The 144,179-nt window shown below is 40.5% G+C and overlaps 1 protein-coding gene, 2 non-coding genes and 2 pseudogenes across 5 annotated transcripts; 4 read left to right on the top strand and 1 right to left on the bottom strand.

Annotated features, from left to right (window-relative positions):
- The first annotated feature begins 42,098 nt into the window (after positions 1-42,098).
- On the top strand, positions 42,099-43,363 carry LOC102135505 (aldo-keto reductase family 1 member B10 pseudogene; annotated as a pseudogene).
- A 12,507-nt stretch (positions 43,364-55,870) lies between these two features.
- TRNAS-UGA (transfer RNA serine (anticodon UGA)) lies at positions 55,871-55,952 on the top strand. Its single transcript has one exon. It is a non-coding gene; the product is annotated as a tRNA-Ser (tRNA).
- Positions 55,953-88,399: 32,447 nt separating this feature from the next.
- DNAJC12 (DnaJ heat shock protein family (Hsp40) member C12) lies at positions 88,400-133,240 on the bottom strand. Of its 3 annotated transcripts, none has more exons than XM_005565731.5 (5): positions 133,029-133,240; positions 119,036-119,114; positions 106,970-107,109; positions 98,036-98,240; positions 88,400-88,942 (listed from the first exon to the last, which is right to left on the bottom strand). In XM_005565731.5, the coding sequence occupies exons 1-5, from the start codon at positions 133,104-133,106 to the stop codon at positions 88,848-88,850; spliced, it is 597 nt and encodes a 198-aa protein (XP_005565788.1). In that variant the 5' UTR covers positions 133,107-133,240; the 3' UTR covers positions 88,400-88,847. The 3 variants fall into 3 exon arrangements, with proteins under 3 accessions (XP_005565788.1, XP_073858109.1, XP_073858108.1); XM_074002008.1 differs by lacking the exon at positions 133,029-133,240 and adding an exon at positions 130,507-130,800; XM_074002007.1 differs by lacking the exon at positions 119,036-119,114.
- LOC123566970 (U6 spliceosomal RNA) lies at positions 100,965-101,071 on the top strand. Its single transcript, XR_006689684.1, has one exon. It is a non-coding gene; the product is annotated as a U6 spliceosomal RNA (small nuclear RNA).
- A 2,419-nt stretch (positions 133,241-135,659) lies between the features above and the next one.
- LOC102134772 (protein DEK pseudogene) lies at positions 135,660-138,441 on the top strand (annotated as a pseudogene).
- The last annotated feature ends 5,738 nt before the right edge of the window (positions 138,442-144,179 follow it).

The raw sequence follows: 144,179 nt of genomic DNA, 5'->3' as shown, positions 1-144,179 counted from the left end.
TTTGAATTTGCTCTTACTTCTCTAGGTCTTTTAATTGGGCTGTTAGGGTGTCAATTTTAGGTCTTTCCCACTTTCTCTTGTGGGCCTTTAGTGCTACAAATTTCCCTCTAAACACTGCGTTAGCTGTGTTCCAGAGATTCTGGTACGTTGTGTCTTTGTTCTCATTGGTTTCAAAGAACTTATTTATGTCTGCCTTTATTTTGTTATTTACCCAGTAGTCATTCAGGAGCAAGTTGTTCAGTTTCCATGTAGTTGCGCAGTTTTGAGTGAGTTTCTTAATCCTGAGTTCTAATTTGATTGCAATATGGTCTGAGAGACTGTTATGATTTCCATTCTTTTGCATTTGCTGAGGAGTACTTTACTTCCATTTACTGAGGAGAAGGATTTTATTTCTCCTTCGCTTATGAAGCTTAGGTTGGCTAGATATGAAATTCTGAGTTGAAAATTCTTTTCTTCAAGGATGTTATCCAGGCACGGTGGCTCACGCCTGTAATCCCAGCACTTTGAGACGCTGAGGCAGGCAGATCACCTGAGGTCGGGAGTTCGAAACCAGCCTGACCAACATGGTAAAACTCTACTAAAAATACAAAAATTAGCCGTGCGTGGTGGCCAGCACCTGTAGTCCCAGCTACACGGGAGGCTGAGGCAGGAGAATTGCTTGAACCTAGGAGGTGGAAGTTGCAGTGAGCCGAGATCATGCCACTGCACTCCAGCCTGGGTGACAGAGCGAGATTCCGTCTAAAATAAAATAAAATAAAACTAAATTAAATTAATTAAATTAAATTAAATTTTAAAAAGAATGTTGAATATTGGCCCCCACTCTTCTGGCTTGAAGGGTTTCTGCAGAGAGATCTGCTGTTAGTCTAATGGGCTTCCCTTTGTGGGTAATCCGACCTTTCTCTCTGGCCACCTGTAATATTTTTTCTTTCATTTCAACCTTGGTAAATCTGATGACTGTGTATTATGTGTCTTAGGGCTGCTCTTCTCAAGGAGTATCTTTGTGCTGTTCTCTGTATTTCTTGAATTTGAATGTTGGCCTGTCTTGCTAGGCTGGGGAAGTTCTTCTGGATAATTTCCTGAAGAGTGCTTTCCAACTTGGTTCCATTATCTCCATCACTTTCAGGTACACCAATCAAACTTAGGTTTGCTCTTTTCCCATCGTCCCATATTTCTGGAGGCTTTGTTCATTCCCTTTCATTCTTTTTTCTCTAATCTTGTCTTCATGCTTTATTTCATTAAGTTGATCTTCAATCTCTGATATTCTTTCTTCCACTTGATCAATTTGGCTATTGATACTTGTGTATGCTTCACAATGTTCTTGTGCTGCGTTTTTCAGCTCCGTCAGGTCATTTATGTTCTTCTATAAACTGGTTATTCTAGTTAGCAATTCCTCTGACCTTTTTCCAAGGTTTTTAGCTTCCTTGCATTGGGTTAGAACATGCTCCTTTAGCTCAGAGGAGTTTGTTATTACCCACCTTCTGAAGCCTACTTCTGTCAATTTATCAAAGTCATTCTCCATTAAGTTTTGTTCCTTTGCTGGTAAGGAGTTGTGATTCTTTGGAGGAGAAGAGGTCTTCTGGTTTTTGGAATTTTCAGCCTTTTTGTGCTGGTTTTTCCTCATTTTTGTGGATTTATCTACCTCTGGCCTTTGATGCTGGTGGCCTTCGGATGGTGTTTTTGTGTGGATGTCCTTTTTGTTATTGATGCTATTCCTTTCTGTTTATTAGTTTTCCTTCTAACAGTCAGGTCTCTCTGCTGCAGGTCTGCTGGAGTTTGCTGGAGGTCCACTCCAGACCATGTTTGCCTGGGTATCACCAGCGGAGGTACAGTTGGAAATGCAGAAATCACCCACCTTCTATGGTGGTCTCGCTGGGAGCTGCAGACCAGAGCAGTTCCTATTCAGCCATCTTGCCAGCCATGGTAAGTTAAAACTTTTAACAATCTCAATGGCTCCCCTTGTTCATACACAAAATCAGTATTTTTATCTCAGATACTAGTGCAAACACTAAGAACCAAATTTTTAGAATTCAGTATTGGGGTTTACATCTAGCAGAATTTCACAGGATCTCAGACTATTAGTTTGGGAATAGTTCAGAGAAAGACTGATAGGGAAGATGAGTGATAGATCAAAGGGGTTAAGAGAGGATTGTTCCAGTAGTACTAGGCCAGCTCTAGTTTTTGTTCCCCTTTTTCTATAGAAGGTGAGACAAAGCATGAATCATATGTCATGAAGTTTTTGCTATCCTCCTTGCTCTCCTTGAATTTCAACAGATACCTAAAGTCATTCAAATATACAAACAATTCACAGCTACCAATCTCAAAGAGAGAAAATAATATAAAGATGATATCCCAAAAGAAACTGTCAAGGCTAAAGAGGTTTAATGAGAGAGTAGCTTGGGACTATATTGATATTTTCTCTCTTCCTTTACAAAGTGGAAAGAAATCACAGCAAAGACATACAATTATGTATCAGAAGCACTAATGCCTCCAGAAATGTTATCTGAAAGAAATTTAAAAGCAGTAATTAATGCCTACACCTCACAAAAAGTGTTTTATATCAACTCTTATCCCTTATAGAACACCTACAAAAGACCTTTTAAATGACTGCATGGTTTCATAAATTAAGCTTATATTTTTAAATTTCCAGTATTAAATATTCATTAAATAAGTGAACATATTTGCTCAAATATTTTAAATGTTGATGAAACAGATTAAAATCCCTTCTATGGATTTCTTATGACAAAGAAACACTCTATAACATAGAGTTTTACATGAGGAAGAGGATGGAAAAGGGAGAACAACAATTATATCTTTCAGTTTTTTTTTTTTTTTTTTTTTTTTTTTTTGAGACAGAGTCTCACTCTGTCACCCAGGTTGGAGTCCAGTGGCATGATCTTGGCTCACCACAATTTCTGCCTCCCGGGTTCAAGCAATTTTCCTGCTTTGGCCTCCCAAGTAGCTGGGACTACAGATACGCGCCACCACGCCCAGCTAATTTTTGTATTTTTAGTTGAGATGTGGTTTCGCCACGTTGGTCAGGCTGATCGCGAACTCCTGACCTCAGGTGATCTGCCCCACTTGGCCTCCCAAAGTGCTGGGATTATAGGCATGAGCCACGGCACCTGGCCTTTTTTTTCTTTTTTTCTTTTTTTTTTTTTTTTTTTTTTTGAGACAGGGTCTCATTCTGTTGCCCAGGTTGGAGTGCAGTGATGCAATCACGGCTCACTGCAGGCTGGACCTCCTGGGTCCAAGTGATCCTCCCATCTCCGCCTCCTAAGTAGTGGAACTACAGGTGCAAGCCACCACACCTAGCTAGTTTTTGTATTTTTAGTAGAGACTTTGGGGTTTCACCATGTGTCTAGGCGGGTTTCAAACTCCTGAGCTCAAGCAATCTTCCTGCCTCAGCCTCCCAAAGCACTGGGATTACACGCATGAGCCACCATGCCCAGCCTCTTTCAGTTCTTTGATAAACACTTTAATCCCACAAGGCCCATGATCCTAAATAGTAGCTTCATTATGAATAAATGTTTTTTGGTCCACTTTCAAAACATAAAACATAAATTATCCTCTGTATCAGATGCTTCTGATGCCCTGCCCACACCTGCTTAGCCTCACTTCTGATTCCAGTCACGACTATGAAGGATAGTTACTAGCAGACCACAGTTCTCTCATGTGGTCAGTGTCACACCCCACATCTTTCTCTGTATGCCATGGGGCTTCTCCAAAGCCAGAAATGACACAGGGAACCCACTAAGTATATGCATATCCATGGATGTTCAGAGCAGTTAGTGCCCTAGATTAACCCACAACCAGTGGGGGCAAGGAGCTGGTAAACAATTGCTCCTTCGAGTAGACCTTTAGGTAGAGAACTCCAAGGGACATTCAACACAATTCTCAGAAAGTTCTGAGTAGCATCATGCCCCAGCTGGGCTCAGCAGTGACCCTGATAATGTAAGCTTATCCTACATTATTCTTTCCACCTTTTCTTCTGCCCAGTCCCTCACCCCTGCTCCCTGGTGTTACCACCCAGACAAACTACCTAGCGTTGTTGTCTCTGGCTCTTGCTTTTAAGGAGAATCCAAGCTAAGACTGTTTATACCAGGAATGGGTCTAGAAAACAGACCCTTAGGATGATACTGTTGAACTGGATCACTCACAAGCTAGATGGAAATGAGGGTCCATTGTTGGTGATAATCCCTGGTATATGGTATCTCTCTAGTGTGGATTAGATGAGGTACAGGTAGAAGAGCTTATTGTGAACATCAATTCCCAATTTCACATTCAGTTACATCATGCAGATAATTTGAAAATAGCCAGGTGACAGTATTTACACCACAGAAATGGCAAGCACTGCAATTTCGGGTTTCCCCACCCCTGGTGTTCCAGAGAATACCGGCTTCTCCAAAGCCACAGATGATACAGGGAGCCAACATGTGCATATCCACGGAAGTTTAGAGGAGTTAGTGCCCAAGATCAACCCACAATCAATGGGGGCAAGGATCTGATAAACAATTGTCAGCTCTTATACAGAATTTCAGCCAACATTCCAGTTTTCAGCTTCCCTCTTCACATAATCCTGTTTTTTAGAAGTACCTGGTACATTTTCCAAGTTTTATGGCACAAATCACCAAATCCAAAGCTATCCTGGTGCTGTGGCATAAATTTGCTGCCTTTACTGTATGATCAGTCCTTATCTAAGTGCAGGAAGCCTATTTGTAATAATTAGAGGTTTAGGAAAGTTTCTAAATACATATTTATACAACAATTTGCCAGTGCTCAGGTAAGAATTTCATATGCCAAAACTTTAAACCTTAATTCCTATTACACAAATTCTTATTATATTTTATTACACAAAAATATTCTTGTTAAAAATTTTATAATTTATAAAATTATATCTATTTATTCTCCCACTATAATTTATTATCCAAGTTTTTACTTTCTCAGGGTATACACTATTTGATAAGACAATGGATTTGTAGTTCTGCATGAGTCACTTAACTATACATCCATTCACCTATACATAGTATTGATTTATTAATTTTTTTTTTTTGAGACGGGAGTCTCACTCTGTCACCCAGACTGGCATGCAGTGGCACGATCTCGGCTCACTGCAAGCTCCACCTCCCGGGTTCATGACATTCTCCTGCCTCAGCCTCCCAAGTAGCTGGGACTACAGGCACCCGCCACGATGCCCAGCTAATTTTTTTGTATTTTTTAGTAGAGACGGGGTTTCACCGTGTTAGCCAGGATGGTCTCGATCCCCTGACCTGGTGATTTGCCCACCTCAGCCTCCCAAAGTGCTGGGATTACAGGCGTGAGCCACCACACCCAGTCTTATTTTACTTTTATATAGTAAGATCTGCCTGTCTAATATGCTCTAAGAACAAGACACTTTTATTTCTCCCAGTGTTATCATTCGTCACACATCAGAGTCCCCTACCTAAATCCAGAACAAAAACAGTCATAATTATTATCTTAACAAAGCCAAGACAACCAACGGAAGGACAAAATAAAGAGATAGGAATAGAGAGAAAAAGAGATGAGAGTCAGGGGGAGGGTGTAAGGAGAAGAGCTTATGCCAAAACCTATACTCTAAATGCTAGAGGTTATTTCTTTTTTTTTTTTTTTTTTTTTTTTTTTTGAGACGGAGTCTCGCTCTTGCCGCCCAGGCTGGAGTGCAGTGGCCGGATCTCAGCTCACTGCAAGCTCCACCTCCCGGGTTCGGGCCATTCTCCTGTCTCAGCCTCCTGAGTAGCTGGGACTACAGGCGCCCGCCACCTCGCCCGCCTAGTTTTTTGTATTTTTTTAGTAGAGACGGGGTTTCACCGTGTTAGCCAGGATGGTCTCGATCTCCTGACCTAGTGATCCGCCCGTCTCGGCCTCCCAAAGTGCTGGGATTACAGGCTTGAGCCACCGCGCCCGGCCGCTAGAGGTTATTTCTAGAAAATGCAAAAGGCTTCAGAAGATTCAACCCTGATCCATGGCACCCCTTAGTCTCCAAAATCTTGACCTTTTCTAAGTCTTATTGTAAATATAATATATATTATACTATAATATATATAATATACTATATTATATACTATATTATAATATATATAATATACTATATTATATACTATATTATAATATATATAATATACTATATTATATACTATATTATAATATATAATATACTATATATTATATACTATATTATATATACACTCTTTTTTTTTTAGATGGAGTCTCGCTCTGTCACCCCGCTGGAGTGCAATGGCGAGATCTCGGCTCACTGCAACCTCCACCTCCAGGTTCAAGCAATTCTCCTGCCTCAGCCTCCCAAGTAGCTGGGATTACAGGTATCTGCCATCATGCCTGGCTAATTTTTGTATTTTTGTAGAGATGGGGTTTCTCCATGTTGGCCAGGCTGGTCTTGAACTCCTGACCTCAGGTGATTCGCCCACCTTGGCCTCCCAAAGTGCTGGGATTACAGGTGTGAGCCACTGGGCCCAGCCTATATTCTCAGAAACTCTAAAGTAAATAGAATTACTTTTATAAACCCTCTAAAACAACTCCCAATTCCTTTTTGACCTCAGGAAGAGAGGCATGCTTAACTATACCCTCTCCCCACCTACCCAATCAGTCATTAAATCCTAATGACTCTAAATTCTCTCTCCATTCTCCTTGTCTCAAATCAGAATCTTATCAATAGTCATCTGAACTACTGCAAAAGCTAAGTGATTTCCCAACTGTTAGCATTCTCAGTGTTACTGCCTCCATCACACAACTCCACCAATCCATTCTTCACATTTCTATCATAGAGGTCTTTCTAAAATACAATCTGATCATTTCATTACCCTGCATACAAAGTCTCTAGGGGACCTCCAGGATAAAATATAAACTCTTTAGCTTGGCATTCCAGGCCCTTTTTCAAATACTAGAGCTCCATAAGAGCTCCTTTTATACTCCCATCCCATTTGAATATCTCTTACAGTTGGTCACTCATTTATTATTCTTCTTTTTCACAATTTTATCAGGTACTCACACATTTATTTTTCACATGAATCAGCTTGTTTGGCTCCCCAAAAATCCTATGAGGCCAAGTGCAGTGGCTCAAGACTGTAATCCCAGCACTTTCGGAGGCCAAAAGACAGGAAGATCGCTTGAGCCCAGGAACTCGAGACCAGCCACAAAGTGAGACACCATCTCTAAAAAAAAGAAAGAAAGAAAGAAAAGGAAAAAATCCTATTAATACTTCAAGATTGCACCAAATATATGGAACAGTTTAGGAAAATTAAGAACTCTATAAGAAAAGAACAAAGACTGTCTTTCCATTTACTCAAGTCATTTTTTATTCGCCTCAGTAGAGCTTTAGAGTTTTCTTCCTATTTGTGCTCTACATTTCTCATTAAATGTGTTTCAATTTATTATAAACTTGATCTTGATCTTTCTTTCTTTTACTCTCAGGTGAGAAAAAGTTGAATAAATCATACTTGTCAGTTTATGGCAATTATCACTATTGACTATTGATCTATAGAAGGCTCCTCTTGTTACTTTATTTATTCCTTTATACCATGAACCCTCTCTATTTCCCAACTCCCTCAGAAGCAACCATTCTAATATGCCCAAAATTTATCTTTATATTTGTGTTTGTTCCAGCAAAATATGTATTGTTTATGTGCATATATTTTATTTACATAAATGGTATTTGTGTTATGTATCTCACTCTGTTTCACTTTTTCAGTCAGCACCACGATTTTAACATCCATTCATGTATAGGCAGTTTTTCACCTCTAATTACTGTATTAACCTCCATGTTGGATATGCATAATGTTTAACTTATCCATTAGTGACAGACAACCAGATTGTCTTCCACCCACCTACCATAAAAAAACACTGCAATAAACACCCCGGTAGTAATAATTTGGATAATGTTATTTACCACAATAAACAAACCTGAAATTTCAGTGCTTAACAAAATAGGCTTATTTCTTGCTTATATAACAGTCCAGTGCTGGTAGGTGGATATCTTTCCTCTATGTGGTGTACAGAGAGATTATGTAATGTGCCCAGGGTCACATAGAGACTAAATAGTGTAGCTAAAAATCAAATCTAAGTTGTTCCATTCCAGAATCAGTACTCTTTTTCTTTTCTCTCGAGAGTCTCACTCTGTCGCCCAGGCTGGAGTGCAGCAGTGCAGCTCATTGCAACCACCACCTCCCGGGTTCAAGCGATTCTCCTGCCTCTATATCCCGAGTAGTGGGATTACAGGTGCATGCCACCACACCCAGCTAATTTTGTATTGTCAGTAGAGATGGGGTTTCACCATGTTAGCCAGGTTGGTCTCAAACTCCCAACGTCAGGTGATCACCTGCCTCAGCCTCCCAAAGTGCTGGGATTAAGGTGTGAGCCACTACACCCAGCCCAGAGTCTGTACTCTTAATCACACTGCTTATGCATATACCCTTATGGACATGAGTGGGAATTTCTAGTGTTTTTTATTATATATTAAGAGTTCATATTGTGCTAGATATTAAACTATTGTCTCTCAGCTCCCAATGTACTTCTGTTTTGCTTTGTGATGCTGGAGCTGGAACTCCCTTTTGCCAGATATTTATTTTCTTGCAAGAACACTAGAAGTCAGGAGAGTAGATGCAATTTCTCCTTCCTTTTTCCTTGCTATTCATTTCAGCTCATACCAACAATGGCTCTTCATCCCATCAGCAGCAGTTGTTACAGTGTCCAGCTCCTTTACACTCCAGAAATGATCTCTCTGTATGCCCTCATCCCGACAGGACTCTCTCCTCAGACATCTGAGTTCCCAGCTCCAAAGGGACCCCCATCCATGCTCAAGAGTTCTAAGAACCCCAACCTGCTTCTTTTATTCTCCCAAGAATGATGGCTATTTCCTGTGTTCCTTCTAGTTTTTGGTTTTTCAGCCTTCCAACGCCTATCTAGCCAATTCCCAATATGGAACTGTTTTTATTGAACCTCCCCGTATGGTTTCTGGTTTCTTAAGTAGACTCTGACTGATTACATATACACTCAATTCTCATTTAGTTACACTATAGTCACCACACACACTGAATTAGCAAATACTGTACCATTGCTCTTAGAGTAAATACAATGCCTGTGAATCTCTGATCACATTTCCATCAATCAATTCACATCATTGCTTTATGTGTGTCTCTGTTTAAAGACATCTTTTAAAATATATATTGTTAATTCATTAACATTGAACTCACAGCCAAAAACATAACAATTTACATCTGAACTAAGCTTATCTAACACAAATATTTTGTCCTTAAAGCACATCATAGGCTCCTTGTGCCTAAGAACACTAGAGAATACTTCAGCACTACATTTGGGGGCAATTTTAAACAGTGAAATTATCAAAAAGCACAAAAATGCAAAAAGTCACTAAATAGACCTTAGAAAGGACACATTTACAGTATGAAACAAGAAGACAGAGCACGGCCTTGTTCAACTGGGAACATGCGCATGAGCAACTCAAATTTTCTGCCGCTCTGTGCATGTCAGTAAATGACTTCAAAACTGCTGCAAGTATTGATTTCGGGCTTATAAACAAATTTTAGCAAGTAGGCAAATTTACAAATGCAGAATCTATGAAGAATGAGGATCAAAGGTATACATGCATGGTTTGTCTCTGAAACCTCTAAGCTATTTCATTGGCCTATGTGTAATGTTAAGGTTTTTTAATGTCTTAAAATCTAGCATGATAAGTCCTTCCCCCTTTGCTCTTCTTTTTAAAGACTGACTTAGGAACTTATAAGGAACTTTTTAGAGACTAGTTAAATAGTTGTAACCAATATGCTCATAGTGATATGGACAATGACATCCAGACTGAGGAAGTCTCAGATAGAAATGAGGAACTCATTGGAAACTGAAGTAAAGGCCATGCACGTTATGCCCTAGCAAAGAATTTGGCTACATTCTGTTCATGCCATCGTTTATGCTCTAATACCTTTCTTATTCCATACACATTTTATTTTTTCTTTTGTTTTCATTGAGATAATCAATTCATCGACATGCAATTCACCATTTTAACAATTTTTAAGTTTACAATTCAGTGGTTTTTATATATTCACAATGTGGGCAACCGTCACCACAGTCTAATTCCAGAACATTTCCATCTCCTCCAAATAAAGCCCTTTTAATCTGAATTCCTGCTTACTCCCATCCTTTGTCAACCACTAGTCTACTTTCTGCCTCTATGGATTTACCTATTCTGGACATCTCGCATTAACAGAATCATATCATATGTCAATGCCTAACCTATTAAGCATGGTGCCTTTTAGGTAAATCATTTGACCTCTCTGCAACAACTTAGGTGCAGACAATTTTTATTCACATTGTGGGTATCTCTGTAGGTTTATTGTGTGGCTTAAGCAAGAACCTATGTCAAATGCATTCTATGAGCAAGTGTGAGGATTTTATTGTTATGGCTTTTGTCTTGGATGTGTGTATGAATTACAGGCCACTCTGAGAGAAGATCTTGCTGTCTTCTTAACTATTTAAAGGAAACATATTGACTTATTTCACAAGGACACTGTGGAAAAAAAACAATGATTTTTCAAAATAAAACTTTTATTTTTATTATTTTTGTCGATACATAATAGATGAACACATGATATAGTTGCAATGTTTGTCACTACTAAATCATCTCATATTGAAATGTAATACCCAGTGTTGGAGGTGGGCCTGGTGGCAGGTGATTGGATCATGGGGGCAGATTTATCATGAATGGTTTAGCACCATGCCCTTTGGTAATGTCGTCATGATAGTAAGTTATCATGATAGTGAGTGAGTTCTCATGAGATCTGGTTGTTTAAAAGTGTGTAGCACCTCCTTCCTTGCTCTCCCTTGCTCCTGCTTTTGCCATGTAACATCCAAGCTCCTGCTTTATCTTCTGCCATGATTGTAGGCTTCCAGGGGCCTCCCCAGAAGCAGATGCCAGTGTATGCTTCTTGTAACACTTGTAGAACTGGGAGCCAATTAAACCTCTTTTCTTTATAAGTTAGCCAGTCTCAGGCATTTCTTTATAGCAACGCAATAACAAGTTAATATAGAAAATTATTACCAAGGAGTATGCAATTGCTACAAAGATCCCTGAAAATGTGGGAGCAGCTTTGGAATTGGGTAACAGGCAAAGGTTGGAAGAGTGTGGAGGGTTCAGGAGAACTACTCTTCCAGAAGTTGGAAGAGTGTGGAGGGCTCAGAAGAAAGATGAGGGAAAGTTTGGAACTTTTTAGAGATGAGTTAAATGGTTATGACCAAAATGCTTATAGTGATATGGACAATGAGGCTGAGGAGGTCTCAGAAGGAAATGAAGAATTTATTGGAACTGGAATAAAGGTCACAAATTTTATGCCTTAGCAAAGAATGTGGCTGTATTCTGTTCATGCCCTAGGGATCTGTGGAAGTTTGAACTTGAGAGTGATGACCTAGGGTATCTGGCAGAAGCAATTTCTAAGCAGCAAAGTGTTCAAGAAGTGGTATGGCTGCTTCTAACAACCTATACAATGATGCAGGAACAAAGAAATAAGTTGGAACTGATATTTAAAAGGGAACCAGAGCATAAAAATTTTGAAAATTTGCAGCCTGGCCACATGGTAGAAAAGAAAAGCTCATTTTTAGGAGAAATCAAGTGGGCTGCTGAGCAACGACTTGCTAAAGAAATTTGCAAAACTAAAAAGAAGGCAAGTGCTGATAGCCAAGCCAATAGGAAAAAGGCCTCAAAGTCATTTCAAAGATCTAAGAGGCAGCCACTCTCATCACAGGCCCTGAGGCCCAAGAGGACAGAATACTATTGTGGGTCAGACCCAGGGCCTCACCATCCTGAACAGCTTCAGGACACTGCTCCTGCATCCTGGCTGCTCCAGCTCCAGCTGTCACTCAAAGGGACCCAGGTACAGCTCAGGTGTCTGCTTCAGAGGGTACAAGCCTTAAGACTTGTTGGCTTCCATGTGGTGTTAAGCCCGCAGGTGCACAGAGTGCAAGAGTTGAGGCTTGGGAGCCTCTGCCTAGATTTCAGATGTATGAAAAAGCCTGGGTGTCCAGGCAGAAGCCTGATGCAGGGGTGAAGCCCTCATGGAGAACCTCTACTAGGACTGTGCAGAAGGAAAATGCGGGATTACAGCCCCCACACAAAGTCTCCACTGGGGCACTGTCTAGTGGAGCTATGAGAAGAGGTTCACCATCCATCAGACTCCAGAATGGCAGCTCCACCAACAGTTTGTACCTTGCACCTGGAAAAGCCACAGGACTCAACAACCTGTGAGAGCAGCCTCTGGGACTGAATCTTGCAAAGCCACAGAGGCAGAGCTGCCCAAGGCCTTGGAAGCCCACCTCTTGCATCAGTGTGCCCTATATGTGGAACATGGAATCAAAGAAAATTACTTTGGAGTTTTGAGATTTAATGACTGCCCTGCAGGATTTTGGACTTGTATGGGGCCTATAACCCCATTCTTTTGACTGATTTCTCCCTTTTGGAAAAAGAATGTTTACTCAATGCTCATACTCCCATTGTATCTTGGAAGTAACTAACTTTTTATTTTACAGGCTCACAGGTGGAAGGGACTAGCTTTGTTTCAGATGAGATTTTAAGCTCTGGACTTTTGAGTTAATGTTAGAATGAGTTAAGACTTTGGAGATTATTGGGAAGGCATGATTGTATTTTAAAATGTGAGAAGGACATGAGATTTGGGAGGCGCTGGGGCAGAATAATACAGTTTGGGTATCTGTCCATGCCCAAATATCATATTGAAATGTAATCCCCAATGTTGGAGGTGAGGCCTGGTGGGAGGCAATTGGATCATGGGGGCAGACTTCTCATGAATAATTTAGGACCATCCCCCTTGGTACTGTCCTCATGACAGTGAGTGAGTTCTAGTGAGATCTGGTCATTTAAAAGTGTATATCATAGTTCTCCTTGACATCTCTTTCTCCTGCTTTCCCATGTGACATGTAAGCTCCTGCTTTGCCTTCCATCATGACTGTAAGCTTCCAGAGACCTCCCCAGAGCAGATGCCAATGTTATACTTCCTGTACAGTCTGCAAAACCATGAGCCAATTAAACCTATTTTCTTTATAAATTAGCCAGTCTCAGGTATTTTTTTACAGCAATGCAAGAACAAACTGATACAAAATATTTTTGGGGTACAGGTGATATTTTGATACATTAATATAATCCACATTCATTTTAGAATAAGCTTATTAAATTTCTAAAAAAACTGCACTATAATTAGAATTGCAATTAATTTATACATTAACTAAGAGAAAACTGACATATTTTTATTAGGCTATCTCATCCAATATGGGATATCCTTCCATTTATTCAGTCAATCTTGTTCCAGAGTTTCAAAGAGAGATTTCTTACCATAGAGATTTTGTAAGTACCCAGACACTTTAGGGTTATTGTTAAGTTGTGAATGAAATTGTTATTATATTTTCTAGTGCAGAGAAATGCTATTAATTTTTATAAGCTGATTTTGTATTGAGCAATCCTGTACAAGTCTCCTTAGCTTTACATTTCTCAGTTGATTCTGATATCATCTACAAATGACAGTGCTCCTTTTAAACCCTCCCTCTCTGTTCCCTCAGACTTACCAGCCTGGATCATCCTGCTGAAATTGTTTCCTTTCTTCAAGGCCCAACTCACACATTACCTTCTTTGACAAGTCTTACCTGGCCTCATATACAACCACCACTCCTCCTTGTTCTCCAGTTAAACTAAATGCCAAGTAAAATGTGTCATCCACATGCTTCTATAGCACTTTATACATACCTCTATTATACTACTCAGCACACTACATCAAAATTACTTGTTTAGGTATTTCTCCACAAAAGAATGAACTATATCATTGTTAAACAAACTACGGCCTGAAAAGGACTCCGTACCTCTATATCTGCATTCTTGTGGACGAACCATAAGCTAGGTTGACAAGACTGAAAATTTAACTTAGGAGTATGCATCTGTAGCAACAGCTGAGTGTTGGGCAATCCCAGCAGCCATACTTCAAGCACTTATAAACTGCTGAGCGTTCAAACTGTGTTCAAATAAGGCAAATGCCCAGCTGTAACCAATCCTGCTGTTTCTGTACCTCATTTCTGATTCTTGTATATCACTTGATTTTTTTTTTTTTTTGGGTCTATAAATTTGTTCTGACCACGAGACACCCCTGGAGTCTCTCTAAATCTGCTGTGATTCTGGAGGTTGCCTGATTGTTTCTTCTTTTTTTTGCTCAATTAAACTCCTTCAAATTTAACTCGTCTGAAGTTTTCTTTTAACACCACATCATACTCATGCTTATACACCTAGCACCAAGCATGGTACCTAATACATAATACTCAGATGATACATAGTTGTTAAATAAATGAATAAATTAGTTGAGTTGGCCAAAATGTTGCACAACATTCAGCACATAGATGGAACAAATCAGTATTAATATAATCACTTATATGCATAACTCTTGTTAAGTAGTTTCTTGAATTTAATAAATATGTGCACAAACTCTCAAAAATTCATACAAAACAAGGGCCAGGCACAGTGGCTGAAGCCGATAATCCCAGCAATTTGGCAGACCAAGGTGGGCAGATCACTTGAGGTCAGGAGTTTGAGACCAGCCTGGGCAATGTGGTGAAACCCCGTCTCCACCCAAAAAAATACAAAAATTCGCCGGGCATGGTGGTGCGCACCCGTAATCCCAGCTACTCAGGAGGATGAGTGGGGAGAATTGCTTAAACCTGGGAGGAAGAGGTTGCAGTGAGCCAAGATAACACCACTGCACTCCAGCCTGGGCAATAGAGTGAGACTCCATCTCAATAACAACAACAACAAAAAAAAAAAAGGTATATATAGTAAGAATAAACAGTCATGCTTCCTTTTTTATTGGTATTTTAAGCTATGATGCTGAAGAATTAAGTAAGTTGACACATTATTTAAAAAAATATATGAAATGAATAGTACACTTGTATTAGTCTGTTTGCATGCTGCTGATAAAGACATACCCAAGAGTGAGAAGAAAAAGAGGTTTAATGGACTTACAGTTCCACATGACTGGGGAGGCTTCACAATCATGGTGGAAGGCATGGAGGAGCAAGTCACATCTTATGTGGATGGCAGCAGGCAGAGAAGGAGCTTGTGCAGGGGAATGCCTCTTTTTAAAACCATTAGATCTCATAGACTTATTCACTATCATGAGAACAGCATGGGAAAGACTTGCCCCTATGATTCAATTACTTCCCACCAGGTCCCTCCCACAACACAAGGGAATTCAAGATGAGATTTGGGTGGGGACACAGCCAAAGCATATCAGCACTAATACATACTTTTCTCTATAAATTTCTAGGAATCTGTAATACTTATCATAAAGACAGTGAAAATAAAACAGCTCTAACAAAGGTAACTTCCTCTGTGAGATGGAATATAAGTTTTAAATGAGAAAAATAAAATACGGTTCTGAAATTATGCCTGCTTAAAACATTTTTTCCCTAAAAATTTAAAAGTTTTAATTTTAAAGATTATACATAACTATAAAAGAAAGTAGAGCCAGTTTTCCATTAACATGAAATATAAATAATTTAAGCACTATTAGTCACAAAAATGAAGGGCTAAAACTAGAATCTCAGCAACTATACAAAGTTGGCTCTGGAGTTAAACAAACATTAATAGTACCTCTAATTGTAATAGCTAATAGTTACTGAGGATTTATTATGTGTCAGATACTATACTAACACCTTAGATTTAATATAATGCTCACATCTATAAATTATAATTTAAATATAATATAATGTTCAAATCTATAAATACTATTTTCCCCGTATTTTATAGAGGAGAAAACCTAACATCAAAGGCACTAACTTATTTGCCAAAGACACAAAGCTAATAAGTGAAGAGGTATTTTATCAGATTCCAAAGACTCTCTATTAACCACGAAAATCAAGTAAACAAGTGCCTCTGCACTGAGATTAAAGGCGAGGAAAAGCTAATCAGTCCCAAAATGTCTTCTTCAACTGTTTATCATAGTCTCCAAATTCCTGCCATTACAGCCTTCAAGATAGGACCCGAAGACTGAGAAAATATGCGATGAAAGAAGTGAATCAAAAAGAACTAGACCAAAGAATGAAACACTGAGCAATCAAGGTCCAAATATTGAGGAGATAGGAAGTACTTAGAGGAGGTGTCAAAAAGAAAAGGCATAAATGAAAAACACAAATAACAAATTATTAATGGATTATATTTATATATTGAATATTTAAAGTATTACATTATATAAGTTAACTTATCTAATAAATTAACATTTTAAGTATCCACTATTGCCTGCTTTACAGTTTTACCAACTTGGTCAACCTCTTTAGCAATGTGAGAAGATATTAGTAAGTTTATATAAAGATAGTAAAGTAGGCAAGGAACTTCATCCCTCCTACTAAAAAGATAACCTTCCATAGTACAAACGTGGAAATTATGAGGATGAAATTATGAACTATTAAGTTGCCTTTAAATATTGTGTTTACAAACTATTTTTAATAATATGGACAATGCTTATTCCATAATGTTAAGCCCAAAAAAGGTCAAAATTTAAAGTTGTATAGATCATATTTTCTAAAATTTGTAAAAATGTGCAAGGAAGACAGACTGCAAAGAAATATTGAGGGAAGATAATTTTAAAACACAGAAAATTATTTCATTTTTATCTTTACATCAAGACTTCTTGGCCAGGCCTAACAATTTTCCAAATACAATTTCAGCAAAAACACAGGAAGGCACCCTATCAGGGTCTAATATAGTGATTCTCAAACTGGAGCATGGTTCTTGCATCAGAATCATCTGGAGGGCTTGTTAAAACGAATTGCTGGACCCCATCCCTAGGGTTTCTAATTCAGTGGGATCTGCATTTCTAGTAAGTTTACAGGTGATGCCAATGCTGCTGGTCTGGGAACCACACTGTAAGAACCACTGGTCTAAATAATTACACTTAATTATTATATATATGCACGTATTTGTATACCTACATTTCATTAACATATGTAATTAATTTTTCATTGTTTTATCTTCTAATTAATATATTAGCTGTAATTATTAATAATCACAGCTGTGTGCTAACTTATAAAGCTCCATAGTTAGCTAGATTGTTAGGTCTGACTGATCACTATGTGGTATTTACTTACACACTGAAACAAAAATGAAAAATAGCCCATCTGTACTTAAAAATTAAATGTTAAGAAGAGTTGTGAAGGGAAAAATACTTTAAAATGTTTAAAAGCAAACTCTGGCCCTTTTCCTATTCCCTTTTCTTACTGTCCCCTGAAAGGTACCAGAATTATTCTCCATGTAATTCCACCCACTTTAAGCCTGTTCATAGGAGACTCTCCAACATAGAATGACAATGATAATCATCCAATGCCATGTGACAAATGGCAGCATAATGAGCTGCTGAAAGAAAGAAACATTTACAGATCTATTAACTTGTTTGTTAAATGAACCATTTCTCGATGAGATTTTTCCTACTCTCTAGCCTGCATTTTCAAAGTTCTGTAGCACTGCATTTTTAAACATCCCAAAACAAAAACAATAAAGACAATGTTAATCTAATTTTTTATACAAAAATTGTCCTAATTTAATTTCTATATTACTAAATTCAAAGAACACAATAGGCAGGAAGGACTTTAATACACTTTTGTGATTTTCTGATAAGAAAACTATAAACTATCTACAAGGTAGTTCATTTTTAAGGAATTGCATGGTCAGAATATAATAAATAGGTTATTTCCAGAGTTACTAATATATAAAGACCAAATTTTGAGGCAAAGATAAAAGTTTATGTTCTATGAAAAGAATCAGTATCAAGTTTCCACAATTTACAGTGATTAAAATGTTTTAGAACTAGATAGAGGAGGCCGGGCGCGGTGGCTCAAGCCTGTAATCCCAGCACTTTGGGAGGCCGAGATGGGCGGATCACGAGGTCAGGAGATCGAGACCATCCTGGCTAACACGGTGAAACCCCGTCTCTACTAAGAAATACAAAAAATAGCCGGGCGAGGTGGCAGCGCCTGTAGTCCCAGCTACTCGGGAGGCTGAGGCCGGAGAATGGCGTGAACCCGGGAGGCGGAGCTTGCAGTGAGCTGAGATCCGGCCACTGCACTCCAGCCTGGGCTACAGAGCGAGACTCCGTCTCAAAAAAAAAAAAAAAAAAAAAAAAAAAAAAAAAAAAAAGAACTAGATAGAGGAAGCAGTTGTACAAAGTTATAAATGTACTAAATGCCACTGAAATGTCCACTTTAAAATGATTAATTTTATGATTAATCATTATGTCCATTTCACCTCAATTTTTTAAAATATGTAAAAATAAAAACAAAAAATAATGGCAAGACAACTTTCACAACTTTCAAGTCGTTTTAAGATTCTTGCTCCTAACATTGTACAAAAGAAAAAAAATGTAAGAGGAAAATGTTACAGTTCTTACGTATAAAGAAAAAAATAAATAATCCTGAACACTAATCCTAGAAAAGTATTTCATTTGGTGTTCCTTACCCACCAGGATCTTCATTTACGCCCCTTCTCTTGTGGGGGGAACAGTTCTAACTTCAGTCTAACTTCATACACGTCCTTTTAGAATCTAAGGAAAATCTTAGAAATTTCTAAGTAAAATTTTACACATACTTGAGCTAAAAAGCAGAGAGGTAAACAGGTTACTTTTAACTAGATCAGATTCAGACGGCTTGCATCTTTCCAAATAAACACAAAATTTAGCCCTCATTGGACCTTTCCTTGGGCATTTTTTTTTTAAGAATGTTAAGATTTGTGGTGAAATTTTCATTAACCCTACCATTTTTTTAGCCAGTCACACTATCAAACACATCCAAGAATAAAGACATTTTCAGATATGCAAACTTTAAAAATAATTTTTCCCTCTCCTGTGCCCTTTCTGAGGAAGCTGCTGGTGTACACGCTTCTCTAAACTAAGAGAGTAAACCATGAAAGAGGAAGACATGATCCAAGAAAGAATAGAAGACATTACAGAAGAGAACTGAAGGGAGATCCCAGGATGACAGGTGAGCAGTAGGCTTAAGATTGGAGCAGAAGGATAGAGACTCTAAGATGGGATATCCAAATGCATAAAAGAAAGGAAGAGAGAGAGGGAGAAAGAAAAAGATAAAGGAGGGAGAGAGGAAGAAAAACCTAACAGAAAATCTGATGTTTAAATATAATGAGAGATTCATAATTCTTTCAGACAATTTGGTGATGAATTAGTGATAATCAAATAGAAAACTAAGCAGACAAAAGGGAACAGCATAATCATTAATGCCTGGGAAAAACAGAAGTTCTAGTAGAAAGGAAATTTAATTACAGCACAATATGTGGCTTGGCTGTGAATAATTCATACATAGTCATAATATTAATAATACAAACATTGAATATTGATTTAACCAAATATTATCACATACTTTAAAAGATATGGGAAAGGAGCAATGTATAAAAAAGCTGACAGATTATATTTCATAGTAGAAAGTCAAGAGATAAAATCTGAAACTAAAAACTCAAGAAATGATTGTATAAAAATATTATTTAGAAAAATAGAGGTAAATACCAGAATAAGCAATTAAGAGTTAAAGGTGGCTATTATATCCAGAATGAGACATGAAGTTGGAAAGCATGGTATAGGAAATGCTGTTTTTTTCATTGTCTTATGATAGCCAGGTGCAGTGGCTCACACCTATAATCCCAGCACTTTGGGAGGCTGAGGTAGAAGGATCACCTGAGGTCAGGAGTTCGAGACCAGCCTGGCAAATAGGGTGAAACCCTGTCTCTACAAAAAATACAGAAATTAGCCAGGGGCTGAGGCAGGAGAATCACTTGAACCTGGGAAGCAGAGGTTGCAGTGAGCCGAGATTGCACCACTGCACTCCAGCCTGGGTGACAGAGCAAGACTCTGTCTCAAAAAAAAAAAAGTCTTAAGATATTTTGCTTTTAAACAATTGCTCACATCATTAGATTTTGTTTTTTGTTTTGTTTTGTTTGTTTTTTCAGTAGCTGGGATTACAGGGGTCCACCACCAAGTCCAGCTAACGTTTCTTCTTCTTTTTTTTTTTTTTTTTTTTTTTGTATTTTTAATAGAGATGAGGTTTCACTATGTTGGCCAGGCTGGTCTCAAACACCTGACCTTATGATCCAACCACCTTGGCCTCCCAAAGTGCTGGGATTACAGGTGTGAGCCATCGTGCCTAGCCCATCTTTTTTTTTTCAAGTTTAATTGAAAAATAACAATATTTGTTATCAATTGTTGAACTTGGGTATTTTATTTGTATAAATTTAAGGGGCACAAGTGCAGTTTTGTTACGTGTATATATTGCATAATGGTGAGGTCAGGGCTTTTAGTGTGTGAACCTGTATTTTTCTTTTTTTTTTTTTTTTTTTTTTTTGAGACGGAGTCTCGCTCTATCGCCCAGGCTGGAGTGCAGTGGCGCGATCTCGGCTCACTGCAAGCTCTGCCTCCCGGGTTCACGCCATTCTCCTGCCTCAGCCTCCCGAGTAGCTGGGACTACAGGCGCCGCCACCTCGCCCAGCTAATTTTTTTTTTGTATTTTTAGTAGAGACGGGGTTTCATTGTGTTAGCCAGGATGGTCTTGATCTCCTGACCTCGTGATCCGCCCGTCTCGGCCTCCCAAAGTGCTGGGATTACAGGCTTGAGCCACCGTGCCCGGCCGAACCTGTATTTTTCAAATCAAGCAAGAGTACTATGGTATATAAAACAATTTAAATAGTGCTTAAATTAAAACATGTATATGCATATATAGATATGCATTCAGTTAAAATTGTATTTGGGCATCTGAACGGGACATAGTCTTATGAAAAAAGTATCATAAAAATCTCAGAAATCATAATGTCTAAAACCATTGCTGACTTTATCTTCTTGATGAGTAAAAACCTGTTACTAATTTCACCCAAGTTGAGAAGCCACTCATGGTTTAAGCAGTTCTGATTCTTGACATAACTTTCTAATTAAAAATGCATTCTGTTTTAGGACAAAAACATAAGCCTTCATTTCAGAGCTCATCAGTAACAGAATGGCCTTAGATCTAACTACATATCCACTTGAATAATGAGCCAGCAACACAAAAATGAGCAGCAGTTTTAAAATCAAGATATTCTTCTAATAGGGTATGAAATCAGATAAAATGTCTTCAAACTTACTATTTCTCTCACAACATTAGTTTCTCATTATTTTTTCATTTGTCCATGTAAACCTATAAAAAAACTGAGTATCAACACTGTATTATAACCTAAGAAAATATTTAAAATTATGTTAAAGATGGCAAATTGAATGCAGCCTTCTCCCTCTTTCTCTCTCTCTCTCTCACACACACACACTTTCTCTCTCAAGACTCCATTAAAAGTGTAGAATTGAGCAAAGAAGTCAAGCTCCAAAATACAGAGCAAGCACACTAAGGTATGTTACAGTGTTTATGGGGAAAATCCACACGGATGTGAATAGTAGCAGCTGTACATTCCAACGCCCCACTACATAACTAAAAATGTAAATGTTTATCTATATCGAATAAGTACACGATCAAAATCAAATTATGTGGAAGGATTATAATGAGTTAACCAAGTACCTTTATTACACACCTAAGCATTTAAATTTTAAATTAAAAATTAATATTTAAAGCTAAGTTTTAGAAAAGCTGAGATTAAAAAATGAAATGACCCACATAAATTTTCTTTGAAAAGTTGCTACTATACTTTCAGTTCATAAGGTTTGGTTCTGCCCAAAATGGTTCCAAAGTCAAATCATGACAAATCTATTTGAATGTGTCAGAGGTATTTCAGACATAATACATCTAAAGTGGAATTCTGGGTTCCTCAACCTACTCTACATCTGTAGATCATACCCATCTCCCACCAAGGGACCTTTATTCAAGATTTAGGAAGGAGGCTGGTCTCTGCTTGGAGAACAACCACAAAAAGGACTGCTGGTGGTATGCAGACTCTCCTATTGCTTAAAGCAAATCACTTCTGGCCCTAAATTGTACTCACCACTTAAATGGATTCACCATCCTTAGAAAACAGTTTAGCAACATCTTTCATTACTGGAGCATGTTCCCTTGGAAATGTCACTTACCTTTCCGACAAATACTCCTTCCACTACAAGTGTCACTCCTTCCTACCATATTTACCTCTCTTCCTGCCAGGTATTCTAGAAAACACAACTTAATCCACCCTATTACATTGCCATTCATACTTTAATAACTCTTGTAAGGGTACATTCTGGGCAGCCACCTGGCAGTCAGAACCTAAATTTGGCTGCGGCTTTAAGAGATTAAAAAATAGCAAAAGAAGCCACAGTCCCTATCCTTTAGAAATTTATAGTTTCCCTTTCCATGAAAAGGTTCCACCTGAGCCCTTTAGAGGGAGACAAATTTTCACAAAATACTTAAATTTTCCACCAGGGAATTTATTTTAAAGTCTCATAACCACCACACTGGATTTTTAAAATTATATCTAGCCTAAATTTTTATAGGTAGAGCTTAAGTTCCTTCTATCTCCTATGTAATACCCACTTATAGACATAAGACCTTATTAAATAATCTTCCTCTTTTCTCTTTTCCGGGCCAACCAACAAAATTACCGTAACTTCTGTTCAAATATTAACCCTACATTTTAATTAATTCAAATTAACTTTTTAAATATAAAGCCAAGAACTCTGTGAAGATAAAGCTCCTGACTGGTCAGAATCAGTGTGAAGATAAGACTAAAAATCAACAATTATATGTTCTGAATCTGGAGTATAGAGTTGAAGAATCTACTATTTTTGATAATTCAAGTCAAATATATAAAAATGTATTCAGTGACTAGCCAGGCAAGGCTCCAGTAAGGGTGAATAAAAATAAATATAAGACTCAAAGATATATATGATCCTGGGGAAAGGAATAATCTAGCAGAAGAGAATAATATGAAAGATTGTACCTATTATATAGAAATAATTAACATGAGTTAAATCATTAGTCAAAACAAGAAGATACTACCTTTTGCTTATTGACCAAGATTTGAAAGAATAATAAAAGTATAGACATAAGGAAGTCAAAGCTCTAGAGAAGCAGATACTAGGATAATTCCTGGTATGAATATGAACTGGGAAAACATTTCTAGAGGGCAATTTGGCACTAAAATCCTTTTGAAAGTACATACTTTGACCAAAAATAATATATCTAAGGGCTTGTCCCAGGGAAATAACCAGACAAGTCTTTAAAGGATTTACAGAAAGCAAGCAATATGACTTATAACCATGGAGAATTATAAATAATCTGAATGTCCTATAACATGGGTTTTTTTTTTTTAAATAAAACCTATGATACACACGTGGACATTAAAATGATGATATAGCTGATTATACATACATATGTCAACATGGAAATGTCTTTAAGATAAAGCAAATTTTACAAAACAGTTTTTTAAAAGGTATGCAGTGTTTCTTCAAGTAACATGTATCACTGTTTCTAAAGGTACACAATGTCCTCAACACTGTGACACAACAGGTCTAGAGCAAGGTTGGAAATGTAAACTTTTAACATGTCCACCCTTCCAGCAAGCGAGCACACAAACACACACACAGGCTCACTTAGGTGATCTTAATGTAAGTGCTCTATAGAGCATCCTTTGAGAAATGGCACATTAACATATCTCAAGTCTGGGAAGGAGTATATGTGCAAAATAGGAAGATGAAATAAGAATCTGGAGTTTGGAGTGGGTATTGAAGTAGGAAGAGTAAGAGAAAAAAGAATCCGAAAATAAAATATAATACATCAACTCAATGGACAATTACATAATCATTAATAACCATGATGACAGAATGGATATAATGTAAGTTATATTAATCAACAACAAAAAACAAACAACTCAGATCAAAAATGGGTAAAGGACTTGAATGATCATTTGTCCCAAGGAAATATACTAATGGCCAATAAGCACATAAAAAGAGCTCAACATCATTAGTCATTAGGGAAATGCAACCAAAACCACAATGAGATACCACATCACATCTTCTAAGATGGTTATAAGTTTTTAAAAAAATAAAGAAAGTGTTGACTAGGATATGTAGAAATTGAAACCCTCATGTATCGCTTGAGCAATTGTAAAATGGTACAGTGCTGTTGCTACGGAAAACAGTTTGGTAGTTCCTCAAAAAGTTAAACAGAATCGCCCGTCTCGGCCTCCCAAAGTGCTGGGATTACAGGCTTGAGCCACCGCGCCCGGCCTACAAGGTCAGGAGATCGAGACCATCCTGGCTAACATGGTGAAACCCCATCTCTACTAAAAATACAAAAAACTAGCCGGGCGAGGTGGCGGGCGCCTGTAGTCCCAGCTACTCGGGAGGCTGAGGCAGGAGAATGGCGTAAACCCGGGAGGCAGAGCTTGCAGTGAGCTGAGATCCGGCCACTGCACTCCAGCCTGGGCGACAGAGCGAGACTCTGTCTCAAAAAAAAAAAAAAAAAAAAAAAAAAAAAAAGTTAAACAGAATTACCATACAACCCAGCAATTCTACTTCTAGGTATATACCCAAGAGAATACTTGAAAATAGATGTTCAAATATTTGTACATAAATGTTTGCAGCAACAGTATTCATAATAGTCCAAAGGTAGAAATAATCCAACGATGAATGGATAAACAAAATGTGTATACTCATGCATTAAAGTATTATTCATCCATAAAAAGAAATTAGGTGATAGTTGCACACCAATGTTCACAGTAGCATTATTTACAACAGCGAAAAGCTAGAAGCAACCCAAGTGTCCACTATCAAATGAATGGATAAACAAAATGTGGTATATACGTACAATGAAATATTATTCAGCCAAAAAAAAGAATTAAATTCTGATATATGCTATAACGTGGACAACCCTTGAGAACATTATGCTAAGTGAAATAAGCCAGACACAAAAGGATAAGTATTGTGCAATTCCACTTATATGAGCGACCTACAGAGACAGAAAGCAGAAGTTACCAGAAACCAGGGGCAGAAAGGAAGGTGGGGTTACCATTTATTGGCTACAGAGTTTCTGTTCTGGATGATTAAAAAGTTCTGGAAACAGGTAGTGGTGATGGTTACAAAACATTGTAAATGTATTTAACGTTCCTGAATAGTTCAATAACAAGTAGTTAAAATGGTTAATTTTACGTTATGCATATTTTACCACAATTTTTTATTTATTTATTTATTTATTTTGAGATGGAATCTTTCTCTGTCGCCCAGGCTGGAGTGCAGTGGTGCAATCTTGGCTCACTGTAAGTTCCGCCTCCTGGGTTCACACCATTCTCCTGCCTCAGCCTCCCAAGTAGCTGAGACTATAGGTGCCCGCCACCACACCTGGCTAATTTTTGTATTTTTTAGTAGAGACGGGTTTCACTGTGTTAGCCAGGATGGTCTCGATCTCCTGACCTCGTGATCCACCCACCTCGGCCTGCCAAAGTGCTGGGATTACAGGCGTGAGCCACCATGTCTGGCCCACAATTTTTAAAAGAACAAAGAAACATCAGATTTAAACTACATACTAGACCTAAGAGTCCTGACATTTACAGAATATTTCACCAACTGCTAGAGAATACACATTCTTTTCACCAGCACACAGGACATCCTACAGAAAAGACCATATATCAGGCCACAAGACAAGTCTGAACAAATCCAAAAAAGAAGAAATCATATCAAGTACCTTTTTATTTTAATTTCTTTTTTTTTTTTTTTTTGAGACAGAGTCTCACACTGTTGCCTGGCCTGGAGTGCAATGACGTGATCTCAGTTCACTGCAACCTCCACCTCCCGGGTTCACGTGATTCTCCTGCCTCAGCCTCCTGAGTAGCTGGGATTACAGTCACACACCACCACACCCAGATAATTTCAAGTACCTTTTTAAAGCACAATGGAATAAAACTAGAAATAAAACCAAAATAACAAGAGAAGTCTTGGAAACTTCACAAGTGCATGGAAATTAAATTACATACTCCTGAAAGATCAATGGATCAATGAATAAATTAAGACAGAAATTTTAAAATGTCTTGAAATAAATGAAAATGAAAATACAACATACCAAAATCTACGTAATAGAGGAAAAGCAGTACTAAGGGAGAAGTTTATAGCCATAAACACCTATATCAAAAAAATAGAAGGACTTCAAATAAACAACATAACAATGCACCCCAAGGAACTAGAAAAGCAGGAAAAAACAAACCCAAAATTAGTAGAAGGAAAGAAACAATAAAGATCAGACCAGAAATAAAAGAAATTGAGACAAAAAAGTGCAAAGGATCAACCAAAGTAAAAGTTAGTTTTTTGGAAAGATAAACAAAATCAACAAACCTTTAACTAGACTAAGGAAAAAAAGAGAGAAGATCCCCTCTCAGACAAGCAAATGCTGAAGGAATTCATAACCACCAGACCTGCCTTACAAGAGCTCCTGAAGGAAGTATTAAATATGGAAAGAAAAGACCATTACCAGCCACTACATCAAGACACTGAAGTATACAGACCAGTGATACTATAAAGCAACCACATAAACAAGTTTAAAAAATAACCAGCTAACATCATGATGGCAGGATCAAATCTGCACATATCAATACTAACCTTGAATTTAAATTGGCTAAATGTCCCAATTAAAAGACACAGAATAGCAAGCTGAATAAAGAAACAAGACCCATTGATATGCTGTCTTCAAGAGGCCCATCTCACATTTAATGACACATACAGGCTCAAAAGAAAGAGATGGAGATCAGGGGGCAGGGCATAGCTGAACAAAAGGCAGCAGAAACTTCTGCAGACTTAAATGTCCCTGTCTAACAGCTCTGAAGACAGCAGTGGTTCTCCCAGCACGGTGTTTGAGCTCAGAGAATGGACAGACTGCCTCCTCAAGTGGGTCCCTTACCCCTGTGTAGCCTAAATGGGAGACACCTCCCAGAAGGGTACGACTAACACCTCATACAGGTGGGTGCCCCTCTGAGACAAAGCTTCCAAAGGAAGGATCAGGCAGCAATATTTGCTGTTCTGCAATATTTGCTGTTCTGCAGCCTCTGCTGGTGATACCCAGGCAAACAGGGTCTGGAGTGGACCTCCACCAGACTCTGACAGACCTGCAGCTGAGGGACCTGTTAGAAGGAAAACTAACAAACAGAAAGGAATAGCATCATCATCAACAAAAAGGACATCTACACCAAAACCCCATCTGTAGGTTACCAATATCAAACCAAAGATAGATAAAACCACAAAGATGCAGAGAAACCAGAGCAGAAAAGCAGACAATTCTAAAAACCAGAGAGCCTCTTCTCCTCCAAAGGATCACAGCTCCTCAGTAGCAACAAAAGAGAGCTGGATGGAGAATGACTTTGACAAGCTGACAGAAGTAGGCTTCAGAAGGTCAGTAATAACAAACTTCTCCGAGCTAAAGGAGGATGTTCGAACCCATCACAAGGAAGCTAAAAACCTTAAAAAAAAAATTAGACAAATGGCTAACTAGAATAAACAGTGTAGAGAAGATCTTAAATGACCTGATGGAGCTGAAAACCATGGCACGAGAACTACGTAACACATACACAAGCTTCAACAGCCAATTTGATCAAGTGGAAGAAAAGATATCAGTGATTGAATATCAAATTAATGAAATAAAGTGAGAAGAGAAGTTTAGAGGAAAAAAGAGTAAAAAGAAATGAACAAAGCCTCCAAGAAACATGGGACTATGTAAAAAGACCAAATCTACGTTTGATTGGTGTACCTGAAAGTGACGTGGAGAATGTAACCAAATTGGAAAACACTCTTCAGGATATTATCCAGGAGAACTTCCCCAACCTAGCAAGGCAGGCCAACATTCAAATTCAGGAAATACAGAGAACACCACAAAGACACTCCTCAAGAAGATCAACTCCAAGACACATAATTGTCAGATTCACCAAAGTTGAAATGAAGGAAAAAATGTTAAGGGCAGCCAGAGAGAAGGGTCGAGTTACACACAAAGGGAAGCCCACCAGACTAACAGTGGATCTCTTGGCAGAAACTCTAGAAGCCAGAAGAGAGTGGGGGCCAATATTCAACATTCTTAAAGAAAAGAATTTTCAACCCAGAATTTCATATTCAGCCAAACTAAGCTTCATAAGTGAAGGAGAAATAAAATCCTTTACAGACAAGCAAACACTGAGAGATTCTGTCACCACCAGGGCTGCCTTACAAGAGCTCCTGATGGAAGCACTAAACATGGAAAGGAAAACCAGTACCAGCCACTGCAAAAACATGCCAAATTGTAAAGACCACCAATGCTAGGAAAAAACTGCATCAATTAACGGGCAAAATAACCAGCTAACATCATAACGGCAGGATCAAATTCACACATAACAATATTAACCTTACATGTAAATGGGCTAAATGCCCCAGTTAAAAGACACAGATTGGCAAATTGGAAAAACAGTCAAGACCCATCAGTGTGCTATATTCAGGAGACCCATCTCACATGCAGAGACACACATATGCTCAAAATAAAGGGATGGAAGAAGATCCACCAAGCAAATGGAAAGCAAAAAAAAAAAAAGCAGGGGTTACAATCCTAGTCTCTAATAAAACAGACTTTAAACCATCAAAGATCAAAAGAGACAAAGAAGGCCATTGCCTAATGGTAAAGGGATCAATTCAACAAAAAGGGCTTTCTAAATATATATGTACCCAATACAGGAGCACCCAGATTCATAAAGTAAGTGCTTAGAGACCTACAAAGAGACTTAGAACACCACACAATAATAATGGGAGACTTTAACACCCCACTGTCAATATTAGATCAACGAGACAGAAGGTTAATAAGTATATCCAGGACTTGAACTCAGATCTGGACCGAGCAGACCTAATAGACATCTACAGAACTCTCCACCCCAAATCAACAGCATATACATTCTTCTCAGCACCACATCGCACTTATTACAAAATTGACCATATAGTTGCAAGTAAAACACTCCTCAGCAAATGTGAAAGAACAGAAATCACAACAAACTCTCTCAGACCACAGTGCAATCAAATTAGAAGTCAGGATTAAGAAACTCACTCAAAACTGCACAACTACATGGAAACTGAACAACCTGCTCCTGAATAACTACTGGGTACATAATGAAATGAAGGCAGAAATAAAGATGTTCTTTGAAACCAATGAGAACAAAGACAAAACATACCAGAATCTCTAGGATATATTTAAAGCAGTGTGTAGAGGAAAATGTAGAGCAGTAACAGCCCACAAGAGAAAGCAGGAAATAATCTAAAATCGACACCCTTACATCACAATTAAAAGAACTAGAGAAGCAAGAGCAAACAAATTCAAAAGCTAGCAGAAGGCAAGAAATAACTAAGATCAGAGAAGAACTGAAGGAAATAGAGACACAAAAACCCTTCAAAAACTCAATGAATCCAGGAGCTGGTTTTTTGAAAAGATCAACAAAATTGATAGACCACTAGCAAGACTAATAAAGAAGAAAAGAGAGAAGAATCAAATAGATGTAATAAAAAATGATAAAGGGGATATCACCACTGATCCCACAGAAATACAAACTACCATCAGAGAATACTATAAACGCCTCTATGCAAAAAAAACTAGAAAATCTAGAAGAAATGGATAAATTCCTGGACACATACACCCTCCCAAGACTAAACCAGGAAGAAGTTGAATCCCTGAGTAGATCAGTAACAGGCTCTGAAATTGAGGCAATAATTAATAGCCTACCAACTAAAAAAAGTCCAGGACCAGACAGATTCACAGTCAAATTCTACCAGAGGTACAAAGAGGAGCTGGTATCATTCCTTCTGAAACTATTCCAATCAACAGAAAAAGAAGGAATCCTCCCTAACTCATTTTATGAGACCAGCATCATCCAGATACCAAAGCCTGGCAGAGACACAACAAAAAAAAGAGAATTTTAGACCAATATCCCTGATGAACATTGATGCAAAAATCCTCAATAAAATTCTGGCAAATTGAATCCAGCAGCACATCAACTGGATGCACCATGACTGATTCACAACGATCAAGTCAGCTTCATCCCTGGGATGCAAGCCTGGTTCAACATATGCAAATCAATAAATATAATCCATCACATAAACAGAACCAAAGACGAAAACCACATGATTATCTCAATAGATGCAGAAAAGGCCTTTGACAAAATGCAACAGCCCTTCATGCTAAAAACTCTCAATAAACTAAGTATTGATCGACCGTATCCCAAAATAATAAGAGCTATTTATGACAAATCCACAGCCAGTATCATACTGAATGGGTAAAAACTGGAAGCATTCCCTTTGAAAACTGACACAAGACAGGGATGCCCTCTCTCACCACTCCTATTCAACATAAGTATTGGAAGTTCTGGCCAGGGCAATCAGGCAAGAGAAAGAAATAAAGGGTATTCACTTAGAAAAAGAGGAAGTCAAATTGTCCCTGTTTGCAGATGACATGATTGTATATTTAGAAAACCCCATCGTCTCAGCCCACAATCTTCTTAAGCTGATAAGCAACTTCAGCAAAGTCTCAGGATACAAAATCAATGTGCAAAAATCACAAGCATTCCTACACACCAGTAACAGACACACAGAGAGCCAAATTATGAGTGAACTCCCATTCATAATTGCTACAAATAGAATAAAATACCTAGGAATACAACTTGCAAGGGATGTGAAGGACCTCTTCAAGGAAAACTACAAACCACTGCTCAAGGAAATCAGAGAAAGGACACAAACAAATAGAAAAACATTTCATGCTTATGGAGAGGAAGAATCAATATCATGAAAATGGCCATACTGCCCAAGGTAATGTATAGATTCAATGCCATCCCCATCAAGCTACCAATGACTTTCTTCACAGAATTGGAAAAAACTACTTTAAAGTTCATATGGAACCAAAAAAGAGCCCGCATAGCCAAGGCAATCCTAAGCAAAAAGAACAAAGCTGAAGGCATCATGCTACCTGACTTCAAACTATACTACAAGGCTACAGTAACCAAAGCAGCATGGTACTGGTACCAAAATAGAGATATAGACCAATGGAACAGAACAGAGGCCTCAGAAATAACACCACACACCTACAACCATCTGATCTTTGACAAACCTGACAAAAACAAGAAATGAGGAAAGGATTCCCTATTTAACAAATGGTGCTGGGAAAACTGGCTAACCATATGTAGAAAGCTCACACTGGATCCCTTCCTTACATCTTATACAAAGATTAATTCAAGATGGATTAAAGACTTAAATGTTAGACCTAAAACCATAAAAACCTAGAAGAAAACCTAGGCAATACCAATCAGGACATAGGCATGGGCAAGGACTTCATGACTAAAACACCAAAAGCAATGGCAACAAAAGCTGAAATAGACAAATGGGACCTAATTAAACTAAAGAGCTTCTGCACAGCAAAAGAAACTACCATCAGAGTGAACAGCAACCTACAGAATGGGAGAAAATGTTTGCAATCTATGCATCTGACAAAGGACTAATATCCAGAATCTACAAAGAACTTAAACAAATTTCCAAGAAAAAGACAAACAACCCCATCAAAAAGTGGAGAAAGGATATGAACAGAGACTTCTCAAAAGAAGACATTTATGCAGCCAACAGACACATGAAGAAATGCTCATCATCACTGGTCATCAGAGAAATGCAAATCAAAACCACAAAGAGATACCATTTCACACCAGTTAGAATGGTGATCATTAAAAAGTCAGGAAACAACAGATGCTGGGGAGGATGTGGAGAAATAGGAACAGTTTTACACTGTTAGTGGGAGTGTAAACTAGTTCAACCATTTGGAAGACAGTGTGGTGATTCCTCAGGGATCTAGAAGCAGAAATACCATTTGACTCAGTGATCCCATTGCTGGGTATATACCCAGAAGATTATAAATCATGCTACTATAAAGACACATGCACACGTATGTTTATTGCGGCACTATTCACAATAGCAAAAACTTGCAACCAACCCAAATGTCTGTCAATGATAGACTGGATTAAGAAAATGTGGCACATATACACCATGGAATACTATGCAGCCATAAAAAAGGATGAGTTCATGTCCTTTGCAGGGACATGGATGCAGTTGGAAACCATCATTCTGAGCAAACTATCGCAAGGACAGGAAACCAAACACCACATGTTCTCACTCATAGGTGGGAATTGAACAATGAGAACACTTGGACACAGGTAGGTGAACATCATACCCCGGGGCCTGTAATGGGGTGGGGGGCAGCAGGAGGGACAGTATTAAGAGAAATGCCTAATGTAAACAACGAGTTGATGGGTGCATTAAACCAACATGGCACATGTATACCTATGTTACAAACTTGCACGTGGTGCACATGTACCCTAGAACTAAAGTATAATAAAATAAAATAAAAATAAAATCTAATAAAATAAATAAATAAATAAATAAATAAATAGAGGAAGAAAATTCTACCAAGCAAATGGAAAACAGAAAAAAGTAGGGGTTGCAATCCTAGTTTCTGACAAAACAGACTGTAAGTCAACAAACATCACAAAAGACAAAGAAGGGCATTACATAATGGTAAAGGGTTCAACTCAACAAGATATAACCATCCTGAATTATATCGCCCAACACAGGAGGACTCAGATTAATAAAGCAGGTTCCCAGAGACCATCAAACTTATACTTCCAGACAATGATAGTAGGAGACTTTAGTATGCCACTGACAATATTAGATCTTTGGGACAGAAAAGTAACAATGATATTCAGGACCTGAACTCAGCACTGGATCAAATAGACCTGATAGATATCTACAGAAGTCTCCATCCAAAAGCAACAGAATATACATTCTCCTCATTGCCACATGGAACGTACTCTAAAATCAATCACATAATCAGAAGTAAAATGCTCCTCAGCAAATGCAAAAGCACTAAAATCGTAACAATCTCTCGTACCACAGTGCAATCAAATTAGAAATCAAGACTAAGAAATTCATTCAAACCCACGCAATTACATGTAAATTGAATAACCTGCTCCTGAATGACTTTCAGGTAAATAATGAAAATAAGGCAGAAATCAAGAAGTTCCTTGACATGAATGAGAACGAAGATATAACATACCAGAATTTCTGGGATACAGCCAAGGCAGAGTTAGAGGGGAAATTTATAGCACTAAATGCCCACATCAAAAAGTTAGAAAGATCTCAAGTTAACAACCTAACATCACAACTGAGAGAACTAGAGAACTAAGAGCAAACAAATCCCAAAGCTACCAGAAGACAACAAATAACCAAAATTGGAGCTGAACTGAAGGAGACTAAGAAGGGAAAAATCATTCAAAAGATCAATGAATCCAGGGGGTGGTTTTCAAAAAAAAATAAAATAGACTGCTAGCTAGATTAATGAAGAAGAGAGAAGATTCAAAAAAACACAATCAGAAACAACAAGGAGGATCTTAGCACTGACCCCACAGAAATACAAACAATCATCAGAGAATATTAAGAACATCTCTATGCACATAAACTAGAAGATTTAGAAGAAATGGATAAATTCCTGGACACATACACCCTCCCAAGACTGAACCAGAAAAAAAAATATAATCCCTGAACAGACCAATAACAAGCTCTGAAATTGAATCAGTAATAAACAGCCTACCAACCAAAAAAATAAAAGCCCAGGACCAGACAGATTCTCAGTTGAATTCTACCAGATGTACATAGAAGAGCTGGTACCATTCCTGCTAAAATTATTCCAAAAAACTGAGGAGAAGGGACTCCTCCCTAACTCATTTTATGAGGCCAGCATCATCCTGACACTAAAATCTGGCAGAGATACAACAAAAAAAAGGAAACTTCAGGCCAATATCCTTGATGAACACTGATGCAGAAATACTCAACAAAATACTAGCAAACTGAATCGAGCAGCACATCAAAAAACTTATCCACCATGAACAAGTAGGCTTTATCCCTGGGATGCAAGGTTGGTTCAACATACACAAATCAATAAATATGATTCATCACATAAATAGAACTAAAGACAAAAACCACATGATTATCTCACTAGATGCAGAAAAGCCTTTTGACAAAATTCAACACTTCTTCATGTTAAAAACTCAATAAACTAGGTATTGAAGGAACATATCTCAAAATAATAAGAGCCATCTATGACAGACCCACAGCCAATATCATACTGAATGGGCAAAAGCTGGAAGCATTCCCCTTGAAAACCAGCACAAGACAAGGAAGTCCTCTCTCACCACTCCTATTTCAACATAGTATGGCAAGTCCTGGACAGGACAATCAGGCAAGAGAAAGAAGCATCCAAATAAGAAGAGAGGAAGTCAAACTATCTGTTTGCAGATGACATGATCTTCTATCTAAGAAACCCATAGTCTCAGCCCAAAAGCTTTTTAAGCTGGTAAATAACTTCAGCAAAGTCTCAGGACACAAAATCAATGTGCAAAAATGACTAACATTCCTATACACCAATAACAGTCAAGCTGAGAGCCAAATGGGGAATGCAATTCCATTAAAAATTGCCACATACAAAAAATAAAATACATAGGAATACAACTAAACAAGAAAGTGAAAGATCTCTACAAGGAGAACTACAAAACGCTGCTCAGAGAAATCAGAGATGACACAAACAAACAGAAAAACATTTCATGCTCATGGATAGGAAGAAACAATGTTATTCAAATAGCTATACTGCCCAAAGCAATTCATAGATTCAATGCTATTCCTATTAAACTACCATTTTTCTAGTTCTTCACACAACTAGAAAAAACTATTTTAAAAGTCATGGAGCCTCAAAAAGAGCCTGAATAGCCAAGATAATCCTGAGCAAAAACAACAAAGCTGGAGGCACTACCTGACTTCAAACTATGCTACAGGCTTACAGTAACCAAAACAGCATGGTACTGGAACAAAAACAGATACACAGACCAATGGAAACAGAATAGAGAATGCAGAAATAAAGCCACACACCTATAACCACCTGATATTTAATGAAGAACCTGACAAAAGCAAGCAATGGGTAAAGGATTCCCTATTCAATAAATGGTGCTGGGGTAACTCGCTAGCCATAGGCAGAAGATTGAAACTGGACCACTTCCTTAGACCATTTACAAAGATTAACCCAAGATGAATTAAAGACTTAAATGTAAAACCCAAAACTATAAAAACCCTGGAAGACAACCTAGGCAATACCACTCTGGACATACGAGTGGGCAAAGATTTCGTGACGAAGACACCAAAAGCAATTGCAACAAAAGCAAAACTTGAAAAATGGGATCCAATTAAACTAAGAGCTTCTGCACAGCAAATCAAACTATCAACAGAGTGAACAGACAACCTACAGAATGGGAGAAAATTTTTCCAAACTATGCAACTGAGAAAGGTCTAATAGATAGCACCTATAAGGAACTTAAATTTACAAGAAAAAAAAAACCATTAAAATGTGAGCAAAGGACATGAACACTTCAAAAGAAGACATACTTGTGGCCCACAATCATATGAAAAAGGCTCAGCATCACTGATCATTAGAGAGATTCAAATCAAAACCACAATGAGATACCATCCACAATACCATCCAGATACCAGTCAGAATGGCTATTATTAAAAAGTCAAAAAATAATGGGTGCTGGCAAGGTTGCGGAGAAAAAGGAACACTTATACACTCTTGCTGGGAGTGTAAATCAGTTCAACCATTGTGGAAAACAGTGTGGCAATTCCTCAAAGACTGAAAAACAGAAATACCATTTGACCCAGCAATCCCATTACTGAATATATACCCAAAGGAATATAAATCATTCTATTACAAAGACACATGCATGCATATGTTCATCGCAGCACTATTCACAAGAACAAAGACATGGAATCAGACTAAATGCCCAACAGTGGTAGAATACATAAAGAAAATGTGAAGGCCAGGCGTGGTGATTCACACCTGTAATCCCAGCACTTTGGGAGGGTGAGGTGGGTGGATCACAAGGTCAGGAATTCGAGACCAGCCTGGCCAACGTGTCAAAAATCCCATCTCTACTGAAAATACAAAAAAAAAAAAAAAAATTAGCCAGGCATGGTGGTGGGCACCTGTAATCCCAGCTACTCATGAGGCTGAGGCAAGAGAATCCCTTTAACCCGGGAGTTGGAAGTTGCAGTGAGTCAAGATCATAACACTGCACTCCAGTCTGGGTGACAGAGTGGGACTCCATCTCAAAAAAAAAAAAAAAAAAGAAAGAAAAGAAAAAAGAAAATGTGATATATATACACCATGGAATACTATGCCACCAGAAAAAATGAATGAGATTATGTCCTTTGCAGGAACTTGGATGGAGCTAACACGGGAACAGAAAACCGAATACTGCATGTTCGCACTTATAAGTGCGAGTTAAATGATGAGAACACACGGACACATAGAGGAAAACAACATACACTAGGGCCTACCAGGAAGTGGAGTTTGGGAGGAGGGAGAGGATCAGGAAAAATAGCGGGTATTAGGCTTAATACCTGGGTGATGAAATAATCTGTACAACAAACTCCCATGATACAAGTTTACCTATATAACAAATGTGCACATGTACCTCTGAACTTAAAATAAAAGTTAAATTTTTTTAAAGTGAGGAGATCCAAATAAAATCAGAAATGAAAAAAGAGACATAACACCTGAGACCACAGAAATACAAAGAATAATTACAGACAATTATGAACAACTATATGCCAACAAATTGGAAAGCCTACAAGAAATGAATAAATTCCTGGGCAGACACAACCTACAAAGATTCAATCATGAAGAAATAGAAAAACCACAGTAAAGCAATGAGTGATGACATCAAAGCTGTAGTAAGAAGCTTCCCATCAAAGAAAAGCCCAGGACCTGACAGCCTCACTGCTGTATTCTACCAACCATTTAAAGAACAATTACCAATTATACTCAAACTTTAAAAAAAAAAAAAAAAAGCTGGAAAGGAGGGCATACTTCCAAACTAATTCCATGAGGCCAGCATTACCCTGATACCAGAACCAGACAAGGACACACACAGAAAAGAAAACTACAGATCAATATCACTGATAAACCTAGATGTAAAAATCCTCAACAAAATATTAACAAATTTAACAACACATTAAAAAGATAATTCACCATGATCAAGTGGGATTTATCCCAGGGATGCAAGTATGGTTCAACAAATGCAATCAACATGATATACCACATTAACAGAATGAAGAGCAAAAACCATATGATAATCTCAATAGACATAGAAAAAAAAGCATTCAATAAAACTCAACATCTCTTTATAATAAAAACCCCCTCATGCAACTGGATCTAGAAGGAGCATATCTCAAAATAATGAAGGCCATGCTTGACAAACCCACAGTAATACTCTACTGAACAGGAAAAAAGTCTTGATCCTCTAAAGATGTGGAACAAGACAAGGATGCCCACTTTCACCACTCAACATAGTCCTGAAAGTCCTGGCTAGAGCAATTAGGCAAGACAAAGAAATAAAGGGCATCCAAACTGGGAAGGAAGAAGCCAATTATCCTTAAATACAGATGACATAATTTTATACTTTAAAAAAAACTAAAGACTCCATGAAAAAAACTGTTAAAACTGATAAATTCAGTAAAGCTACAGAGTACTGAATCAACATACAAAAACCAGTAACTTTATATATGTCAAAAGCAAAAATCTGAAAAAGAAATTAAGAAACCAATCCAATTTATAATATCTACAAAATTATATAAAATACCTAGAAATCAACTGAACCAAGGAAGTGAAAGAAAACCATAAGACACTGATGAAAGAAATTGAAGAGGACACACACACAAAAAAAGATATTCCATGTTCATGGATTGGAAGAAATGATATCATTAAAATGGCAATACTGCACCAAGCAATTTACAGATTCAATGCAACTCCTATCAAAATACCAATGACACTCTTCACAGAAATAGAAAAAAACAATTCTAAAATTTACGTGGAAACACAAAAGCCCCCAAATAGCCAAAGACGTCCTCAGGAAAAAGAACAAAGCTGGAAGCATCCCACTTCCTGACTTCAAAATTTACTACAAAGCTATAGTAAGAAAATCAGCATGGTCCTAGCAAAAACAGGGACACAGATCAATGGAACAGAATAGAGAACCCACATATTAATGTATGCATTTACAGCCAGCTCATCTTCAACAAAGGTACTAAGAAGATACGGTGGGAAAAGGACAGTCTCTTCAATAAATGATGCTGGAAAAACGGGATAACTATATGCATAAGAATGAAACTGAGGGAGTGGGGTGGAGTTGAGATGGCTAACTAGAAAGAGCTGCAGTGGGAGGCTCCCACCAAGAAGAACCAAAACAGCATGCAAATCCTACATCATTAACCAAGGTATACAGGTTCTATCATCAGGACTGATTAGGTGGTTGGTGTGACCCATGGAGAGCAAAGAAAAGTAGAGTGGTGCCTCAGCCCACCTGGGAGCCACATGGGACAAAGGGAGCCCCCACCCCCAGCCAAGGGAGGCAGTGAGCAATCCTGCTACCCAGCCTGGGAAACCACGCTTCTTCATGGATCTGTGCAACCTGCAGATCAGGAGACCCCACTCGTGAGCCCAGGCCACCACCAGGGCCTTGGGTCCCAACCACAGAGCTGTGCAGATTCTCAACAGCCAATCAGCTGGAGTCTGCCTAAAACAACAGAGCTCCACAGGGAAGGGACGGCAGCCATCATGCAGCTGCCTAAAATGACTAAACTCCAGGGGGGGAGTGGTGGGGGCGGGGGCCGGAGGGAGAAGGGCTGCAGCTATCACTGCAGCTGCAGACCGCCATTTTTCCCCAGCTGGTGCTGGGGAAACTGGATGGCTTGGACCCAAGAGGTATTCCCCACAGCGCAGCACACCGACTGTGGCAGATCATGGCCAGATTGCCTCTTTAGGCCAGACCCTGACACATCTCTCCTCACTGGGCAGTACCTCCCTGCAGGAACTTCAGCAACTCTACCCAGGGCCTTAGGGACAGAATGGTGATCTCCCTGGGCCTGAGCCCCTAGGGGATGGGGTGGCCATGGTCTCCATGGACCAGCTGACTTCATCTTTCCTCCTGCTAGCTCTGAGGAATCTGAGCAGACCAGACGAGGGGGTTTCCCCCCAGCACAGCACACCCCCTCCACCAAGGGGCAGCCAGCGTGCTTTATTAAGTGGGTCCTGGATCCCATGCCCCCCAACAGGAGTTGCCAGACAACTTATACGGAGCACTACTCTTGGCATCAGGTCAGTGCCCCTTGAGGACAGAGATCCCAGAGGAAGGAACAGGCTCCCATCTTTGCTGTTCTCCAGCCTCCTTAGTTAACATCTCCAGGTGCGAGAGGGACCCAGGTGAATAGGGCCTGAAATGAAACTCCAGCAAACCACAGCAGCCCTACAGAAAAGGGGCCTGTTAAAAGAAAAACAAACAGAAAGCAACAACAGCGTCAACAAAAAAGTCTTCACAAAAACCTATCTAAAATTCAGCAGCCTCAAAGATCGAAACTAGACAACTCATGAAGATGAGAAAGAATCAACAAGAAAATGCTGAAAACTTAAAAAGCCAGAGTGCCTCTTCTCCTCCAAATGATCACAACACCCTCCAGCAAGGGCACACAAATGGGCAGAGGCTAAGATGGGTGAATTGACAGAAGTAGGCTTCAGAAGGTGGGTAATAACAAACTTCATTGAACCAAAGGAGCATGTTCTAACCTAATGCAAAGAAACCAAGAACCATGATAAAAGGTTACAGGAGCTGTTAACTAGAATAACCAGTTTAGATAGGAACAATATGACCTGATGGAGCTGAAAAACATAGCACGAGAACTTTGTGATAGAAGTATCAATAGCTGAATCAATGAAGCAGAAGAAAGAATATCAGAGCTTGAAGACTATCTTGCTGAAATAGAGCAGGAAGACAAGATTAGGGAAAAAAGAATGAAAAGGAACAAACAAAACCTCTGAGAACTATGGGACTACATAAAAAGATCAAACCTATGATTGATTGGAGTACCTGAAAGAGTCAGAAAGAATGGAACCAAGTTGGAAAACACACTTCAGGATATCATCCAGGAGAACTTCTCCAACCTAGCAAAACAGGCCAACATTCAAATTCAGGAAATACAGATAACCCCAGGAAGATACTCCATGAGAAGTTCACCCCAAGAAACATAACCATCAGATTCTCCAAGGTCAAAATGAAGAAAAAAAATGTTAAGGGCACCCAGAAGAAAAGGCCAGGTCACCTACAAAAGGAATCCCAACAGACTAACAGCAGACCTCTCAGCAGAAACCCTACAAGCCAGTAGACAGTGTGGGCCAATATTCAACATTCTTAAAGAAAAGAATTTCCAACCCAGAATTTCATATCCAGCCAAGCTAAGTTTCTAAGCAAAGGAGAAATAAAGTATTTTTCAAACAAGCAAATGCTAAGGGAATTTGTCACTGCCAGGCCTACCTTGCAAGAGCTCCTGAAAAAAAGTACTAAATATGGAAAGGAAAAACCAGTACCAACCACTGCAAAAACACACTGAAGTGCAAAAACCAATGACACTTTGAAGAAATTGCATTAAGTAGTCTGCAAAATAAGCAGCTAGCATCATGATGACAGGATCAAATTCACACATAACAAATTTAACCTTAAATGTAAATAGACTAAATGCCCCAATTAAAACACACAGACTGGCAAATTGAATAGAGTCAAGACGAATTGGTGTGCTGTCTTCAAGAGACCCATCTCACATGCAAAGACACACATAGGCTCAAAATAAAGGGATGGAGGAATATTTAACAAGCAAATGGAAAGTGAAACAAAAGCAGGGTTTGCAATCCTACTTTCCGACAAAACAGACTTTAAACCAACAAAGATCAAAAAAGACAAGGGCAGTACATAATGGTAAAGGGATTAATTCAACAAGAAGAACTAACAATTCTAAATATATATGCACCCAATAAAGAAACACCCAGATTCATAAAACAAGTTCCTAGAGACCTAAAAAGAGACTAAGACTATCACACAATAATAGTGGGAGACGTTAACACCCCACTGTCAATATTACACAGATCATTGAGACAGAATATTAACAAGGATATTCAAAACTTGAACTCAGCTCTGGATCAGGTGGACCTGATGGATATCTACAGAACTCACCACCCAAAAAAAACAGAATATACATTCTTCTCAGTGCCACATGGCACATACTCTAAAATTGATTGCATAATTGGAAGTAAAACACTCCTCAGTGAATGCAAAAGAACTGAAATCATAACAGTCTCTCAGACCACAATGCAATCAACTTAGAATTCAAGATTAAGAAAGTGACTCAAAACCACACAACTACATGGAAATTGAACAACCTGCTCCTGAATAACTCCTAGGTAAATAATGAAATTAAGAGAGAAATCAAGGAGTTCTTTGAAACCAATGAGAAAAAAGAGACAAAGTACCAGAATTTCTGGGATGCAGCTAAAGCAGTGCTAAAAGGGAAATTTATAGCACTAAATGCCCACATCAGAAAGCAAGAAAGATCTCAATTTGACACCCTAACATCACTACTAAAAGATATAGAGAGGCAGGAGCAAACAAATCCAAAAGCTAGCAAAAGACAAGAAATAACTAAGATCAGAGTGGAAATGAAGGAGATAGAGACATGAAAAAACCCTTCAAAAAAAATCAATGAATCCAGGAGCTGGTTTTTTGAAAAAAATTAATAAAATACATATAGACCGTGAGCAACCCGCTTGGGTCCCCTTCCACGCTGTGGAAGCTTTGTTCTTTGACTCTTCACAATAAATCTTGCTGCTGCTCTCTTTCAGCCCCCTGCCCCCCCCCCCCAACTGTAACACTCACCACAAAGGTCCGTGGCTTCATTCTTGAAATCAGCGAGACCATGAACCCACCTGAAGGAAGAAACTCCGGACACATCTGAAGGAACAAACTCTGAACACACCATGTTTAAGAGCTGTAACACTCACCGCCAAGGTCCACGGCTTCATTCTTGAAGTCAGCGAGACCAAGAACCTACCAGAAGCAACCAATTCTGGACACAGCAAGACATGAGACCTCTACCTACTCACTCAGAATCATTTCTGCACCAACCATGGCCACCTTCGTAGAGCTCAGTACCAAAGCCAAGATGCCCATTGTGGGCCTGGGCACTTAGAAGTCTCCTCTCAGCAAAATGAAAGAAGTGGTGAAGGTGGCCATTGCTGCAGGATATCGCCACATTGACTGTGCCTATGTCTAACAGAATGAACATGAGGTGGGGGAAGTCATCCAAGAGAAGGCTGTGAAGCGGGAAGACCTCTTCATCATCAACAAGTTGTGGTCCACTTTCTTTGAGAGACCCCTTGTGAGGAAGGCCTATGAGAAGACCCTCAAGGACCTGAAGCTTAGCTATCTGGATGTCTATCTTATTCACTAGCCACAGGGATTCAAGTCTGGGGATGACTTTTTCCCAAAAGATGACAAAGGTAATACGATCAGTGGAAAAGCAATGTTCTTGGATGCCTGGGAGGCTGTGGAAGAGCTGATGGATGAGGGGCTGGCAAAAGCCTTTGGGGTCTCCAATTTCAACCACTTCCAGATAGAAAGGCTCTTGAACAAACCTGGACTGAAATATAAACCAGTGACTAATAGGCTGAGTGTCACCCATACCTCATGGAGGAGAAACTGATCCAGTACTGCCACTCCAAGGGCATCACCATTATGGCCTACAGCCCCTTAGGCTCTCCAGACAGATCTTGGGCCAAGCCAGAGGACCCTTCCCTGCTGGAGAACCCCAAGATTAAGGAGATTGCTGCAAAGCACAAAAAAACTGCAGCCTGGGTTCTGATCTGTTTCCATATCCAGAGGAATGTGATTATGATCCCCAAGTCTGTGACACCAGCACGCATTGTTGAGAACATTCAGGTCTTTGACTTTAAATTGAATGATGAGGAGATGGCAACCATACTCAGCTTCAACAGAAACTGGAAGGCCTGTAACATGTTGCAATCCTCTCATTTGGAGGACTATCCCTTTGATGCAGAATACTGAGGTTGAATCTCCTGGTGAGATTACACAGGGGATTCTCTTTCTTCGCTGAAGTGTGACTATCTCCACTCAAGTCCTATTGTAGCCAAGCTTATCTGAGATCACAGGGAACTTCGTTCTATTGTAGGCCAGAATCAAGGTGCTGTTTTAGACATTTATTTCTGCATGTTCAACTAGGATCAGAATATCACAGAAAAGCATGACTTGAATAAGCAAATGACAATTTTTTCCACATATCTGATCTGAACAAATGTTTGTTAAGCACCAGAAACTCTGCCAACACTGAGGATGTAAAGATAAATAATAAAAAATAATGATGGTAAAAAAAAATAGACCATTAGCTAGACTAATAAAGAGGAAAAGAGAGAAGAATCAAATAGACACAATAAAAAATGATAAAGGAGATATTACCAACCATCAGAAAATACTATAAACACCTCTATGCAAATAAAGTAGAAAATGTAGAAGAAATTGATAAATTCCTGGACACATACACCATCTCAAGACTAAACTAAGAAGAATTTGAATCCCTGAATAGACCAATAACAAGTTCTGAAACTGAGACAGTAATAAATAGCTACCAACCAAAAAAAAAAAAAAAAAAAGCCCAGGACCAGACGGATTTATAGCCAAATTCTACCACAGGTACAAAGAGGAATGGGTACCATTCCTTCTGAAATTAATTCAAACAACTGAAAAGGAGGGACTTTTCTTTCACTCATTTTATGAGGCCAGCATCATCCTGATACCAAAACCTGGCACAGATATAACAGAAAAAGAAAACTTCAGGCCAATATCCCTGATGAACATTGACGCAAAAGTCCTCAGTAAAATACTGACAAACCAAATCCAGCAGCATCAAAAAGGTTATCCACCATGATCAAGTCAGCTTTATCCCTGGGATGCAAGCATGGTTCAACATACACAAATCAATAAATGTAATTCATCACATAAACAGAACTAAAGACAAAAGTCACGCAATTATCTCAACAGATGCAGAAAAGGCCTTTGATAAAATTTAACATCACTTCATGTTAACAACTCTCAATAAACTAGGTATTGATGGAACACATCTCAAAATATTAAGAGCCATTTCTGACCAACCCACAGCCAATATCATACTAAATGGGCAAAAGCTGGAAGCATTCCCCTTGGAATCTGGCACAAGACAAGGAAGCCCTCTCTCCTTCTCACCACTCCTATTCAACATAAAATGGAAGTTCTGGCCAGGGCAATCAGGCAAGAGAAGGAAATAAAGGGTATTCAGATAGGAAGAGAGGAAGTCAAACTGTCTCTGCAGAAAACATGATCCTATATTTAGAAAATCCCATTGTCTCAGTCCAAAAGCTCCTTAAGCTGATAAGCAACTTCAGCAAACTCTCAGGATACAAAATCAATGTGCAAAAATCACAAGCATTCCTATACACCAACAATAGACAGACAGCCAAATCATGAATGAACTCCCTTTCACAACTGCTGCAAATAAAATATTTAGGAATACTGATAAAAAGGGATGTAAAGGACCTCTTCAAGGAGAACTACAAACCACTGCTCAAGGAAATAAGGACACAAACAAATGGAAAAACATTCCATGGTCATGGATAGGGAGAATCACTATCATGAAAATGGCCATATTGCCCAAAGTAATTTATAGATTAAATGCTATTTCCATTAAACTACCATTGCCGTTTTTCACAAAATTAGAAAAAACTACTTTAAAATTCTTATGGAACCAAAAAAGACCCCTTATAGCCAAGACAATCCTAAGCAAAGAGAACAAAGCTGGAGGCATCATGTTACCCAACTTCAAACTATACTACAAGGCAATAGTAACCAAAACAGCATGGAATTGGTACCAAAACAGATACACAGACCAATGGAACAGAACAGAGATCTCAGAAATAAGGCCACACATCTACAATCATCTGACATTTAACAAACCTGATAAAAACAAGCAATGGGGAAAGGATTCCCTATTTAATAAATGGTGCTGGGAAAACTGGCTAGCCACATGCAGAAAATTAAAACTGGACCCCTTCTTTACAATTCATACAAAAATTAACTAAAGATGGATTAAAGACTTAAATGTAAAACCAAAAACTACAAAAACTCTAGAAAAAAATCTAGGCAATACCATTCAGGACATAAACAAAGATTTCATGACGAAACATCAAAAGCAACTGCAACAAAAGCAAACTTTGACAAATAGGACCTAATTAAACGAAAGAGCTTCTGCACAGCAAAAGGAACTATCATCACAGTGAACAGACAACCTATGGAATGGGAGAAAATGTTCACAATCTATCCCTCTGACAAAGGTCTAATATCCAGAATCTATAAGGAACTTAAACAAATTTACAAGAAAACAATGAACAACTCCATCAAAAAATGGGCAAAAGATATGAACAGACATTTCTCAAAAGAAGATATTTATGTGGCCAAGAAACATATGAAAAAAAGCTCAACATTACTGATCATTAGAGAAATGCAAATCAAAACCACAATGAGATACCATCTCATGAGTCAGAATGGCAATTATTAAAAAGTCAAGAAACAACAGATGCTGGCAAGGCTGTGGAGGAATAGGACTGCTTTTACACTGTTGGTGAGAATGTAAATTAGTTCAACAATTGCAGAAGACAGTGTGGCGATTCCTCAGGGATCTAGAACAAGAAATACAATTTCACCCAGCAATCCCATTACTAGGTATATACCCAAAGGAATATAAATCATTCTATTATAAATATACATGCACACATATGTTTATTGCGGCACTATTCACAATAGCAAAGACATGGAATCAACCCAACTGTCCATCAGTGATGGACTGGATAAAGAAAATGTGGTACATATACACCACGGAATGCTATGCAGCCATAAAAAGGAACAAGATCATGACCTTTGCAGGGACATGGATGGAGCTAGAAGCCATTATTGTCAGCAAACTAACACAGGAACAGAAAACCAAACACCGCATGTTCTCACTTACAAGTGGGAGCTGAATAATGAGAACACATGGACACAGGGAGGGAAACAACACACACTGGAGCCTGTTACGGGGGCGTAGGGAGGGAGAGCATCAGGATAAACAGCTAATGCATTTGGGGCTTAATACCTAGGTGATGGGTTGTTAGGTACAGCAAACCACTATGGCACATGTTTACCTATGTAACAAATCTGCACATCATGCAAATGTATCTCAGAACTTAAAATAAAATTTTAAAAAAGAAGCAATGATACTAGACCCCTATCTCTCACCATACACAAAAATCAAGTCAAAATGGATAAAAGACTTAAGTCTAAGACCTGAAACTATGAAACTAGTATTAATAGAAGAAAACATTGGGGAAATGCTCCAGGACATTGGTCTGGGCAAGATTTTCTGTGTAAGACCTCAAAAGCACAGGCAAATAGACAACTGGGATTTTATCAAGATAAGTCTTCTGTACAGCAGAGGAAACAATCAACAAAGTGCAAAAACAACCCACAGAATGGGGGAAAAGATCCTCAAACTACCCATCTGACAAAGGATTAATAACCAGAGTATATAAGGAGCTCAAACAACTCAATGGAGAAGAAAATAATAATAATCTGATCAGAAAGTGGGCAAAAGAGCTGAACAGACATTTCTCAAAAGAATACATACATGGCTGGACACGGTGTCTCAAGCCTGTAATCTCAGCACTTAGGGAGGCTGACGTGGGAGGAGCAACTGAGGACAGAAATTTGAGACCAGCCTGGACAATATAGCAAGACTCTATGTCTAAAAAAAAAAAAAATTAAATTACCCATGCCTGTAGTAGTCCTAGCTACTTAGGAGACTGAGGCAAGAGGATCACTTGAGCCCAAGTGTTCAAGGCTGCAGTGACCTGTGATCACTCCACTGCACTCCAGCCTGGGTGACAGGGTGAGACCTTATCTTTTAAAAAAAAAAAAAAAAAAAGATGATGATAACATACAAATAGCAATGAGTATACGAAAAAATGCTCAATGTCACTAACCATCAGAGAAATGCATATCAAAACTACAATGAGATAACATCTCACCCCAGTTTAAATGGCTCTTATAAAAAAGACAAGCAATAACTGATGCTGGCAACGATGTAAAGAAAGGGAAACCATTATACGCAGTTGGCAAGAATGTAAATTAGTACAGCCACTACAGAAAACAGCATGGAGGTTCCTCAAAAGACTAAAAATAGAACTACCATATGATCCAGCAATTCCACTACTGGGTATACATCCAAAAGAAAGAAAATTGCCAGGGCATGGCAGCTCATGCCTGTAATCCCAGCACTTTGGGAGGCTGAGGCAGATGTGTCAGGAGTTTGAGACCAGCCTGGCCAACATGGTGAAACCCCGTCTCTACTAAAAATACAAAAATTAGCCAGGTATGGTGGCACACACCTGTGATCCCAGTTACTCATGAGGCTGAGTCAGGAGAATCACTGGAACCCGGGAGGCAGAGGTTGCAGTGAGCCATGATCACGCCATTGCACTCCAGCCTGGGCAACAAGAGAGACTCTCTGTCTCAAAAAAAAAAAAAAAAGAAAGAAAGAAAGGGAGGGAGGGAGGGAGGAAGGAAATCAGTATGTCAAAAAGATATATGAACTCCCATGTTTATTTAAGCACTATTCATGATAGTCAAAATATGGAATTAATCTAAATGCTCATCAGTGGAAGAATGGATAAAGAAAAAGTGGTATAAATATTATTCAGCCATAAAAAAGAATGAAATCCTGTCACTTGCAGCAACATGTATGGAACTGAAGTTCATTACCTTAGTTGAAATAAGCCAAGCACAGAAAGACAAATATTGCATGTTCTCACTCATATGTGAGAGGTAAAACAGTGGATCTTATGAAAATAGAGAGAAGACTGGTGGTTACAAGATGACAGGTAGGGTGGGGGGAACAGAAAGATGAAACGAAATTGATTAACCAGATACATATTTATACCTATTCAATAGTTTAATAGAAGAAATAAATCCTAGTTTTTAGATAGATCAGTAGGGTGTTTATAGTCTACAGCAGTCTATTGCACATTTCAAAAAAGCTAAAAGAGAATAATTCAAATGTTTCTAGCATAAAAAAGACAAATATTTAAGGTGATAGATATCCTAACTACAACAATTTAGTATTTACAAATCATGTATTAAAGTATCATATGTACCTCAAAACAATGTACATTATGCATCAATAAAAATAAATTAATTTTTAAAAGGCAAGTAACAATATTTTCAAAACACTAAAAAATAAAGAAATGAAGTAGCAATACATGCTGTAACATGGAAAAACCCAGCAAACATGCTAAGAGAAAAAAATGGACATAAAAAGCCACATATTGTATGATTCTATTTACGTAAAATGTAATAGGCAAACAGAATATAGAGACAGAAAGCAGATTAGTGATTGCAGGGGCTGAGGAAAGTGGGGAGTGAAGAGTGGTTGCTTACTGAGTACAGGTTTTCCTCTTGGGCTGATGAAAATGTCCTGGAATATACAGTATTGACAGTAAAACAGTATTATGAATGTAATGGAAACCACTGATTCATACACTTGAATGGTTTAAATGGTGAATTTTACCTCAATATAACAAAAGTAGAAAAATTACCATGTACACAGTTACAACTATGTAAAAATATACATAAGTATAGGGGAAAAGACTAAAATAATCGTTTTTAAAAGACTTAGGTGGGTTGAGTTTTTTTCTGTTTTTCAAACTTTTTATTAATATTATATTGTTTTCACAACAAAAAAAGATAATTATCATATATTGAGTACCTACTATACCTACTATATATTAAACACTGTACTAGGCATTTTAATGAATCAAGAGTGTCTTCCAGCCTGCTGGGTAAACAGAAAACATCTGACAGAAACATGGAAGGGAGCAAAGGTATCTAGTTCTAGGAGGAAAAACTAAATGCCTTAGTTATCTATTGCTGTATGACAAACTATCCCTAAACATGGCAGCTTTAAACAATAAATATTTAGCAAATATCTCTTGTGTATTTAAAGGCATGGGCATAGATGAGCTCTCTAAGGTCAATGTGATGGTTAATTTTAGGTATCAACTTGACTGGGCTAACGGATGCTGTGATGGTTAATACTGTCAACTTGATTGGATTGAAGGATGCAAAGTATTGTTCCTGGGTGTATGTGTCAGGGTGATGTCAAAGGAGATAAACATTTGAGTCAGTGGACTGGGAGAGGCAGATCCAGCCTCAATCTGGGTGGGCACCATCTAATCAGCTGCCAATGTGGCTAGAATAAAGCAGGCAGAAGTTGGAAAGAGCAGACTTGCCGAGTGTTCCGGCCTTCATCTTTCTCCTGTGTTGGATGCTTCCTGCCCTCGAACATCAGACTCAAAGTTCTTCAGCTTTTGGACTCACACCAGTGGCTTGCCAGGGGCTCTCGGGCCTTTGGTCACAGACTGAAGGCTGTTGCACTGTCAGCTTCCCTACTTTTGAGGTTTTGGGACTCAGAGTGATCCACCACTTGCTTCCTTTCTCCTCAACCTGCAGACAGCCTATCGTGGGACTTTACCTTCTGATCATGTGAGTCAATTCTCCTTAATAAACTCCCTTTCATATACATGTCTATCCTATTAGTTCTGTCCCTCTAGAGAACCCTGATTAATACAGATGTCCAAATATCTGGTAAAATGTTATCTATGGGTATGTTTGTGAAGGTATCTCCAGAAGAGATAAACATGTGCATCAGTAGAGTGAGTAAAGAAGACCACCCTCACCAATGCAGGCAGGCAGTATCCAATCCACTGAGGGCCTAAATAGGACAAAAAGGCAGAGGAAAGGCAAATTTTTTCTCTCTCTTACTGAGCTGAGACATCCATCTTTTTCTGCCCCCAGACATCAGCATTTTTGGTTTTTGAGCTTTCAGACCTGAACTGAACTATATCACCAGTTTTCCTGGTTCTTCAGCTTGCAGATGGCAGATCATGAGACTTCTCAGCCTCCCTAACCACATAAAGCAATTCCTATAATAAATCTCCTCATGTGTATATGTATATATATACATACGTACACATACACACACACACACACATATACACACACATATATCTTAGGGACCCTGTTTCGCTAGAGAACCCTGACTAATACAGTCAAGGAAAAAGACTTGGTTTCCTATATAATGTAATAGCCCCCCCAAAAAATAAGAATTAGTAAAAGGGATGACAGTATCTTGTAAGGAAATAAAACGGTGCTATAATTCCTTAAAGTTATAAGATTGGTGGTCTGTGGATCTAGTTGTGCCCCAATTATAATCCCAATACATTGATCATAGCTGTATTTTAATGTAATCCTTAAAATTGTTCATTTCAGTTGCCTTTATAAAAATCCCACTACATCAACCCCATATATAGAGCTTGTCCATAGAGTTTTATAGGGAATCAATTCATTTCTATAAATAACTGGGTATAAGATTTCATTCTTAACAAGCTTATTCTGCCCTTCGATATCTGATATGGTTTAAAAAAATAGATTAAGATGTCTTTGGTAAGTCCAGATCTCTGCTATCACAAAGTCAAAGAAAACTACTTTTTTGAGAATTTGAGGTTGAATATTACACTGGCATCACACCGTTTAAGAAAAGAAGACCCCATCCTTCTTGATTCTTCTTACTTCTTAATTGGCCATGGCATTAAGAGACTGCTTAGGTACGAAAATCCTGTAAGTAAGCTTACCTAGTGCTAACTAGGACATATCTTCAACCTTCTTCAAACATTTACGTATAAGTACCACAGTGACTAAAATCCAACCCACAATTAATTACTTAAGCTTTAAAAGTACGGTCATTTGCAATGCAGCAATTCCTTGGTAATTATTTCCATCACTTTTCATGATACATTTAATTTACTGACTAAAGCTTAATGAAGGTTTTATTGCCAATAACTTCATAATATTCTTTGTCCAATTTGTACTAAGTCCTCTCACATATGGTATCCAAAACATATACCTAGAGTTATTCTCCAATTCATATAAAATTACAGAAAAGAAATCCTAAATAGTGGCAAAGCCTCTAAAACTCTGCAGTTGTAGTCAAACCTATTCCTTTCAAGTGAAATGCAAAAGCACACAAGGCAGCTAAGTTAAAATTACCACACTTTGATCACCTCTTGTTGGTTACTATGTGTTTTGTGTGAAATTTTCATAATACAACTGTGTAAAAGAAAGAACAAGGATTTGGGGTCTGATTGGCCTAGCTTGAATTGTGTGGTAGGCAAAAATCTAAGATGTCCCCAAGATTCCCACCCCTGCTATTACACTCCCTAAATAATCCCCTTCACTTCTGCAGGACTTATGAATATAATAGAATAATCACTTTCATAATTTCATTCTATTATATAAAACTCCATTGTAGCAGACTACAGAGGAATTATCATGCTGATCTTGAAGAAGCAAAGTACCATGCTGTGGAAACAGCCACATGGCAAGGAACAAAGTGGGCAGCCTATAGGAACTGAAAATGCCCCCCTACTGACAAGCAGCAAGTCTTACAACCACAGGAGCTGAATTCTGCCAACAACTAGTTAACTTAGAAAAGGACCCCAAACCTCAGATGAGATTGCAGCCCCAGTCACCACCTTGAGACCAGATGAGACCCTGAGCAAAGAACCCAGTGAACACATAATCACACTCCTCACCTACAGAAACTGTGAGGTAATAAATGTGTGTTGTTTTAAGCCATTAAGTTCATGGTTCTTTCTTATGCAGCAATAGGAAACAAATACAAGTCACATGCCCACTCCTTGGCCAGAGGAGGGTGGGATACCTTGACTCACAGACAAAGTAACATTTCATCCAATGGCGGAGGGGTGGTGCCCCTTAAGTACAATTGAGGTGTCAGTATCAGTTGGGAGGATAGATTCTGGAATAAAAAACAAAAATGACCCATCACAACACATTCATTATCTGACATCTCATATGCCTTCAACATTCAACTCATGACTCTTCCCTACTGGAGGCTTTGTCTACTGCCATCTATACATCTCAATTTATATGCCATTGTGCCAGAGACTAACAAATAATACATGAGGGCAACAAAATGAGTGCGAACACTAAGCTACTATTACAAGTTATACCTCTGTCTGCCAATACACTCGTGTCGCTTAATGATAAGGATATGTTCTGAAAAATCCATCCTTAGATGATTTCCTCATTGTGCAAACATTATAGAGTGTACTTACACTAACCTAGATGGTATGGACTACCACACACTTAGTCTATATAATATAGCCCCTAGGGTCCCCAACTGGTACCCTAGGAGGTGAGCAGGTGAGAGAGAAAAGCTTCATCTGTATTTACAACCATTCCCCATTGCTCACATTACGACCTGAGCTCTACCTCCTATCAGATCAGCATTAGATTCTCATAGGAGCATGAACCCTACTGTAAAGTGCACAACCTACTGTGATGTAGGTTGTGTGTTCCTTATGAGAATCTAATGCCTGATGATCTGTCACTGCCTCCCATCACCCCCAGATGGGACTGTCTAGTTGCAGGAAAACAATCTCAGGGCTCCCACTGATTCTACTTTATGGTGAGTTGTGTATTTCATTATATATTACAATGTAATAATAATAGAAATAAAGTACACAATAAATGTAATGCACTTAAATCATCCCAAAACCATCCTCCCTCCCCCAGTCTGTGGAAAACTGTCTTCAACAAAACTGGTCTTTGGTGCCAAAAAGGTTGGGGACCACTGGTGTAGCCTATGCTCCTAGACTACAAACCTGTACAGCATATTCCGTAGGCAACCGTAACACAATAGTGTTTGTGTGTATAAACATAAAAAAGATACAGTGAAAACACAGTATTAAAGTTTTATGGGACTACTGCTGTATATGTGGTCCACCATTGACCCAAATGTCATTATGAGGCACATGACTGTAATTAGCTATGTGAACTTGGGCAAGCTATTCATGGCCACAGTTTCCTCCTGTAGATGAAGAGATTGGACCAGCTTTAATGGTTCTTCCAGCATTAAAATTCTATGATTTTACAAAATGCTCCCAAAACCATCAAAATAATTTAAAATAAATTTCTGATTTGCTATAAAAGAAAAAAGAAATGCCATACTGCTCCCAATCACATCCCCTGTTCCTCCCAGTATTCTGTCTGCCTCTGAATATGGCACCAAGAAGGGTTTTCTGAGAAAGTCACAACATATTTGCCTTCCACACCCAAATTAGCTTAATAGAAACTGCCACATTAAAAAAACAGAAACAGGGAGTGGCAGGGAGGAGACCATCAGGATCACCAGTGGACCTTTACCAACTGAAATTTGTATATGGTTGCAAAAGAATGTTTTATGATATGATTGTCATGAATTAGGAACATATGTATTTTACTTCTGTATTCCTAACTTGCTGCTCACTGCATTAAATGACAATGCTAAAGACTTAAGGTTGGAGCCAAAAGAACTCATTTGGATTTGGAAATTCACACTTTTGCAGGGGGGGGTGGTGGGAGGAATCAACAATTTTGATCTCTTGGCTCATTCTAGCATTATAATAAATCAGCAAAGAAAAAAATTATTTCACTGTTTTAAAAGCCTACATTAACTCAAACAAGCTAAAAGTTAAATATTAAATATAGGTATTTCACTTGAAATGTTGCAAAGACATTTTAATCACAATTGTTCTCACAAAATATACAATAATTTTATAATCGATTATTTTCCCCATAGTCTTGCTTTCCCCTCCCAAAATAAAGAAAGCCCTCTGAAAGTAAAAATTTTGATTGAGCAATTTTAACCATAATCAATTTCCATTACTGTCAAGCTTTGAAGCAATTGAAGGGATTCTTTAAAGGGAAAGGAAAGGTTATGGAAGAAAAGGAGCTTTCAGTAAACATTATCATCATTCAACTGCACAGAAGGAAAGATAAAAATGGCTTCAAGATCAAAATACAATGAGTAAAATTAGGTAAAGTTAAATTCTAGGTTATCTCAGGGCATAGGTAAGGGAGGAGGTTACCCCTCATATTGTCTTATGCCCAATTTCTGCCTCCAAAGAAAGAAGAAGTAAAAACTAAAAGGCAGAAATGAAATCCACTGGCAGACAGCCCAGCGCCACACCCTGGGCCTGGTAGTTAAAGATCAACCCCGATCGGTTATGTTATCTATAGATTACAGACATTGTATAGAAAAGCACTGTGAAAATCCCTGTCCTGTTCTATTCTGTTCTAATTACTGGCACATGCAGCCCCCAGTCATGTACCCCCTGCTTGCTCAATCCATCATGACCCTCTCACGCAGACCCCCTTAGAGTTGTAAGCCGTTAAGATGGACAGGAATTGCTCACTCAGGGAGCTTGGTTTTTGAGAAGTGAGTCTTGCCAATGCTCCCAGCTGAATAAAGCCCTTCCTTCTTTAACTCCGGGTCTGAGGAATTTTGTCTGCAGCTTGTCCTGCTACATAGGTACAATCTAAGGACAAGATTTAAAAAACAAAAATGTTCTTGCACAATACCTATTGGAAAAAGTGCAAGTGAATTTTGTGTTTATGATAAAATCCATGCCTGGCCATATTGGGAATTATTTTGTTCCCATGCAGTATTCATAGAGAAAATGGGATCCCTCCTGTAGCTCTGCCAAAATAAAAGAATAAAATTCCTGAAAGAACAATCTCAAATCAGACAAAATTTATCCTCACAATTCTCAAATATTCTGCTCCTCTTCCACAATTAAATGGGTGTAGACATTTAACACTACACTTTGGTTTCGAGAAATGGTATGGAAGGTCTCAAGAAAAGTTACACACCTTAACTAGCAGAACCACAACACAGAGGCTTCCAAAGGTGGAGCTGCCTTCCTGCCTTATTATGAAACGTACCATTATGAGAAGGGCAGTGAGTTTCCATGAACACTCCTAGAAACTTAAACTAGTGAAAGGCCTTCTGTTATTTTTCTCAAATTGTCCATCAACAGAACTTGGCGCTTCTGTGGCGCCACGTGACGCAGGTAGTGGCTTCGGAGGCGCTCTGGAATCAGCCGCGCCAACCTGCGGCACAACCCCGGGCCTCAGGCCTGAGGTGGGCAACAGGACCAGACCTCGGTTCTCAAGGCTTTAACGAAATAACGCTGGTAAAGCATCTAGGGCAGAAGCCACACAGAACACAAGAAGGCATTAATGGCATTTGAAGGTATTGAATGCAGACTAATGCGCAGAACTTGGTTCTCAGACCACGTCCCCAGCCACCCATCTCCTGGGAGAGAGGAGAGCACACTTGCGGCCTGACGTCTCCCAGCTGAGCTCGGCAATGAAGGGATCACTGAAGAATTAAAAAATGGGAGACGACTGCTTGAGCAGAAGCCCGCGGGGGACTAGCCCACGGGCAAGTACCCCGACTCCTCACACTTCCTGCCTCAATGCGCAGAAGAAAGTGTTCTGAAGGCGACGCCCCGCCAAGGCGGGAAACGCCGCGGAAAACGCTTCTCTCGCAGAAATGCCAAATTTTCGGGAGCGCGGGCCCGCAGCACGTAAGAGAACAGATCTTTTTGTTTCACGGCCCTCTGGTAGACTTAATGAAGCGGGAGGGCGAAAACCAGGTCAACGACCAGAAGCCAGGCAAGGTTGCGATTTTCGAAGCACAGCGAAGGGAAGAGTTTCTAAGTTCTGAACGTACCTCTACTCAGGGTGGTTTCTATTATTTCTTCGCGTCTACCCTGTAGTTCCCGCACCCGGAGCCCTCAGCCCCGCCGCTTCTCGGCGAGCTGAGCTCAGAGGGTGCGTGCCCCGCCCGCTCGCGGGCCTGGCGTGAGCGCAGTGGTTGTTACACTAAAGTGTCTCCGCCTCTCTGATCTCCTCGTGGCAGCGATGGCCGAGTGGTTAAGGCGTTGGACTTGAAATCCAATGGGGTCTCCCCGCGCAGGTTCGAACCCTGCTCGCTGCGGAAGCGGGTGCTTCTGTCTTTTCGATTATTTTTAATAAACACCTTCAAATGAAAACTTTTACTCTTCTCTCTGTATTTTCAATGCCTGCCAGCTAAATGGCGCGCCAACGGAGTGGTTTTATACGCCGTAGAAAAGTAAATAAATGTCAGTGCAAACACGCACTGTTTACACCAAGAGGAAAATCCTTCCACTGCCCTAAAAGGCAAGGTAACTAACTCCTCGTGCTCCATGAGAAGAGCAAGCTGGCAAAATAGAAGTAAAATGAATATAAATACTGATGCAAGTTTTCGGGCTATCACAGCCTGAGCAAACTATCAGCTCACTAAAACTAAGAACAACGCTATGCCACCTTCCCTTCCATCCCAGAATCACTTCCAACGGTTTGCAGACCACATCCAAAAGTGATATGAAATGGGAGATAATAAAAGCAATTTTAAAGTTCTACTTATAAAGCATCTTAGACACATCCACATAATGTAATACTATGCATGTAAGCATTAAAATGATGTTAATGATGTGGGAGGGCCTTCCCAATGCATTGCCCAATGCAAAAACTAGGACAGATCGAAAAACAGCATTATGATAACATTTTTGTTAAGCAATTCATGTATATACCCATCCATGTGGGAAAAATGGAAGAGAAAGAGAGAGAGATGGAGAATGAATGGAGGCTGGAAAGAAATACACCAAAATGTTAGCAGGGATTATTATCCCTGGGTGGTGTGATTTGGGAAGATTTTTGTTTTCTTAAATAATTTTTTCCTTAACTGGGTTTTCTAAAATTTCTACATGGACCCAGTATTATGTTTTAAATAAGAAAATTGTGAGGTTAGTCTTTGGGACCCTACACATCCCCTGTCTGCTTCCTGTAACCCACTTTCACCATATCTCTCCCACCCCATGCTTCCCAGGCGCTCTTACGGACTTACCTGATACCTCAAGGCTAGGGATAGTTTTCTGTGGTACCTAAGTGGATTCCACCCACACAGCCCCATCCTATTTGAGACTTGGCTGAACACACACACTCACCATATTTACATTTTCAATCCGTCCTCTCTGCCCAATCCCCACCCTTTCTGCCCCCATTTAAGTCACTTACGAGCAGCTGCATTAGTTTCCTAACTGGTCACCTTTCCTGTATCAGTCAGGATTACATTCAGCTGCAAATAACAGAAAATCCAATTCTAGTGACTTAAACTCATAGGGATTTGTCTCTAAAAACCTGGGAGATTAATACCATTCCTGTATCCAAGAGAATGAAATAGTCTATAACTTATTTGTTTGCATCTAAAATTTTTAAAAATACGTGACACTATATTAAAATGGCAATCCTGGCCAGGCGCAGTGGCTCATGCCTGAAATTCCAGCACTTTGGGAGGCCGAGGCGGGTGGATCACCTGAGGTCAGGAGTTCGAGACCAGCCTGGCCCCATGGTGACCCCATCTCTACTAAAAATATGAAAATTAGCTGGGCCTGGGGGCAAGGACCTGTAATCCCAGTTACTCAGGAGGCTGAGGCAGAGGAATCTCTTGAACCAGAGGCGGAGGTTGCCGTGAGCTGATATCACGCGACTGCACTCCAGCCTGGGCAACAAGAGTGAAACTCCATCTCAAAAAAAAAAAAAAAGTGAATCCAAGAAGGAGAGATATCTAAAATTATAAATTAAAACATTCCATCAAAAAGGCAAATTAATGATCAATTTTATTTCTAAATGGTTCTCTCCAAGCTGTAAAGTTAGCTTCATTTGACAACTCTTTTTTCTTGTGAAATATCTTATGGTTTCAAGAAATGTTTTCAAATAGTCACTTGTCACCATTTTTTAAAAAAAGAAAGAAAGAACAAAGAAATCTGGGAATAGGAAATTCTCAGATGGAACAGGAAACAGGCCTCTTTCCATCTTTCTGCTCTGCCATTTTTAATATGCATATACAGCTTTTCATCTCATAGTCCCAATATGGTTGCTATACCTTCAGACCTTACATATGCATTCAACCAAGAAGAGGAGAGACAAGACCCTCTTTTATATCTCATTTACCCAAACTATGTATCATGGCTATCATTAGCTAGAAGGAATCTTGGTGAAGTTTAGCTGGGTATATTGCTCCCCAAATTGAAATTCGGAAGGAAGAAAATCAGATGGTACTAAGTGAAAATCAGTTACGTCTGCCACAGTCCTATAACAGGAAAGTCAAAGCTTGTAGACATTGGGCCTTCAAGACAAGTCCCCTGCCTTCCCTTCTGACCTTCCCACCCTTCTCCTCCTTCTCCTTTGGAGTTACTGGAAGACCTCCCAGCGCTGCATGCTGGCTCATGCCTTTGGGCCTTTTTAACATGTTCACATGTGACTACCTGGAATATCTTCACCCTTGTCCCCTCACTAGAGGAAAAGGGCTACCTAGCATTTGAAATCCCTTCTTATTTAGGGGACTTGCTTTCCTTTTGAATCTAGGTGTGAGGCTATAATCCACTCCCAACCCCACTCCCAGCATAGAAGCTGAAAAAGTCACATGCTGTCTCAGACTCCCTTGCAGCTGAGGAGGCAGCATGTGACCTAGGCTCAGCCAATCAGATGTACCCATGCCAAACTTTCAATCAAGAGCTGTTATTAATAATACAAAAAGCAGGTAGGATGGAAATCCATCCTTGCAGTGGGCAGAGGCAACAATGGCACCCACAGGGATTGCCAGAGCCAGAGCTGCAACTGGAGTTTACAGCTGTTCAGCAGCAGAACAATAAGGTCTACACAAGACTAATTTTGTAGCATCATTCTGCTGTGATCTTGAACTCCGCCTACCCTAACTTACTCCTGTTCTACTTTCCAAAAGTGATTTTGCAGCCTTCTTGGCAAATCTACAAACTACTCAATATCTTTCCAGTAAGTTCCTATGAGTTTCTGCTTAAATCAGCCCCATTTGAAAAAAAAAATTTTTTTTGGCTTCCAAAAGTTTTAGATATAACTCCCCCTCCGCCCATCATTGTCTGCTAAGAAAACTCATATTCTTTCAAGTCCCACTTCTCAGGGAAAGCTTTCCTGCAAAATCTCCCAGGCTGATTCAAAAGCCACCCTTTAGGCAGGACGCAGTGGCTCACACCTGTAATCCAAGCACTTTGGGAGGCCAAGGTGGGCGGAACAACTGAGGTCAGGAGTTCAAGACAAGCCTGACAAACATGGCAAAACCCTGTCTCTACTAAAAATACAAAAATGAGCTGGACATAGTGGTGCACACCTGTAGTCCCAGCTACTTGGGAGGCTGAGGCAGGAATATCGCTTGAACCCAGGATGTGGAGGTTTCAGTGAGCCCAGATTGTGCCATTGCACTCCAGCCTGGGGGACAGAGCAAGACTCCATCGCCAAATAAATAAATAAATAAATAAAGCCACCCTTTTTTTTTTTTTTTTTTTTTTTTTTGAGACAGGGCCTTGCTCTGGTCACCCAGACTGGAGTGCAGTGGCAATCACATCTCACTGCAGCCTCGGCCTCTCGGACTTAATTGGTCCTCCCACCTCATCCTCCTGAGTAGTTTGGACTGCAAGTGCACACCACCATGCCTAGCTAATTTTTTTATTATTTTTTTGTAGAGACAGGGTCTCATTATGTTGCCCAGGCTGGTCTCAAATTCCTGGCTCAAGGGATTCTCCCATCTCAGACTCCCAAAGTGCTGGGATTACAGGCCTGAGCTACAGTGCTCAGCCTCCGGAAGCCCCTTTAATTCTCTCATTTCCTATTATAGCAAGGCTGACATTGCACTGTTTCCACCTGTTTGCCTTTCTTACCACTAAATGGTAAACTCCCTGAGAAAGTGTAAAGGGATAATATCTCTCATTTTTGTGCCCCTACATACGACAGAAAAAGGACTCAAATTTTTGATGAAATAATGAATGAATATATGTCGGCACACATCCATACTTCACCCCTAGAATGCCCAAAAAAAGTGGGAGAGAAAGGAGGGGCTTAACATGCTGTTCTCCTTTTGAAGGCCACTAATCTTGGCCTTAATATAAGTTTTTGTAATATTGAGTATCCCCCACCTAAAATAGTTTTAATATAAAAGAGGTCAGAGGACAACAGCCTATGTACCCTTCCTTCCCTTTCCATATTTTTTCCTTACCTTTTCTTCCCATCCTTTGTCTTCTAGCACTAAAAGGGCAGACAGAACCAGGAGGCAAGTATGTACAGACCTCTGCCTCCATGGGTCACCCCCACCTTTGTCTCCTTGAGAATGTTCACTTTCCAACTGGCCTCCATACAACTCAAGGTTTAGCTCTCTCCATGGTGAGCAAAGGAAAATCCATGGAAGGGGTGGGGGTGGATGTGGAAGAGGTTCTGCAGCGCACTTCTCTTCTCAGAGGAAACCATTTCAACTCCTCTTTCCACATTTCTCTTCTCCAGAGTTCTCTTATCCACTACCAACCCTCCTGTGCATCCCCTCGAGCCAGCTTTTTCTGACCCAACCTCACATGATGCACTGTCTTGAGGATTTTCTTTCAAGACCCCAACTTTTTCATTCTTTTATGTTACACAGCAATTCAGCCTTGTCCCTGCGATCTGGCCTCAACATGCCTGGCAATCAGAGCCCTCTTCGAAGGCAGAGGAAGTTATAAGTATAATATCAAGGTCCCCTTCTCCCAAATGTTTTTCTACCTACTTCCTTTAATAGAAATTAAATCCTGCAACTTTCTGATCCTGCAACAGTCTGATTCACTTCAATAGACTGAAGTGAATGTTTTGCAAATTGTAATCAGTTAATCTGTAGGAATACTGAATAAACAATTATCCTTCCCTTCTAAATCCAGGTCCCAAATCCATCCCAGTTTGTGGCATTTCCAGCCATGGAGCAGGACACATCCACTTGGAATGATCCTGATATTTCCCTGTTCCTTAACCCATTTCCTATTCAACCCAAGTGCCATTGAGTTTGCCCCTAAAACTGCTGAGAATCCACTTTGTTCCATACTTACTACCACCACCCAGTCCAAATCAACACTACCTCTCATCTCAACTACTTCTCAGCCTCTTAATTATCTCCTCCAATCCACTCTTCCTCCCCTCCAATCTGTTCTCCATAAAATAAAATTTTCTTTTAAAATGCACATTTGGTCTTATAACCTTCCTCCTGAGAACTCTTCTGGGGATTTCCATGTGCTGTTACAATAAAGACTAGAATCGCCAGCATGACCCCATAGCTCTCCATGATCCTGCATGGCATAATTACTGGGCCTCTCCCCTTCATTCTCTAGCCATGTGTACTTTCTTTCCTTTTAGTTCCTTGAAGAGTCCAAACTCTTTCCCACGTTAGGAATTCTGTACATGCTCCAATGTCTCCATCCCCATCAAACTGACCAGTCCTCCTTCTTACGTAATTTCATACCGTTTTACTCTTTTTCTTCACAACACATCATGCTTTGTGATATTTTAGTGTGAAATATTTGCTTAATATCTCTGTGTGTGCGCGCGCACGTGTGTGTGTAAAACCACAAAATCCCCTTATCTGCTATTTAATGGGCCTTCAATAAGTAATATTGTTGAGTGAATTTTGTGATTGTGAGGATCAGAAAGCAAGAGGTCTCAGAACACCTGCAGGGGTGGGAAACAGAGGGTAAACTGTGTTTTCCTGCAACTTTGGGGATGAATCAAAACTGTGTCTGAAGAGATCTGTGCCCTGACTGCATAGATCTGCAGGAATATTGCAGCTCAACCATTTGATATATTGCAGAACTGCTTAGCGTGATTTATGAAGCTGTTGTTCTGTTTTAACTCAACGTGTTCATTGCAAAGGAGTTTCATCCTCAGAGTTTTCGTTAATGGAGGCATTGTTGTGTAGTGAGGCAGTAGAAAAAGGAAGTGAGAGATAGGGCTGGCCTATGACCTGTGTAAAGCTTGCATTTCAAGTCCCCTCTGGAGGGAATGCCCATTTCTGGAGTCTTGTTTCCCAGTGTGCCCATGTCCCCAAAAACATCTGATCTCAGGCTCTTTCTACATATTAGAGTGCAAACAACTAATAATAATACCTAAGTCTTAGCTCCTGCAGGGGTGAGAGAGACGGAGGCTCTGACACTGGAATTTTCAGGTAAAGCAGATATCCTGTTCTATCTGAAGCACTGATGGAGAAAACATAGAGCTTTCAGCTCTTGTTCCAAAGACTAGTTTCTTTCCCAATCTGCATGAAGTTGATCAGTCAAGCTCACCCAAGCTCATAGACTAGAAGCCCCAGGAAATGAATTATTTCTGTTTCCTTCCCACCATCCCACACACATGCTCTTAAAATATCCATTCCCTTCCCTCCCCTCAGGTCCTAGGTGCTGAGACAGGCTCTCACAGCCCAGAGAGTAGTTGTGATGGACTTAGTCTTATCTCAGCTGCTTTGTCTGGTGCTGGGTTGCCAAAGGAGGCATGCATGAGTAAGGCCAGTTCTCCATTCATATCTCAGACCATTTAGAAGAATTCAGTGACAGAGGATGTGGCCTGTGGATTTTATGCTCGTGATGCTTTCTGCTGCTTGAGGTCGGATTGGAGAAGAGACTAGGGCTGACAAGCTTCTCACTCAGGGGCTGAGGTAGGGCACAGCTCCTGTCTGCTGGACTCATAAATCCCCTGGTCCCCACCCCAGGGATCTCAGAGGCTCCCTTTGTTCTTTTAATTTTTATTCTAATAAAACCTCCTACATAACATAGGTCTACAAAGACTCTTGGGGAATATATTTCCCTCCCAAACATACTCATTTGAGACAAAATTATCAAAACATTTGTTCAGGCCAGGCACGGTGGGTCCCACCTGTAATCCCAGCAGTTTGGGAGGCCCAGGCAGGCAGATCTCTTGAGGTCAGGAGTTTGAGACCAGCCTGACCAACACGGTGAAACTCCATCTCCACTAAAAACACAAAAATGATCTGGGCGTGGTGACGCATGCCTATAATCCCAGCTACTCGGAGGCTGAAGCCTGAGAATCTCTTGAACCCGGGGGGTGGAGGTTGTAGTGAGCTGAGACTGTGCCACTGTACTCCAGCCTGGGCAACAGAGTGAGACTCAGTCTTAAAAAAAAAAAAAAAAGATTGTTCAGCACACGAACTTCAGACACATTTTATCTGACATCACAAATCATTCCAAGAGATGAATATACACAGTGGCCCTCTGAAAGCTACTTGTCTTCCATATGTAAAGACACATACATCATTGGAGACAGAATGCTAGTGTTTTGAAATAACATATGCTTAGGATGTTGGAGCACAGAAATGCTGCACTTAACTTTGGTACCCACCTCTAGTGCAGGGGTTAGTTAGCAACTTTTTCTACAGAAGGTCAGCCAGTAAATATTTTAGGTGTTGCAGGCCATATGGTTTCTGTTGCAATTACTCAACTCTGCCTTTGTATCACAAAAGCAGCCATAGATAATCTGTAAACAAATGAGTGTGACTGTGTTCCAATAAAACTTTATTTACAAAAACAGTGGGCTGGATTTGGCCCGTGGCTATAGTTTATTTCTGCTCTAGAGGATTCTCCTCACTATAATAAAAAAGTTCTCCCTAAGTTATCACTGTGAAGATATCATTAAGTGGGACACTGTCAAGAGGCCGGTTAACATTTCACTAGTTCTTCCTGGTTTATACACATCCAAGAAATCTCATGATTTCCATTAACACAAAGACACCAAGAAAGGACATCAGTAATACACACATGAGGCAAGTTGCAAATGAATGTTTTTTAAGATCATTTTATCTCAATACATCAGAATGGCCCAAAGCCTTCCAGAATCCTCTCCTGTATACTGCGATTCTCTGCTCCACTTGCCAGTGGATGAGGTGCAGGTCCTGCTTACCTAGTTTCTCCTTTCTCTGTAGTTAGTATTGTATCTGCTGCTGTAAACAAAGCCTTTCAGCCCTTGAGATGTAACCTGAATCCAGGTTTGCAAGTTTTTTTGTGAAGTAATTTGAAGGAATAGGAAGAATTTGAAGGAATAGGAAAAATGGAGGCTTTGAAGTCAGAGCAACCAAGCATCAAATATAGGCTCCTTCCCTTTCTTGCTATGTAACTTTGGGCAGTTTGCATAACCTCTCTGAGCCTTAATTTCCTTATCCACTAAGTGGTAATAATAATTACTTCTACCTCATGACATTGTCAGCAGTACTGCCATTTTCTAAGTTCGAACCACAGGTCAGGCACTGTGATGAGGGTTCATTCATTTAACCTCCAAAACAGACCACAGCTAGTTTACAGATGAAGAGGTGAAGATGAGATCACATGCTGGTATTCTCTTCCCCTTTTGCCAAAATGGGTCCCTCATAGAGGTATCTGCAACCAACTCAAGGGAGACACTAGACAGGGATTTAAAAAAAAAAAAAAAAAAGCCATTTGACTCATGTTATTGAAGGAGTGGAATGTTCTTTGCTCTTTTGTCTCTCCGAGCTGGATAAAAGGAGGAACAAGTTCCCTGGGAGTTGATGTACAAAGCTGCCCAGAGTTGACTCTAGCCGAGAATGTGTTTGGGACTGCATGAGGCTGTCTCTGAGAAGCTAACAGCAGCTGCTCTGACATTCTCTCTGATCTAGGCCTTTTTTTTTTTTTTTTTTTTTTTTTGATGCCTATTACAGCTCATGATTGGTTTTACAATATAATTCCCCGGCCTATGTAACACTCATCATTCCAGGTTCATCTCCAAACACTTTTTAAAAAATATATATCAACCGCATGATATGTGTCAATGACCCCTGAATGTGAGATATTCTGTCCTTGAAAGGAAAGACTTGGAGGAGCCTTCTCTCCCGGCATCCCTGGACTGGGTAAGGCTGTTTAGTCACCATCACCATTGCCTCTTTCTTTTTTTTTTTTTTTTTTTTTTTGAGAAGGAGTTTTGCACTAAGTGCCCAGGCTGGAGTGCAATGGCACAATCTCTGCCTCCCAGGTTCAAGCAATTCTCCTGCCTCAGCCCCCCAAGTAGCTGAGATTACAGGCATGCACCACCACACCCAGCTAATTTTGTATTTTTAGTAGAGAGGGGTTTTCACCATGTTGGCCATGCTGGTCTCGAACTCCTAAACTCAGGTGATCTGCCTGTCTCGGCCTCCCAAAGTGCTGGGATTATAGGCGTAAGTCACCACGCCCAACCGCCATGGCCTCTTTCTAGACACCATTCTGACCACCTCTCTCTCCTGCCCACAGACCTCCAGTAGATAGCTGGCAGAGTAAAGGCCAAGCTTCCCAGTTTCATTCACAAGGCCCTTCATAATTTGGCCCTAACATCTTTTCAACCTTGTCTCATACTACTGCCCAGCATGACTCCGTAAGACCAGTTAGGCTGCCTTACACACTCCCACAGAACCGAATAGCAATTTCTGGTCCTTTCACACATTGAAATCCTTGGTTAGAAACTTCTCCAGATCTTAATGGTTTCCTGGAACATACACACTCCTCAACATGCACACACAAATACACACACACTCCACACACATGCACACACATGGATTTAAGAACATACACACAAATAAATTTAAATAGGTATATATAAGCAATAACTAATTTATGTTCGGTCTCATTTTCAAGAAATACTCCAAGGCCAGCCATGGTAGCTCATGCCTGTAATCCCAGCACTTTGGGAGGCCAAGGCAGGCGGGTGGTTTGGGGTCAGGAGTTCGAAACCAGACTGGCCAACACGGTGAAACCCCGTCTCTACTAAAAATACAAAAATTAGCTGAGTGTGGTGGTGGGCACCTGTAGTCCCAGTTACTTGGGAGGCTGAGGCAGGAGAATCACTTGAACCCCATGGGCAGCGGTTGCAGTGAGCCAAGATCACGCCACTGTACTCCTGCCTAGGCAATGGAGCAAGCCTGTGTCTCAAAAAAATTAAAAAAGAAAAATACTCCAGAAAAGCTAGGTATACTAGAAAAACAGTCGAGAATTAAAACACCAAGAATCTTATTTCATGGCAAGACAAGCAGTGATTTTTATTATTAAATAATATTAATTTGCTTATTGAATAGGTCATATATTCTCATGGCTCAAAAATCACAATGGCTCCCTCTCACCCCTGTCCTCTGAGGTCCCCTTCCCAAAGGCCACCCATCATCAGTTTCTCACCTTTTATTTCGGTGTATTCTTCATGCACATAAAAGAACATATACATATTGTTCACAAATGTTAGCATATTATTCAAAATGTTCTGAACCCTGCTTTTGTTATTTAAAGATATACACTATCTTTCTGTGTGAAGAGTTTGCTCACTAAAACTGGCCTCTGCTAACTCAAATGCCAGCTGCAGGTAGAGCTCACTGCCTCAGAATGAATAGATCATTATTTATTTAACCAAATCCCTACTGAAGACCATTAAAGTTGTTTCTAATCTTTTGATTTCGAAAAACAAATGCTTAAAAAAAAAAAACTCGTGAGATTTTTCCAAAGCAGGAATCTTAACCCAAGTCATCCAGAATTAGAATTAGAAGGGGTCAGCACCTTGTTCAGGTATCAGAAATTGCGCACAAGAAATCACTGTAGTTCAGCAGTCCTAGAAGCACAGCCTACACAAATACCCGAGAAAAAGGAAGCACACTCACTCCCACCTCAGTCTATTCCATTTCCAGAGAAAACGAAGAGCCAGAAGGAAAAGTATTCCTTTACCTCATGACTTCTCAAATGAGTCAATTCTTAGAAACTGTTTCTTTCCTTACTACTTCTGTCTCCCCTCCCTTCTCCTTAGCTCCATTAGCTCCCCAGAAATGACTGGACTTCCTGGAATTTTTTATTAACAATTCAAGATGCTCCAGTCGTAATTTCTGTGACCATAGCCTCTGCTAACTCAAATACCTTCTGGGTGTAGCACCCACTGCCTCTGGCTCATAAGAGGGACAGATAATGACTGGAGTTACAAAGAAAGTAGGTCTGGAGCCTTCCCTGCAGAGTGTCAAGGGTCATTTATAAAGCAAGAGAGGGATGGGAGGTCCGTGAGACCCACTCTCAGTTCCCGCTTCAGCTTGCAGAACCTTTCAGGGATAAGATGTATAACCCTATGAATTTTTTTCAGTACTCACATGTATATCATGACACAATCCCAACTCCTTTGCAAGACTGACTTGAAGGTACATTCACTCTGGAAGCTAATTTATTTCTAAAATGCAGGCAAAGAGGCTCAGAGATGCTGTTATCTATTGCTTCTCCTATTCCTGCTTTTGCCACGAAAATTAGCCAATATATCGTTCAAATCTACTTTTGACAATTTGATTTTGGTTTACATCCATCCGGGCTTGAAAAATGACCAGGGCTGAGGTATATTGATGCCTCCTGAGCCACTCATTTCTAGCACGTATTAATACATCAGCACTACCTTCAAGTAGTATGTCTTTCTGAATTATTCTTTGGGTTTTTTTCCCCCCACTGCTTTTAAAACTTCATTTAAAAAAATAACACTCAAACCATTTTTCTCAAGATTGTCTCTATAAAACATCCAACCTGTTAGCGGCTAGGCTGTACCTTCACATCTCAGTTTTTTAGTTGCTTTTTTTTACTCTCTATTATTATTATTATTATTACTACATTTGAGGATTTCTCAGTGGGGGTAATGTTTGGCTACTGGGAAAATAGGGAGGTTTTCATCTTTCCAGCTAAAATCTACCACAAAGCTGAAACATTTTCTTGTCATGACTCTTCAGGCTGCAATGTCACAGGTTCTGATGGACGCTGTCTACATTTTTTAAATGATAAAAGTATCAGACTTCGTATATGAGTCGGTCTCAGCAGGAAACAGAAAGCACAGTCAATTTAGAACAATTCTATTCAGATTTAATAAAAAGACTACAAAGGTATAGGGAGAATATAAAGAAACCACAAGGGACACTGAGCTGCCATCACCCCTAAGAAGGGAGAGAGCAGCCACCAGACTCCTGAAAGAGAAAGTTCTGAGGCAAGGGCTGCCCCTGAGGAGGAATAAATATATACTCCTAAATTGCATTGCTAAAGAGGACACAACCAGGGCAAGGTGATCCTTCCTGGAGGGAGCTGTGGTAGTAATACACCACCTCACTCATCTCCCTTCTTCTGCTCCCCAGTTAGGCCTCCCTGTTGGCCAAATGCAACTGCTCAAACTCTGTGTCTGAGAACAGGACACAGAGTGGGTTTGGAAAGACCAATAGGAGATAGCTGGGACTCTGACTTACAAAAAACTTGGGAAATAGAGAAAATAATCATCCATAATCCAGCACCTTAACACATTGATCTTTCCTATATTTATATTGTCTAATATACGGTTACATTAAAAATTAAATCATTAGGGGCATGGTGGCATGTGCTTGTACTCCCAGCTACTCAGGAGGTTAAGGCAGGAGGCTGACGTGGGAGGATCACTGGTGTTCAGGAGTTCTAGTACAGCCTGGGTAACATAGCAAGACTCTGTCTCAAAAAAAAAAAAAATTGCCAAGGCTGGAGTGCAGTGGCACAATAACAGCTCACTGCAGCCTTGACCTCCTAGGCTCAAGCCATCCTGCCACCTTCACCTCCAGAGTAGCTGGAACTAAAGACATGTGCTACCATGCCCAGCTAATGTCTTTCTTTTTTGTAGGGATGGGATCTTGCTATGTTGTCCAGACTGATCTGTAACTCCTAAGCTCAAGTGATCCTCCTGCCCCTGCCTCACAAAGCCCTGGGATTACAGGCATGAGCCACTGCCCCTAGCCCCCACAAAAAAAAATTCTTAACACTATGGCTAATCATTTCAAAAAAATAAAAATTACAAAATTACAAATTAAATCATTAAATCACTGAATATTTCAAACACACAGAGATGCACAAAAGACATCATATATTTTGTATTTTTCATTAAAATTATCTTAGGGGCTTTTTGCTGCTTCTTTGTCTTCATAATCATGATTTTTTTTTTAATTTTTCCTTTTTGGTCCTGTCTCTGGAGACATAATCATTGTTTTTAACAGTTCTACAGTAGACTACACAGTAGCTGCACCAAATTTAAGAAATCAACTGTTGCACACTTAAACTCTTTTTTCTTTGCATGTAATGTTGTTATGTGTATCTTTATGATACAAGCTTTTTTCCATAATTCATGTCATTCCTTTAGCCCTACCTCTATAGTTCCAAGAATGCAAATATTGAGGCAGAGGATATGAACATGTTTATGTCTCTAAATATGTATTTCTAAATTGCATTGCTAAAGAATTATACCCATGTTTAGGGCCACCAAGAATATATAAGAAAACTAGAATCATGGAACCCTCATCGACATTGAGTATTATCTCTTTCAGCTTTTTTTCCCTTTTATATTTTTTGCTAATTTACTAGGCAAACACACTCAGTTTTGTTTAATTTGCTTTTCTTTGATTACTAGTAGAGTTTCTATGTTTTACCGTATATTTACTAGTTGTACTAAATTGAATTTGCTATTCAATTTCTGGCTTTCTGACTTTCTACCAAATCAGTTATTAGACCCTAAAACTGCAGCTGAAATTGACTCTTTGGAGCATCCTTACTGAAAACAATTGAGCATCATAGTGGTAACATAGTAATTTCAAAGGAAAGAGACTAGTAAATTTCAAGTTGAGGGTATGTAGTCTTAATATCTACTTTTTGGAAAGTTTATAACTCTGCTAAATTTTAAGATTTATCTACCGCTTCCCCCATTTTACCCATCTTGCCCCACATTCCAGCATTAAAAATAACTGGTACAAAGCAAAATTCAGCCTGAAAGATAACAGTAATTAATTCACATTACTTTCTGCTCCTCCTTGGCAATGTAATGGTTCAGCATCCACTTTGGGAGATATTAGGGGTAGCTAGGCTTGACTGACTGATTCTGAGATACACGTGGGTCTGTTGTGGTCTAAACTTTCACTCCTCTCTTTTCTTACCTCACAGGCTATTTGAGGAAGTATCTTCCTTGACCCACCAGGCTCTAAGGCTGTAGAAGATTCTTCTTATATCAGAGATTCTCAAACATTAGAAGAATCAACTAAGAGAGCTTATTAAAAACATAATCCCTGGACCTCACTGTTGGAGATTCTGATTCGGTAGATGTGGGGTGAACCTAAGAATCTACACTTTTTAAAACAACTGAGATGCAGTGCTGTCTTGATCACACTTTGGGAAACTAGTATAGATCCTTGGCATAGAAAGCGTATCTATACTAAGAATATTCGAGGTGGCAGGGGAAATGAGGATGGGAGGCGGGAGAAGGGGAATATAGCCCAGCAACAGCTCCTTCTCAGCCCGTTCTCCAAAAGTATCATTGTGGAAGAAACTATAAGATCATGATTTGGTGGTGGAAAAGGTAATCAGTGTGTAGCAACGTTTCTTTCTTTCTTTTTTTTTTTTTTTTTTTTTTTTTTTTGAGACAGGGTCTCACTCTGTCACCCAGGCTGGTGTGCAGTGGTGTACGTCTGTAGTCCCAGCTACTAGGGAGGCTGAAGGAGGAGGATGGCTTGAACTTGGGAGGTTGAGACTGAGGCTGCCATGAGCCATGATCATGCCACTGCACTATCTCACTCTGTAGCTCAGGCTGAGCGCAGTGGCATGATCACAGCTCAATGCAACCTCAACCTCCTGGACCCAAGTGATCCTCCCACCTCAGCCTCCCGAGTAGCTGGGACTACAGGCATGCAACCATGCCTGGCTGATATTTTAATTTTTTTTGTAAGGTGGAGGGTCTCACTCTGTTGCCTAGGCTGGTCTTGAGCTCCTGGGCTCAAGCAATCCTCAGCCACCCAAAGTGCTGGGATTACAGACATGAACCACCATGCCCAGACTGTGGCAACATTTTTGTATGCTAAGGATAGGGTGGTCAACAAAACAGACGTATCCGTACCTTGTTGAAGGCCACCGTCTAGTGACAATCCATTATGACATCATTTGGTGATATTTAACATATTTTCAGTGTTGTATCACCTATTTCATAACATTCTAAAATGTTCATCTGAGCTTCCACATCAATCTTACCTCTGGCTACAATGCTTTCAGATAGCAAAAACTTTCAGATTCTTGGCACACACATATTCCCCTTGTGAACAAAAGTATTTCTCTTCTGCACTGACAGCACTGGCCTGAGCAACTGCAGAATTGCTAGATTGTTTAAGATTTCTTCAAGCCCCGCTAGGTTTTATTCATGAAATGTCTGCAGTGGACAACAATAATAGCAGACCACACCGCAGGGTTATAGAAACCACCAGATCTGGAGTCTTTTTGCACCATCACAGCCACTTGGAAATGCTTTCTATGTGGAGTCTTCTGCTACTATTAGCCCAATGCTGCCATCTTGTGGCCTTCTAAAGAAACGTAGCCAGAGTTTACAGATGGTGAAGATTTTTTTCTGGGGATCATGTCAATATTTTGCGGCAGGAGGAAACCTTTACACTTCCTTATCATGTCCTCTATCAATTTTTCATCTAGGTAGAACTTACTTTGGGAAACTTTGAAAGTGGACTAAAAAATTCTAAGCAGAGAAGCTTAGATCTTAGAAATCACCTTGTAAAGAGATGGCTGGGGTTTTTTTTATTTTTTATTTTATTTCACTTTTTTGAGACAGGGTCTCTCTCTGTTGCCCAGGCTGGAGTGCAGTGGTGCAATCATAGCTCACTGCATCCCAGCCTCAACCTCCCGGGATCAAGGGATCCTCCCACCTCAGCCTCCTGAGTAGCTGGGACTACAGGAGCGTGCCACTGGCCTGGCTAATTTTTGTATTTTTTGTAGAGATGAAGTTTCATCATGTTGCCCAAGCTGGTGTCGAACTCCTGGGCTCAAGTGATCCGCCTGCCTCAGCCTCCCAAAGGGCCAGGCTTTTTGTAAGACAAGTTTGCCCAAATGCTAAAATCTTGATGTACACTCTACTAAAATCACTATAATATCAGATTTCACATTTATCATAGGGTAACTTTGCATCCTGAAATTCTTGTTTTTTCTGAAATGGAATCACTCTTAAGGAAAAATCTCGTTCCATGCTCTGGAGAAACCAGCATGCATTTATTTGAAGTGCTTTCCCAGGCTCATTTTTCTCCAAGGCTTCAACTGTACATGCATATCTAGAGTGCTGATGTCTTCCCATGAACAAATAAAAATCCTTCTTCCAAGTTCTTGTTAAACACCCATAGTACTGTGTCACTTTCTTGTTTCCTCTCTGAACCAGTTGTGAAGTTTAACCCTCAGCACTAAAAAACACAAAACTTTTGACACACACAAAGTCTAGCCTGGACAAGCACTTTAGTTGTTCTCAGCACAGTTCTGGGCATTGCAGCAAATGTATAACCAACACCGTAGCACGGTTAGGGTGGAAGCTCTGGTGCTGGGAGTAAGGACGGGGATCTCTCCGAGACTGATCTCCAAATGGGAATGTGGAAGGACAGTCCTTAGCAGAGCCCAGAGTAAAGAGTTAAAACGGATACACACAGATGTATGATTTCTTCTCTAGTCCTCTAAAAGAGAATTTTTACCAAATGTTTGTATAGATTTACCATAAATACAATGTGGTTATGTTGGCTACTTTCATTAAGCATCTGCTATGCTGCAAGCCCAGTTGCTTGGAGAGGAGATCCAGTGGTGAACAATACAGTTCCTACCTCAGAGAGCTCCCAGGCTTGCCATAGCCATGGATGATAACAGAGGACAAGACAGTGTGATGTACACTAGAGCAGGTGATGGCTGAAGGAGCCCCCGAGCCAGTGTAAGAGAAGTAAAGAAGGCTTCCTCACGTAACTCATCTCCCTCACTTTCCTGAGGAGAAAACAAGTCTTCTGTATGTAACAGCTTGTCCATCATCTCTGACTTAGAAAATGGCAGTACTAGAACCAAAAACCAAGTTTCATGACCCCCAGAGGAACTAATAATGGCTCAAAGGAGCATGGCTTATTAAGGACATGCAAGTGGCCTGGTGAGGCTGTGTAGAGTTAAAGGTTCTTGTTTATTACCTTTGTCTAGCTTTCTAGGAATCCCTCTTTCCTTATCTCCCCCTCAACCTCTCACTTTTGGATTTTTAGTTCTGTGTCATCCTCCTTATTCAAAGTAACAGAGCAGGCTGGGTGTGGTGGCTCATGTCTATAATACCAGCACTTTGGGAAGCCAAGTCAGGAGGATTATTGAGTCCTGGAGATCGAGACCAGCCTGGGTAACATAATGAGACTCTATCTTTATTTTTTTTAAAATACAAAAATTATCTGGGTGTGGTGTTGCATGCCTGTGGCCCCCACTACTTGGGAGGCTGAGGCAGGAGGACTGAGTGAATCCAGGAGGTTGAGGCTGCAGAGAACCATGATTGCACCACTGCACTCCAGCCTAAGCAACAGAGCTATGACCCTGTCTCAAAAAAAAAAAAAGAAGAAGAAGAAGAAGAAAGAAAGTAACAGAATCATACCCAAAGTGGACACATAACGAAGGTATTTAGATTATTATGTACCTACACATAATAAAGGTATTTAGATTATTTAGAGGAAGCAGAGAAAAAGAAAAGAAGAAGAATTTAAGGGAGGAAAGTAGTTAATCTTTATTTTTTTAATTTTTTATGATAAAGTGTATTAGTTTCCCAGAGTTACCATAACAAAGAACCACAAACTAAGTAATTTAAACCAAAAGAAATTTTTTTATTTATTCTTTTTTTTTTTTTTTTTTTTGAGACAGGGTCTCGCTCTGTCACCCAGGCTGGAGTGCAGTGGTGCAATCTCGGCTCTCTGCAGCCTCGACCTCCCAAGCTCAAGCAATCCTCCCACTTTGGCCTCCCTAGTAGCTGGGACTACAGGTGCACATCACCACGCCCAGCTACTTTTTGTATTTTTTGTAAAGGCGGGGTTTCACCATGTTGCCCAGGCTGGTCTTGAACTCCTGAGCTCAGACAATCCACCTGTCTTGGCCTCCCAAAGTTCTAGGATTACAGGCGTGAGCCACTGTGCCTGGCCTAAACTAAAAGAAATTTATTGTCTTAGTTCTGGAGCCTAGAACTCAAGGTGTTGGCAGGGTCATGCTCCTTCACAGGGAGAGTCCTTCCTTGCCCTGTCACAGCTTCTTGTGGTAGCCATCAATCTTTGACATTCCTTGGCTTGCAGTTCCATCGCCCCAGTCTCTGTCTGTGTCATCACATGGCCTTCTCCTGTGTGTCTCTGTCTTCACATGGGGTTTTCCTCTAAGGATACTAGTTATACTGGATTAGAGCACACACTAATGACCTCATCTTAACTTGATTAAATCTGCAAAGACCTCATTTCTAAATCAGGTTACATTCAGAAGTGAGAGGGGACTAGAATTTCAACCTACCTTTTAGGGGACCGTAATTCAATAACATGGAGTATTTCAAGCATAACACATATGCAAACATATTTAGAAGTAGAGTCTAGTATGATGAACCCTTAAGTATCCATCTCCCAGGTTCAACAATCATCAATTCTCTACCAATCTCATTTCATCTGTATCCCCATCCAATCCCCGTCCTCTCCTGTATTATTCTGAGGCAAACCTCAGACCTTATATCCCTTCACCTGTAAACATCTGATCTATCTCCAAAGATAAAGACTCTGTTTTAACACAACCACAATAACATTATTACACCTTAAAATGTTGATCAATAATATCCAGTCAGTATTCAGAATTTGCATTGTCTCATAAATTATCTTGGTTTTATAACAGTTTGAATCAGGATTCAGATAAGGTCCTCAGAATCACTGATATTTAAACCACCTTCCTAGGAGGTGGGCTAACAATCTCAGCATCATTTTTCTCCTTCTGGTGGAGTTGAACCCTAGATGACTTCACTCACTGAAATTGACTGAGGGAGTGGGGGTTTCAGGATCTCTAAACTGCTCTGAGTGACAAGAATTTAAAGTGGATGGAGGGAGATCTTACCAGGAGGGAGAGTGAAAAAGAGACAGCAGAGGTAAGGTGAAGAGAGGAGCCAAGAGGAAGATGGTGGATCCAGAAGCCTCAAGGCCACGGTGAAAGGAACCTGCAGAAAGGCGGTGAGGTGGCTTAAACAGCAGTGGGGAGTGGCTAGCCAGCAGACTTTCAAGAACAAGGAAGTCTAATATGCAACTGTACATGCCGTACACATCAGCCACCTAGAAACTTTCTCATTCCAAACACGCTAAGTGCTGCGAAGCCTCCGCGCTCTTCCTTCCGCTAAAAATACCCTCTTGCCTCTCATCCTAGCTCCTCATCCTGGAGAATTCCTATGCATTCTTCAAAAGCCAGTGCAGGCCGGGCACGGTGGCTCACGCCTGTAATCCCAGCACTTGAGGAGACCAAGGCGGACAGATCACAAGGTCAGGAAATCGAGACCATCCTGGCTAACGCGGTGAAACCCCGTCTCTACTAAGAATACAAAAAATTAGCCAGACCTGGTGGCGGGCACCTGTAGTCCCAGCTACTGGGGAGGCTGAGGCAGGAGAATGGTGTGAACCCGTGAGGCGGAACTTGCAGTGAGCCGAGACCGCCACTGCACTCCAGCCTGGGCGACAGAGCGAGATTCCATCGCAAAAAAAAAAAAAAAAAGCCAGTGCAGCTATCCATACCTCCATGAAGACCTCTCTGACTCCTCCCCGCCAAAGTTGGCTCGCTCCTTTACGCTCTATAATAAGGCTTTGAATATACTTCTACTATAGCACTTCTCAAATTGCCCTGTCATTATCTACCTGTATGTCCAAGTCCCCCACTAAACTACCGGCTCTTAGAGGGAAGGGGCGATGTTGGTTCATCTTTCTATCCTGAGTCCCTACCACAGTGCCTGGCACATTCAATAAATGCTTACTAAATGAAAGAAAATTAGAAGAGGAGGAAGAGAAGAAGAAAAGGGAAGGGAAAGCAAAGACAAGATCAAAACAAGAGGAGGAAGAAGAAAAGGAGGCAGGAAAGGAAGATATAAACAAGACAAACAGCTGACCTTGGCAAGTGTTAAAGCAAACTAAACATGGCCTGGAAAGGATTCCGTACTTGTATGTTTGAGTCCTTGTGGACAAACTGTAACCTAGCTTAATAGGCAGACAAAACTGAAAACCTAACTTAGTAGTATGTACCTATAACAGTAGTTGAGTGTTGGCCAATCCCAGCAGCCATACTTCAGCCACTCATAGACTACTGCGTGTTCAAACTGGGTTCAAATAGGGAAAATGTGAGCTGTTACCAATCCAGCCGTTCTGTACCTCACTTCTAATTTCTGTACGTCATTTCCCCTTTTTTGTCTATAAATTTTCTTCCTCCACGTGGCTGCACTGGAGTCTCTGTGAATCTGCTATGATTCTGGGGTCTGCCTAATTCGTGAATCATTCATTCCTCATTAAACTCCTTTAAATGTAATCTGGCTGAAGTGTTTCTTTTATCACAAGGCAGAACAGGCCAGTGTGAACTCCAGGTTGCAACACCAAGGTGAAATTAGGCCTTCAGGAATGTTTCCTTGGCCAGTACAGTGTATAGTGTATAGTGTTTTTCTGGGGGGTTTTTTTTGTTTTTTTTTTTTTTAGACAGAGTCTCCTTCTGTCCCCCAGGCCAGAATACAGTGTTGTGATCACAGCTCACTGAAGCCTCAACCTCTGGGTTCAAGTGATCCTCCCACCTCAGCTGAGACTAGTCATGCACCACTATGCCTGGCTAATTTTTTTTTAATGTTTTATAGAGAGAGGGTCTCACTATGTTGCCCAGGCTGGTCTTGAACTCCTGGACTCAAACAGTCCTCCCTCCTTGGCCTCCCAAATTGATTACAAGTGTGAGCCACCACATCCGGCCTCAGTACAGCATTTTTTAATTTTTAATTTAGTGATCAAAATTTAAGAATCATATAAAAATCCGAATTTCTAGCTTCTCAAACAAAAATAGAACTGCCTAGCCCAGCCTATCCTGGGCCTAGCCTCCTCCCTAGTAACCACTGGCTGTATCAAAACATGCTTTTTCTAGGTTACCACAGTCCCCACCACTTCCTACTGTAGCCCCAGCATGTGGGTTGAGTGTCATTGGTCACTTATTGTGTTTGTGCTCCTGGTTCTCTCATTTACTTCTCACTACTTCACTCATTTACTTTACCCGCCTGGCTCTTATAAACATTAGTTGTCAACTTTGTCTCATGCAATCTGCTCCTCCCAGATGCCCCATGGTTATAAAATATAATGATAATGATTATTGTAAAGTTGCACTGTCCTATAGAACTTCCTGAGATGATGGGAATGTTCTATAATCTGTACTGTCCAATATGGGAACCACTAGTTCCATGTGACCATTGAGTACTCGAAATGTGGCTAGTGTGAATAAGGAACTATATGTTGAATTTTATTTAATTTTAATTAATTTTAATTTTCATAGCCATGTATGCTTATTGGCTATCATATTAGAGATACGTTACTAGGGTAGTGCGTCTCAAGGTTTATTGAGCATGGAAACACCAGGATCTTGTTAAAACACAGATTACAGTTTAGCAGATCCAAAGTGGGGCCCGAGATTCTGCAAGTCTAATAAATTCAAATGCTGATGATGCTGAGCTTTGGACCACATTTTGAGGAGCAGGATTCTAAAACAGCTCTGCTCAAACTTTAGCATGCAAAAGAATCCCCTAGAGAGGCTGTTAAAACAAATTCTGGCCGGGCATGGTGGCTCACACCTGTAATCCCAACACTTTGGGAGTCCAAGGCAGGCAGATCACAAGGTCAGGAGTTCAAGACCAACCTGGCCAAGAGACCAGCCTGGTCAATATGGTGAAACCCCATCTCTACTAAAAAGACAAAACTTAGCTAGGCACGGTGGCGGGCTCCTGTAATCCCAGCTACTCGGGAGGCTGAGGCAGGAGAATGGCTTGAACCCAGGAGGCAAAGTTGCAGTGAGCCAAAGATCGTGCCATTGCACTCCAGCTTAGGTGACAAAGCAAGAAACCGACTCAAAAAAAAAAAAAAAAAAAAGTTCATGGGCCTTAGACCTCACAGATTCTGATTCAATGGGTCTGGGGTGGGGCCCAGAAACTCACATTTGTAACAAGCTTCTGGGTGATGCTGGAGCACTATTCTAGAAAATGGGAAAGTGATGAAAAAAATAGTTTTAGTGACTCTCTAATTTTCTTTCCCAGTTGCTACTTGTGTTGGTCCATTGGTGCCACTGTGACAAAATACCACAGACTGGGTGGTTTACAAATAACAGAAATTTATTTCTTACAGTTCTGGAGGCTGGGAAGTCCACCATCATAGGTTTGGTGTTTGGTGGGGGCCCGGTCTCTGCTTTCAAGATGGTGCCTTGTTGCTGCATCCTTAGGTGAGGAGGAGCACTGTGTCCTCGCATGGCTGAAGGAAGGGGAGAGCAAGAAGGCAAACTCTCTCTGAAGTCCCTTTTATAAGGGCATTCATACATACGTGAGGGTAGAGCCTTAAGGACTCTTAACCATGGAACAAATCCAATCTGGTTCTACTTTGTGTGATAAAATGGTGAGTTGTTTTTCAATTGCCATGGACTCTGAGGTTGCAAGTTATGTAACCTGATCATGCTCAGATAAACCAAGCATGCAACCACAGGTGGAACCTAAGCGCTTGGACCAAGGAACCGGGACTGAATTAAGAAGCAAGCACATCACGGCATGATCCATGATCCAATCAGATCAAGCCCTGGCATCACCCCATGGCATGATCAAGTCAGATCACACCACCTGGCATCATCTCATGGCAAGATCTAATTAGATCTTGCCTTATTATCCTCTGCCTATAAAATCTGCCCCAGCTCCTAGGTTGGAGAGACATATTTTAGCATTGCCTCCCATGTCCTTTCCAGTTGACTTACAATAGGGCCTTTCTTTTCTCAAAAGCCAGTGCTACAGTATTGGCTTCTATGGGTGTCAGGCAGCAAGCCCATTGCTTGCTCTACAACAACTTAACCACTTCTCAAAAGGCCTCACCTCTTAATATCACCACAACAAAAATTAAATTTCCACATGAATTTTGGAGAGGACATCACATTCAAACTATAGCACTACTAGCTGGCCACGGTGGCTCATGCCTGTAATCCCAGCACTTTGGGAGGCCGAGGTGGGTGGATCACCTGAGGTCAGGAATTTGAGACCAGCCTAGCCAACACGGTGAAACCCCGTCTCTACTGAAAATACAAAATTCGCCAGGCGTGGTGGCCCGCGCCTGTAATCCCAGCTACGTGGGAGGCTGAAGAAGGAGAATCCCTTGAATCCAGGAGGTAGAGATTACAGTGAGCCGAGATCGCGCCATTGCACTCCAGCCTGGGCAAAAAAGAGCGAAACTCTGTCTCAAAAAAAAAAAAAAATAGCTAGGCATGGTGCTGCACACCTGTAATCCCAGTTACTTAGGAGACTGAGGCAGAAAAATCACTTGAACCTGGGACGCAGAGGTTGCAGTAAGCCAAGATGGTGCCACTGCACTCCAGCCTGCGTGACAGAGCAAGACTCCGTCTTGAAGAAAAAAAACAAAAAAAATGAAAACTATAGCACTACTATTAACAGTTAATATTTTGTGTCCTACACAAAGGTAGTTGCCATCTCCATTTTGCAGATTTACAGAAAAGGAAACTGAGGCACAGGGAGGTTAATGAACTTGCCTAACATCACACTGCTGGTGCCACCCCCAGAGCTACCTTCTTCACCAACACACTTTACACCATGAACAATGTGTGTTTTGCCAGTAGCGGCCTTGCTATGACAAAGAAACTCCCTGAGTCCTTGAATTTAAACCTGAAAATAACTTTTTAAATCAGTCTGATTTTGATTCACAATTTTCCTAGTTTAATTTTATATTTCCTCATTTTACAAGGGAGGAAACAGACTCGGAAGGGACTTGCCTAACACCACACAGCTATTTCTCTTTAAGTATTGTTTGATGAACAACCTTCACATCAAATGATTGAAAGCTTCTATTTCTAACATTTTCTGTCCCACCTTGTTTGAACACTAATGGAATTTCTAAAACAGCATTTTTAGCTAGCTGCTACTAGTGGAGACACATCACCCTCCCTCTACGTGCACACACTGCGAAATCTTTTGTCCTTTACTGGCCCAGGTGTTTCTTTTTTGAAGCTTGGGGAGGAAAGGCATTTGCATGGGAACAAGATGACAGAGGAAGGAGATGGTCAGAGAAAGCTAGGACTGTACTCCCCACCAGGCCCAACAGTCAGGATCTGTGATCGCATGGTTAAAGGGTGAGTCCCGGACACTGAGAAACTCTTCAAGAGAAGTCAGCTGAGAAGGAAGCTGCTAGAAGGGGAGGCCGCCTTTCTTCCACCAGCAGGTATATTCAGCAGCAGGGGGCGCTCCAAGATGGAGACGAGGATCGGAGAGTTAGGGCAGAGACAGGGGTCGCCGTAGGTCCTAGACTCGCTTGGGAGCCCAAGCAGAGTGCCTCTCGGGTCATGGCGACTCCTAGAAATAACAGATGACATGGAAGAGGGAGAGCCACCAAGACATTAACCACTTCATTTACAGTTTGTATTGTTTAAGCCACCATGATCCTCAACCTTAGTGGCAGTTAGAATTACCTGAGAGCTGTAAAATTCCTACCCAGAAACATGAAATCTGGGGTTGGTGGAATGGGGTGGTATTGAGATATTAGGAAAACCAAACCGCTTTGCCTGCCCTCCTCTACAATGCAGAATGCTTCATCTCTGGTAACTAAAATGTGTGGGGATTTCTCCCCACCACCAACTAGTCAATTATCCAGCAGATTCTCGAGCAAGGTGTCCTCAAATTCAATTTAATTGTGACACTGTCTACCTGGAGACAGCATGAGATCCCATAAAGCGAGGACTCAGTCCCACAAGATTCTTCCTCACTTCAGATGCCAATTGCAAGCCCCAGCTTGTGTCCTATGGTTCTGACCAACTGGCAGTAAATCAGGGTTCCAACCATCCCCTTCCTTGGGTTTCATTAATTTGCTAGAGTGGCTCAGAGAAATCAAGAGAAATCCTTTACTTACATTCACTCATTTATTATATAGGATATTACAAAGAATACAGATTGTCGACCTAAAAAAGACTGAGGTAAAATTAATATAAAGAGTTTATTTTTCAGCCAGGCACAGCGGCTCATGCTTGTAATCCCAGCACTTTGGGAGGCCAAGGTGGGCGGATCACAAGGTCAGGTGATCAAGACCATCCTGGCCAACATGGTGAAACCCTGTCTCTACTAAAAATACAAAAATTAGCTGAATGTGGTGGTGCGCGCCTGTAATCTCAGCCACTTGGGAGGCTGAGGCAGGAGAATTGCTTGAACCTGGAAGACAGAGGCTGCAGTGAGCCGAGATTGCACCACTGCACTCCAGTCTGGGGACAGAACAAGACTCCATCTCAAAAAAAAAAAAAAAAAAAAAGGAGTTTCTTTTCTTTCCCAAGATGAGCAGCCAGGTGGAAGAGATGGGTGGGGCAAGGTATGTGGGAAGGGGCATGGAGCTTCTGTGTTCTCTCCAGGCACCACCCTTCAAGAACTTCCATGTGTTCAGCTATCCAGAAGCCCCTCCCCAAGCCCTGTCCTTTTGTGTTTTTATGCAGGATTCATTAGCTAGGCATCATTGATTACATCATTGGCCATTGGTGATCAACTCAACCTTCAGCCCTTCTCCCTTCTCCTGGGGAGTAAGAAGGAAAGTCCCAACCTTCTAATCATGCCATGGTCTTTCCAGTGACCAAGCTGCATCCTGCCACCAGTCATCTCATTAACATACAAAAGAGATTCCAAGGGTTTTAAGAGCCCTATGACAGGAAATAGAAACAAAGACCAAATACATACTTCACAATGTCACTGGTGAGAACCAGGGTTTTCATATTCCCCATTGAATCCAACGACGTTGAGAACCAGTGGTTTAAGGAAAAAAAAAAAAAATAGAACAAAAAAAAATGTTTTCCATTCTATTATGGTTTTTGGAATGTAACAAAAGCTACATCGAAATGAGATTAGTTGTGAGATTCAAACAAGTTATATCAGGAAATGCTTTGGAAATTATTAATATTAAAGGTAGTAGTTACTGTTGGTATTATTATTAGACCTGGTTTAGAGCCTCATTTCCAGCTCTAATGAGAAATTAGCTCTAAAGACAAGGGTAGAAATTTCACCCTTGTCTTTAAAGGTGGGATGCTGTCTAGAATGGCATCAAATTCAGCTGAATGTGAAAAGATAATTGAGGTGTTTGGGGCAGTTGTCTATAGATGCACCTAATTAAGTATAATCTTTCCCTTTCTGTCTCTGTCCTTTTACTTAAAAGACTAGTAAGAAAGGATGAGTTATTAGAAAGGAATGATGGAGAAAACACATCCTCTTTCTCCGCCTTCCATGTCCCTGACAATCCTCGACTTCCACTTTTGGCCTACAAACTCCTTGCCAGTTCCCACAGTATCCTGGCTCCCACTCAATGTCCTAAACTGGCCAACTTTGGGGCTAGTGCTTGGCCAAGATCCTATGTTCTACAAAGGGGAGATCCTTTTATCTAGTCACAGGTAGAAGAAACTGTCAGGGGGCACAAATAATTTGCCCTAAGTACCACAGTAGTTTAGAACTAGAGAAAGATTCATTTCTTCACAACCTCTCTTAAATTCCACAAATAATATAAGAAATAATCAAGGCAAAAATATTGGAAGAAACAAAAGAGGCCAGGTGGGAGGAGAAACGGTAAGAATGAACTGCCTGATGCAAAACAATCTCCCACAATGAGAGTGAGTTGCCACAGAGAACTGAGAAGTAGTAATACTGTGGACAAGGCCACACTGATGCATATCACAGAACCTGAAATTGAAGGGAATTGAAGCCTTTCATTATGAGACATTTCATCATTTTCTCAGTAATTGCATCAGTTTTATAATTTCTTCCATCACTGACTCCCCAGTAGTCCTGGCAACTCCCGTCTGTGATGTAGAAGTGGCAAGTAATGGTGTTTGCCTCCAGGAAATTAAAGACTCCTCTCAATAACTGTATTAGTCATCAACGCTTGCTGCTGTGATTGATCTTGTAACAACCATCAGATCTGGGCAGGGAAAGGATATGAAAATTCATAAGCAGAAAAACAACCTTATCTTCTCCTTATCCAGCTCTGTGATATAGAAGGAATATCTGCAAAGTCTTTTCTGTATTTCTAATTTGCTCATCGAGGAGCATATTTTTGTCAGGCTGGGAATATGTCCAGGTACTGAAAATTATTTGGATTCATTGGAAATTATGAATTCTGCCTAGGTTTTCCAGCATTGCTCTGTTGAATTGCCCTTTACCTAAAAAAGCAAAAATGTTTTAAAATTGTATTTCAACATTTCAGGATACCCAGAAGGCAAGTAGCCATAGCACTGGGGGAAAAAAAACAAAAACAAAAACAAAAAAACCCTGTTTTCCTCTCTCTCTGTGGAAGGTGCCAGAAGAAATGTGTACTCTGGTTTTATTATTGCTTTATATCTTGGGCAGTCCCTGGTATTAGGTGCTAGTGAAGGTGCTGGGTAAATTATTTCGTAAGCACAGAGCTTCAGACTGAGCCACTCAACAAAGTCCAGTTTCGAGTGAAAAAAAATCTGAAGGCAAGAATCTTAATGAATAAGCATTGTTTCCAGGGTTTATCAATTCAGTGGACCTAAGATCTCTGAAACCTGTCAAATTGCACCTATTGCTTTCTTGAGAATATGGTAATCAAATTCTAAATGCACATACGTACTCTTTAATCCAGAAATTCCAGTGCTAAGCATTTATCCTACAGGTATACTTTACATAGAAGAAATACTTTTTACAAAGCTGTTCATTACAGTGCTATTTGTGATTGCAAAAAAAAATTGTAAATAGCCTGAAAAGGCATCAATAGAGGACAAGTTGAAAAAAAAAAAAAAAGAGTATGGTTCCAAAACAGCTGGGCATGGTGGCGGGCACCTGTAATCCCAGCTACTTGGAAGGCTGAGGCAGAAGAATCGCCCGAAACCGGGAGGTGTAGGTTGCAGTGAGCCGATATGGCGCCATTGCACTCCAGCCTGGGCGACAAGAGCAAAGCTCTGTCTCAAACAAAAAAAAAGAAAAGAAAAAACTATGTTTCATCCACACAGTGGAATGCTACATAGCAGGTAAAAAGAATAAAGCAGCACTCACACAATAAAATGAAAAAACTCCCAAGATGTATTAACTGAGTAAATGGGAGTTATTCAGCAGCGGATATACTATGCTATCATATGTGTAAAGAACAGAAACACATATATGTGTGTAAATGAATGGAATATCTAAGGAATGGTATGCAAGAAATAGTGCCTCAACACATAGTAATGCAGTAAGAATGGTAACTAATACACATAGCACTTACTCCTTGTATTCTAAGTACATTACGTATTCAAACTAATTCGATATACTCCTTTTAAACTGACAGAGATTCACATACCTGTCTTACTTCACTAGAATATCAGCTCCTTGAGGGCATAAACATGACATAAGCCTTTTTATACCCTACACAAGCCAGGTGTTGTGGCTCACACCTAAAATCCCAGCAATTTGGGAAGCCAAGGCAGGAGGATCACTTGAGGCCAGGAGTTTGAGACCAGCCTGGCCAATACAGTAAGACCCCATCTCTACAAAATATGTATATTGTGTATTTTATATATGTGTGTGTGTGTGTATCCTACACAAATGCTAGTATATTATTTATCACATAATGTTCTCAAGATGTGTCTCAGTCAGTATCAAATATGAGAAAATATCTTCACCATTTAGAGCTGCTGATTTTAGAGGTTAATAATCATTAAGTAAAAATATCTTTTCATAATGAGTTTGCTATGGCATGAAGTTGAACCACAATGCAAAAATAAGTGGGGTTGAAAGTGTGCTATTCTGGGAACTGAACAATGAGATCACTTGGACTCGGGAAGGGGAACATCACACACCGGGGCCTATCATGGGGAGGGGGGAGGGGGGAGGGATTGCATTGGGAGTTATTCCTGATGTAAATGACGAGTTGATGGGTGCTGATGAGTTGATGGATGCAGCACACCAACATGGCACAAGTATACATATGTAACAAACCTGCACGTTATGCACATGTACCCTAGAACTTAAAGTATAATAAAAATAAAAAATAAAAAAAAAAAGAAAGTGTGCTATTCTATATAAGCACACCAGATTATAGTTGTGCTGGACACACCAGGGAACTGAACTGAATTATTGAAGAAACGTCCTGTTTTCCTCTTACTTTCCATTCAAAAGGCTGTGTTATCACAGCACAGTCCTCTCCCTTTTCATACTTTGAGTTCAGGGGAGTATTTTTAAGTGTTTGAGTGTAAAAGGTCTGCTACTAGGTTAAATGGGATCAAGTATATAAAGTGCTTAGTACAAGCCTGCCCCATCATAAACCTCCCTTAAAGTGGAGAAACGTCTCTTTTTCATGTTGGAGGCTTCAGGCATTATGGGAAAGAAAAGTAAACAAGAGCTGGTGCTCAATCTTGTCGACAATTGGGAAATGAGTCTGTAGCAAAAATAGAGTGGAACGCGGGAGTGAAGTGTTTTTGCCTTTGACAAGTCATTAAAAGTCATCAGTGTTATAAATCAGACAGTCTGGGGGAAAGAGAAAAAATAAATAAAACCCTGATTCTTAGGTTCAAAACTTCACTTATTCAATATAGTATTTATTTGGGTGCCTACAAGGGCGAGGCAGGCATTATAACAGGCAACTGTTGCTGTTTGGCGGGTTCCGGTAATTCGCCAAAATAACAAACACAAAGGGAAAGGAAGAGGAGAGGCACCCATAGATGTTCTCTAGGCCTTTTAGAAAACGTGGACTTGTTCCTTTGACCCCATATATGCGAATCTATTAGAAAGGTGACACTGTAGACATAAGGGAATGGATACTGTTCAAAAAGAAATGCCCCACAAGAGTGACCAGGGCAAAACCGGAAGAGTCTACAGTGTTACCCAGCATGCTGTTGGCATTGTTATAAACACATGAGTTAAGGGCAAGATTCTTGCCAGGAGAATCAATGTGCTTGCTGACCACATTAAACACTCTAAGAGCCAAGATAGCTCCTGAAACGCGTGAAGGAAAATGATCCGAAAAATAAGGAAGTCGATGAGAAAGGTACCTGGGTTCAACTGAAGCGCCAGCCTGCTCCACCCAGAGAAGCGTACTTTGTGGGAACTAATGGGAAGGCACCTGAGCTACTGGAATCTATTCCCTATGAATTCATGGCATAATAGGTGTAAAAAATAATAAAAAACCTCTGAACTGTAAAAATGTTCCTTTTCATTGAGTAGTGTGGTGTCCTTTCCCCCGAAGAAATATTTACAGCAAATTTAATCGTGTCAAATTCATTGTGTAACATCTTTACTATTCAAATTTAATGTATTTCTTGGTGAAAGATGTGAGGTGGCTTATTGTGCAACAAATTACTCAGTTGGTTACAAAACAGCCAGATATTGTTTATGAAATATTTGTACTGGTTTGAAGATAGTCCCTCTAAATCACCATGGAAGAAATAAAATAATTTACAAAAAAAAAAAAAAAAAAAAAAAACAGGTGGCCCAGGGAGGTGGCTCACACCTGTAATCCCAGCATTTTGGGAGGCCGAGGCAGGTGGATCACCTGAGATCAGGAGTTCAAGACCAGACTGGTCAACATGGTGAAACCTCGAGTGACTACTAAAAATACAAAAGTTAGCCAGTTGTGGTGGTGGGCACCTTAATCCTAGCTACTCAGGAGGCTGAGCCAGGGAGAATTGCTTGAACCCTGGAGGTGGAGGTTGCATGCAGTGAGCCGAGATTGTGCCACTGTACTCCAGCCTGGGCGACAGAGAGACACTCCGTCTCAATAAATAAATAAATAAATATAATAAAAGACACTGTATGTGGGAGAGGGGAGTGGGAAAAAAATGGGAAACAAAATTGCTGTCTTAGTCCACTGGGCTACTTAGCAAAATACCGTAAACTGGGTAGCTTAGAAACAACTATATTTTGTTTCTCACATTTCTGGAGACTGGGAAGTCCAAGATCAGGGCAGATACATTATCTGGTGAGGCCCCACTTTCTGGTTTACAGATGGTGACTTCCTGCTGTGTCCTCACACGGTGGAAGGAATGCAAGAGGTCTGTCTCTCTCAATCCTCTTTCATAAGAGCACTAATCCCATTCGTGAGGGTGAGCCCGCATGACGTAATCACCTCCCAAAGTCATCACCTCCTAATACCATCACCTTGGGTGTTAGGATTTCAGCATGTGAATTTGGGAGAAACATAAACATTCATACCATAGCACTTGCTATACTCTTATCTTTCTCAGTGTGCTGTAGCCCAGTGAAAACTCTGTCACTGACTAGGGAACCTCTACTCCAAAATCCTTTTTTTTCTTTATTTTTCATTTGTTTGCAAGCTAAAAAGTAAATACAGACTACATGTTTTCATCAATAATTCCAACCTAAAGAAGTTCTGTTACCTAACAGGTTCATTTTCATAGTTAGAATGTAATTTATAAATTTATCATCTGCAGCCAGGCACAGTGGCTCATGCCTGTAATTCCAGCACTTTGGGAGGCTGAGGTGGGCAGATCGCTTGAGGTCAGGAATTTGATACCAGACTGGTCAACATGGTGAAACCCCGTCTCTACTAAAGACACAAAAAAATTAGCCAGGCATGGTGGCACACTCCTGTAAGCCTAGCTACTTGGGAGGCTGAGGCGGGAGGATCACTTGCACCTGGGAGGCGGAGGTTGCAGTGAGATGAGATCACAACACTGAACTCCAGCCTGGGAGACATAGTGAGACTCCATCTCAAAAAAATAAAATAAAATATCACTTGCTTATATAACACAAGAAATCTTGTAAAAACATAATTTCCAGTCGGGCACGGTGGCTCACACCTGTAATCCCAGCACTTTGGGAGGCCGAGGTGGGTGGATCACAATGTGAGTTCAAGACCAGCCTGGCCAAGATGGTGAAGCCCCATCTGTACTAAAAATACAAAATTTAGCTCAGCACGGTGGCAGGCACCTGTAATCCCAGCTACTTGGGAGGCTGAGGCAGGAGAATCACTTGAACCTGGGGGACGGAGTTTGCAGTGAGCTGAGATCTTGCTGCTGGATTCCAGCCTGGGTGACAGAGTGAGACTCCATCTCAAAAAAAAAAAAAGAAAATATATATATATACATACACACACACACACACACACACACATATACACACATATATACACACATATATGTAATTTCCTCAAATAAATCATAACTTTTAAAATTAAATTAGAAATATCTATTCAAATTATTTTTTAAATACCATCAAGGCCGGGCATGGTGGCTCACGCCTGTTTTCCGAGCACTTTGGGAGGCCAAGATGGGAGGATCACTTGAGGCCAGGAGTTCAAGACTAGCCTGGGCAACATAGCAAGACCTCATCTCTACAGAAAATAAAAAATTAGCCAGACATGGTGGTGTGTGCCTCTAGTCCCAGCTACTAGAAAGGCTGAGGTAGGAGGATAATTTGAGCACAGGAGTTTGAGATTGTATTGAGCTATGATTATGCCACAGCACTCTAGCTTGAGTGACAGAGCAAGACCCTAAAAAAAATTGAATTATAAAATCATTATGAACTTTGGGAAAATTATTTATTTTTCTCCACGGGATTTAGACAAGTAATTTCACATTTCATTGTAAGTCAAGGGTAAGAAAACATTTTTTGTACATCCATCACAATAGAGATCACAGTATGTCGATGAAATATTTAAATACACTATACAGAGATTGATTTTTTAATGGATTTCTATAAGTAGTGTTAACAGGAAAAAGCATATAATACAATCTACTCTGTATCTAAGAGCTTTAATTTATTCAAATATTGGGAGAAATTCATCTTCTGAATTTTTCTCATTTAAAAAGCATTATGAGAACTGATTCAAGGATGGAGGAATCAATTAGTACTCAGCAATTCACAGACATGACATATAAACATGACATTTTTAATATATAAACAAAGATTGCATGTTGGCAGCATAGAAGACAGTCTTGCTCTTCCTCATTTTTCAAGCAGAGATATTTCATATTTCATAGTTTCTGAACTTCCTCAGGAGTTCTGAGGGAGCATCCTTGGACCAGCGGAAACGAAGGTGCCAACCATTTGCATCTGAAAAACCTTTAAAGGAAAAAAAATAAATATTTAAAATCAGAAGTAGGAAAAGTCAATCTTGTTACAGTAAAACAGCTTGGGGATAAAATTTCACTGCAACAGGTACAATGTAAGGGTAAGACTTTGGTGTGAATTATTAACATCTTAGAGAAATGGATTAACTTAAGCAGACTGGAATTCTTATGAACAGGAATTACAATTTATATGGATGATAAGACCTCACATGCTTAAATACTTAATAAGAGGAAATACATAGATGCCTCCGGTGGTGGGGATTTTGACAATTCACATGCAAAGAAATTCGAAACAAATTTCACAGTTTTCAAAAACCTTTCAAAAGTTAAAAGTCAATGGTAAAAGGATCCCTGGAAATACAAGTACTATAATTGAATTCCATGGTAATAAGATTTTTCTTTTTTAGTTACAATAAACAACATTGTTGAAAACCAGAGGAAAAGAAGGTAATTTTCCTTCTCTACTAGAAGTATAAATTGGCAAAACTCCTCTGGCAGGCAATTTGGCAATATTTATCAAACTTGTTAAAATGTATAAACCTTTGACCCAATAATTTTACTTCTTGAAATGTATCCTAAGGAAATAATAATGTATGCACCCAACAATTTAACTGTAAGGATGTTTATAATGATACCATTTATAAATTTTATTTGCAAACCAGGAAACATTCTAAACTTTAGCAAATGAAAGCTGGTTAAAAGGTTTTGATATCATCATTAACAATATTTTAATATTTACCATCATAGAAAAATGCTCATAGCATATTGCTAAGTGACAGTTAAAAAAAAAACTGTTTATATAGTATGATCTCATTCCTGAACTCATTATTTACATGAGTATTTATATGAAATTTTTTTAAATCTAAAAAAAGAAGGCCAGGCATGGTGGCTCACACCTGTAATCATAGCACTTTGGGAGGCCGAGGCACGTGCATCTCTTGAGCTCAGGAGTTCGAGACCAGCATGGGCAACATGGCAAAACCCTGCCTCTATAAAAAAATACAAAAAATTAGACGGGCATGGTAGCATGTGCCTGTGGTCCCAGCTACTCAGGAGACTAAGACAAGAGGATTACTTGAGCCCCAGAGGCAGAGCCAAGAGTGTGCCACTGCACTCAAGCCTGGGTAATAGAGTGAGACTCTCTCAAAAAACAAACAAACAGATAAGAAAAGGTACACCAAAATTAATAGTATTTACTCCTGGATTGTTACAATAGATGTGATTTTCTTTTTTTGTTTATTTGTTTGTTTATCTGAGACAGAGTTTCGCTCTTGTTGCCCAGGCTGGAGTGCAATGGTGCGATCTCAGCTCACCACAACCTCCGCCTCCCGGGTTCAAGCGATTCTCCTGCCTCAGCCTCCCAAGTGCTGGGATTATAGGCATGAGCCACCACACTCAGCTAATTTTTGTATTTTTAGTAGAGTCAGGGTTTCTCCATGTTAGTCAGGCTGGTCTCAAATTCCTGACCTCAGGTGATCCACCCGCCTCAGCCTCCCAAAGTGCTGGGATTACAGGCATCAGCCACTGTGCCTGGCCAATTTTCATTTTTTATACTCTTGTTTATCTGTACTTTCTTATTTTTCTGCAATAAACAGCTATACCTTTTGTCTTTTTATGTTAATAATATTGCTAACGAAAAAGCAGGTTACAGAATAATATATAAAATATGCTTCCATTGATATTTTAATATAGTATATAAATATGATATATAAATATGTATATAAATATGATATATGTATATTTTAATAAAGTATATAAATATGATATATAGTATATAAATATGATATTTTAATACAGTATATAAATATGTAGTCAGAAAAAGCATACACAGAATAGTTAACAACGGTTATCTCAGAAAAACAGATTACACTGACACTTTTTAAAGAATTATTGGAGAAAACAAATCTAAAGAATTTTCACTTGGGGAAAAAGCAAAAAGGAAATTGTTTCTGATTGCTATAATTGTTCCTATACTTAAAACTTACTCACAAAATATGTATAGTATGATCCTTTTAAACATACTAACACAAATGAAAATATACCAAAAAAATCAATAATACATATTTCTCTAAATGATAAGATTATGAGTTATATGTTCTTCCTTTTGCTTGATCATATTTTCTCACATTTTATATAGTAAATAAGTGTCATTTTTGTTTAAAAAGATGTAGTTTATGGCCAGGCATGGTGGCTCACGCCTGTGATCCCAGCACGTTGGGAGGCCAAGGCGGGCGGATCACGAGGTTGGGAGTTTGAGACCAGCCTGACCAACATGGCGAAACCCCATCTCTCCTAAAAACACAAAAATTAGCTGGGCATGGTGGCACGCACCAGCAATCCCAGCTACTCAGGAGGCTGAGGCAGGAGAACCGCTTGAACCCAGGAGGTGGAGGTTGCAGTGAGCCCGGATTACGCCACTGCACTCCAGCCTGGGCAACGGAGTGAGACTCCATCAAAAAAAAAAGGATGTAGTTTCTAGTTTGGGTTCCTGTAGAAACAGACATGCAGACAAGAACTTAAAACAGGTTGGGCACAGTGGCCCACATCTATAATCCCAGCACTTTGGGAAGCTGAGGCCAATGGATCACTTGACCTCATGAGTTTGAGACCAGCCTGGGCAACATGGCGAAACCCCATCTCTATAGAAAATTAGCCGGATGTGGTGGTGCACACCTACAGTCCCAGCTATTTGGGGGCTGAGGTGAGAGGATCGTCTGAGCCCAGGAGGTCGAGGCTGCAGTGAGTCATGATCGCACCACTGTACTCCAGCCTGGGTGACAGAATGAGACTCTGTCTCAAAAAAAAAAAAAAAAGAATTTGAAACAAAGTGGCTAATTTGGGAGGTGATCCTAGGTGGCACCTTAACAGAATTAGAACCAAATCTAGAAAAGGTACATTATCAAACAAGTTACCACTATGGGTAACTACAAATGATCCCACTGGGGAACCCTGGGAGACAATATAAAACTTTTTAGAGTTATCTCATGTGAGGGGTGAAGGATGTGGGGAATTTAGCCTCCCACTCCCACTCATTATTGTCATCCAAAGGGCATTTACTTCCTGGCACTTACCGCCTGCTGATTTGCTGCCAAGCAGGCTCCATTGCCAGAGCAAGCCCTCTGGCAGAGTCACAATGTTTGTGGTTGGAGCCACAGGAGTGGCAATGCCTAGGAAGGCAAGTGCCCAGGGACATGGCAGCACACCAAAATAATTGCATACATTTAAATTTTTCTTGGTGGGACGCGGTGGCTCACACCTGTAATCCCAGTGCTTTGGCCGGCCAAGGTGGGCAGATCACGAGGTCAGGAGTTCGAGACCAGCCTGGCCAACATGGTGAAACTCCGTCTCTACTAAAAACACAAAAAATTAGCCAGGCATGGTGGCAGGTACCTGTAATCCCAGCTACTTGGGAGGCTGAGGCAGGAGAATAGCTTGAACCTGGGAGGCAGAGGTTGCAGTGAGCCGAGATGGTGCCACTGCACTCCAGCCTGGGGAACAAAGCAAGACTCCTTCTCAAAAAAAAAAAATTTTTCTTTCTCTTTTTTACTCCAAGATGTTACACGAAACTATCTTATTCTAGAACTGTACTTATCAGAATGCATATTTATTGCATATTTAAGCAGAAAGAAAGTAAAAATGAGATTGTCTCGCACAGTGGTTTTCAGATGCAGTGCTCCATATTTTACTGTTTGCAATAAAGAATTAGAATGTGGTGGGGGCTGTTTGGTGGCTGCTCATCACAGAAGAGACATCAAAAGGCAAATTCCAAAGTGAATATCTAGCACTGCTTGAGGAAATTAGCAAATATGCTGAAAAGTAATATATAAGAAGCCACTCAGGGCTTGGTAAAGTTGACGGGAATAATATTTCTTAAATGCTGACATTACAAAAATTTACACTGCAGTAAAATGAAATCATAAATAATCATGCAACAGCGCTTTGATATATCCAACTCCAGCTTTAAGGCACTAGTCAGAAAGCCAATAATCTTTTAAACAGCATAAAGAAAATACTTGTAAATGCAACCTTTGGCAGAATTTCATAATTCTCCAACAACAGCTTCTTAGAACAATGATTCCCAGTTGGGTGCAGTGGCTCATGCCTGTAATCTCAGCACTTTGGGAGGCCAAAGTGGGCAGATGACCTGAGGTCAGGAGTTCTAAACCAGACTGGGCAACATGGTAAAACCCCATCTCTAATAAAAACATGAAAATTAGCCGGGTGTGGTGGTGGGTGCCTGTAATCCCAGCTACTTGGGAGGCTGAGGCAGGAGAATCACTGGAACCTGGGTGGTGGAGGTTGCAGTGAGCTGAGATGGTGCCACTGCACTCTAGCCTGGGCAACAAGAGCAAAACTCTGTTTCAGAAAAAAAGAACAATGATTCCCATCTCCTCTACTTCATTCTTTTTTTTTTTTTTTTTTTTTTTTTTTTTTTTTTTTTTTTTTGACACAGGGAGACACAGGGTCTTGCTCTGTCACCTAGGCTGGAATACAGTGGCAGGATCATAGCTCACTGCAGCTTCAAACCCCCAGGCTGAAGCAATCCTCCTGCCTCAGCCTCCCAAGTAGCTGGGACTACAGGCACACGCCACAATACCTAGCTAATGTTTTTTTTTTACTTTTGTAGAGACAGGGCTCTTGCTATGTTGCTTAAGCTGGTCCCAAACTCCTGGACTCAAGCGATTCTCCCACCTCAGCCTCCCAAAATTCTAGGAGTACAGGCCCAAGCGACTGCAGGGCTGGCTTCACTTCAAAAAAAAGCATACATATCACAATATGAAGACATCAAAACTGGTATCACAATTTGTTCTGAGTAAATTATATGTGAAAATTAATTATATGAATTGGCATTATCTGTTATTACCCAAGTAAATTAGAGTCAAGAACCAGGGAGAGGAAAAGAAAAGCACTCAAGACACAAATGCCTGCCCAAGAATTCTATCACAAGCCAGCTGCTGAAATGACCTGCCTTGCCTCTAAGGCTAGTTTTACCTATTGCCATCACTCACCAATTAGAGCTTGCTAGCTCCAAAATCTTTGCTAGTGCCAATGAGTTTTCTTTCATAACAGTATGTAACATTTCTCTTTCTAATAAAACACACAACATTTTATTTGTTCTTCAGACACACCAAAGACCACCCATCTGTGTGTATGCCCTGAATTGCAATGTAGTTTTTTTTTTTTTTTTTTTTTTGAGACAGAGTCTCGCTGTGTCGCCCAGGCTGGGGTGCAGTGGCGCGATCTCGGCTCACTGCAAGCTCTGCCTCCTGGGTTCACGCCATTCTCCTGCCTCAGCCTCCGAGTAGATGGGACTACAGGCGCCCGCCACCACGTCCGGCTAGTTTTTTTGTATTTTTAGTAGAGACGGGGTTTCACCATGTTAGCCACGGATGGTCTCGATCTCCTGACCTCGTGATCCACCCGCCTCGGCCTCCCAAAGTGCTGGGATTACAGGCTTGAGCCACCGAGCCCGGCCTGCAATGTAGTTTTTATATATTTTCCCAAGTAAAATGTTTTACATAGAGGTTCGAATCTATATTTTTGTTTGACTTTGACATAATATATATCCACACTGTGGAATGTTATCAGCTGTTAAAAAGCAGGAATTCATTCTGAATGTAAGGATTTAAAAAGAAGTCCCTAATAATAAAAGTTAACACTAAAAAAGTGTTTACGATGTGCCTGGTACTGGTCTAAATATTTTACATGTGTGTGTGTGTGTGTGTGTGTGTGTGTGTGTGAGACAGGATCTCATTCTGTCACCCAGGCTGGAGTACAGAGGTGCAATTGCAGCTCACTGCAGCCTCAACATCCCCCCACACACCCAGGCTCAAGCAACTGGGATTACAGGCACGCACCACCACTCCTGGCTAATTTTCATATTTTTTTTAGAGATGGTTTCGCCATGTTGCCCAGGTTGGTCTCAAACTCCCGGCCTCAAGCAATCCGCCCACCTCACCCTCCCTAATTGCTGGGATTGCAGGTGTGAGCCACTGCACCCAGACAATTAAGTTATTTACTCCTCAAAAAAAAAAAATTCTTATGAGGTAGACACTAATATTTTGACCATTATATAATTAAGAAGACATAGATGCAGAGGGGTTAACTAGCTTGCCCAAGGTCATACAACTCATCAGTGAAAAGCTGAACCCACATTCTTAACCACCGTGTAACACAGAGAAATGTGTACAGTATAACCCCATTCTTTACTTTTAAAGCTCTCATAAGTGCACATATACACACTTGTATTAGCATAGAGAGTAGTGGAAGGAAACACATTTGAGTGTCAGCCTTGGTTACTTCGAGAAATAGAAGCAGAGTTGGCCGGGCACGGTGGCGCACACCTGTAATCCCAGCACTTTGGGAGGCCAAGGCGGTGGATCACAAGGTCAAGAGATCGACACCATCCTGGCCAACATGGTGAAACCCCGTCTCTACTAAAAATGCAAAAATTAGCCGGGCATGGTGGCGTGTGCCTGTAATCTCAGCTACTCAGGAGGCTGAGGCAGGAGAATCGCTTGAACCCATGAGGCAGAGGTTGCAGTGAGCCAGGATTATGCCACTGCACTCCAGCCTGGCAACAGGGTGAGACTCCGTCTCAAAAAAAGAAAAAAAAGAAATAGAAGCAGAGAAAGTTGGCAGCCTGGGGTAGACACTAAGTTACTGCCTATATATGATTCTTTGAACTTTTTTTTTTTTTTTTTTTTTTTTTTTTTGAGACGGAGTCTTCACTCTGTCGCCCAGGCTGGAGTGCAGCGGCACCATCTCGGCACACTGCAAGCTCCGCCTCCTGGGTTCACGCCATTCTCCTGCCTCAGCCTCCGGAGTAGCTGGGACTACAGGAGCCCGCCACCTCGCCCAGCTAATTTTTTGTATTTTAGTAGAGACGGGGTTTCACCGTGTTAGCCAGGATGGTCTCGATCTACTGACCTCGTGATCCGCCCGCCTCGGCCTCCCAAAGTGCAGGGATTACAGGCGTGAGCCACCGCGCCCGGTCGATTCTTTGAATTTTTTAACAGCAAGTCTATACTTCTTTTGTTTTTATTCAGTATCTAATGACTATTTTTTTAAAAAGAAGGAAAATTTCCTATAAGAGGGGCTCATGAGGCCTCAGCATTATGCCTGAGTCTCTGAAGTATCTCTCACCCCACCCACATTACACCTAATTCTGGTGTGCACAGACTTGGTCTAAATCTGACAAAAACAGAATGACTCAGGGAACCCCCAGGGGTTCAAGACACACATAACTGAACATTCATCATGTTTACATGCAGAGGAGTGATTTTACTCCTGTGTTTGCTTAAAACACTGTTTTTCTACATTTCGGGCTTCTCCTTTGATCAGTTTGTTATATTATAACCATTTCCAGTTACTGGGTGATGCAATCAATGTGCAGACTCCACAGCCATCTCTTGGGTAACCAACAGAGACATCTGAATCAAACACTATGAAACTTCATTCCCAGCAAGAAGAGAACATGTAAAAGTTCTCCCCAAAAAGAGATTTGAAGTGACTATTTCTCAAAAGACTATAATCCACCACAAGCCATCAAACTATCTTCTTTTTTAATACAAGTGTTCTAGGGTGTTCAGGAACGTTCTGCTTAAAGGCTAAATTCGAATAGGGTGTTACATCACTACCCTGAGAATCAACACATAATTTGAAGGACAGTTACAATGTGTGTGTATATATAACACATCTAAACTAGTCAGATGGCTAGATAGATTGTCAGATAGACAAATGATACAAACAGCTAACATTTACCTAGGGCTTCCTACAGGTGAACCGCTGTGCTAAGCATTTTGTATGTATCTCCCCATTTAATCCTCATGGTAACTCTATAAGAAGGTACTATTTTTTATTTAAGAGATGGAGTCTCACTATGTCACCCAGGTTGGAATGCAAGCACCTAATCACAGGAGTGATCATCGCACACAGCAGCCTTGAACTCCTGGCCTCAAGCCAGCCTCCCGTCTCAGCCTCCTGAGTAGCTAGGACTACAAGTGCATGGCAATGCACCTGGATGAGCAAGTACTATTATAATCCCTATTTTATAGATGCAGAAACTGAGGTCTAGAGAAGTTAAGTAACTTTGCCAAGTAATACAGATGATAAGCAGTAGAGCTAGGATGTGAACTCAGGTAGTGTAGCTTGGTAGCCAGGAGGTAAACTTCTATAATACTCTGCTTCAGTGGATTTATAAATGATTCAGAATGTCTAGAGAGCTACTTACAGATAAGGCATTGTTGGGCTGGGCGTGGTGGCTCACGCCTGTAATCCCAGCACTTTGGGAGGCCCACACAGGAGGATCACCTGAGGTCAGGAGTTCAAGATCAGCCTGGCCAATATGGTGAAACCCCATCTCTACTAAAAACATAAAAATTAGCCAGGCATCGTGGCAGGCGCCTGTAATCCCAGCTACAGGGGAGTCTGAGGCATAAGAATCGCTTGAACCCGGGAGGCAGAGGTTGCAATGAGCTGAGATTATGCCACTGCACTCTAGCCTAGATGACAGAGTGAGACTCCATCTCAAAAAAAAAAAAAAAAATTAAATTAAATAAGGCATTATCACAAGATAGGGCAATGCCTTGGAACACTGACTCTGAAGCCAACCTGCCTTGGTTCAGACCCCTTTCCCTTCCCATACAAGCTGTATGACTTTAAGCAAATTACTCAACCTCCTGGACTTTGGTTTTCTCATCTATAAAATGAGAATAATATTGACATCAGCCTACAAGCTTGTAGTGAGAATTAAATAAGTTAATATATGTAAAATTAATATTAAATGAGATAATAAATGTAAACTAATATATGTAAAGAGTGTTCCTGCACATTATAAACATTCAATCAATGTTAGCTAGTGTTATTTCAGTAAAGCCAAAGACACTGAGAATTGTCTCAAGGTTTCCCTTCTGAGGAATGCCTTCCAGTTTCGGTGTCAATACTAAGTTTCTTTTAAGATGCTAAACCAATCTTTAAACTTGGCACTGCTGTGCAAATTGGAAAAGTTAAGAATAAATACATTATAAACAAAGCTCTTTAATTTCAGACTTTCTCCATTCTGCAGTTATATAACATGACTTACTTGAGGAATCGGAATTTTGCGGAGAGACTGACTTCTCCAGGGGCTTGGGTTCTTTCTTCTCCGTTTTCTCTGTGGTTGAAGCCAGCTCCTCTTTCTTTCTTTCTCTTTGCTCATTCCATTCCTCATTTTCAATCTTGTTGATATGAGTCTTGTCAGATTCTTCCAGCATCAGGTCTTTTTTACCTCTGACGGCCCAGTGCATGGACTAAATTAATGTAAAGCAGAGATACAAAAATTAAGTTGATGTTATATGATTTTCTATATTTAAAGTTTGATATGTAGTAACACCTGACCTACTACTGTAGCGCTAACTAACAACATGTTAGACTTGACTATTAACAAGTTACTCAAATTAATCCAAATAGTAATTAATCCAACTATTAATAGTTACTTTTCACCATACACCCTTCTGTACCTTTTTTATTTTCTGTTCTGTATATGTATTTCCTATTAGATCTAAAAATTGGACAGATGGTTGAATGAATGGAGAGATGGATGTACGAATTAACAAATGAATACAGTGAAAAAGAGCGCTTTTGATTTGCTGTGTCAAGAATATTTCAAGTGGAATCATTAGCCCTACCATCAACCAAAATAATGTCTAACTATTTCTTAAAACCTCATCTGGATACTATGGGAAGCTATTCCTGAAGTACTAAGAAACAGTGACATACTGGTTCTATTACCAAAACTCAAGACTAGAGGGAAACATAGCCTTTTAACACCCTAAAATTATAAATATTCTAGCTCTCTGCCCTATTCAAATCAAAGAAGTCATTTATTCCCACCTTCAACCTATCTCTTCCCAACTACAAAGAAGTGTCATCCTGAATCCTCTTCTTCAAATATAACCAGTCCACAGGCTAATCAACCCCAAGATCCAAGAACCACCCCATAAAGCAGTCATTGCCACCAATAAATGTAATCAGCTCTCACCCTAACAAGAAAAAGAATAGAGGCTGGGCGCAGTGGTTCATGCTTGTAATCCCAGCACTTTGGGAAGCCAAGGTGGGTGGATCACTTGAGGCAACCCTGAGGCAAGGAGTTTGAGACCATCCTGGCCAACATGGTGAAACCCCCGTCTCTACTAAAAATACAAAAATTAGCTGGGTGTGGTGGCGCACACCTGTAATCCCAGCTACTCAGGAGGCTGAGGCGGGAGAATTGCTTGAACCCAGGAGGCGGAGGTTGCAGTGAGCCAAGATTGCACAATTGCACTCCAGCCTGGGCAACAGAGCAAGACTCGGTCTCAAAAAAAAAAAAAAAGAAAGAAAGAAAAAGAAAAAGAAATGGGAATGAAAGGTACCAAAATGTAACTGTAGTTATATATGTGTAACAGAATTACATCTTTTGTTTTTGTATTTCCCAAATTTTCTATGAGAATATTATGTATATCTACAATTAGAAAACATTCTATTTTAGGCTGGGCGCAGTGGCTCACGCCTGTAATCCCAGCACTTTGGGAGTCCGAGGCAGGTGGATCACGAGGTCAGGAGTTCCAAACCAGCCTGGCAAACATGGTGAAATCCCATCTCTACTTAAAAAAACAAAAATTAGTTGGGCAAGGTAATATGTGCCTGTAATCCCAGCTACCCAGGAGACTGAGGCACGAGAATCACTTGAATCCAGGAGGCGGGAGTTGCAGTGAGTTGGTATTGCACCACTGCACTCCAGTCTGGATGACAGAACGAGACTCTGTCTCAAAAAAAAAAAAAAAGACAATATTCTATTTTTAAAATTAGATGAAGTTTCGATGCAAAAACATTTAAGGAGGGAGATTCCTGGTGCCAACAATATGTGTGGGAAGGGAATAGTTAGAGAGTAAACACTTCAAAACCATTTGCTAAATTGTAAATGCAAGTACTACCCATTTCTCTGTAGATTTTATTTCAAAATAAAAATGTTAATTTTTTAAAGAGGCAATGCCTCAGCTGGTATTAAAAAAATTGACTTTGTTGGTTTAGATTTGTTGTTTTGATTTGGTTTTTGCATATGCACAAAATAAAAACGGCTGCCAGTGACTTCCTCTGCAAAAGGATACTACGAAGGTTAGTGAAAAACAGGGAATAAGACGTTCAAGAATTCAGGGCCCAGAGAGCTGAAAATGTAAACTGTGAGCTTCACAAGCCAGCAAGGTGGCCTGTACATGATGTGTTGATCTCTGTGCCTCAGTACTTCTCTCTTGAAATCAAAGTACCTGTGGTCTGCCTTAGATAGAATTAATGTCTAATCCACAGTAAATGCTTTAAAGGTTTCAGTGAAAAGATGTTCTGAAATAGTCGTCTTATCCATCTCCTTTGTGAGTAAATCAGAATAAAATATGTTATCATCAGAATCCCACATCTGCTGATCCTCATTAAAGAAATATACAGAAGAAATATCCAAACTGTATCTAACCTCAGATACAAGTGCTTCTCATGCTTTGTAGTTCAATCAAAGGACTAACATCAGAGTGATGCTAAGCATCACTGTTTGCTGGGACACAGTTAGATAGTCTGCAAATCACTCATTTCTGTGTTCACAAGCATATATCTCAACTCCACAAGGGTATTAGTTGCACAGAACAACATTTAACATCAAGCGAACTAGTCTATTATGGAGCTACTCATTTCAATAGAATCAGCAGCAATAAAAGATATCAAATGACAGCAATTGATACCGACTAAGAGAGAGACTAGAAAGGGGAGAGTCTGTAGAGCAAGATAATAAAATGCACAAGACAGAAAATCTATATATGCATGGAAGGAACTAAAACTAAACAGACAGCAAACCTACGTGCAAAGGCCACTAATCTTAACAGTTTATGAAATTGCTATGTTGTTATTCTGCCTTCACAACTAACTTGTTTACCAGCTTTCTTAAATGAGTTGTTTTTTTCTCTAGGAAGTCATTTTCTTACATTCTAGACCTTCGTCAATACTAGGAAATAGAGCTCGCCTCAGTAGCACATATACCAAAATTGGAATGATACCAAGAAGATTATCATGGTCCCTGCGCAAAGATAACAGGCACATTCGTGAAGCATTCATTAAAACACACACACACAGGGAAATAAAAAATTTGGTTTACATTCCAGTAAACATTGGCACAAAATTTTTTTAAATCCATTGACTTAGATGAGCCATAGATCAGCTAAATAGCTATACAAAATTGACTGGTTATTATTATCCTGGATCAGCGATCAACACGAGTGAATTTTTTATTTGTCAGGGTGATTCCTGACCTGCTTTTGGATAACATCCAATTAAGACAGATTGCCTTTTGAACTAGCAGAAGGTGTTGAATTGCACACTGTTTCCCATCTGGCTGGTGAAACCGTGGCCATGTGGGCGTAGTAGGAAGCTTTCCTGATAGGTAGTCTGTGGCCAGTCGGACCCACCCCAGAGACACCTTGCCCAGCTGGGAACCAAGAAACAATCAGCAGACAAACAGGCCCACGTGGGGCTGACCCAACCAGCCGTCCCAGAGGCAATCAATTTGTCAAATGATCAGTTCACCAAAAATGTGTTTCCATTAACTCTTTATAAAATTTGTAGCAACTGAAGTGGCATGAGATAGTTTTAGCGGCTTATGAGAATTTTTCTCAGCCATTCATTTTGACTGTGCCTTTGCTGTGGCTTCTTTTTCCCATAGGCATCCTAAATCCATGCTGCCATATATTTTGGTGCTAGAGGGAGAGCCATCCACACCCTGGGTCTCTGTGGGTAAAACCATTTAGCATGACAAAGATACATTTCCTTAAGATTCTTTGGAATCCTGGGATAACTCTTCAGGTTATCACAGGATCCCAAAGACCTGGATTACTGAATCCTCACTCCAAACCCTTTTTTTCAGACCAATACTACATGTCTAAATTTAAACTACCAACATATTCATTGACCTGGGTGAGGTCTTAAAATATTTTTACAAATTAAACTATCAGGAGGAACTTCTAGAAAACGAAAAGAGAAATAAATAAGTGGGTAGTAAAGTGATAGACAGTGTGGGGAAAAAATACCAGTTCAGCTGCATCACTCCTGGATGATAGAAATCTGGTATATATACACCATGGAATATTACTCAGCCCTAGAAAAGAACAAAATTATATCTTTTGCAGCAACTTAGATGGAGCTGGAGGCCATTGTTCTACATGAAGTAACTTAGGAATGGAAAACCAAACATTGTATGTTCTCCGTTACAAATAGGAGCTAAGCTATGGGTACACAGAAGCATACAGAGTGGTATAATATACAGAAAGTAGGAGGCTGGGAGGGAGACTGAAGGATAAAAAACTACATATTGGGTACAACGTATACTACTCAGGTGATGGGTGCACTAAAATTTCAGACTTCACCACTATACAATTCATCCATGTGACTAAAAACCGTTTGTATTAGTCCGTTTCACACTGCTGTAAAGGACTACCTGAGACTGCGTAATTTGTGAGGGAAAGAGGTTTAATTGACTCACAGTTCCTCAGGCTTAACAGGAAGCATGACTGGGAGGCCTCAGGAAACTTACAATCATGGTGGAAGGTGAAGGGGAAGAAAGGGTCTTCTTCACATGGTGGCAGGAAAGAGAGAGAAGGGAGAAGTGCCACACACTTTTTTTTTTTTTTTTTTTTTGAGACGGAGTCTTGCTCTGTCGCCCAGGCTGCAGTGCAGTGGTGCGATCTCAGCTCACTGCAAGCTCTACCTCCTGGGTCCATGCCATTCTCCTGCCTCAGCCTCCCAAGTAGCTGGGAATACAAGCGCCCGCCACCACGCCCGGCTAATTTTTTGTATTTTTAGTAGAGACAGGGTTTCACCATGTTAGCCAGGATGGTCTCGATCTGACCTCGTGATCCACCTGCCTCGGCCTCCCGAAGTGCTGGGATTACAGGCGTGAGCCACCGTGCCCGGCCCCATTGCCACATACTTTTAAACCATCAGATCTCATGAGAACTCACTATCATGAAAAAAGTAAGGGGGAAATCCACCCTCATGATCCAATCACCTCCCATCAGGACCCTCATCCAATTCAATATGAGATTTGGGCAGGACACAAATCCAAACCATAACACCACTTGTACCCCGAAAACTACTGAAAATTTTTTAAAGTTTTTAATTTAAAAAAATGTGGCACCCCTGAGGCTATGGCTCATTTGAGGAATTTTCCGAAAGGAAATTCCCAAGATATGATCCTGTGTGTGATGCTACAAAAGTATACTGTGATTTGGCCTGCCTTGTGGGTACAGGGACTAATAATGCTCCCAAACAATGCTTTTCCTTCCAGAGGGATTATACTGTTTAAATAAAAAGCAGAAACACAGGGTTGATGGTGTGAAGGAAAGGGAATTTATGAGATTTAACAATCTAGCAGGCGTGGTGGCTCACACCTGTAATCTCAACACTTTGGGAGGCCGAGGTGGGCAGATCACGTGAAGTCGGGAGTTTGAGACCAGCCTAACCAACATGGAGAAACCCTGTCTCTACTAAAGATACAAAATTAGCCGGGCGTAGTGGCGTATGCCTGTAATCTCAGCTACTCGTGAGGCTGAGGCAGGAGAATTGCTTGAACCTGGGAGGCAGAGGTTGCAGTGAGCCAAGATGGCGCCATTGCACTCCAGCCTGGGCAACAAGAGCAAAACTCCGTCTCAAAAAAAAAAAAAAAGAAAAAAAAAATGTATAAATGTGCTGGGCATGCGTTTTAGATACATGTCACTGAAATTGAAATAATAAAGTTATAATCGTTTTATTGTCAGAATGGCATATATGATAGTCTACCCTTATCCTCAAGGGGTATTCCAAGACCCCATGTGGATGCCTGAACCTTGGGTAGTACCAAACTCTACATATACTATGCTTTTTCTGATATATACACACCTATGATAAAGTTTATAGTTCAACCCCAGTCCAAAACAAGGTGAGTATAGTACAATAAAATATTTTGAGAGAGTGTAAGAGCACATTTACATAACTTTTATTACATATGTTGGTATCATTGTTCTAGTTTATTATTAGTTATTGTTACTAATCTCTTACTGTGCCTAATTTATAACTGTGGCCATATGGGCATAGTTCTCATAAGCTGTTAAAACTATCTCATGCCACTTCAATTGCTACAAATTTTATAAAGAGTGAATGGAAACACATTTTTGGTGAACTGATCATTTGACAAATTGATTGCCTCTGGGACGGCTGGTTGGGTCAGCCCCACGTGGGCCTGTTTGTCTGCTGATTGTTTCTTGGTTCCCAGCTGGGCAAGGTGTCTTTGGGGTGGGTCCAACTGGCCACAGACTACCTATCAGGAAAGCTTCCTACTACGCCCGCATGGCCACAGCTATAAATTAGGCACAGTAAAAGATTAATAACAATAACTAATAATAAACCAGGATAATTATAACAATATATGTCATAAAAGTTATGTGAATGTGCTCTTACACTCTCAAAATATTTTATTGTACTATACTCACCTATTTTTGCACTGGGGTTGACTGCAGGTAACTAAAACCAAGGAAAGCAAAACTGGGAATAAAGGGGACACTACTGAATACCTGACACAAACACCCTAATGGTGACATTTATCTACAAAATGATAGACGTGATCTCTTAGGTGACGAACAATACTAGGTATGATCATTGTTATTAATGTCTCTAGAGTAGCAAATGCAAAATGATGAACAGATGAAATATGCAAAAAGACAAGGCGACAACTAAAATGTTATAGAAAGAAGTGAGGCTCTCACACGCAAAAGTTACTGTAAGGCATAGACAGAAAGGAGGCCGGGGGCGGTGGCTCACACCTGTAATCCCAGCATTTTGGGAGGCCGAGGCGGGCAGATCACGAGGTCAGGAGATGGAGACCATCCTGGTCAACATGGTGAAACCCTGTCTCTACTAAAAATACAAAAAAAATTAGCTGGGTGTGGTGTTGTGTGCCTGTAGTCCCAGCTACCCAGGAGTCTGAGGCAGGAGAATCGCTTGAATTCGGGAGGCGGAGGTTGCAGTGAGTCCATATTGCACCACTGCCTGGCGACAGAGTGAGACTCTGTCTCAAAAAAAAAAAAAAAAAGAACAAAAAGGAATGAAAGGAAAGTTATAGAATGTCTATCAAATGAGGTATAGAACAGGTAATACTTGGTATATACGATTCAAAGTCCACTGTGGAAGAGAAATAGAAGGATATCAGAAACAATAAGGTTTAGCCCAAACAAAGAAGACTATATGAGAAAAAAAACATCAATGCTAATTTGAAGCAGAGAGATAGGCATCTCATCATTTTTGTACCACTAATAAAAATAAATTTAAAGCCAAATATAGCCCAGCATACTATTTCAACTTTGCTGACAAGAGAAATGATGCAGCCAGTAATATCTAAAATGTAATTATTGTAAAACCTCAAACAGTTCACAGTTAAGCTACATTCAAAGCAGAAATGATGTGTTTGGAGACAGGAAATTAGTATTTAATGGAAAGATGTTGGCAATATAAATCCAAGTGGGGATTTGGAGAAGAGTTTTTGAAAATACTAAAAATACAAAAAATTAGCCGGACTTGGGGTCGGGTCCCTGTAGTCCCAGTTACTCGGGAGGCTGAGGCAAGAGAATGGCGCAAACCCAGGAGGCGGAGCTTGCAGGGAGCCGAGATCGCGCCACTGCACTGCAGCCTGGGCGACAGAGCGAGACTCTGTCTCAATAAATAAATAAATAAATAGAATAGAATAGAATAGAATAGCAAGAGTCAGGAATCCAGTTGCAGTTACAGTGTGTGACACTTAGAAGACAGGGAAATATGGTTATGCAGAGTTGGTAGAACAATATTTAGCTAGTGTCAAAAAGGAATTTTGAATTTACACAACGAAAATGACAAAAATCTTATTTTTTGATACATAAAGTCACAATTTTTTGAAAGATTCCCTCTAGTAATTTTGTGCATTTATACAATAATCATATGGTTAGTCTCTCATAAATAATTAGCCCATCTTAAACAAATCCACATGAATGCACACTTCTTCCCAAAATGCAAAGAAGAAAACAGCTTACACTTTATGTAGAGTGGCTTTAATCATATACTTTGGAATTTTTCATTGCTCTTCCCCATTATTTCAAAAACACCCTTCAGTATTATGGGCCTTTTATCAACAATCTGCTCAAGTCTTCAAAAATAAAAACTCTGAAGAAGGAAATCTAAATGTAACCCTGAAGGACTATAATTTAAGAGATGTGAATCATTTTATACACTAATTCTAATAACTGTCCCTGAAAACTTACCTATGAGGTAATTTCTGTATTATAAGTCCCATGTCATAGAAAAATGTTCCAATGGAGAGAATCTAGGTAATAAATCATGCCTAAATATTTAAAATTACATTTTGTCTATAATATACAAAGGTCAATGTTGAACAAAATAAACATATGACAGTAATTAGAGTGAATATTTTGATATTTATGCCTTTTAATGACATGAAGAAGATAACACAATGTTTTTAAAGTCTAACAATTCTTTCACCAGAATGTTTAATAGGAATAATTCATGACTTTCTTTGACTAATCAGATCCTGCCTTTTTAATGAAAATTCTAAGCCTTAAAAAGAGAACAAGCTGACATAAATGAAAAAGATGGAGAATATGAATTTACAATGGTTAAAACTCAGCAATTCATGAGCAACTTGAGAAGCACGTTTATTAGAGCTCATAAAACAGTAAGCAATAACAGGGAGTGTGTATACTGAAACAAACAGCCAAAGAGACTGAAAAAAAAATGTAGTCACAGGCTCTTCTGGCACAAATTCATTGCTTCTATTCTGGTGAGTTTCTCTTCATGGGATTTATGGACACTAAATTACATCCAGACTCTGCTAACTTCTTGGTTTTCTCCCTCCTATTGCCAAATGACTCTTTAAGCAACTACATGAGTCTAATCCATGGGCATCCCGAGCTTCACAAATTCACGTCATCCCCAGCAAGAAACCCACCGTCTTCACTGAGTCATTCAAAGCTTCCCACTGCTGGAACGGCATCGACATCTGGCTCCTTCGCCAGTGGTCATAGCGAGCTCGACTCTCTTCATTGGTCAGAATCTCCTTTGCCTTCTGCAGTTTCTGAAAAGTCTCCACTGGAAAACAAATCAAGAAATGAGCACTTCTTTCTCGGAGGGGATATTTTAAACTCCAAAACTATCCAACTGATCTTACTAGAACCATGACTCTGCCACTTACTAGCTATGTGACCTTGGGCCAATTTACCTCATTAAGCTTTTGTAAAGGGTATCCTGTAATCCCAGCACTTTGGGAGGCTGAGGCGGGCGGATCACAAGGTCAGGAGATCGAGACCACGGTGAAACCCCGTCTCTACTAAAAATACAAAAAATTAGCCGGGCGCGGTTGTGGGCGCCTGTAGTCCCAGCTACTCGGGAGGCTGAGGCAGGAGAATGGCGTGAACCCGGGAGGCGGAGCTTGCAGTGAGCCAAGATCGCGCCACTGCACTCCAGCCTGGGCAACAGAGCGAGACTCCGTCTCAAAAAAAAAAAAAAAAAAAAAGAAAGGGTATCAAAAGGACAAGCAAGATCATGGATGTAAAGTGCTTGGCACACAGTTTATCCACTCCCTGTATTGTGCCTCAGTCATGTGCCAGATGCTATTCCTGGTGCTGATGACATAGATGTGAACAATAGACATTATTAGCAGGGGAAAGAGACATTTGTAAACATTGAAAAAATACTGTTCTACCTTGTAGGAAGAAAACTACCTTTTTTAGTGCTGGGTGTGAGAGAGGGCAGTAATTAGGCAAGAGGGACAGTAAAACTGAAGACCCTAAAGCAGGAAGGAGCACGGTGACTTAGAGGAAGTAGGAACTGCCAGTGTGGCTGGAGGACACAATGCTAGGGGCAGAATGATGAGGGATGGGGGGCTATACAGTAGACAGACAATAGCTCAATCAACTAGGGCCTGAGATGTCATGTTAAGGATGCTGGTCTGCTTTTTGTCCTAAGAGAAACGAGAGGCCTTAAGTATAATAAATAACATGGTAGATGCTGGGACAAATGGTAGCTTGTCACTAATCTACTTGACCAGATGGCATATAATAGAAACCTTTTATGGCTCTGTTAGAAACACCTCCAAAATCTCTTCTGCTCCTCAGTGAAGTAAAAACCTTCTGCAGAGCAGAATACAAGATCCATATATAGGCCAGGTGCAGTGGCTCACGCCTGTAATCCCAGCTCTTTGGGAGGCCGAGGTGGGTGGATCACGAGGTCAGGAATTCAAGACCAGCCTGGCCAAGATGGTGAAATCCCGTCTCTGCTAAAAACACACAAAAAAGAAATAGCTGGAGGTGGAGGCAGGCGCCTGTAATCCTAGCTACTCGGGAGGCTGAGGGAGAGAATTGCTTGAACCTGGGAGGTGGAGGTTGCAGTGAGCCGAGACTGTGCTACAGGACTCCAGTCTGGGTGACAGAGCGTACACTCCATCTCAAAAAAAAAAAAAAAAAAAAAAAATCAGCCGGGCGTGCTAGTGCACGCCTGTAATCCCAGCTACTCAGGAGCCTGAGGCAGGAGAATCATTGAAACCTGTGAGGCGGAGCTTGCAGGCAGCCAAGTTCGCACTACTGCACTCCAGCCTGTGCGACAGAGCAAGATTCCATCTCAAAACAAACAAAAATTCACATGTTGAATTCCTAACTCCCAAAATGATAGTATTAGGAGATGGGGCTTTTGAGATATGATTAGGTCATGAGGGTGGAACCCTCACGAATGGAATCAGTGCCCTCATAAAAGAAACCCAGACGACTTGCTCACTCTGTTTCCCCCATGCGAAAACACAGCAAGAAGACAATTAACTGAGCATGGCGGCAGATGCCTGTAATCCCAGCTATTCGGGAGGCTGAGGCAGGAGAATCGCATGAATCTGGGAGGTGGACGTTGCAGTGAGCCAAGATCACACCACTGCACTCCAGCCTAGACGACAGAGCAAGACTCCAAAAAAATAAAAAAATCAATATACAAATAATATCAGTGATGTCTCTACACATTAGCAATGAACAATCTGAAGGCGAAATTAAGAAAATTCCATTTATAAGAGCATCAAGAGCCAGACACGGTGGCTCATGCCTGTAGTCCAGCACTTTGGGAGTCCCAGGCGGGCGGATCATGAGGTCAGGAGTTCGAGACCAGCCTGGCCAACATGGTGACACCCCGTCTCTACTAAATATACCAAAAAAAAAAAATTAGTTGGGCATGGTGGCAGGTGCCTGTAATCCCAGCTACTCAGGAGGCTGAGAAAGGAGAATCACTTGAACCTGGGAGGCAGAGGTTGCAGCGAGCTGAGACCACACCATTAATCTGCCTGGGCGACAGAGCAAGACTTTTTCTCAAAAGAAAAAAAAAAAGCTTCAAGAAGAATATAATATTTTTTAAAAATTGAACAAAAGAAGGAACTACACAATATTGTCAAAAGACGCTAAAAAAGATCTAAATAAATGAAAAGACATCCCATGTTCATAAAGATTTACTATTGCTAAAATGATAATACTCCCCAAACTGATCTGCAGATTCAACACAATCGCTATCAAAATCCCAGTTGCCTTTTTTTCAGAAATTGACAATCTAGTCCTAAAATCTGTTTGCAAATACAAGGGACCCAGAATTGCCAAAAATAACTCTTGAAAAAAATAAGAGCAAAGTTGGAGAATTCACACCTCTGAATTTCAAAACTTATACTACAAGGCTACAGTAGTGAAAACAGTGTGGTACTAACATAAGGATAGACATACTTATAAATGGAATAGAATTGAGAATCCAGAAACAAACCCCTCACATTTACAGTCAATTGATTTCAACAAGAGTGCCAAGACAATTTAATGAAGAAAAATCAGTCTTTTCAACAAATGGTGCTAGGACAACTGAATATCAATATATAAAAAGCATGAATTTAGATTTCTACCTTAAGCTATAAACAAATATTGACTCAAATGGATCACAGATCCAAATGTAAGAGTTAAAAACATAAAAAAACTGAGAAAAAAAACATAGGAATAAATCTTTGTGACCACAGCTTAGGCAAGAGCTCCTTAGATATGACACCAAAAGCACAAGCAACAAAAGAAATAGATAAATTGGACTACATCAAAATTAAAACTTTTGTGTCTCAAAGAATACCATGAACAAAGTGAAATGACAAGCCATGGAATGGGAAAAAATATTTGCAAATAATATATCTGATAAGGTACTTATATCTAGAATTTATAAAGAACATTTACGCCGGGCGCGGTGGCTCACGCCTGTAATCCCAGCACTTTGGGAGGCCGAGGCGGGCGGATCACAAGGTCAGGAGATCGAGACCACGGTGAAACCCCGTCTCTACTAAAAATACAAAAAATTAGCCGGGCGCGGTTGTGGGCGCCTGTAGTCCCAGCTACTCGGGAGGCTGAGGCAGGAGAATGGCGTGAACCCGGGAGGCGGAGCTTGCAGTGAGCCGAGATCGCGCCACTGCACTCCAGCCTGGGCGACAGAGCGAGACTCCGTCTCAAAAAAAAAAAAAAAAAAAAAAAAGAACATTTACAACTCAATAAGAAGACAAATAACTCAAATGCAAAATGGACAAAAGGCTTGAATGAACATTTCTCCCAAGAAGATATACAAATAGCCAATAAGCACCTGAAAAGATCCTGAGCAGAATTAGTCCTCGACGAAATACAAATCAAAACCATAGTGAGATACCACTTTATACCTACTAGGATGGCTAAAATTAAAGGATAATAGTTGTCTAGAATGTGAAAAAGTTGGAATTGTCACACGTGACAGGTAGGAATGTAAAGTGGTATAGCCACTTTGAAAAGCAGTTTGGCTGTTCTTCAAAAATATTAAGCAGAGTTGCCATATGACCCAACTTTTATAATCCTAGGTATATATCCATGAGAATTGAAAACATATGTCCACACAAAAACTAGCATATAATAGCAGCATTATTCATAATAGTCAAAAGTGAAAATAACACAAATGTCCATCAACTGTGAATTGATAAACAAAATATGGTATATCCACATAAAAGAATTATCATCCAGCCATAAAAAGGAATGAAATGTTGATATGTGCTACAACATGAATGAGTCTTGAAAATATGCTAAATGAGGCTGGGTGCAGTGGCTCATGCCTGTAATCCCAGCACTTTGGGAGGCTGAGATGGGCAGATCACCTGAGGTCAGGAGTTCGAGACCAGCCTGACCAGCATGGAGAAACCCCATCTATATTAAAAATACAAAATAAGCCGGGCATGGTGGTGCATGCCTGTAATCCCAGTTACTTGGGGAGGCTGAGGCAGGAGAATCGCTTGAACCCAGGAGGTGGAGGTTTCGGTGAGCCATAATCATGCCATTGCACTCCAGCCTGGGCAACAAGAACAATACTTAGTCTCAAAAAAAAAAAAAAAAAAAAGATGGGGCTATTGAACGCTACAGGAAAATAAATGAATGAATAAAAGTATCTCGCCATAGCAGCTTGGTCCAGTGAGAGCAATCCTTCCTGTTGCTGACGACAATGTAAATGTCCCATTATATAAATGAGATGTCACTTTTTCCAATGGGAATAAAAAGCTTATTAAATTACCACCAAGGATGCACATGCCACTTGCTACTCGTGTGGTGCTTGTAAAAATTTATGTATTTATCTGTGAGTCACCTTCGTCATTGTTGGCTTCACTTTCCAGAATTCCCAGAATGAAAGAAGCTGCTTAGAATTATTCTGATGTAAGTCCCTCAACAACAGTTGATAAGCAGAAAGAAAAAAGAAACCTTATCTTTCCTATAACACGACCTTTCTCTTGTTCCATCCACTTCACCACATTTAACAAAGGTAAGTTTGGGTTTATATTTTTCCATTAATGTAGCAATTAATCAAATGAGTCACACAAGGTAAACACGTGCCAGTTCTGGGAAGAGAGACCTCATTTTGTAAGCTTATTTGAGCAAATGATGCTGCAAGTCTTGCGAGACATTCTGATTTAACTCCTGGGTCTACCTTCAAAATACAGAGGTTATTTTAAATTCATATTTCACAATAGAATTTGCATTATAACAGTCACATTTTAAATGTATGCTATTTACAATTACTTGAGAAATAATAATTATATGATATCAAAATACGCTTTGAAAAAATCTGGAAGAAAATATACCAACTGTTAATAGTAGTTCTCTATCAGGGAAAGATAAAAGCAGACTTTTTCTTCCAATTTATTTATTAATTATATTACTTTTATTCTATGGGGAAAAACAGTAAAGACTGTAAAGTTAAAAAAAAAATTGAGACATTAAAAGATATTAGTTAACAAAGGATAAATTGTTCCCCTTCTTCTAATATCCAAATGTCTTTGAAGTTTGCACATCAGTAACAAAAATGCCATTCCACAGGTTCTTAATTTAGTCTGAAGTTTACTTTCTTTCTTTTTTTTTTTTGAGACAGAGTCTCTCTCTATAGCCCAGGCTGGAGCACTGTGGCATGATCTCACCTCACTGCAACCACCGCCTCCTGGGTTCATGTGATTCTCCTGCCTCAGCCTCCACAGTAGCTGGGATTACAGGCACCCACCAACACACTCAGCTAATTTTTTGTACTTTTAGTAGAGACGAGGTTTCACCATGTTGACCAGGCTTGTCTCAAACTCCTGACCTCACATGATCTGCTCACCTCAGCCTCCCAAAGTGCTGGGATTACAGGTGTGAGCCTTCACACCCAGCCTTAGGTCTACTTTCTTCATAGCCATGGAGAAGTTAATAAAGTGTTAATCTGAAACAGTTACTGTCACCCACACAAAGTGCTGGCGTGAGCACCCGCCAGGAGCTCTGGGGATCAGGGACACTATTTCTATAGCAAAGTCAGTCCTGTCTGCCGCACCCACGTCTGCAGAGTGGAAGGGATTTCTAGTGGCCTTAGATTTACTTTTTTTTTTTTTTCAGGGAATAAAAGAATGATCTAATCATTACTTATAAAAAGAGAAAACTATCCCATCATGTGAAATGTCTACCTTGGGCTGCTACATAAAAGCAAGGAAAGACAATCCACTGAATTAAAATTGCCAGCATCCATTAAGCACTTCCCACATGCGGGACTCTTCATTTAATCTTCACAGCAGATGCTTGGAGTAATATACTACTAATCTATCTGCTTTACCTACAAGAATGCTGAGGCTCAGAAAGATTGCCCAAGATCAACTAGACTGTAAGTGGAATGGGAGCAATCCAGACAAACAAGCCTGTGTTTATATCCATTACTCCATCATGCTACCACATCAGTAATTTCAATGGCAACAGTTCAGGCTATATTTAGCGGACCAAAAAGGTATAGATATGAGTTTAATTTCTCCTACCCAAAGTTCCTCTACTGTCTAGCTTTTCACCTTAATTAGATACATTTCACAATCTGTCCACTATATTCTGGATTTCCATCAAGCTAAACTTCAGTATCCAAGTGAATTTTTAAAGATATTTTGAGGTTGGGTGCAGTGGCTCACTCCTGTAATCCTGGCACTTTGGGGGGCTGACGCAGGTGGATCACTTGAGGTCAGGTGTTTGAGACCATCCTGACCAACATGGTGAAACCCCGTTTCCACTAAAAATACAAAAATCAGCTGGGCGTGGTGGCACACACTTATAGTTCCAGCTACTCAGGAGGCTGAGGCAAGAGAATCACTTAAACCCAGGAGACAGAAGTTGAAGTGAGCTGAGATTGTGCCACTGCACTCTAGCCTGGGCGACAGAGCAAGACTCTGTCCTGCCCAGAAAACAAAAAAAATAGATTTTGAAATAGTCTGGCCAGGCACAGCAGCTGATTCCTGTAATCCCAGCGCTTTGGGAGGCCAAGGAAGGAAGACTGCTTGAGTCCAGGAGTTTGAGACCAGCCTGGGCAACATGGCAAAACCCCGTCTGTACTAAAAATACAAAAAAATTACCCAGGTGTGGTGACACACATGTGTGGTCCCAGCTACTCGGGAAGCTGAGGTGGGAGAATTGCTTGAGCCTGGGAGGTTGAGGCTGCAGTGAACCAGGATTGCACCACTGCACTCCAGCCTGGGAGACAGAGCGAGATCCTGTCTCATACGTATGTTTGAAATACTTTCATCATTAAGTAACCTTAATCATCCAAGTATATAAAGATCCACATAAATGTTCAGAAAGTTGTATTAATGAAAACTGAGTAAACGGATGCTTAAATAGATTAAAAAACACCCTCTACCCAAAGGTTGAATCATATATCAAATGCATGCCTGACTAGAGAAGATATTGATGTCTGTGTGCCTTTTCATTTTAAACAATATTTACACAGTCCAGTGTTTCTCTGAACAAGACGCCTTAGGCAGCCCATACATGAAAACCCCCATCACTATGGCAACTAGAAATAGCAATAATTACACAGTGATTCATCATGTATCCTGAATAAAGATTGTTTGTCAGGGACAGAGAAACAACTCACAGTCATGCTTCACTGAAAAGAACCCAGTTAAAGAATAACCTGGGTGGTGGTTGTTTTTAAGTATTTATCAAATTTTTATAATTTTTTTTTTTTTGAGACACAGTTTCACTCTTGTTACCCAGGCTGGAGTGCAGTGGCATGATCTCGGCTCACTACAATATCTGCCTCCCGGGTTCAAGCGATTCTCCTGCCTCAGCCTCCCAAGTAGCTAGGATTATAGGCATGCGCCACCACGCCCAGCTAATTTTGCGTTTTTAGTAAAGACAGAGTTTCACCATGTTGGTTAGGCTGGTCTCAAATTCCTGACCTCACATGAACCACCCACCTTGGCCTCTCAAAGTGCTAGGATTACAGGCGTGAGCCACCGAACCTGACCTCAATTTTTGTAATTTTATGCTAGGACACCTATCTTAATATTAACTCCAGTTCAGACAGGTAGTTAATATGTCCTCTAAAGAAATGTTTGTGCCAGGGGCCGGGCGCGGTGGCTCATGCCTGTAATCCCAGCACTTTGGGAGGCCGAGGCGGGTGGATCACGAGGTCAGGAGATCAAGACCATCCTGGCTAACACGGTGAAACTCCATCTCTACTAAAAATACAAAAAAATTAGCCGAGCGTGGTGGTGGGCGCCTGTAGTCCCAGCTACTCAGGAGGCTGAGGCAGGAGAATGGCATGAATACGGGAGGCGGAGCTTGCAATGAGCGGAGATAGCGCCACTGTACTCCAGACTGGGCGACAGAGTGAGACTCTGTCTCAAAAAAAAAAAAAAAAAAAGAAATGTTCAGGCCCAGCTGGGTGGCTCATGCCTATAATCCCAGCCCTTTGGGAGGCTGAGGCAGGCGGATCACCGGTGGTTGGGAAATCAAGACCAGCCTGGCAAACATGGTGAAACCCCTTTTGCACCAAAAATACAAAAATTAGCCAGGTGTGATGGCTCATGCCTGTAATCCCAGCTTCTCAGGAGGCTGAGGGACAAGAATTGTTTGAACCTGGGAAGCGGAGGTTGCAGTGAGCCGAGATTGTGCCACGGCACTCCAGCCTGGGCAACAGAGTGAGACTGATGCAAAAAAAAAAAAAAAAAAAAAGAGAGAGAGAGAGAGAAATGTTTATGCATTCACTTATTCAAGAAATTGTGCAGAATAGATGTCCTCTTCAGTAAGTGGCACACTAGGGGCACACAACTGTGAACAAGACAAGCAGGGCGTCTGCCTTACTGAGCTTCCAGAATGACTAATAAGTAAACATGCAATAAGGAGACAGTGTGACACACAGTCTGCTGCCTGACGTACAGGGTGCTCTTGGTAGGTGGGACACACGGGACTTCCCAACTGATGGTCAGCTGAGACCTGACACAGAAACACAACCTGGCCAAGTAGTCAGGGACATGTGTGAGCCACAGAGTGTTCCAGGCAGAAAGCATCAAGCATAGAGGGCTGGGGTATAGAAAGAGCAGGGCACATGAAGGAACTATTGTAGTTCTGAGTGGCTGAAACATGAAATTCTAGGCACAGCAAAGGAAAGCAAAAGGGGATGGAGAATTAAGGTACACAGCATGAAGGGATTTGTGCCTAAATTATCAACAATGACAAAGGATGAACTACCGCACAGTACATCACAGACATAATGCGAAGCGAAAGAAGCTACACACAAAAGAGTACATACCGTATGATTTGATTTATATGAAATCCAAAACTGCAAAACTAGTCAATGGTGATAGAGATCAAAAAATGAGAGAGGGTGCTGACTTTGAACAAGAAGTGAAAGGAATTTCTGGGGTGCGAAGATGTTCCACATCTGTCTGGGCAGTGGTTAACCCGGTTATACATATGCACAAATTTATCAAGCTCACACTTATTATTTGCTCATGGTACCTTAAACAAGTTAATAAAAAGGATAAAAAAAAACAAATGAGCAGAAGCAATAGTTAAATATCGAACAAAAGATTACCTCACATATAGAAAAATGATCTGTTTTTGCAAATCAAAGGAATCAATGATTTCTAGAGAAAATAAATAAAGAACTTGAAGACAAGGAAAACATTTTCTTTTTTTTTTTTTCTTTTCTTTTTTTTGAGATGAAGTTTTGCTCTTGTTGCCCAGGCTGGAGTGCAATGGCGCAACCTCTGCTCACCACAACCTCCACCTCCTGGGTTTAAGCAGTTCCCCTGCCTCAGCCTCCCAAGTAGCTGGGATTACAGGCATGCGCCACTACACCTGGCTAATTTTGTATTTTTAGTACAGTCAGGGTTTCTCCATGTTGGTCAGGCTGGTCTTGAACTCCCGACCTCAGGTGATCCGCCTACCTCGGCCTCCCAAAGTGCTGGAATTACAGGCGTGAGCCACCGTGCCCACTCAAAGAAAACATTTTCTAAATAAAGAAGAGTTTGGATTTGTGCCATGTGGAATTATAGATAGGTCTTAGTATGATATTATCCTTGTAGAAAAATCACATATACTCACATGCTATATGCATATAGTAAACATAACCATCAAATTTAAGATATAAGGCCAGGCGCAGTGGCTCACACCTGTAATCCCAGCACTTTGGGAGGCCAAGGTGGGCAGATCACCTGAGGTCGGGAGTTCGAGACCAGCCTGACTAACATGGAGAAATGCCGTCTCTATTAAAAATACAAAATTATCTGGGCATGGTGGTGCATGCCTGTAATACCAGCTACTCTGGAGGCTGAGGCAGGAGAATCGCTTGAACCCAAGAGCCAGAGGTTGCAGTGAGCCAATATCGTGCCATTGCACTCCAGCCTGGGCAATAAGAGCAAAACTCCGTCTCAAAAAAAAAATTAAGATATAATATTACCTACCCTGAGGATAAAATCAGAGTAAGGAAACACAAGAGACTTCAACTGCACTGGTAAAGTTTTAAGCTGGGTGGAACATATGTGGACATCTGTTAGAGTATTCTTTATTCCTTTTTGTGCATATTATTTTCTTCCATAATTAAAAAGAAAAATCTGCAATGAGAAGCACTTAAAGAATGCTGTAGCAATCCAGGCACGAAATAATGAGGGCTTACCTACAGCAATGGCACCCAGGATGAAGGGAGGAGGACACAGTGGAAAGAGACCCAGAAGGTAAAGCAACAGTGTTTGGCAATTGCCCAGATATGGACATGAGGGAGAGGAAGGAGACAAGGCTTCCATGACACCACCTGAATGGATGGTGGTGTCATTCATAGAGATGGGATAACAGAAAAATAAACAAGATTTCAGAGGGGGTGATAAGACAATAATGAGTCTAATTTTTGACAGGGTGACTTTGAAATGTTTCCAAATGGAAATTTCCCAGAAACAGTCAAAACTACAGTCTTAACATGGGGAGTGAGAACTAGGTTAAGGATAGATTTGGGGGCCATCAAAAGAGCTGGTGATTTAAGCTACAGACCTGGACAAGGCTTCAGGAGAAAATGGGGAGTGGGCTCAGAAGAGAGCTTAGGAGGGAACCTTGGGGCAACAGAGGAGTCACAAAGGAGACTGAGAGAAAGCAGCCCAAAGAGGCTGGGGGAGAACCACGAGTGCATAGTATCCTGACAGCTAGGAGAAAAAAACTTTCTTTCAAGGAGGAAGGTATGGTCACCAGGGCCAAATTTTGATGCAAGTTCAGGAGAGATAAGTACCAAAAGGTAACCACTAGATTTGATACTCAGGCAGTCCTTGGTTTATTTCTGAGAAACTAGGGAAGTCAGAGTGGAATAAATGGAAAAATAGGGAGAAGGGAAATAGGGACATCAACTGTGGACTTCTTTTTCAGGAAGTCTGGGTCTGAAGAGAAGAAGAGAGGCAGGGAAGTAGAGAAGAGAGACAGGTTGCCGAAGGATTATTGGTTTGTTCACATTTTTCACAAGCCTGGATAGGCATAAGCACATTTAAGTGATAGTGAAGGAAAGAAACAAAAGTATGACTATATGGATATATTCGGGTTCCCAATAACGAAGAAATCACAAGTTTCTCATCAAGACAACCGCCTAGCCGGATACACACCTGTAATCCCAGCACTGGGAGGCCGAGGCGGGCGGATCACTTGAAGTCAGGAGTTCGAGACCAGCCTGCCCAACATAGTGAAACCCTGTCTACTAAAAAAATACAAGAAAAAAAAAATTAGCTGGGCATGGTGGTGCGCACCCGTAGTCCCAGCTACTCGGGAGGCTGAGGCAGGGGAATCGCTTGAGCCCGGGAGCCAGAGGTTGCAGTGAGCCATGATCGCACCATAGCACTCCAGCCTGGGTGACAGAGACTCTGTCTCAAAAACAAAACAAAACAAAACAAAGACAACCACCTGGTTACAAATATACTTAAGTTATGTTAACACTCAATAACTGGTGAAATAAAGCATGAACTAGAAGAATTTTAAACCACAAAGCAACACATTACAGCAGAAAGAAAAATGGATCTTAAACGACTACTGTTAGAAAAGATCCTGCACAGCCTTCTCCCTTTCTATCATCCAATAATGCAAAGAAAGAATATGTTTCAGCAAAATAGACAAGAAAAAATTAAGTTACTATTCACTGGCTTTTGGTTCTATATACTACTCATTTTCTTGAGAAATAGCCTTTATTAAATTCTTACCAGCTTTGGGGTTTTCAGGATGCTTGTCTGGGTGACATTCCAGAGCTCTGACTTTAAATTCTGCCAGGATTTGTTCAACCTAAAACAAAAATCAGTGTTTAAAATAAGGTGTCATGCCAGGCGCAGTGGCTCACGCCTGTAATCTCAACACTTTGGGAGGCTGAGGCAAGCAGATCGCCAGGAATAAGACCAGCCTGGACAACAAAGCGAGATCCAGTCTCTACAAAATATAAAATAATTAGCTGGGCATGGTGACACATGCCAGTAGTCCCATTTACTTGGAAGGCTAAGGCAGGAGGACCCCTTGAGCCCAGGAGTTCAAGGCTGTAGTGAGCTATGATGGCACCACTGCACTCCTGCCTGGGTAACACAGCAAGACCCTATCTCAAAAAAAAAAAAAGGTCAAACTTAAATGTCATAAAGGAAGAAGTTGGGGCATCAATCCTCCCCAAAACAGCCATGATCGACCCAACTTTTTTTGATCCCTATATTTCTATTTTGACTTTTTCCTCTAAGAAATAATTTCCTCAATAACGAAATTCAGAAAGCATCCAATAAACGCTCATACTGAAATAGTTGTTGTGATGACGATTTAACTACTTAATTTAAATGATGGCCCAAGAGATCTATGAGCTCAAAATATTTAAATATCCAGGCCAGACATGGTGGCTCACACCTGTCATCCCAGCACTTTGGGAGGCTGAGGCGGGCAGATCACAAGGTCAGGAGTTCGAGGCCAGCCTAGCCAACATGGTGAAACCCTGTCTCTACTAAAACTACAAAAATTAGCCAGATGTGGTAGCAGGTGCCTGTAATCGCAGCTACTCGGGAGGCTGAGGCAGGAGAATCGCTTGAACCTGGGAGGCAGAGGTTGCAGTGAGCCAAGATCACACCACTGCACTCCAGCCTGGACGACACAGTGAAACTCTGTCTCTAAATAAATAAATGAATACATACATACATACATACATACATACATACATACCCAAAATGGTCAGGTAGGTTTCTCCTAGGAATATATAAAATATCCAAATTCTTCAAAGATGCTTAGCCACCATTACTCAAGGATAACTGTCTCTGAATTATAAGTTATAATTTACAAATTATCTATTACAAAGCTCCTTCTTCCTGTCTTTTGGTCTCTTTTTTATTAATAATTTCAGAATTAAATGAAAAAGAACATAATCTAAACGTGATAATTTTATTACCAATTAGGAGCTTCATTAGAGATTTTGATTTGGAAAACAGAAACTCCAGCCCAAACTAAAATGAGATTTGAGCAGCATCAATGATTTGATTTGATTTCACTTACCCATCTAATCCCTATTATCATGAATTATTAAGACTTGGGTTTATTAATTATAATTGCAATGACAGCAGCGGGAAACAATAGTGGTTATGTGGCTCTAGAATCTGACTGCTTGGTTTTATTTTATTTATTTTTATTTTATTTATTTATTTACTTATTTATTTATTTATTTATTTATTTATTTATTTTTGAGACAGAGTCTCGCTCTGTCACCCAGTCTGGAGTGCAGTGGTGCGATCTCAGCTCACTGCAAACTCCACCTCCTGGCTTCAAGTGATTCTCCTGCCTCAGCCTCCCGAGTAGCTGGGATTACAGGTGCCCACCACCACACCTGGCTAGTTTTTGTATTTTTAGTAGAGACTTACTAGAGATTTCGTAGGGGTTTCACCATGTTGGCCAGGCTGGTCTCGAACTCCTGACCTTAGGTGATCCCCCGCCTCAGCCTCTCAAAGTGCTGGGATTATAGGCGTGCGCCACCGCACCTGGGCAGATGGCTTGGTTTGAAATCCCAGTTCTGCCACAAGGCTTTAGGCAAGTTACATAACATCCATGTGTCTAGGTTTACTCATCTTTACATCAGATGAATAATATAAGTAGAGCACTTAACACAAAACCTGATCATCATAAGAACTCAATAATAGTGGCTATTATTAAATATAGGCGGTTAAAGTCTAAAGTCATTCAGATAGTTACTAAAAAGAGCTGAGTTTTTTGTTAACTTAACAGTCAAACTTTGTTTTTTCTTTCTTTTTTTTTCTTTTCAGAGACAGTCTCGCTATGTCACCCAGGCTGGAGTGCAGTGGCTATCCACAGGCACGATCCCACTACTGATCAACACAGGTGTTTTGACCTGCTCCATTTCCAACCTGGGCTGGTTCACTCCTCCTTAAGCAACCTAGTGGTCCCCCACTCCCAGGAGGTCACCATATTGATGCTGAACTTAGTGTGGACAGCCCGTTGGCGCAGCATGACAGCCCAGAACTCCTGGGCTCAAGTGATCCTCTTGGTTCAGCCTCCCAAGGAGCTGGGATTACGGGCATGTGTCACCATGCCCTATGGCCAAATTCATCAGGCGTAGGAAATTATCATGGGGTTCCATATTTACTAACCACTAATTAGTGAAAACAAATTAGCTCTTGTTTGAGAAATTAAATCTCAAGCACCTTAGCTGAATATTGTCAAAGGATTCATGGTAGAAACATATTTTTATCAGTTCCATGTCATCATTAGTCAACTCGCATAAGGAATGTCTTCACTTTTACAACCAAAGTCAGACTGTATTAGATAGGCATATGTATAAAACCCAGACTAATAACTCTATTATTTTCTTTGTTAAACTTCTGAGAACACCTATGAATAATAGGAAAAGATGACTTCCTGTTAGGAACTATAATTAACTATGTGTTTCCTCTTTCTGGGTGCTGTCTTTAACCATCAGTCACCATAACCTGCTTATATAACAAATAAAACTGAGAATTAGACTTGTTTTTAAATTTTAAATTATTAAATATTCTATAGAGTGTAGTAGTAAGCATTTTTAAATTAGTAAGTCATTTATAAATACTTACAAACTCTCTTTGAAAAACATTCTATCACTACAGAAAAAAAGTGAAAAAGTCAAAATCCTTTTATTCCTCATTCAAGGAATATACCCAGGAGAACACGTTATATCCTTGAAGACATACCTTTTTTTCTTTTTTTTTTTTTTTTTTTTTTGAGTCAGCATCTTGTTCTGTCACCCAGGCTGGAGTGCAGTGGTGCCATTTTGGTTCACTGCAACCTCCACCTCCTGAGCTCAGGCAATCCTCCCACCTCAGCCTCCCAAAAAGCTGGGACTACAGACATGGGCAACCACACCCAGCTGATTTTGTATGTTTTGTAGAGATGGGGTTTTACCATGTTGTCCACTCCTGGGCCCAAGCAATCCGCCTGCCTTGGCTTCCCAAAGTGCTGGGATTACAGGCATGAGTCACCACACCTGGCCTAAAGATGCACTTTTAATGCATTTATATATATGCATATGTATATATATCTTAGGGCTTTTAAATAATATAAATAGATAAAATTATACCTATATATCAAAGGTAGAACGTTTTGGGGTTTTATTGTTGCTGCTGTTTTATTTTTTAATTTCTATCCCACTAGAAAACATTCTGGGCTGGGTGCAGTGGCTCATGCCTATAATCCCTGCAGTTTGGGAGGCTGAGGTGGGTGGACCACTTGAGGTCAGGAGTTCAAAACCAGCCTGGCCAACATGGTGAAACTCTGTCTCTACTAAAAATACAAAAATTAGCTGGGCATGGTGGCATGAGCCTGTAATCCCAGCTACTCGGGAGGCTGGGGTAGGAGAATTCCTTGAGCCCAGGAGGTGGAGATTGCAGTGAGCCGAGATTTTGACACTGCACTCTAGCCTGGGTGACAGAGCAGGGCTCTGTCTCAAAAAAAAAAAAAAAAAAATTCTGGGCTGGGCACAGTGGCTCATGCCTGTAATCCCAGCACTTTGGGAGGCCGAGGTGGGTGGATCACCTGAGGTCAGGAGTTAGAGACCAGCCTGACCAACATGGTGAAATCTTATCTCTACTAAAATATAAAAATTAGCCAGGCGTGGTAACAGCCGCCTGTAATCTCAGCTACTCAGGAGGCTGAGGTTGGAGAATTGCTTGAACCCAGGAGGCAGAGGGTGCAGTGAGCCGAGATCATGCCATTGCACTCCAGCCTGGGCAACAAGAGTGGAACTCCATCTCAAAAAAAAAAAATTCCAGTATTTAGTACATAGAAGCAAATGTGTCAAAATGGTTGATTCTCAGTTTGTTTACATGCATGATTGTTATTTTCTTCTTTATATTTTCTAGGTTTTAACAAATTCATATTTTAAAAAAATAAGAAAGTCTTTTTCTTTCTTGTATTATTTTTCATAGCTTTACTATCATAAAGTTTATTACAAAGCTCCCACAGAGCTGGCTTTATGTAAACTGGTAAAGTGGGTGAGTTTATCTTGAACACATTGTATTTATCTTCTGGTCTCCCTACTCCATGTGCCCACTGCCAAGTACAGTCCGTTGGAGCTGACGCCCTCCATGTCAAGGTCCACCAAATCCTGCCTTCCTGACCCAAGTCCAGTAGTCTGCAAAACTGCCTACCCTGTTGTCCTGTAAACATACAAAAAATGTTCAACTTTACTCGTAATCAAATAAATCAAAATATCCAAAGGATGGTAATGACCAGTGTTACTGAGAGTGCAAAGAAATGAACATTCATGCTCTCCTGGTGGGGACGTAAATATGTATAGACTTTCTTGAAAAAAATTGAGACATGTATGTTTGTATGTGTGTGTGTATATATGTGTGTGTCTATATATATATAGATATATGTGTGTATTTATCTCTGTATATGTAGATCAGCTCCATGTCATCCTTAGCCAACTCTCATAAGAAATGTCTTCACTTTTACAGTCAAAGTCAGGCTGTATTAGATAGGCATATGTATAAAACCCAGATTAATAACTCTATTATTTTCTTTGTTAAACTTCTGAGAACACCTTCGAATAATAGGAAAAGATGACTTCCTGTTAAGAACTGTAATTAACTATGTGTTTCCTCCTTCTGGGTGCTGTCTTTAACCATCAGTCACCATAACCTGCTTATCTAACAAATAAAACTAAGAATTAGACTTGTTTTTAAATTTTAAAGTGTTAAATATTCTATTTTCTATCTCTCTGTATATAGATACACACATGTATACGAAGAGCCTTTAATTTATTTCCTAGCCTTTGATTCAACAATTCCAATTTTACAAATTTGTCTAAGGAGATAATCAGAGGTAAGAAAAGAATAGCTGTAAGAAGGTCCAAGAATAAAATATAAATTTTAAACAAAAACCTATGACAGAGCAGGAGCACCATTAACTCAGACAAACACCGCCACTTTAAATTCCAGCTCCCTTTCTAGCCTCATGCATTTCAAGGAAATCACTTCTCTTTGAACTGCAAGCAGCCAGAAAGAGCAGACAGTAAAACACAAATAAGACAGCTCAGGCACAGAGGGAGGTGGGGGAAAGTCTCTGGAGTAGCTGCCAAACTTCACCCTCATACAATAGACCCCAGTAAAACAGTGGGCCTTAATAAGCACATTCCTTTCCCTTCAGGTGTACCAAGATAGGGAAGCAAAAAGCAGACTGGAGGGGTATGCCTGCAGCTGCAGAAAGATGTATGGAAACAGACACACAACTCTCCCTCCCAGATAAGCACAACAAAGAGACAGAGAAGCAGTCCAAGCCTCTGATAAACTCTCCCACCCTGAATCCTTAAAAACTCTTAGTCTGTAAGAGAGTGCGTCTCTAACCTAACTCAGCCAGCCGCCCCTCTCAGATTTATTCAAAATAAACCTGTCAGGCCCGGGCGCAGTGGCTCACGCCTGTAATCCCAGCACTTTGGGAGGCCAAGGCGGGTGGATCACGAGGTCAGGAGATTGAGACCATCCTGGCTAACACGGTGAAACCCCGTCTCTACTAAAAATACAAAAAATTAGCCGGGCGAGGTGGTGGGCGCCTGTAGTCCCAGCTACTCGGGAGGCTGAGGCAGGAGAATGGCGTGAACCTGGGAGGCGGAGCTTGCAGTGAGCCGAGATTGCACCACTGCACTCGAGCCTGGGGGACAGAGCGAGACTCCATCTCAAAAAAATAAAAAATAAAAATAAATAAATAAACCTGTCCCTGTTGACTGTCGAGCCGCCCTTCGTGTTTCTCTCCTCTTTCTTTAATTCTTACAATCTATATGTCCAATAATAGGAAATTTGTTAGAGTTGATTGTAATGTAACTGTAAGTTAGAATACTTCAGTCATTTAAAAAATTATCTTGTGATAAAAGATTTTTAACAACCTGAGAAAATTTAAATAGTTCTATGAGAAAAGGTAAGATATTACGTGCAATATATTATGTTATACTGCATATAATATATAACTATTATGTGCAATTTAAATCCACGTCTTATCTCAAAAGGGATTATGTAACATATATGTATATAATAATGATAATTATTATTATTTTAAATTTATTGACCTGGGTGCAGTGGCTCACACCTGTAATCCAGCACTTTGGGATGCTGAGGCGGGCAGATCACCTGATGTCAGGAGTTCAAGACCAGCCTGGTCAATTGCCAAATGGCAAAACCCTGTCTCTACTAAAAATAAAAAAATAGCCTGGCATGGCCTGTAGTCCCAGCTACTTGGGAGGCTGAGACACAAGAATCGCTTGATCCTGGGAGGCGGAGGTTGCAGTGAGCTGAGATCGCGCCACTGCACTCCAGCCTGAGTGACAGAGCAAGACTGTCTCAAAAAATATTGAAACTTAATATGTGGCAGGCACTTTTCTAAGCACTTTACATAGAGTGTTTCATTTAATTCCCACAACTGTATGAGGTTAATACTATCATTATTCTCATTTTGCAGATTAGGAAGTCAAGACATAGAAAAATTAAGGAATTTTCCCAAGGTCACACAGCTAATAAGTAGCACATCTAGGAACTGAACCCATGTAGTCTGATTCCAAATACATACAAAAATACTCATATAAATACATACACATAGGCCAGGCGTGGTGGCTCACGCCTGTAATCACAACACTTTGGGAGGTCAAGGTGGGCGGATCATGAGGTCAGGAATTCGAGACCACCCTGACGAACATGGTGAAACCTCATCTCTACTAAAGATACAAAAAATTAGCTGGGCATGGTAGCACATGCCTGTAGTCCCAGCTACTTGGGAGGCTGAGATAGGAGGATTGCTTGAACCCAGGAGGTGGAGGTTGCAGTGAGCTGAGATCGCACCATTGCACTCCAGCCTGGACCACAGGGTAAGAATCCATCTCAAAAATACATACATACATACATACACACATATGCATTTACTTATTTATATACATATACAGATATAGCATATATGCACAGATAATTAACCTGTATAAATCATACTCCAAAATGTTAAACACGTAGGTTAACATTTTTATTTGTGCTTTCTTTGTATTCCACATTTCCTCATTGAACATATATTAATTTTAGAACTTAAATTTAAAACTTAGAAACTTATCTTTTCCATATTCTGCAGCAAAGTATTTTTGTCTAAGCAAGGAAATACTCCAGTGTGCTGTGGAGACTAATCCAATTCCCACTTGGATGAATCTTCTCCAAGATTTCCTAGCCATACAAATGCCCTGTCTCTCCCACAGTGCATTAAAATTATGGCCATCTAGGAAAGCCATTTCAAGCCCCATCTCTTTCTGAAATCTATTCAGATAGACTTTCTTTAATTTCTGCTGCACTTATAGAACAGTACACAGCACAATACTTAATTGTTCTCAAATTGTTTCCTGTGTATTAGCTTTGGCTCCTCAATTGGATACCAGGTTCTTTATACACTAGCACCATGTCTCACCTTTTTAATACTGATTTAATTGATATATATTATTTTAATTCACTCGGTTTAAAACTAGATTTTTCGGCCGGGCGCGGTGGCTCAAGCCTGTAATCCCAGCACTTTGGGAGGCCGAGACAGGCGGATCACGAGGTCAGGAGATCGAGACCATCCTGGCTAACAAGGTGAAACCCCGTCTCTACTAAAAATACAAAAAACTAGCCGGGCGCGGTGGCGGGCATCTGTAGTCCCAACTACTCGGGAGGCTGAGGCAGGAGAATGGCATGAACCCGGGAGGTGGAGCTTGCAGTGAGCTGAGATCCGGCCACTGCACTCCAGCCTGGGTGACAGAGTAAGACTCTGTCTCAAAAAAAAAAAAAAAAAAAAAAAAACTAGATTTTTCCCACAAAATTCCAGATACTAGCAATATCTCTTAAATGAATGAGAGATCCTCCTACATCATTCTAATCAAATGATAATTAATTAAGACATGAGGAATAGAAACAATTTGAGACACAAAATAAATAATGGTAATATTTGGGTTATAACACTTAAAATACAGTAGCTATTAATTGATAGTGATAAAAACTAAGCCGAATAAGGCCGGGCGCGGTGGCTCAAGCCTGTAATCCCAGCACTTTGGGAGGCCGAGACGGGCGGATCACTAGGTCAGGAGATCGAGACCATCCTGGCGAACACGGTGAAACCCCGTCTCTACTAAAAAAATACAAAAAACTAGCCGGGCGAGGCGGCGGGCGCCTGTAGTCCCAGCTACTCGGGAGGCTGAGGCAGGAGAATGGCGTAAACCCGGGGGGCGGAGCTTGCAGTGAGCTGAGATCCGGCCACTGCACTCCAGCCCGGGCGACAGAGCCAGACTCCATCTCAAAAAAAAAAAAAAAAAAAAAAAAAAAAAAAAAAAAAAAAAAAACTAAGCCGAATAAACAAATAAATGTGGGAGAAGGGATAGCTTTTCCTTACTGAAGAATTTCCTTACTGTAGAATACTAATAAATGTAACATTAATGAGAAAAAGAAAGTCACCATTAGGCAAACACCATAGTAGTAATTGTTACAGGCAAGATCCACCAAAGGATGCTAAACTTAGTGAGTAAAAGTTTGAGGAGAAACAGTACAGTCTCAAAGTATCTTCCCCAAGATATTTGTTAATTACAAAAGGAAAAATAACAACCCTACCTGGAAAAACCTAGCAGAAAACACCTGACAGATATCACCTTAACGAAGTGCTCAAGGTCAGTAAGGCACATCCATATCATGCACCCCCACATGAGATACTAAGAAAGGCACAACATCACTTCTGAGGAGTTCTTTCCAAAAATGCACAACCTTAATCTAATCATGAGAAAATATCAAACAAAGTCAAATTAAGGGACATTCTACAAAATAACTGACCAGTATTCTTCAAAGTGTCCAGGTCATGAAAGACAAAGAAGGTAGAAGAAAGCATCAGATTGGAGGTCACTAAGGGAACAAGACAACAAAGCGTAATAAGGGATCCTGGCTTGGATCCCAGAATAGAAAAAGGGCATTAGTAGGAAAACTGATGAAATTAGATAAGACTTATAATTTAGATCAAGGATTAACTGACTCTGGCCTGCTGCTACCTGTTTTTTAATTAAAGCTTTATTGGAAGACAGCCAAGATCATTCACTTACATATCGTCTATGGCTGTTTTCTCCAATGGCAGAGCTGAGCAGTTAGGACAGAGACTGTAAAGCCTGCAAAGCCTAAAATATTTGCTATCTCAGGATCAGCACCAGGTGAGGCAAGCAGGACACCTAGGTTTAAGGAAATATCCTCTCTCTCTCTCCCTCTTCCTCTCCCTCTACCTCTGTCTTTCTCTCTCTCTCTCTCTCTCTCTCAAATTTCTGTATGTGTACAACCCTAAATGTTAGTGCCTCCTTAAATTTTGCATCCTACACACCCTACTTGCCTCATTCTAGTCCTGACTCTATCTGGTCCTTTACAAAAAAATGTTTGCTGGACCGTGGTAGGGTTAATTGTAGCAATGTTAATTTTCTGATTTTTTGGTGGTTTGTGCATGTGGTCAGCGGCTGCGTCACTCTCTGGCAAAGATGTGCAGTTGTTGGCCGTGACCTCTGGGCTGGGATGATCCATGCTCTCGGTAGAGGCAGGGAAGCCCAGTCAGAACCATGGTCAGTACAATGGTAGCAGCTGGACCAACCATTGCTGCTGCAGGATTTGCAGGCCGTTATGTTTTGCAAGTCATGGAGCACATGGAGCCTCAAGAAAAACAAGTTTTTCAAAGTCTACCAAAATCTGCCTTCAGTGGTGGCTATTACTGAGGTGACTTTGAACCCAAAATGACAAAACAAGAAGGAGCATTAATACCAAGGGTAAGCCCTACTGCCAATAAAGGGAAAATAAGAGATGCTCATTAATAAATTATACTCTTTTTTTTTTTTTTTGAGACAGAGTCTTGCAATGTCACCCAGGCTGGAGTACAGTGGCGCAATCTCGGCTCACTGCAAGCTCCGCCTTCCGGGTTCACACCATTCTCCTGCCTCAGCCTCCCGAGTAGTTGGGACTACAGGCGCCCGCTACCACGCCCGGCTAATTTTTTTGTATTTTTAGTAGAGACGGGGTTTCACTGCATTAGCCAGGATGGTCTCGATCTCCTGACCTCGTGATCCGCCCGTCTCGGCCTCCCAAAGTGCTGGGATTACAGGCGTGAGCCACCGCGCCCTGCAATAAATTATACTCTTAAATCATAGCAGTCAAAATCAGTGAAGCTAGAGATTTACTAGAAGGTCAAGCTAAAAAATGAAGTAAATGTATGATGAATTTTAAGTTCATTTTAGTTTATGTGTATGAGTACGAAGTTTTTATAATAAAATGCCTCAGAGCTACATTTTTTTTTTAATTTCTGATTTTGATCATTGTACTTTCATTAGGTATGATGCTAACATAAAGGGAAGCTGGGTTAAGGGTATATAGGAACTCTGTGTACTATTTTTACAACTTTTATGTAAGTCACAAATTACTGCAAAATAAAACATCTTTAAAATAATGCAAACTCAAGGATAGGATAAGTGTACTAAGTTCCAAGTGCACAGTAACACTGTGGGGGCCAAAACAACAGCCACAACCACAACCACAACAACTTAGCACTCTGCACCAGGCACTGCTCAAAGTACTTTATATATCATATATTATTTAATCCCCACAACTCTATGAGGTGGGTACTATTTACTCCCATTTACAGGTTAGAAAACTGAGGCATAGAGGCTGGGCACGGTGGCTCACACCTGTAATCCCAACACTTTGGGAGGCCAAGGTGGGCAGATCACTTGAGGTCAGGAGTTTGAGACCAGCCTGGACAACACGGTGAAAGCTCATCTGTACAAAAATACAAAAATTAGCTGGGTGTGGTGGCATGCACCTATAATCCCTGCTACTCAGAAGGCTGAAGCAGGAGAATCAAATATATAACTTTAATCAATTTCCAGCACGAACTTGAAATTGTAAGAACTATATACCAAAGCAAAAGTATTACATGGGTGTCTCAATTCAATTGTGATAAGTAAAATTAAAATATCAAATTGTTTTGAAATTATAACAGCTAAAATGCTTTTGGGCATGATGAGTTCTGGTTAATTTTAGAGCATCAAATGAAGGAATACCTGAAATAAAGGCAATTTATCCAATATAAATCAAGTAAAGGAAATGTCATATTAGTAAAAGGTGTCATAAAAATATTTTTTTAATGAGAAGCATACCTATAAAAAGAAGAGAAAAGCCAGGTGCGGAGGCTCACACCTGTAATCCCAGCACTTTAGGAGGCCAAGGTAGGCAGATCAGGAGGTCAAGAGATTGAGACCATCCTGGCCAACACAGTGAAACCCCGTCTCTACTAAAAATATGAAAATTAGCTAGGTATGGTGGCACGTGCCTATAGTCCCAGCTACTCAAGAGGCTGAGGCAGGAGAATCGCTCGAACCCAGGAGGTGGAGATTGCAGAGACCCGAGATTATGCCACTGCGCTCCAGCCTGGCAACAGAGCGAGACTTCGTCTAAAAAAAAAAAAAAGAGAGAGAAAAAATGATATATATATATACAAAGAAGTGACAATATTATGACAAACATTTCGTTAAAAATAAATAATTGTTATCTAAATATGATATGCTATTGACAGACTAGTAAAATATATCCAGTAAAAGGAAAATTGAGACAAGGAAGTATGACTCCACCTGGTAACCATATTTTGAATATTACACATTAACAATGAGATTATTTTCTGTTAGGCTGTCCAGAATGAATCCCCCTTCTATGTAGACTGAAAAGACAATAGCAAAACTTCAAAAGACTGACTATGCAGCCATAAAAAAGAATGAGTTCATATCCTTTGCAGGGACATGGATGAAGCTGGAAACCATCATTCTCAGCAAACTAACACAGGAACAGAAAACCAAACACCACATGTTCTGTCTCATAAGTGGGAGTTGAACAATGAGAACACATGGACACAGGGAGGGGAACATCACACACCAGGGCCTGTCGGGGGGTGGGGGGCAAGGGAAAGGACAGTATTAGGACAAATACCTAATGTATGCGAGGCTTAAAACCTAGATGATGGGTTGATAGGTGCAACAAACCACCATGGCACATGTATACCTGTGTAACAAACCTGCACATTCTGCACATGTATCCCAGAACTTAAAGTAAAATTAAAAAAAAAAAAAAAAAAAAGACTGACTAAATAGGTCACAAGATAATGGAGATATAATGACCCTTACTTTATAGGCTAGCACATATTTTTTTAAATCCAAATCGTGAGCCTTATCAAGTTAAATTATATTCCTTTGATTTTAAAGTATTCCTTCAAAAATCATTTGATAATAGTATAATTTCAACTGTGAAACACATGGTAAAAATGGTAATAAGCTTTCTCAATTGCTATGAGCAAATCACCACCAACATAAACAAGGGTAACACATTCTTGAGAAGAACTATGCAACTGAAAGACCATTATAAGCTATTATGGGGGCGAGGCAGTTTTTTAATTTCAACGTGTCTAAGATAACTTCCTCAGCATGGCAAAAATAGAGATTTTAATCCTTTGTATCCAATAATGCATTCTATTCTTAAAACAAAACTAAGTACATTTTATTAATGAACTATGCCTTTATGAAACACAATAAATATAAAAATATTTTGCTTTAAAATGTTAATTTTACTACTTAGATTTTAATAAAAATAAATAAAATAAAATATATTAATTATAAAACATAAATATATCCTAATAACATGATTTAATAATATATAATTTAATAATGAGTATATTTTATATTAATCTCAACATTATTTGAAATATTGAAAAATTTGAAATAAATAAAATATTTAACAATAAGAGAATAATTCAGCTGTGGTAACACAGTAAAATAAAATATTTTGCAACCACTAAGAAGTGTACAAGGGAAGTTTAATAGCATGGAAAAGTCCTTGTTATAATATAAATGGGTAAAAAGCAGGAATCAACAAGTACATATAATATCCTCCCAAACATGTCTTTAAAGAATATACATAGAAAGAAGACTGGAGATTAATATGCCAAAATATCGATAGTGTTATCCTTGGGAGAGGGAATTATAAATTATTTTTCCATAATTTTAAAAACCTCTACAACCTTTATAATTGTTTATTGGGAACGTTAAAAATTTTGTTTTCTTACAGATCCAGTGAACAGCTACAGAGTTTGCACACATTTTGTTTCAGAAGCCACCCTTTCAAGAAGCAATTTCTGTCACACAATTTGAAATATTAACATAAAAGGATGCTTCTTGGTTTATATTTTGACTGCTCACATAGGAGTACACATTTTAATAAAATATATTTAAATCCCTAATTTTATAAGAAATTTCATTTCACCTCAATTATGAGTCACCATAATAAAGGTATAGCTTATGTATACTGTGAAACACTGCCATCAGAAATTACAATAAAATTTTAAATATTTATTTTTAATATACTATATTGTGAAACAGAGCATATGGCCACGTGCCAGAATATACACATTTAATCAGAAGCTTCCATAAAATTCCCATAGGACACTATTCAAGTAAAAACCCAACATACATTTAAATTCTTAACTTTCTCTGAGCCAAAAGTGCTTTAAAACAATACAAGGTTAGGTTTGTAGGCAATGTGACCAAAAATTCAAAGTTAAAACCTTAAATAAAAACTTGAAATACTATTGTGAAAAAGAATACTGTTGTGATAAAAACATTATCCACTGTCTTACCGAAGATAGTTCATCACATCCCAGTAATGTGTAGTAATCTTCAATATCTTCTGACCTGTAATTCAGTATTGCATCCATTTAGATGACTTAATCAGTCCTCCTTCCCTCGGAAACAGGAGGCACAGTGAGCTTCGAATTAACAGGAAGAAACTCTTTAAATCTGAATTAGAGCAGCACGTTCCAAATAGCAACAACTAGCTTTAAGACTGGCCACAGTCAATACAGCAGATGTCATCCTAGACCTTTGTAAACTCTGCCTCTCATTGGCTGTTTACAGAGAAGAAAAGAACAGTCCACGTGTCTATTATTGCAGTGCTGCCTGGGATCTGTAGTTTGAGTTTATATAAGAGATGTACCTGAACTATTTGTGTTATGAGTTAATAAAGACTATTTTCAGAAACTTGCCACATTAGCTACCTCTCCATCTCCTATATATTTTTGTCTCTATCCTTTAAAAAAAAAGAAAAAGAAAAAGAAAATTTGAAGCAATGTGGTAAAATCTTAGGATGTGTTAATAAGGATAGTGGGAGCTTTTCTGAGTGTTTAAAATATTTCGTTTTATTTATTTATTTATTTATTTTCAGACAAGGTCTCACTCTGTCGCCCAGGCTGGAGTGCAGTGGTGCGATCTCAGCTCACTGTAATCCCCATCTCCCCACCTCAGGTGATCCTCCCACCTCAGCCTCCCGAGTAGCTGGGACCACAGGCACATAGCACCATGTCCGGCTAATTTTTGGTTTTTGTTTTGCTTTGTTTTAAGAGAAGGGGGTTTTGCCATGTTACCCAGCCTGGTCTCGAACTCATGAGCTCAAAGCGATCTGCCTGCTTCGGCCTCCCAATGTGCTAGGATTACAGGCGTGAGCCACGGCGCCCGGCCAATAACACAGTCTTGATTTTTATGGAGCTTACGTTCTGATGAAGGAAGACAACTGAAAAACATAAACAAAACAAAACAAAACAAAACAAAAACAAAAAAAAACCCAGGATCATTTAAAATAGCGATTTGTAGACCGGGCATGGTGGCCCACACCTGTAATCCCAGCTCCTTGGGAGGCTGAGGCAGAAGAATCACTTGAACTCAGACAGACTCACTTTGCTTGGGAGGCGAAGGTTGCAGTGAGCCAAGATGGTGCCAGTGCACTTCAGACTGGGTGACAGAGCAAGACTCCGTCTCGGCCGGGCGCGGTGGCTCAAGCCTGTAATCCCAGCACTTTGGGAGGCCGAGACGGGTGGATCACGAGGTCAGGAGATCGAGACCATCCTGGCTAACACGGTGAAACCCCGTCTCTACTAAAAAATACAAAAAAGTAGCCGGGTGAGGTGGCGGGCGCCTGTAGTCCCAGCTACTCGGGAGGCTGAGGCAGGAGAATGGCGTAAACCTGGGAGGCGGAGCTTGCAGTGAGCTGAGATCCGGCCACTGCACCCCAGCCTGGGCGGCAGAGCAAGACTCCGTCTCAAAAAAAAAAAAAAGACTCCGTCTCAAAAAATAAAATAATAAAATAGTGATTTATACTGTAGAGAAAATAAAATAGGACAATGAGAAGAACTATATGATAACTCAGGTCAGATGGCTGTGCCCCCCTCTCCTGGGTTGGTTCTCCAGACTCAGGAGTGTCTCAGGTCTCAGGTGGGTCCAAGCAATTTATGTTTCAGTTCATTTTGGCCCTAAGAAATACAGCTCAGGTCTGGGATTTAGAGAAAAAGGTGAGTGGTCAGGGACACAACATTTTAACTGCCTTAACACTTTTTTTGTTTCCTTTTTCAGAGAGACAGGATCTTGCCGTATTGCCCAGATTGATCTTAAACTCCTAGACTCAAGTGATCCTCCCACTTTGGCCACCCAAAGTGCTGCGATTACAGATGTGAGCCAACATGCCTGGCCATTAACCCTTTGAATTCCCCCATCTTAGGGGAAAAAAATGGTTTTTCTTTTAGCCCACCTATATACATCTTTTTAAAGGTTTATTTCTGAAGAGAAGCAAGAAATAGTACTGAAGCACCATTTTTACTAATCCTTCATTGTACATGCTATCTTGCTAAAAGTTCTATATAGAATTTTAAGGCCAGGCACGGTAGCTCACACCATAATCCCAGCACTTTGGGAGACCAAGGCAGGCGGATCAGGAGGTCGGGAGTTTGAGACCAGCCTGACAAACATGGTGAAACCCCGTCTCTACTAAAAATACAAAAATTAGCAGGCGTGGTGGCATGTACCTGTAGTCCCAGCTACTCAGGAGGCTGAGGCAGGAGAATTGTTTGAATCTGGGAGGCGGAGGTTGCAGTAAGCAGAGATCGTGCCAGTGGACTCCAGCCTCGGCGACAGAGCAAGTCTCCATCTCAAAAAAAAAAAAAAAGAATTTTAAAGTACAATTAATTTTGTTTTGGAAATTTCACTACATCCTTTAAGGTATTTGAAGTTCTATTTGTATGTCACAATATCTTGATCTAAATCACCGATAAATGGCCTTTTAATGATGTGAAGTTGCCATGGTGGAATGCAGTATGGTGGTTCCTCAAAAAATTAAACATAGAACGACCATGTGACCCCACAATTCCACTTCTGGGTAAATACACGAAAGAATTGAAAGCAGGAAAATCTTGCTGATTCTGGGGAGCCGAGCGCGCAGCAGCGAGCGTCACGCCAGACAGCGGCCCGCGCGCCTTCTCCTCGGCGTCGGCCGCCGCCGCCTCCCAGAACCTCCTCGTGCCCTCGCGTGCCAGGCCCGTGGTGGCCGGGATCCGCGGTTCACAGCATGTCCGCCTCGGCCCCTGCTGCGGAGGGAGAGGGAACCCCCGCCCAGCCCGCATCCGAGAAAGAACCCGAAATGCCTGGTCCCAGAGAGGAGAGCGAGGAGGAAGAAGACGAGGACGACGACGAGGAGGAAGAGGAGGAAAAAGAAAAGAGTCTCATCGTGGAAGGCAAGAGGGAAAAGAAGAAAGTAGAGAGGCTGACAATGCAAGTCTCTTCCTTACAGAGAGAGCCATTTACAATTGCACAAGGAAAGGGGCAGAAACTTTGTGAAATTGAGAGGATACATTTTTTTCTAAGTAAGAAGAAAACCGATGAACTTAGAAATCTACACAAACTGCTTTACAACAGGCCAGGCACTATGTCCTCATTAAAGAAGAATGTGGGTCAGTTCAGTGGCTTTCCGTTTGAAAAAGGAAGTGTCCAGTATAAAAAGAAGGAAGAAATGTTGAAAAAATTTAGAAATGCCACGTTAAAGAGCATCTGTGAGGTTCTTGATTTGGAGAGATCAGGTGTAAATAGTGAACTAGTGAAGAGGATCTTGAATTTCTTAATGCATCCAAAGCCTTCTGGCAAAACATTGCCAAAATCTAAAAAAACTTCTAGCAAAGGCAGTAAAAAGGAACGGAACAGTTCTGGAATGGCAAGGAAGGCTAAGCGAACCAAATGTCCTGAAATTCTGTCAGATGAATCTAGTAGTGATGAAGATGAAAAGAAAAACAAGGAAGAGTCTTCAGATGATGACGATAAAGAAAGTGAAGAGGAGCCACCAAAAAAGACAGCCAAAAGAGAAAAACCTAAACAGAAAGCTACTTCTAAAAGTAAAAAATCTGTGAAAAGTGCCAATGTTAAGAAGGCAGATAGCAGCACCACCAAGAAGAATTAAAACAGTTCCAAAAAAGAAAGTGAGTCTGAGGATAGTTCACATGATGAACCTTTAATTAAAAAGTTGAAGAAACCCCCTACAGATGAAGAATTAAAGGAAACAATAAAGAAATTACTGGCCAGTGCTAACTTGGAAGAAGTCACAATGAAACAGATTTGCAAAAAGGTCTATGAAAATTATCCTACTTATGATTTAACTGAAAGGAAAGATTTCATAAAAACAACTGTAAAAGAGCTACTTTCTTGAGATAGAGGACAGAGAAGATGACTCGTTCCCATAGATTCAAAGATCTGATTTATACCATTATACCAGCAAAGAGAATGTATTTCCTTTTCTAAATCCTTGTTAAGCAACATTAGAACTTACTGCTGACCTTTTTATCTTGAGTGTTATGTGAATTTGAGTTTGCTATTTTAAATCGCATTTCTATGCCATTTTTAGTTTAAAATCTTGCATGGCATTAATTGTTCCTTGCTTTTATAGTTGTATTTTGTACATTTTGGGTTTCTTTATATAAGGTCATAGATTCTTGAACTGTCGTGGTTTTTAGTGCGCTTCATATTAGCTTAAGGCATACTTTTAATCAAGTAGAACAGAAACTATTATGACTGGGATTTATACACACAGAGATTGGGTATTTAGTATATGAAATATTTTGAATACACATCTCTGTCAGTGTGAAAATTCAGCAGCAGTGTGTCCATCATATTAAAAATATACAAGCTACAGTTGTCCAGATGACTGAATTGGAACTTTTCTCGCATGTGTATATATGTCAGATTGTTAGCATGACAAAAGTGACAGATGTTATTTTTGTATTTTTAAAAAACAATTTGTTGTATATAAAGTTTTTTTATTTCTTTTGTGCAGACCACTTTTTAAACTCACATAGGTAGGTATCTTTACAGTTGTAGACTATGGAATGTCAGTGTTCAGCCAGACAGTATGATGGAGCATGGAAAGTCAATTCAGTGATGGAACACTGAAGGAACAGACAGTTATCCTGCTTTGCTCGAAAGTGTCATCAATTTGTAATTTTAGTATTAACTCTGTAAAAGTGTCTGTAGGTACGTTTTATATTAAGGACAGACCAAAAATCAACATATCAAAGCTTCAAAAACTTTGGGAAAGGGTGGGATTAAGTACAAGCACATTTGGCTTATAGTAAATGAACCGATTTTTATTAACTGCTTTTGCCCATATAAAATACTGATATTTACCAGAAACTTAGCCACCTTCATGATTACGATTAAAGTACCAGATTATAATGCCAGAATATAATGTGCAAGTAATCGTGGATATCTCTGACAAAGTGTGTCTCAAAAATAATATACTTTTACATTAAAGAAATTTAATGTTTCTCTGGAGTTGGGGCTCTGGCTTTTAAAGTTTGTCTAATCAGTGTTGATTCTAGATGATCAACACAACGGACCACTCCTGAATGAGACTAATTTTGTCTTTCAATTTACTGTCTTAAGTCAGTTTATTAAATCTGAATTTTAAAACATGCTGCTTATGACAGAATGACACATTTGATGTACCAATTAAGTGTTGAAAAATATCTTTGCATCATAGAACAGAAATATATATGTTGAATGTTAACAGGTATTTTCACAGGTTTGACTTGTTTGATAGTTACTCAGACACTAGGGAAAGGTAAATAGAAGTGAACAAAATAAGCAACTAAATGAGATCTAATAATTGGCCTTTGATTTTAAATATTTAATTTGTTCTTATAAACCTTGTCAATAAAATTAATCTAAATCAAAAAAAAAAAATTGAAAGCAGGAATTTGAAAAGATATTTATATACTCATGTTCATCAAGGCATTAGTCACAATAGCCAAAAAGTGGAGGCAATGCAAGTGTCCATCAATGGATGAATAAACAAATAGAATGTTAGAGCTGGGCATGGTGGCTCATGCCTGTAATCCAAGAACTTTGGGAGGCTGAGGCAGGCAGATCACTTGAGGCCAGGAGTTCAAGACCAGCCTGGCCAACATGGCGAAACTTCATCTCTACTGACAATACAAAAAAGTTAGCTGGGTGTGGTGGCACATGCCTGTTATTTCAGCTACGTAGGAGGCTGAGGCACGAGAATTGCTTAAACCCAGGAGGTGGAGGCTGCAATGAGCTGAGATCGCATCATTGCACTCCAGCCTGGGTGACAGAGCAAGATCTTGTCTAAAACAAACAAAAAATTGTAGTATTGGCCAGGTGCAGTGGCTCATGCCTGTAATCCCAGCACTTTGAGAGACCAAGGCAGGAGGATTGTTTGAGCCCAGGAGTTCAAAACCAGAATGGACAACATAGCGAGACTCTGTCCCTATTTTTATATTAATAATATAAAAAAATTTTTTTTGAGATAGAGTTTCATTCTTGTTGCGCAGGCTGGAGTGCAATGATGTGATCTTGGCTCACCGCAACTTCCACCTCCCAGGTTCAAGTGATTCTCCTGCCTTAGCCTCCCGAGTAGCTGGGATCACAGGCATGTGCCACCATGCCTGACTAATTTTGTATTTTTAGTAGAGACGGGGTTTCTCCATGTTGGTCAGGCTGGTCTCGAACTCCCGACCTCAGGTGATCCACCCGCCTTGGCCTCCCAAAGTGCTGGGATTACAGGGGTGAGCCACTGCACCTGGCTTAAAAGTTTTTAAAGTGTATGGTATCTTCCCCCTGGCTCCCTTACTCCTGTTCTCACCGTGTAATGTGCCTGCTCCCACTTCACGTTCTGCCATAAGTAAAAGCTCCCTGAAGCCTTCCCAGAAGCTGAACAGATGCTGGCTCCATGCTTCCACATCCTGCAGAACTGCGAACCAATGAAACCTCTTTTCAGTATAAATTACCAAGTCTCAGGTATTCCTTCATAGCAATGCAAGAATGGCCTAATGCAAAAAATTGGTACCAGAGTGGGGCCTTGCTATAAAGATGCCTGACAAAGTGGGAGCAGCTTTGAAACTGGATGATGGGCAGAGGCTAGAAGACTTTGGAGGGCTCACAAGAAGACAGGAAGAAAAGGGACTCCTGCGAGACTGGTTAAATATGGTTGTGACCAAAATGCTGATGGTGATATGGACAGTGAAGTCCAGGCTAATGAGATCTCAGATGGAAATGAGGAACTTATTGAGAACTAGAACAAAGGTCACCCTTGTTATGCCTTAGCAAGGAACATGGCTATATAGTATTCACGCCCTAGGAATCTGTGGAAGTTTGAACTTAAGAGTGATGACTTAGGGTATCTGGCAGAAGAAATTTCTAGGCAGCAAAGTGTTCAAGAAGTAACCTGGCTGCTTCTAACAGCCTATCTTCAGATGCAGGAGCAAAGAAATTACTTAAAATTGGAACTTATATTTAAAGGGAAGGCAGAATGTAAAAGTTTGGAAAATTTGCAACCTAGCCATGTGGTAGAAAAGAAAAACCCATATTCAGGGCAAGAATCCAAGCAGACTATAGAGCAACCACTTGCTAGAGAGATTTGCATAAATGAAAGGAGGTCAGGTTCTGATAGCCAAGACAATGAGAAAAAAAACCTTAAAGGCATTTCAGAGATCTAAGAATGATTTAGGGGGCCAGGCTCAGGGTCCTGCTGCCCTGCACCACTCTGGGAGGCTGCTTCCTGCATCCAGCCACTTCAGCCCCAGCCTCAGCTCAAAGGGGCCCAGCTACAGCTCAGGCCACAGCTCTGAAGGGTGCAAGCTGTAAGCCTTGGTGGCTTCCATGTGGTGTTAAACCTGCAGGTGTTCAGAATGCAAGAGTGAAGGAGGTTTGGCAGCTTCCCCCTAGATTTCAGAGAATATGTAAGAAAGCCTAAGCAGAAGCCTACCACAGGGACAGAGCCCTCACCAAGAGCCTCTTTACTAGGGCAGTGCAGAGGGGAAATGTGAGGTTGGAACTTTAATATAGTTTGGAAAGTGTCCCTGCCTGAATCTCACGTTGAATTGTAATCCTCAGTATTGGAGGTAAGGCCTGGTGGGAAGTGATCAGATCATGGGATTGGATTTCTCATGAATGGTTGAGCATCATCCTCTTGATGCTGTCCTCACAAAAGCGAGTGACTTCTCTGAGATGTGGCTATTCAAAAGTGTGTATCACTTTGCTCTCTCTCTCTTGCTCCTGCTCCCACTATAGGAGATGCCTGCTCCCGCTTCAGTGTTCTGCCATGATTGGAAGCTTCCTGAGGTTTCCCCAGAAGCAGATGCCTGTGTTATGCTCCCTGTGCAGCCTGCAGAACCATAAGCCAATTAAACCTCTTTTCTTTATAAATTGCCCAGTCCCAGGTTGTTTTTTGTTTTTTGAGACAGTTTCACTCTGTCACCCAGGCTGGAGTGCAATGGCACAAAGTCAGCTCACTGCAACCTCGGCCTCCCAGGTTCAAGAAATTCTCTGCCTCAGCCTCCTGAGTAGCTGGGATTACAGATGCCTGCCACCACACCTGGCTAATTTTTTGTATTTTTAGTAGATACGGGATTTCACCATCTTGGCAAGGCTGGTCTTGAACTTCTGACCTCGTGATCCACCTGCCTCGGCCTCCCCAGGTGCTGGGATTATAGACGTGAGCCACTGCACCCAGCCTTGGGTATTTCATTATAAAAATGTGAGAATGACCTAATACAAACCCCCACACAAAGTCCCCACTGGGGCACCGCCTAGTGAAGCTGTGGGAATAGGGCCCCCACCTTCCAGGCCCAGAGTGGTAGATCCACTGGCAGCTCACACCCTGCACCTGGAAAAGTCACAGGCACTCAACTCCAACCCAAGAGAGCAGCCTGCAAGCCACAAGGTCAGGGCTGCCCAAGGGCTTGGGAGCTCGCCCCTCACAGCAGTGTGCCAAGGATGTGAGACATGGAGTCAAGAATTATTCTGGAGCTTTCAGATTTAATGAGTGTACAGCTGGGTTTCAGGCTTGCTTGGGACTTGTTTTGAGATGGAGTCATGCTCTGTTGCCCAGGCTGAAGTGCAGTGGCGCAATCTCGGCTCACTGCAACCTGCATCTCCCAGGTTCAAGCTATTCCCCTGCCTCATCCTCCCTGAGTAGCTGGGATTACAGGCATGTGCCACCATGCCCGGCTAATTTTTGTATTTTTAGTAGAGACAGGGTTTCGCCATGTCGGCCAGGCTGGTTTCCAACTCCTGACCTCAGGTGATCCATCCTCCTCAGCCTCCCAAAGTGCTGGGATTACAGGCATGAGCCACAGCACCTAGCTTGTTGCTCCTTTCTTTTAGCTGATTTCTTCCTTTTGGAAAGGGAATGTTTACCCAATACCTGTATCTCCATGTATCTTGGAAGTAAATAACTTGTCTTTGATTTTACAAGTTCATAGGTGGAAGGAACTTGGCTTGAGTCTCAGATAAAACTTTGGACTTGGGACTTTTGAGTTAATGCTAGAATGAATTAAGACTTTGGGGAACTATGGGCAGGAGATAATTGTAATCAGCAATGTGAGAAGAATACGAGATTTGAGGGGTCAAGGTAAAATGATGCAGTTTAGACGTTGTCCCCTCTAAATCTCATGTTAAATTGTAATCCCCAATGCTAGAGGTAGGGCCTGGTAGGAGGAGATAGGATCATGGGGCCAGGTTTCTCATGAATGGTTTAGTGCCATCCTCTTGGTGCTGTGCTCAGAACACTGAGTGAATTCTCGTAAGATCTGACTGTTTAAAAGTGTGTGGCATGGCATCTTCCCCCTCACTCTCTTGTTCCTGTTCTTGCCATGTGACATTCCTGCTCCTGCTTTGCTTTCTGCCATGAGTAAAAGCTCTCTGAGGTCTTCCCAGTAGCCAAGCAGATGCTGGCTCCATGCTTGTACAGCCTTCAGGACCACAAGCCAAGTAAAACTCTTTTCTTGGCCGAGTGCCACAGCTCATGCCTGTAGTTGTAGCACTTTGGGAGGCCGAGGCGGGTGGATCACTTGAGCCCAGGAGTTCGAGACCAGCCTGGGCAATATGGCAAAACCCCATCTCTACAAAAAGTACAAAAATTAGCTGGGCATGGTGGCATATGCCTGTAGTCCCAGTTACTCCAGAGGCCGAGGTGGGAAGATCACTTGAGCCCAGGAGCTCAAGGCTGCAATGAGCCACAATCATGCCACTGCACACCAGCCTGGGTGACAGAGTGAGACCCTGTCTCAATTAAAAGTAAAAAAATATATATTTTCTTTATAAATTATCCAGGTTCAGGTATTCCCTTATAGCACTGCAAGTATGGCCTAAGACAATGTGATTTTTAGGAACATTTTAACCCAGGAATTCATAGAAGCACCCACAAAATAAATGAAAGGAGGAAGGAGCAAAACACATAAGCTATCATACAGAGATGGAAATGTCCATTGCGTGTGTTCAGTTAAAGGTAAGGAAAGTGACCTTATGGCAAGGTATGTTGGAGAGAACGCCTTTAATACTAGGATTGAACAGAAGACCTGGGCCAGAATGTAGAAAGCCTTGATGATCAGGTGGAAGACACTGAGTGAGTATGGATGCAACAAGAATTGTTGTAGGTTCTTTTTTTTTTTTTTTTTTTTTTTGAGACAAAGTCTCGCTTTGTCGCCCAGGCTGGAGTGCAGTGGCACCATCTCGGCTCACTGCAAGCTCCGCCTCCTGGGTTCACGCCATTCTCCTGCCTCAACCTCTGAGCAGCTGGGACTACAGGCGCCCGCCACCACGCCCGGCTAATTTTTTGTATTTTTAGTAGAGACGGGGTTTCACCGTGTTAGCCAGGATGGTCTCGATCTCCTGACCTCGTGATCCGCCCACCTCGGCCTCCCAAAGTGCTGGGATTACAGGCGTGAGCCACCGCGCCCGGCCTGTTGTAGGTTCTTGAGCACGGGAATAACATGTTAAACGCAGAACTTTTAAGATTAGTCTGGTCAGCCAGGCACAGTGGCTTACGCCTGTAATCCCAGCACTTCGGGAAGCCGAGGCGGGTGGATCATGAGGTCGGTGTTTAAGACCAACCTGACCAACATGGTGAAACCCTCTCCACTAAAAATACAAAAATTAGCCAGGCATGGTGGCTCACACCTGTCATCACAGCTACTCGGGGAATCACTTGAACCCGGGAGGCGGAGGTTGCAGTGAGCCGAGATAGCACCACTGCACTCCAGCCTGGGCAACAGAGTGAGGCTCCATCTGAAAAAAGCAAATAATAATAATATAAATTTATTTCATACATTGTGGAGGCTTGGAAGTTCAAGATAAAGCTGCCAGCAGATTCAGTGTCTGGTAAGGCTTACGCTGCTTCATAAATGACACCTAGTTGCTGTGTCCTGACATGACGAAAAGGGCAAGGCAGCTCCCTTCAACCTTTTATAAGGGCACTAATCCCATCATGAACACAGAGCCCTCGTGACTTAATCACTTCCCAAAAGACCCAACTTCTTAATTCTATCACAGTGTGGATTCAATTCCAACATAAATTTTGGAGGGACACACTCAAACCATAGCGATACACTTCTGAATCTTAGTGCTCTTTTTTCCTTTTCACTTGATTGTCTCATTCTTTTCAACATCTGCAAAGCATT

Source organism: Macaca fascicularis, chromosome 9, assembly GCF_037993035.2.
Source record: "Macaca fascicularis isolate 582-1 chromosome 9, T2T-MFA8v1.1".
Taxonomy (NCBI): Eukaryota; Metazoa; Chordata; class Mammalia; order Primates; family Cercopithecidae; genus Macaca; species Macaca fascicularis.
The sequence above is the reverse complement of the archived record's forward strand: the minus strand, read 5'-3'. Positions and strand labels throughout refer to the sequence as shown.

Excerpts from the sequence above, each read along its gene's own strand:
- DNAJC12 (XM_005565731.5), bottom strand. The coding sequence starts at position 133,106 with ATGGATGCAATACTGAATTACAGGTCAGAAGATATTGAAGATTACTAC. Across the intron at positions 98,241-106,969 it reads TGAATGACTCAGTGAAGACG|TCCATGCACTGGGCCGTCAG; the intron begins GTGGGTTTCTTG and ends ACATTAATTTAG. Across the intron at positions 88,943-98,035 it reads GCAAAATTCCGATTCCTCAA|GTTTTTCAGATGCAAATGGT; the intron begins GTAAGTCATGTT and ends TTTCCTTTAAAG.